This window comes from Rhamphochromis longiceps, linkage group LG2, assembly GCF_057381845.1.
Source record: "Rhamphochromis longiceps isolate RC_006_pf linkage group LG2, R_longiceps_female_GT1.1, whole genome shotgun sequence".
Taxonomy (NCBI): Eukaryota; Metazoa; Chordata; class Actinopteri; order Cichliformes; family Cichlidae; genus Rhamphochromis; species Rhamphochromis longiceps.
Genome location: NC_140558.1, coordinates 37102444 through 37246622, shown reverse-complemented (window position 1 = coordinate 37246622; position 144179 = coordinate 37102444). Strand labels below are relative to the sequence as shown.

Genomic DNA, 144179 nt, shown 5'->3' with positions numbered 1-144179 from the left:
TCTACTAGTTGTTTCAGCTCATTGAGGTTTGCAGCCATTTTTTTATATATTGTCTAACCTTGGGATGAAATTGTTGGACGTCCACTCCTGGGAAGATTGACAGCTATCTAGAATTTGTTCCACCTGTAAATAACGGTTTTGTAGAATGATGGACTTCAGTTTGTTTTTTGTTTTTAATGGCCTTTAACCCTTCCCAGATTGATGGGGAGTAATGATTGCCTCTCCAAAAATCATTCCGATGTCTTTCCTTTTTGGCATTGTTGTAATGCATATCTTACTGTTCCAGACAAGCAGACTGCCAAAACATCTGCTTTTATGGAGGTGCTCACACTTGATGATCATAATCATGTGCATTTGATTATCAGGAGCTGGTTGTTTCTTAATCTCTTCATTTCATATTTTCCCCATTTTCCTGTATGATAAATGACTGTCATTGTAGCTCATCTGAGATTATATTTACCTAATTTTAAGAACTGCTGAGGGCCAGAAGATGTTCTGATAACAGGTGATATTTTATTTTTATATTTTATTATATTTTAGGTGCCATTTTTATACCTTGTTGCTCTTCCTCCAAATGAAGAACAGTTAATGCAGCTGTGTCAAATTAAAACTTAAGGGGTAAATAATTAAATAAAATGACATGTAAATGCATGTTGATATCTGATAATGGAAATATAAAATTTCATTTTTTTTAAATTAATGTAATTATGAAATATATTTGTTATGGTTTATTTAAACTGTAGATTATTAGCTGGCTCTATTGTAGGGTCATTATAAAGCGCCTTGACCTTACTGTTAGTGTTAAATTCAACTGTATTAAAATTCAGGGTTTTTTATTCCTTATATAGCTTTTTAAGTTCCATTTTAGTTACTTTTACTTCCAAAAAATATATAGATTTTACATTTTCTGTATTTAGTCATGTGATTTCTACATGTTTTTTACATGATATAAAATAATAATAAGCACAGGCGCACAGATATTCACAAACTTCACTGCACTAGCTTTTGTAGGCTTAAGTCCCTTAATGCTCTTCAGATATGTGAAAATAAAAATTATTTTCTTTGTTTCTTGAAAAAAACAACCCTTTTTTTTTAAACCTTTACATAACATTTTTTTTAAAAGGAAAAACACGGTAATAGAACAAAATTACAAGTAGTACGACTTGCACAGGAAGTCTCGGTCATAATTCGGTATGTTGAAAATGCTGAACCAAAAAAGTTTCTTGTTTGTTCTTTGATTTCAGTCAGTGGATCAAAACTCCCACTTTCTGACCTGTATGATGAAGTACAAAGATGCTGTATATACTTCAAGGCCTGAAATCTGACAAGTTTGTGCCATGCTGCTTCTAATCTGGCCTGCACCCAGCTAATCAGTCACTCTGCCTGATATCACACATTTCAGTTCATGCATTTGCACTGAGAAGCATTAAAATGAGTGACAAAAGGGTGTTTTTACATCACACCCCATTTAATATACCTTCAGGCTTCAGAATGTTTCCCTCTTAAAAAAAGTGGTATGAGATTCAAATCAGCTTGCGCCTCTTTCCCTGCAGTTTCCTTCTTTCTGGAAGGCTGAGCTCCGTTCCTCTGCCTGCGAATAATGAATAGATCCTGCATGACTAACCAATCCTTCACTGATGTTGGTTAGCTGTCGATGGATACAGCTACAACCATTTCTAACCACAAATAAGTCTGTAGAGGGCATCGGGGAAATGGGTAGAAGCGCACATTTCATTCTTCTGTTATGAATTTCTGCTTCTGAAAAAAGATCACGAGATCATATTTCAAAAAGTCACAAACACTGTGTTAAATCGTTCTGCCTAATGGCCTCCAATCCTCAGAGGGTCCGATTAAAGAGGTTCTGCAGGGCTTCCTCTGTGCTCTGCAATCTGTGGCTTGTTTTGTGTGAGTGACTGAAGCAGCATTAAGGTCCATATTAAGTCGCTTAATTATTAGACTCATTTTGTTTTGAATCGTGAAAAGAAAAGTCCAGCACGCAGGAGTGAGTTGATTTTTGTTTTTGTTCTCGTTTGTGAAGTTTTGTTCAAGTTTTCAGTGCCTGATGAATGAATCTAGAAATAAATCATAGAAACGGCCTCTGTCTATAATTAATTAATAATTATAAAATATAATTGATCTTGTTACGGTTTTCTTTTCATTGGAGTGAGAGGACTAGCCAAGTCTTCCAATTCTACATGCTTTTTATTCTCCCTTTTTGACAAATGTGAACAAATCCAGGCTCAAGAAACATTCAGGTTCTATATTTGGATTCTCTGAGGCAACTATAGGTGTGCCACTGGCTCTTGTGACAAATATCTAATATTCGTAAAGCACACAACTGCACAAAACATCATGAATAAATTGTTAGTTTTCCGTATTAATACTTCCTATGACCTCATTTCCACCAGAAATCTCCTAAAGACATGTCTGTGTTAAATTCTGGTTCTTTTGGATTCTTTCAGGCCAAGAAAGACACGGCTCAAAAGTGGTCCTTTTACTTTAAAAATGATCTTTATTTTACATATCTGGATATGGAGACCTGAACACAAAACACACTACCCCAGGTCTGAAGCACAAACGGAAGCCTAGTTATTTATATACTTGCTCTCTACGTCACACCACACTTTAAGTTTCGATCAAACAGCCTAGTTGGTTTCACTTTCTACTGCAATTACCATGCTTCTGCAAAGGCGTGCAGTTTCCTGTCAGCCTGCAACCTAATTTTACACTGAAGTCTGGGCCTCTCATAAAACACACTAGTCAGCATTCAGATTATATATTTTATTTCCTAATATCTGTCAAAAGGAACCACAATCCATTTGCACAATTACCGAATGATGAGAGTGACACGCATCAAAGGTCCTGCCTCGGAGTGAAGTGGAGAATGGATCCCGCAAACCACAACCAGTGCCATCAATCCAACACCTGAAGAAAACATAAATGAAAAAGCCACTTTCATTGGCAGTACTGTGTAAACTGCAAGTCTTACAGTTGTGTTTTTACAGTACTCTATGCAGTCCTGTAAAAAAACACTAAGTAATGGTTTTCTGTCTTCAGCTGGACTGGGTCTATTTCACATGTCAGATGACAAAAATTCACTTTCCATGGATATGAATTCAGGAGTGTCTTGAAATTTCGGCTTGCCCTTTGGCGTGCTTTGAGTGCAAAAAGTTACTCACTGAATCAATGGTAAAATTAGACTGTTTAAGTGCACTTTTTTTGTTTTGTATTGATTTATACCTCTGTCAAGTCTAAAGCTTTACATCTTCTTTCTTTTCTTGTCTCTTAACCACAAAACCTGGAGAGAATTTTTAATGATTTTGGGTTTGTCTAAAGCTAAACAATTAGGAGTGAGCGTGGCTGTGTGATACCGCTAATCTTGTTTTTAATGCCAAGTAACACCCAAGCTGATATCCCCATTGCCAGTAAATGTTTAAAAAGTTTTAAAAAAAAATATAGACTAAACCCATTTAATTTTAAATCATCTTGTTAGTGTAGGTGCTCTTTACCCTGGGCTGGCAGACAGACTGAACCTCAGTACATGGCATAATAAAACTAACTTATATTTGCTGTACCTCAGTACACTGATTCAGTAAAAGGACTAGGTGTTACAATCCCTGATAATGCATTGCTTTAAATGGAGAAAATCTTGAGGGATGGCTGTTATGAGGAAAGGCAGCCCAGAAACGTTACCACCGCCACGCATCGTTGTGTGCCTCAACTTTTGGTCTTTTACCCAAGCTTATCTGCCATTTTTTCCTTCCTTGGTTAGGTTTAGGGATTAGAGCTCTGATGTAGATTATCATATTAAAATTTGGGACACATCGTCAGTATTTGACCTTGGATTCATCGGGTGTTTCGGACATTATCACAGGACACCCTCATCCAGGGAGGACCTGCCAGGGTTGATCAGGCACCGGAGTGTCACTGGTTTATGTTAAATTGTTATTTCTCTTCTTCTTTCTTCAGTTTAGTTTTCTACTGTTTATTTTCGTCTATCTATTCACTGCAACTGAGAAGTAATACTTACCTCTTTAACATTTATGGAGCGTCCAAATCTGCACTAACTACTGTAAAAGATCAGAGGAGAAAACACAGGCTTGGTTTTTAATTATATTGTATTATAATGAAAGAAATGCATGATAAAATAAGTAAATAATGCCCTAATGAATATATATACAGTACTATACAAAATTATTAGGCACCCTTCACTTCTTTTATATTTTGCTTGGAAAACTAAATATAGTGATTTCTCGAAATATTTGCAACACACTTAAAACACATATCCATGAAAAGACAGAAAGTAAAGGTAATAACATTTTTATGAATTTGAAAGTCAATATTTGGTACAAGCACCTTTACTCTGGAGAGGACAATCAATTCAATTCAGTTCTTTAAAAAAAAAAAAAATTACCCTACATCATATATTGAAAATAAATTGACCCTGATTCGCAACACATAAAATGCAACCAAATAAAACAATCTTGTAATATCCCCCAATATTGCTATAGGGTTGAAATTTTTAAATTAAAGGGTTAATAATGACGGGAACATTAACTCATAAAACTGTAGCCTGGATAGACACAGATTGCTTTGCTGCAGTCAGTGATAATTGTTGCTTTTTATCAGCCCTCTCTGTGTTTTTCCTCACTCTCTCTGTGCGGGCATGAGACCAGACTACTGTACATCATGAACAATATGTAATCACCCCTCACCCTCCACTGACCCCAGCACCCACCTCCGCCCCCACAGGCTGGTCCCACTGGATGAGTTAGAGGGCTGAATTTCTTCCCCAGCACACAACTAAATACACATTTATGTCCAATTACTGAGTTTAGATATGGATTTTTTTTTTTTTTTTTAATTAGAATTGATTCTAAGACAGGAATCTCGGGATTTGGAAACGTCAATATTTCAGTATCAATCCACCCAGCACAGCCAGATTGCAAATAGACAAGCAGACCTTTATATTATATCACATTGTTAGTGAGGGCATGTGACAAATAACTTGTCCTAGATGGATGTAAAAAATAAATAATAATAATAAAAAAACAGGGCCCCTTTTAATGAACAGTGAACATGTTTGAGGCTGTGATTGAGCTGTCTGGTGTGAGTGAAATCTGCAGATCAGTCCACACTTTATTCAAGACTCAAGTGTCAAAACTGATCTGAGGTGGAAAAAATCAGAGATTATTTCACCTCATGGGAGCCTGTTAAGAAAAAAAAAGGTGTCTCGTGGTACTAGATGGAAGAAAAAAGCCTTGTATTGCTGAGATTCTTTTCAGTTTGTGTGTGTTCTCGTGTAGAGGCGGTGGTCTAGCCAGGTCTTATGACACCGCTGGGATTCAAGCTGAGCAACATGCTGAGCCTCATCAGAATGTGTGGTGGTGTCGGCGTGGGCGTGTAGAGGCCGGTTAAACCGCAGCTCACCGACAGCAGTCTCTGTTCCTCACTTGGTTTCTGTTTACTAGTATTCCTGTTTTCTCTGCCTCTCCTGTCTTTCCTCAACCTTCACGTCAGTACGCTTCAGTTTATTTAGCCTTTATTTAATCAAATACACAAATTTAAATATTTTTTCTGAGACCATAGAGTAAAACTGCAGCAATTAACTTGACAGAGACAGTATCAATTAGTCGAGCTACGGCTACATGACTGAAAAGCATGAAAAAATATTTCACACAAAACAAATTGGAAACAGTGAAAGATGGTGTTGCTGTGGACTCGCTGAGAGGACAATGTAAAAAAAGTGCTGTGTACCGTTTTCGGTTTGGTAAATAATGGTAGTACTAAAAACTGTTTTCATACAGAATCAGAATCAGAATCAGAAACTTTATTGTCATTGTCATGAGAACAACGAAATTAAGAATGGTCCCCGATCATTGCATCATCCCTAGCAATATCAAAATATAAATAAAACAATAAAATTCAATAAATAAAATAGATAGAATACTTAAAATACTAATAAGATATAACAGTAAAACATTCACATACATTCCCACACACATGCTTCAGACCGTGCATAGATTAACACAAGAGTGGCGTGATGGACATTTTTTTGTAGTATTCAGATGTGTTATTGCAGTTGGATAACAGCTGTGTTTGAGTCTATTAGTCCTTGCTCTGATTGCCCTGTACCGTCTGCCTGAGGGCAACAGTTCGAACAGGGAGTGGCCAGGATGTGAGGTGTCTTTTATGATGTTTTGGGCCTTTTTAAAACAGTGGGCGTTGTGTAGAACTTCCAGTGTGGGGAGAGGGCAGCCAGTGATCTTTTGGGCGGTGTTAATGATCCCTTGGAGTGCTTTCCTCTGAGCCCCTGTGCAGCTAGTGTACCAGATGCATATGCAGTAAGTTAGAACACTCTCAATGGTGGCTCTGTAGAAGGACACCAGCAGTCTCTGTGTGATGTTATTCCTCCTGAGAATTCTCAGGACCATAGGCTGTGACAAACACCCAGAAAAAATGATTTGCTTGGGGCATCAAAACCAGTGACAGCAGTAGATTCAAAGCTTTCCAGCTCTGTAGTTAAAATCAAATGTTAAACCCTCTGGAAATTTAGATTGAAATAGTAAAAATGCATTTGTGATCTCACAGTTCAGAGCCTCATTAATCATCACAGAAATCAAAGTGAGGGGAAAAAAGTCCAGAAATATTGAGAAAACCTAGTTTAAAATCGGCTTATTTTACTGATTTAAAGTGCCTACATATCATAGCAACACTGGATCACCTTAAATAGACACTCACCAGCCACTTTGTTGGGTACTCAGATTCAACTGCTTGTTAATGCGAATATCTTATCAGCCATCATTGCGTGGCAGCAACTCGGTGCATTTAGACGTGTAGACACGGTGAAAACAACCTGCTGAAGATCAGAAACAGGGAGCAAGGTGATTGAAGCTGGTCTGAATATTTTAGAAAAAGTTGATCTGCTGGGATTTTCCCACACAACCATCTCTACAGGGAGTGCAGAATTATTAGGCAAGTTGTATTTTTGAGGGATAATTTTATTATTGAACAACAACCATGTTCTCAATGAACTCAAAAAACTCATTAATATCAAAGCTGAATGTTTTTGGAAGTAGTTTGTAGTTTGTTTTTAGTTTTAGCTATTTTAGGGGGATATCTGTGTGTGCAGGTGACTATTACTGTGCATAATTATTAGACAACTTAACAAAAAATATATATATACCCCTTTCAATTATTTATTTTTACCAGTGAAACCAATATAACATCTCCACATTCACAAATATACATTTCTGACATTCAAAAACAAAACAAAAACAAACCAGTGACCAATATAGCCACCTTTCTTTGCAAGGACACTCAAAAGCCTGCCATCCTTGGATTCTGTCAGTGTTTTGATCTGTTCACCATCAACATTGCGTCCAGCAGCAACCACAGCCTCCAGACACTGTTCAGAGAGGTGTACTGTTTTCCCTCCTTGTAAATCTCACATTTGATGATGGACCACAGGTTCTCAATGGGGTTCAGATCAGGTGAACAAGGTGGCCATGTCATTAGTTTTTCTTCTTTTATACCCTTTCTTGCCAGCCACGCTGTGGAGTACTTGGACGCGTGTGATGGAGCATTGTCCTGCATGAAAATCATGTTTTTCTTGAAGGATGCAGACTTCTTCCTGTACCACTGCTTGAAGAAGGTGTCTTCCAGAAACTGGCAGTAGGACTGGGAGTTGAGCTTGACTCCATCCTCAACCCGAAAAGGCCCCACAAGCTCATCTTTGATGATACCAGCCCAAACCAGTACTCCACCTCCACCTTGCTGGCGTCTGAGTCGGACAGGAGCTCTCTGCCCTTTACCAATCCAGCCACGGGCCCATCCATCTGGCCCATCAAGACTCACTCTCATTTCATCAGTCCATAAAACCTTAGAAAAACCAGTCTTGAGATATTTCTTGGCCCAGTCTTGACGTTTCAGCTTGTGTGTCTTGTTCAGTGGTGGTCGTCTTTCAGCCTTTCTTACCTTGGCCATGTCTCTGAGTATTGCACACCTTGTGCTTTTGGGCACTCCAGTGATGTTGCAGCTCTGAAATATGGCCAAACTGGTGGCAAGTGGCATCTTGGCAGCTGCACGCTTGACTTTTCTCAGTTCATGGGCAGTTATTTTGCGCTTTGGTTTTTCCACACGCTTCTTGCGACCCTGTTGACTATTTTGAATGAAACGCTTGATTGTTCGATGATCGCGCTTCAGAAGCTTTGCAATTTTGAGACTGCTGCATCCCTCTGCAAGATATCTCACTATTTTTGACTTTTCTGAGCCTGTCAAGTCCTCCTTTTGACCCATTTTGCCAAAGGAAAGGAAGTTGCCTAATAATTATGCACACCTGATATAGGGTGTTGATGTCATTAGACCACACCCCTTCTCATTACAGAGATGCACATCACCTAATATGCTTAATTGGTAGTAGGCTTTCGAGCCTATACAGCTTGGAGTAAGACAACATGCATGAAGAGGATGATGTGGACAAAATATTCATTTGCCTAATAATTCTGCACTCCCTGTAGTGTTCAAAGGGAAGGGTTTGAATAGAGAAAATATCCAGTGAGCTGCAGTTACTTTGGTGAAAAAGCCTTATTGATACTAGAGGTCAGAGGAGAATGCATTCTCAAATAACCACTAGTTGCAACCAAGGTTTGCAGAAGAGCATCTCTGAATGCTAAAAGCATCGTAACTTGAAGCAGATGGGCTACAGCAGCAGAAGACCACACCGAGTGCCACTCCTGTCAGCTGAGAACAAAAAACTGAGGCTACAATTCAGGCTCACCAAAATTAGACAACAAAAGATTGGAATAACCTTATTTGTCATGAGGTTTATTGATTTCTGCATCAGCAGGTGGACGGTAGGGTTAGAATTTGGCTAAAACAACGTGAAAGCCTGCCCGAGTACTGCTGCTGATCATGCCGATCCCTTTATGACTGCAATGCACAATCTTCTGATAGTTCAAAAAGTTCAAATCATCTCAAGCTGGTTTCTTGAACGTGACAGTGAGTTCACTGCACTGATATGCCCTCCACAGTCACCAGATATGAATCCAGCAGAGCACCTTTGGGATATGTTGGAACAGAAGATTCACATAATTCATGTCAGTTGAGTTTCTAGCACCTCGTTGAATTCATACCACAAAGAATTATGGCAGGTCTGAAGAAAAAACTTGGTACCAGCAAGGTGCAACTTACAAAGAAACCAGGAAGTGCAATTTATTAATGGCATGTTTACATTCTGCCTCATTTCCATCTTCATGTTCGGGACTCAGGAGGAGGGGAAAGAAGGCGCAGCTGCAATACAGATAACCTTGCATAATGTATACTTTCCTGGGTAAAACTATTTAATTGGTCTTTGGTTAAATGAGTATGCCAAGAGTGGGAGTTTTTTCTTTTTTTTAACGATCGTCCACAAAACATGAATTCCCTGCTGATTTTCTATGTAGAAAATAGAAATAAAAATAAAAGAGGTAGAGGTAAAAAATGTAAACAAAAGGCCGACATGTTGTCAAACTTTAATGGCTAATGTGCCATCAGAGACAGCACAATCAATAACAGTGGGGCAAGGAAAGAAAAAAGAAGTGTACAGTTTGGTGACAAAAAATATATCCGTATAAAATGTTTTATGCTTTTTTGCTATCAGCTCAAATGCAACTTGACACTGATTTTTAGTTGATGTATTTTAAATGTGTGTTAAAGCAAATTTTGATGACTATCGTGTACAGACGAGCTGGATTATATAGACGGAAGGCATCTGAGTTTACACTTGCTTGAAGTGCGATCAGTGCACTGTGTGAGCTGACAGAGAAGGTGGTTTTTTGAAAGCTTAATACATCCAGCCGGTTGCCTGATTTATTTATTTTTGAAGTTATGATGAATAAAACTGTGATATTGGGAAACTCTGCCACGTAGAAACTCTGTTTGAAATGTGAAAAAGTAGACTTTGTTTTGTTTTTCATTGTGCTCATTACTTAAGAAAACCATCCTGCAATGTTAAAATGAAGGTCATCTTGTGTTTTCTGTTTTCCTAACTGAAAGAAAGAGACTCCTCAGTAGAAGAGTACAGCCACAGACATGTTGCTCTATAGTTACAAGCTTTTGGATTTGCTTAGAGCACTTAAATAGAAGCTGTTTGGAGTCCAGAAGCAATGGCTAAAATACAAGAGGTGTTCCATTTAGCTGCGTCAATTAGACTTATGGTGTTACTGCCATGTTCCTGTACATGAACACAAAGAAACATTCAATATTCATTTGGAGCACGGCTAACCTGCATCACCTGGAAGGCTGGTAATCTTCTTCAAGCCCTCGAAGTCCACTCATCGCTTCATGTAGGATGTTCACGGTTTATTTTATCCGGAAATAAAATGGATGGCAATTTCCAAAATTGCACCTCTATGCTAAACAGAATATCAAACCACAAATGTATCCACTGTTGGCCTCTTGGTGTGCACCAGCAGTTCTGGTCATCCACTCTTCTGATGATGGGCACGTTTTATCATACTATCAACATGGATAGATCTAAAGATTATAGTGTTGGTGCTAGTTGGCACAGAAAGTGCACTACTTTTCAGCTGATCAGGAACACTGTTTACAGTAAGCATCATTTTTCAGGCTTTTGTCAGGGGATATAAAACATGTTTTATAAGGACTTTAATGTTAACAGTAGAGTTTATTAATAATATTTAAAATAGTTCCCTGATAAAAACTATAAATTTTAACTGTATTTTATTTGCAGTTGTCCTGTTACCTTTATTTCACAGTAGCTTCATACCTTTGACACTGTGTAAAGAATTCTTTCTTCCCATCTCTGCAGATGTGATTCAGACAGTGGGGCCGATTGCACAAGGCGGAGTTGGAGAGGAGGAGAAGAACGCGCTAAGATCGTGCTACAGAAACAGCCTCGAGACGGCGACCGAAAATGGTGCTCGTTCTGTGGTGAGAATGAATTTGAGACAGCAATTTGAACTGATGCTGAAAACGGGGTAAAGAAAAAGAAGCACTGAAGACTGTGGCACACAAATAAAGAAGAAATCAAAAGAAGCGAATACAAAAGAAGCATTGGTAGGAAGAAAAAAAGGACGGGTGAAGCAGTCATGACTGTATGACAGGGTGCTATAGTTAAAAAAGAAACTCAAGCCAGAAAAAATGATCGCATTGGATTTTTCAAAGAATACAGTGTTCAAACTGAGATGGATGGAGGAAGGGGAAAAGAGGTAGGAGTGTGAGTTGTAAGAAGATAGCATGAAACACACCAGGCAGGAGGTTTCACAGAGAATGAAGTGTTAAAGCCAAAGAAAAGCACCAAAGCAACATGAAAACAAAGTCAGAGGTGCAATTGAAGAAAACAGGAGCATGGAAGCAGTGTGAAGATTAATGCAGAACATTAGTAGCTTCGCTAGTAAAGAACAGGATTTGAAACAGACTTAAATGCATCAGTTGCAGGATTTTTTTTTTAACCGAAGTTTTCATAGCAACAGCAATTTTCACAAAACTTCAAATTATTTGTTTATTGTAGGTGTCAGAGAACCTGTGAGGCATAGTTGCCTTCACCCTGAGTCTTAAGCTGTGCAGTCTGGTTAAATGAACAGATCTGGAGACCTGGGGAGCATCCAGACATCTGCTTGTGCTGGCATATTTGACAACAGGTTGGAAATCTGCCAGACTTGAAGTTTACTGGCTGCTTGACTCAAAGGAGAACCAGTGGTGTTGCACAGACTTGGCAAACACGGACCTCACTGACTAACAGTTATAATCCTTTTGATTTTTAATATGTATTTATTTCTGTTAATAGCTGCATTTACCTTCTGCTGTGGTCTCTTCTTGTCATTGTTTTTTCATTGCTGGTGAGTCTGCCAGCAATGTAAGCAAAATCACCTACAGTGCAGGAAATAATGCATGACTTAAATGTAACTGTTGGCTCTGCTGCAACTTTATACTAAAGTACAAGTCGACATTGTTCCAGTCTGTCTTAAAAACATCCGCCTGCTTATGCTTGTCTGCTTGTCCAATTTAAGAAAAAAAAAGTTTTTGGTTTTGGCAGTTGTCCTGCGGTCCAAAGCAGCTGCAAAGACATGCCTCTTTCAATCAGATGCAATCTAAGTACTGCGGAGACAAAATCTCCAGTTGTCTTTGTGCTGTGAAAAAATGCTTTCAAAGCTAATCTGAAGTGATTAATTGGGCAACTTAGAGAAACTAAATCCAAGGTTAAATACTTTCAGTACCAAATTACCTATTTTACCTTGCCGAGATGCAAAAGAGGGAATGTGGTGCTAAATAGACTTTAAACAATTCCCTCGCTCACATTCGCTTTGTCGGGAACCTGAAATAATGAATCTGCTGCAGATTTTTTGCAGCTATTGTTAATAATGAGTGCGGACGGGTGAGGACAGGTGAGAGAGATGGAATAAAACGATGATTCAAACTGGAAATGTCATGGTTCATAGCCCACGTGTTAACTCACAAGAGGATGGTTTTTAAGACAACACAGACAACACAGTTAAAGGCATTCAGCTGCCAGAACACAGCAACACTTACTGTGTAAAAAGCAGTGTGAGCTCTTAGAAGAGGGTGACAACTCTGTTTACCTGTTAACTTTTACCTGTTTGTCCTGTTGTTTGGGAAGGATCTCCCACTCAATCACAGCATTGGTGGGGAAAAAAGCCCATTTAGCGTTGTATTAAACTAATATGACACAATTACAAGCCCACAATCTGTCTAGCACTGCAGCAAGTCTTCCATTCAAAGCTTCATTTTCACCAGCATCATTAAAAAGTAGCTGTTGCAAAAATGCACCAATTCCACAAAATCGTGGACACAAGAAGTTTTTTAAGTTCTTTTCCTAAAGTATACCGGTAATAGCTTACGGTATAAAGTGATTGTTTCCTCAGTGGCTGTCTGTATACCCACCATCGTAATTACTGTAATGATGTCTGATTAGTGTTACTAGCACGGCCGAAGCTGACGGAAGAATTCTTCCCTGCTCGGCCTCGTCAGCAAAGGATGATCAACAGTTTGGTCTTTAAATAGATGTGAAAGTCAGAGGCTGAAGAAAGGCTGCCATGAAAAACAATCAAGAGAAAGACTCCATCAGGATCCAGCAGAGAGTGTGATTTCTGTGCAGTGCTACGTGTGTGTACGTGTATGGCTGCCTTTGTGAGGACCAGTTTGTTGTAGACCTTGAAAGTGAGGAGATTTGGGGAAAGTTGCTTTTTGACACATCGTCAAAGGTTTAGACCCGGATTTAAGCTTCAGGTTTAGCGTCAGGTTTGAGTTATGTTAAGGGTTGCTTCTAGGGCTTTGGTTTATGCTAGTTAAGGTTAAGTAGAGAGGATAGGCCATGCATTATGTCACCGAGTGTCCTCAGAAGGATAGACATACAGAGAGTGTGTGTGATGATGATGATGAGCTCTTCAGAAAGTTGTCAGATCTTTTAAAATTTTCCCCATTTTGATGTGTTTCATGCTCTTCTTCAGTTCATGTTCTCTCATCAGTCTGCACACAGTACTCCACAATGTCAAAGCAAAAACAAGGTTGTAAAGTGTGTGTATGTTTTTAATTAAAAGAGTGAGTCTTTTTTTCCATTTTGTTTGGAGCCTTTGTCATGATACACGTAATTAAGCATCCCACGTCTATCAGTGATCCTTGAAATGCCTACAGCATGATCTGTCTTTTTGAAGTCATTGGACAAAATCAGGAAATATATACACATACCAGTTAAAATAAAGTTTCCAAAGATCTGCGAGATGGGTTTTTGTTTTTTTGTCTTTTAAATGATCACTTTTCGATGTAGTTTTTGTGCTAAAGCACTGTCAGGGTGCATTTGGTTGAATTTGGTTGAAAATGAAAGAAATCTGGAACCACCAACACTCATCCTGTCAAAATCAGGAATAGGGGAAGAAGGCATTGCGTGAACAGGTAACCAATAATTCAAAGGTCATGATAATTAGGATCCAGAGTTCCTTTATGGAGATTAGATGTGTCTAAAAGAAGGGCAGCCTTTGATGATGCGTTCTAGCTGTCAGGCCTTTATGGTGGACAGACTGCTTTGTCAGATACCTGACTCTTATACTTCTGGTCTGATGAAATAAAGATTGAACTCTTAGGCCACAATTCCCCACGCTTTGTGTGCAGGAAACCGGACACTGAGCATCGCCTAATTAATACCATTCCTACAGTCAAACACAGTAATGGCAGCAGAAGATGGATGCAAAAAACACAGAGCAATACTGAGTGAAAACCTTTTCCACAATAAGATTTCAGACTCAGGCAGAAGTTTACATCTTAGCAAGAATATAAAGCACATTACCAAGTAAACTCAGCTCTGGTGTGGGAAAGTCAACCAAAAGTCTGGACCTGAAGGAGCATCCCAGGAGACACTTGAAAACGCCTGTGCACCACTGCTTCCCGTTAAGCTTCGCTGAGCATGAGAGATTCTGTCAAAATGAAAAGGAGCTTTGGAAAAGAAAAGCATGCCAAATTTGTGGGATTATTCCCAAGAACTCATAATGCATTGGTGATTTAGCAAAGTACTGAATCTACTGTCTGAACACGTATGTAAAAGGAGCGTTTGATTTCTAAATGATTTTGCTTCATCATTATCATGTGTTGTGTTTAAATTGGAGGGTGGATTGATTGAATGCATTAGAACATAAGAGTGACACAAGGAGCTGATAAATGTTTTAAATGTGACCTGCGGCACATTGTAACTTGGTTTTTCCTCTTCACTCTGCAGGCTTTCCCTTGCATCTCAACTGGAATCTACGGTTAGTGCCTTCATGTGTGTGTCTCCTCTGTTCCTACACTTTGTGTTTGTGTGTCAGTTTTCAATCATTTATTTCACATTTATTGATCACCAACAACACTTCCTCTCTGCTGTCTTCATTCACTGTACACGCTGTGTGCTCTCCATCACACGCTTGTCAGTCTGCCTGTTTGACCAGAGCGCCGAGCCTCCGGGTGCCGCTTGTCAAATGATCTCCCCCGACCCAGAGGTGGTTCTCAGATTAACGCCTTGGATTAAGAGCGGCAGATTAAGATAGATTAGGCCGGAGATTGTGTTATATTGACTGTAATCCTCTTCACGCTGGCAGGAGAGAGTCAAGGATAGTGCTTAAACACACCCCAGGGTGGCTTTGCTGTGAGGGCTAGTTGTTGACACCACTCTGTCATTGCTGGAAAGAGGAAAAGGCTAAATTCCCAGTTGACTCCAGGTTGTCTTCCTCCCTGTTCTGCTTGTTTGTCATTGTCCCGCTGTTTCTTTCCTCTTGAGTGTTTTGTAGGTCAGGGTGTTGAAGCAGTAACACAAATTATGTAACTTTAGGAGGTATAAGCAGCTTGTGTCTCTACAGACAGACGGCTGCAATTGAAAACAAATCTGCCATCTTTAAGCCATAGTTCCACACAGAAAACATACCAGCGTATGAGTATCATTTTTAAAGAATGGTCTCATATTTTAGAGCTGTAACTTAATTCCTATTAAAGCATTAACTGCTCCTCATCAGTGTTTTATACACTCTGTAATCTAACGAAATTGGGAAAAACAAATGTGCCTGGCAGGCAGTCACACTAGTAGTTTGTTGTTTGTTTGTTTTTAGTAGTAACACAGATGATGTACACCTCTTCCCAGACTTTGTACCACTATTATAGCTGCACTTTAAGGCCCTGCAAAGCTTGCTGGTGTTTCAGTCAATAAGGCTGAGCAGACCTCATTACAGCGGAGGTGAGAAGACCTCTGCTGGGAAATAAGTGAAATAGTTTACTTACTTTACTAATAAGGACGGTAAATACATTTTTGGAGGGAATATAATTGCATCCTTGATTATGTTCATTAGCAACATTTTTCTCCTCAGGTTGCCTCTTGCGTCAGATATGTGGTAAAGTAGAGATTACTAAAACACTCGAGTTAAGGTTGGAGGAAAGATTTTGGTTTTGATTAAATATTAAAAAGGGAAATGTGTTCCACGCTGTGCTTCACATCCAGTGGTGTGCAAGTTAAGCTCTGAGATTAAATCGGTGCTCGCGCTCAGTTTTTGCACTAAATTTGTGGTACCGAAATAAACCACTTAATGTTTATTTTCCTGCATTTTAATTTTATAAATGAGCTGTTTTTTCAGTAGAGCCCCCAATCTTTGAAACTGCCTGCCAGGCACATTTGTTTTTCCCAATTTCGTTAGATTACAGAGTGTATAAAACACTGATGAGGAGCAGTTAATGCTTTAATAGGAATTAAGTTACAGCTCTAAAATATGAGACCATTCTTTAAAAATGATACTCATACGCTGGTATGTTTTCTGTGTGGAACTATGGCTTAAAGATGGCAGATTTGTTTTCAATTGCAGCCGTTTGAAACTGAATAAATCACTGAACTCTCCTACTGCTAAACCAGACAGATTACTTTTACATGCAAAGAAAAACAAAAGTACCAATCGAAAGCTCAGACACACCTGAGGGCAGATATGTTTCTAATTATTTGTGCGTCACAGTATCAGAACATTTTATGTTTAATAAGATAACGTGATGCACAAATGCACAAAATTACACTCTTTTGATTGTTGTACAGAGTGAGCATGAAGCCAGTGTGATTAAAAAAAAAAAAGTAAATTTCTTAAAATATGTTGAAAATTTATGAGAATATCAGTGATGTTTGCTTTGGAAGATCAATCGTTTAGTGGCTTTACAGGTGCGTCTGTGGTTTAGTTTTCTTCTCACTGGCTATTGATGATTCATCGCAATCGTTTATTTACTAGTAGAATAATCCAGGACCCCAATACACATATGTGGTACAATTTCCTGGATCAGCATTAGAAAGAAAGCTCAACCTACTGTGTTGTAGGTCACTGACGAATTCAGCAGATGTTGTTTTGTTTTTAAAAAAATGTAGAAATCAATTAAAAATAAAGAAATGCTCTTCAATGATTGAGTGTGCCTAAGCTTTTCACTGGTATTGCATGTAAATATAAACCAATCAGTAGAAATCAGGACAGACGTAATTCAGCTCTACGGGACTTTTTATGGGCTGTTTCCACAGGATCTTACACTTTTCATGACTGATCCTTTGTGGTTATTACCAAAAACTGCCCTGATCCTTTAAGTCAATTTGACATTTCAAATTTGGTGCTTATTATGTTGACATTGTGGCTTGTTTTTCAGACCCATATGGACACAAATTACATTAATTTGACACCCAGCAGCCACCTTGTGAATCCTGTGTTGCATCCTGTTTTGTCTGCATATCAGTCATAAGTCTTTGTGCCATAGATCCAACAAGGTGCTGGAAACATTCCTCAGATGTTTTGGTCCATATTGACATGATCGTATCACACAGTTAGTGCAGATTTGTTAGGTACACGTCCATGATGTCAGTCCCTCTGTTCAACTACATCCCAAAGGTGCTCTATTGGATTGAGATCGGAGAGCCCCTGCGAATTGTAGTGTGAGTTTGCTGTTCTTTGCTTGCAGGAGTTGTGGCATTTCCACCCAGAGAACTGCTGCTCACTTGATCTTTTCTCCTTTAGACCATCCTTTGAAAACTTTAGCGATGGTGGTGTGGGGAAATCTCAGTAGATCAGCAGTTTCTAATTCTAATGCTTGGTATTGAACTTCAGCAGGGTGTCTTCACCTATAAAGCTAAATGCATCGAGTCGCTGCATTTACATTGACTGATTAGATATGTGCTGAACAGATGTACCTAATAAAGTGGCTTAGTTGGCTGAGCTTTTTTTTTCCTGTGCGAATTTGCACAGATTTGCTCAAAATCATCCTCTAATATTTAACAGCACTGCTGTAAGCTGCACATTTTCTCTGCCTCCTCCAGCACTAGCACTAGCCTTGCTGACAACCTGTGGTGCTGTTTACATCATATGCAATGAATGCACTCAGTGGAAACTATTCAAAACAATCAGTGTGCTCAGTGAACAGCTCTGCTCACGCCATTGTATTTTTCAGTCTTTATTTCAGTATTTTATGCGTGGATGTAACATATACATTTAAAATTAAAATTATAAGGGTTGAAATATTGAATTAAAGAGTGACGCAGGTCTCAATCGGTCCAAATAAACAGAAAAAGGAGTGAAAACACCTGTGCAGATGGAGTGAGGCCACTTGAATTAGATGCACATGTCAATCAGTAAAATGTTTTATATAACAAGCCATAGTGGGCACATATTAACATATTATATTACATTTTCTTCAGTGCATTTGTTTCAGTGCTCTAACAAATTATATGTTGCTAATTTGTACCGTCGCGTATTCCCCTGTGCTAACACGCTGAACCATCTCCTAATGTATAATCACATAGTGTTTGTTTGGGTTGAGCAGTTTGGCCAGATGATGAGTTTTCATTGCCTTTGTGCTGCTTTTTTTTTTTTTTTTTTTTTTTTTTTTAAACCAGCGCTGGGTATAATTTTCCAGCAGTGAAAGGTCTCAGCTGCTCAATGAATATAGAAGAAGAAAAGCAGCCTTTCTCCATCTGTCTCCTCGTAACCAACAAGTGTGTTGTGTCTGCGTCTCGCTGGAATAACTGAGTCGGGATCAGACGACGTGAGAGGAGTCAGGACGGGGAGTGTTAGAATAGTGGAAAGAAGAACAGAAAGCACCGAAGACAACAGCACAACGCAAGCACACAGATCTCTCTCTGCACCTGTTCTCGAAAACTGTGTGTGTATTTTTGATGTCACTTGCGCGTGTGTGTTTGTGTTTCTGTAGGATATCCATCTGAGCGGGCTGTGCACGAGGCGTTAAAAACTGTGAGGGACTACCTCGATGCACATCATGACAAGGTGGGTATGTGTTTGTGTTTGCGCCTGCATGATTGGCAAATTTTCCCCTACCCTTTCCTCCAGGTATTATTTCTCTCACAGCTGTTGTTTTTGTTTTCGGGCGATACGAGGAAAAGGGTGCATTGAGAAAACACACACAATCAGACACACAAAAAATATTTTTGAACACACACCCAAGTTCTGCCTCTCTCATGCTCATGGCCAAGTCTGCATTTTAATTGGCTCCTTGCGGGACCAAACCCGAGTAACACAAACACACAGGCACGCACACACTTTCTCTCTCAGGAGAAACGCCAAGCGGAGAAAAGACAAAATGATGGAATAGATGACTGGAGGGGAGGGACGGAGGAAGAGATTGGAAAAGGCGGAAACTTTCCAATCAGTCATTGACAAGCCCTAAACTCTCCTCCCTTTTTCCCCTCCTTTACTTCTCTGGTCTCCTCCCACTTCTCTTTTTCCATCTTTGAAGCCTCGCTGTTACCGCCGTCCTGCACGGCCTCCCAGAGAGGGTGCTGATGATGTTATTGTTAGCTCTGACATCTCCAGAGTCTCTGTAGCAATACCGGTCGACTGATGCCATCAGCCGCTCTGTGCATAGCAAATGAACTCAAATCATTGCATTTCTCACCAGACTGGACAACAGACAGCAAGCCTCGAATGTCAGTAAATAAGACCAGAAGGCCAAATCAACAAAATTATTTATATTCTGCCCACAACTACTTCCACTCTGCTTTTAAGGGGGAAAAAAATATTGAAGGCGACCACATAAATATAAAGAGAGAATGTTTACCAGAGGAAATTGGGTTTATTCATTAATTGAAAAGTTTTATGGGGTTTTGTCGAGCGTGTTCTGGCTCTGAGCGCTTTAATGTTGAAATGAAATTGAAAACTGCAAACATAGTAAGGTGCAAAATGGACTCAAGACACAGGTCAGTATGCCTACATTCTGCATCAAATGTAATAAAAATCGAATCATTTATGTGCAGAAAACATACCAGTTTTAAAATGTAACTGCTGTTGTTGTTGTTTTGTTTTTTGGGGGACCGGGGGGGTCTCGAATTAGACTCAGAGTCAACTAGAGAGTCTCATCAAATCCTTTTAGCAGCTCTTCTGGCTTTTTATTCATAATCACGAGCTTCTTCAGCAGATTGAGCTTTTTAGTTGCATTGAGCTGCAAAGCCCCACCCTACTCTTACAATTTAATTACACTTCTGCATTATGTCTATGGGGTAACTTGCGTCATAGCTGGAACCCCATTTTAACCCTACGCCGCAATCTTCTGCATAACCTGACGTGCACCTCGCTAGAAATGTAACCACGCGTTGGGTTGGGATCAAAGGAGCTTCCGGTTACTGCACAAGTTAGGATGTAAATTTCCCACAGAAGTCTAAATTAAACGTTAGCAGCAGTGTGTGATACTGCAAAACCAAGTAAATACAGAACCAATATCACTGATATTTTTAAACTCTAAAGGCGGCTTATGTACAGGAGAGCAGTACAAGATGATTTATGAATTTAATGTACCAAACTTGGAGAGAAACATATTAAAGTATCAGTCCTATCACATCATTAGGGATCCAATGTCAATGTTGGCATCAATACAATCGATCTGCTCTCCCCTAACTCTTGGGGTGTCGTCACACCTGTAACGGTTTTTAATCTGTTCAAATCAAATTATTCCCCCACTTGGTGCCGTTTGTTTCTGCAGCTGTAAACACAGCAATCACATTCAGACACAGACCAAAACAACAACAGTTCTGGTTAAAGTTGGTCTCATTATAAATGACTTCAAAGTGGTTCCTTTAAGGACATGGTCCAGTCCAACTACCAAGTGTACACTGCAGGCTTCAACACCTTCCTCTAGCTGGGTTTGCTTTGCATTCTGGGAATAAGCAGTCCCACAGATGTACTGTAGCAACTAGCCTCCTACATACAGTTATATGCCCAGGTAAATATAAATGCTAGGAGAAAACTCTTCACGTTATCTACTACTCCAGGACCCAGCACCTTCTCTCTGTGTTTATTTTTGATGCTCGCACTGCTGATGCATCTTGCCAGTAAGCAGACTGAGCATTCTCACGCGGTTTGTAGTGACACGTTTTGGTCCTCCATGTGGAAAGAAACCTAACCAAATGAAAAATCTAAAAGTTTACAAGCTCATCAACTGATCGGTATAGCTTTACATTCTCTTAAGTGTGCAATACTTTCATGGAATGTATATCAAAGAGGCCACTCATTGGTTTCTGGTCACCTCTGTACTATTTTGTTGAACAACTTATCTTCTAACACTCTGAGTTGGTGAGCAAACTCCATCCAAAAACTTTACAGAAAGACATATCTGCTAATTGGTGCTAAATAACAGACTAATAAAAGGAAACGGTAGAACTCACTAAAAGTAAAGCACAAATGTTTTGAAGAGACTGCACCATGCTGGTCCAAAAGGGGAGCCTTGATGTACAAATTCTCTCTTGTTAACCACAGTTAGCCAATTTTTAAAATATTTTTTAAAGCAGATCAAACGCAGCTCGGTGTGAATGAACAATCATTTTCAGGATGAGGTTTGGCTAATGATCAGTGTGACTTTCAATCTCATCTGTTAAGCAGTATGAAATCCTAAAACTCTAAATTAATAATTTGACTAGTTCCACAATTGCATTATTTCTGGACAAGTTGCGCTATGACTGAAGTCTTCAGAAAATCTACTAAATAGACATCGTGGTGAGAATATTGTTTTAGTTGCTGTCGAGCCTGAAGTAAAGCTGAAAAGCACAGTATTATATATATTTTTAGATGCGTCGTTTGTTAAAGGATATGCATTTTCACAAGAGCACAAAGACTAATGTAATTTCCACAACAGTTGACAGGTTTTCTGTTTGAGAGGGGAATATTTACAGGTTGTGTAACGTGTTTCCATTAATAACAGGCTGTTCTCATAGAGCCATTTACAGTGACTTGCTGTTATTGTTAGCATTAGCATCTCTAGGCTCGCTGCTGCAGTAGTGTGAGAATTAGTTCCCACTTCTACAGTTTTCAAGTGGAGCCACCTTCGTGTGGAGGTTAGAAATTTCAAACCTTAGCCTAGGGGATCTAGTTACATTTCCATATCTTCCCTTTTAGCTTCCATGCAAATCCTGGTGAGTGATGGTAATTGTACAGCAAGCCGGGGCTGAAAAACATGGGCTGCAGGCTAGCATGCTGCTGAAATGTCTCTTTGAAAGCACTGAGACTTAAACTCCCACACCAGGCTGAAAGAGATGGAAACAGCCTGGCTATAAATTTCACTGCCTCACCCAAAACAGAGAAATCAAAACCTTTGTAGAGACATTAGGGTGGTAATAATGTTTGTCAGAGTCAGAGCAGAGTAGAGGTTATATCCCTAGAAGCATCGTTTTACTGTAGCTAAAGTAACTTTAATCATTACAGGCTACATCCACAGTGTGTACTGTACTCTGTCCAGATATACAGAGCATAATATAAATATTATAGACTGCAGAGCTGGGGTCTAAACAACATAGGAGCTCGGAGCATAAAGATTCTTTGTCATATACTAGCTGCACACTCTCAGCCAATGTCTTAATATTGTTTGAAAGCTACTGTATTATGTTTATGGCTTTGTGTGTGTGTGTGTGTGTGTGTGTGTGTGTGTGTGTGTGTGTGTGTGTGTGTGTGTGTGTGTGTGTGATGATCTCTCTAACCCCTTTATTTCTGCCTCTGTCTTTTTGTCTTTCTCTTTATCACACACATACCCACTCTTTCCCTCTCTTTGCACATTTTCAGCACTCTGTCCCCAGCACACAGAGTAATAAGCGCCTTGTCGTGGTATTATCATAATAGGGAGCTAATAGTGGAGTAATGGACTGATGCATTAGTGGCATTCTCCTGATATTGCCACCGCACAGTGTCACACATTTTTACATTGTTCCCTGCTGCAACTGATGGATTCAGAGTTATTGCATATGCTTGCAATAAAGGTCATTTTGTGTGTGTGTGTGTGTGTGTGTGTGTGTGTGTGTGTGTGTGTGTGTGTGTGTGTGTGTGTGTGTGTGTGTGTGTGTGTGTCTGTGTCAGCTGGACAGAGTCATCTTCTGCGTGTTCTTGCCGAAGGATCAGAAGCTGTATGAGGAGAACCTGCCACTCTACTTTCCTGCTGGTGAGTTTCCTTCATATATATGTGCAGCTACACGTATCAGCAACAACATTAAAACCAGTGACAGATGAAGTGAGGAATACATAATGCAATGTGTTGGGAAACCATGGCTCCTGACATATATACAGGATCGGGATCACACATACAAAAAATAGCCATATATTAATGCAACCAAACAGCTTTTAACATTGATTGATTTTGAGAGGTATTCCAGGCTGATGTGTAAATGGCTCTGTGAGAGAACAAGTATAGGGAGGGAGCAGCATGTGTTCAGGGCCTGCAGAGAGAAGGAAAATCCATCCATCCATGAGCTTGTGTTAGTTTGTTCTTATATACATATAGCATTTTAGCCCCAGAAAACCAAGATGGATGCAGTGAGATTGGTATAAAATAGCTATAAATGAGTCCTGAACTCTAGAAATGAGTTAACATTTTGCACTTGACTCATGTCAAGTTTTTTTAGACTTCAGTCAGACAGCCCTAAAGATTTGTCAGCGACCCCTAGGAACCACAGGTCACTGGGGAAAAATGTATATTCCACGACTGGTTGGTGAGTGGTTGATGCTTGTCAAAACACTGACTTGGTGGTCGTGAAATTTAAAGGAACTGCGATACAAACAGCAGATGGGAAGTAACAAAGTGCAAATGCTTTGGTTCTGTACTTAGTAGAATTTTCAGGTATCTGTATTTTACTTGAGTATTTATTTTCCTGACAGCTTGTCTTTGTCTAGCTGGAAAAAACAACTAAACCCTTTGTTTGTATGACACGCCATATTGAAATTATATTTTTTAAAGAAAACATTTTTTTAATTGCAAAAATGTATAAATAAACTCAAGTACAGTCAAAGGCTAAAGTCAAATAAAATAAGATATATATGCGAGCTTAAGGCATAAATAATGTACCTTTGTCTTCTTGGAAGACTTTCTGATGTTAATTGGAGGCAAGTTTTTGTTCTGCTGAAAACAGACATTATGATTGTGTAGACATTAATTAATATTAATGATGATTCAGTGTCCAGTCTAACAGCCCTCGGGGTCAGTGGCTCAGCGTTTAATAGCACTTGTATATTTTTATTGGTTTGTGGGGTTTTTTCTGTTTATAAATATTAATGCAATTTAATTAATAAAACATTTGATATTATGTCACTCAGGGGTTTTCCTGAGTGGACATCAGCGGGGTGGGAGGAGGTGTGTGTGTGTGTGTGTGTGTGTGTGTGTGTGTGTGTGTGTGTGTGTGACATCATAACAATCAGATTCAGTGTTAAACCATCATGTTTCAGTCGGTGCAGCTTTAACTTTTGGTTTGTGTCGCACTTTTTTATAATTTCACTGCCACTCAGCGAGCAGTTTTTCGAGGGTTTGCAGACAAGTGGAGATCTTCCATGCAAACTATTGGCGATGCACACCCGCCAGTAACCACAGCAATCAAAAAGAGGCATTTAGCGTAGCTCTTTGCAGCTATTTTCACCTGGTGACAGCTGGCAACCTACAGCAACCACTAACCGCTTGGGATTACACACTTTCTCCTAGCAACATGTGTTTTCCAGGTCATCAGTAACCACTGCCTAGGCCTGCATGAATGGAATCTTAGATGCATAGCATAAAGTCTGTGGTCAACACTCGCTTTGGTCATTTTTATGATTTGTTCGATAGTAGTTTCAAAATTCATAAACAGGTGCGTAAGAGTGTTTAAAGAGATCAATTATAACTTCTTGTACTCTGTCTTATTCACCATTATTTTATTAAATCACAATGTTTTGGTCCAACTGACCTTCATTAGATAGAAATTATGGCAATCATTTGTTCAATAACAAAAAAATAAATGCCCCACTTGCAAATTTTAAGCTTTATGTGTGCTAGAGAAAGCAGGTGGTTAATAAGTGGCTAAATAAGAGTAAGTTGTTGAAGACATTCAGCATCATCACATTAACCATTTCCCCCATAAAGACAACATTTGACGACCTCCCCGGTACCCTTAATGACGAGCCTTGACACCTCATTATATATCAATAAAGACACGGTTTGACCATTAGAATAGTTTCTGGGTTTTTCCGAGGGTAGCCGCAGAGGCGGAGACCACCCTCACTAACCTGCAAACCCAGGCATTTTCTTCTAGAAGCAGAAATATGACAGAAAGCACTCAAGTCAGAAAAAACATTGCAAAGGTTACTCCTAGTGGACTTTCAAGGGGTATAGAGTTAAACACAGGAACTTGATTTTGGTCACACAGTCTTGATTTATAGCCTAACATTATTGTGGTGAGCTACTTTCTTTTGCATTTAAGTTTCAAAAATCACAAAAAAGGGTGTCAGTTTGTAGAGATTTGCTGAACCAAACATGGTGGCATTAAAGCTTTCCCACAGAGCCTTTTTTTCTGATACTCATAAAAAAAGAAAAGCCTATTGATAACTCCCACTGGCATTTTGTCAAGCAACCAAGATGATGCCCGCTTTCAGTTTTTTGCCCTATAAAAAGCATAGTCAGTGTGGCACTTTATGGATAACACGCAGGTTGTACTTTTATCTCTGATCACATGAGTCACCTGAAATATGAATGAATGTTACAAACAATCTCTACGCTCATGAGCTGCCTTATTATAAAAGTTCTCACTGTTGAGCTTCCTTTTAACAGGAAGGACCTTGAGAGTAATGGCTGTGTGTGTGTGTGTGTGTGTGTGTGTGTGTGTGTGTGTGTGTGTGTGTGTGTGTGTGTGTGTGTGTGTGTGTGTGTGTGTGTGTGTGTGTGTCCCCTGCAGCTTCTTTGTTTTGTATTTTGATACAAACATGTCTTTTCATTCTGTATCCTGCCTTCATTTCTTCGTCCACCACTTTAGCCTGACCTGTGGCAGCGACCCGTTGTTCAGGTAACCATCGTGGTGTTGTGCGTCAACATGTGTGGTTTCTTCTATCAACTTAACTGCATTCAGTCTGTTTGTCGACACACAGTCTTAACCCCAGTGCAAAATGTAAATTACGTGTCACGGAGGGGAAACTCTGACATTTCCTTCAACCGGCACTCGTCCCATTTTGCAAATAAATTGCTCATATTTAGACCTCAGTTAAATGAAAATGGCATTCTGTGCATTCCTGAGTACAACGGCTGGCCTCAAGCTAGTTAGTGTTCGAAATGATGCAAGGAAAAAAGAAATGGGCTTTGTTTTTTTTTGTTTTTTTCCTGCAGTGGTGAAAAGGGTCTGATTTAAATGAAAAATAACAACCACTTTTTAAGCCTCCAAGGTGCCTTCTTGAGTCATGCCTCACCTGCTTTCCAAAACAGACTGAAAGGAAAGTGTTGTGCCATCGCTACAGATTGATCTATTTGGTTAAACGAAGTTTTGTAAATAAGTAAAATGTATTTAATGTTATGTTGGCTTTAGCTGTGACATGATGACTTTACCCATTTGTTTTGATTACACTTGTGATTTATGGTGTTATATTGCCAAGCAGTCTGGCTCCTAAGCATGATCAGTCATTCACTCAATTATTCAAATTAAGCATCGGTATTACAACTGCAGCCTTAACCCCTAATGTCTTGCTTTACCGCTGCTATAAATCAAACTCACCTCTTGCCTTCGGAACATTTTGAGAGAGAGGTCTTAACAGTCGTATGCTTTCTGGTTTTGTAATTTTTAATGGGTGTTATGTGGCTTGGGACGCAGGTGCTACCAAAGCTGCTGAAAAGAAATCCAACAAATTATCAACCGCAGGTCCTTTGTACGAGTGAAGCCGTGCTTTTGGGTTTGACAGAATTTAAATTTAAATGAGAGCTTCAGATGGAGCCGGGTCACTCTAACACTCATAATAGAGATGCATGGCAGAAATATTAGTGAAATTAACTGAAATCAGGCAAACTTAATCACCACAGAAAAAAGTGAACCAGAGCAGGATTGCAGTGTTTAATTTTAAATGAAAATGAGACCATGAAATTGTCTCAGCGCAGGAAAGTCAAAGCAGAGAAATGCTGCTGGCGCTGGAATATATCACCCTTTGTAACATTAATATGCGTTCTGCAGTTCAACAGTTCAAGAAAACATACAGCATACATGTCATTTAACATTGTTTTCTCACCTTTGAGTGCTTTTAGACGTGTTGGCAGCAGCTGAGTTCTACATAAAGAAACAAATGTAGACACAGAGAGAGTTTTCTGTTTTTCACAAACATGGCCTGACAGCCAAGGCGTTAAAGAGGAGTGGGAGAGAGAAGAGAAGAAGCCTGCTTAACCTAAGAGGAGAATCCAATCAACACTGCAGCCTTATCTCTTATATGAACTCACACACCGGGTCAAGAGTCTTAATCTTTTTTAAAATCTTTTTTTGTGAACAGATTTGACCACTAGCCCCCCGAATCTGAAAGTATTTTTCATTTATTACAGTTCAAGGAGGATCAATTGCTAAAAATAATGAGATCTCAAAATGTGATGAACTGCTTTTTATAAGCATTCACTGGCCACTTCATTAGGTACCCGTTGCAAGCACTGGATTGAACCCTTGCTTTCGTTCTTGGGAGCATAGCGTGAACAAGGTGTTGGAAACACTGCTCAGAGACGTCACACAGTTGTTGCAGATTTCTTAGATGCACATTGATGACACGTATCTCCTTTTCCATAACATCTTAATGATGCTGTATTGGATTGATATCTGGTGGCTGTGGAGGCCATTTGAGTACAGTCATTGCTATGTTCAAGAAGCCTGTTTGAGGTGATTTCAGCTTTATGACATGACACGTCCTGCTGCATCAGAAGCCATCAGAAGATGAACTCAAAGTGCTTTCTGCTGCTGTCTAAGTCTCATTCACCTAAGCATTCATACAACAATTTTATCTGCGCCTAAGCTCTTTCTATTGTTCACACATGTTCACACTCCAGTTGATGCACTGGAAGCAACTCTGGGCTTCATATCTTGCCAAGGATACTGTAGCATTTTGACTGCAGGAGTCAGGGATCAGGGAGCAATGCTTGGGCAGACTGTGATATTTGAATGGCACTCATTCTATACTAAGGGGCCCAGCACACCTTTACACCACCAACAACAGCCTGGAAACCAGGATGTATACACGATTTAATGTTGTTTTTGAGCCTACCATGTAAATTTTACAGAAGAAATCAAGAATCATCAAGCATGACAAATTTCGGTGAGCTCATGTGAATTGTAGCATCAGTTTCCTGTTCCTATTTGACAGGAGTGGCACCCGGTGTGGTCTTCTGCTGCTGTAGCGCATCCATTATGGGTTCAGAGATGCTCTTCCGCATACCTTGGTTGTAACAAGTGGTTATTTGAGTTACTGCTGCCTCAAAGCCATTATTCTCCTCTGACATCTGGTATTAACAAGACATTTTCTGCCAGAGAACTGCTGCTCACTGGATATTATCTTAACTTCAAACCCCTCTCTTTGAACACTAGAGATGGTTGTGTGGGAAAATCCCAGCAGATCAGCAGTTTCTAAAATACTCAGACAAACCCCAAAACCCTGCTACGCTCAGTGACTTGAATCACCTTTCTTCCTCATTCTAATGCTCAGTTTGACCTTAGCAGGGTCACTACATGCCCAACTGCACTGAGTTGCTGCCATATGATCAGCTAACTATCTATTTATGTCAACCCTCAGTTAAACAGGTATACCTAATAAAGTGTCCGGGGAATGTAGATACAAAATATACAAAAAACAATGTATTTGCAGATAAAAGGGGAAGCAGAAGTGGATACTTCCTGCTAAAACGTTTAATGCGCAGGTGTGAGTTTATTTTGAGAGAATCCCACATACGCCCTTACGCTGACTAATACCCAGTAGAGCATCATCAGTGTATTTATCCACTGCTGAAAATGGTACCCAATAAACAAACTATTTATTCTTGTTTGAGTAACGTTTGCTAAAAAGCTGTTATACATTGCCTTTAAAAGTAAAACCACAAGACTAAATATATATGACTATAACAGGCAGTGAACAGTAGTCAGAGTACTGAGCAAAAAGCACCGACCTTCCGCCTCAGCTACCTATGTAGAAAAATAAGCTACAAGGTAAAATCACAGCAGCCCTTTATTTCTGTTTGGCCGGAAGGAAAATGTATTTTTATGTCTAAATCCAGTTTGTCATCAGTTTGTGGATATGTTTAGAGAGACGTTTAGTCATCAGCCACAACAAATCAAGGCAGAAACTCCAGTTCACTTCAGGCCAGTTTCGAAAATGAGTCAGTTCTCATCGACTCCTGTTTAAAATAAATAAATAAATAAAAAATGTTCTGCCTAAAAAAGGAGCAAAAAAATTTTTGGTCATTGTAGCTTTGAGAAACAAGTAGGTGGCAACAAAAGTGGCTGAAGGCACTGTCTTATAGCGATCACTTTTAAACCAATTGTTTTATTTTGGAGCATTTTAATGCAGTTATCTGACAAATAATATAGCCTGCCCAAGTATTTTATTTCAAAGCTAGCACTTTTTTAGCATGTATCTCTTTGTTTGGATGCATCAGCTTGTGTCTCAAATATAAAACATGACAGCAGCAGAAACTCAGAGTTTAAAAAGAAAACTCCACAAAGTAGTGGTGAATATTTTTATTTGCAGTCTGTGCACCAGCTATTTTCTCCCTGAGTAGCTAAATATTCTGCTAAAATACCAGACGAAAGAACAAAAATGGAGAAAGACTGAATACGCGATTCATATTTTCCAAATATTTTCCTTTTTTTTTCCTTTCCACCTACATTTTCACTTTGATGACCTTGTGAGGTCAAATTATATCACTGTGCTGTTTACAGCTTGTTCCTCTACCCACAACTGGCCAACAAATATGTAGTTATTGCTTTACAGGCTAAGTGTTAAAGAATGATCAGTGCGTACAGCTCAGAGCATTAGAGGCTATTTTTTCTTCCTATTTCTTGTAGCAGTAGCTTCCACTCAGCAAGCCAAAGTCTCAAACTGCGGCACAGCCGGTCAGATGCCTGAACCATGAAATCAGCACTTTCACATCTTCACCCTGGGTCAGCTGACCGAAAAGGTTATTTCCCCCCCAAAAATCCAGGTGTGCCCCTTTAAAAAAAAAAAAAAGTCTGAGCGAGCTGCTGGTGTCTTTCTCCTCTAATGGATGTGCAGCAGATTTGGTAGCAGTAGTGGTGCTTGGCTGTTAGATGGACCGGAACTGTCTGTCAGTATGACAGCTGCTGCTGCCGGCAGGCCTCCAAGTCTCCACTATAAACCTTATGTGTCTCCAACACCTGGCACTACCTACGCTGGCTGTCTGTCTGATGTGTATGATTGTGTGTTTGCATGTTTTGAGTGCGTCCTTAGCCATGTTGGGCTGAGAGTGACTAAGCCTCGCTAACAGATCCCTCTGAAGCAACCAGACGCTCCAGAAGCCAAAATGCTTTTAACCGCTGCATGACCAAGGTAAAATGTTCCCCCCACCGTGTTTTACATGTTTCCATTTCCTCTCTCCCTCTCTCTCTGTCTGCTCCCACAGAGGCCACAGTCAAGAGCAAACTCTAAGAGAGTGGATTTGTCAGATTTGGTTGCCGTGGATACACACCGCTACACTCACATCCAGATTCTTTCTCCTCCTCCTCCTCCTCCTGTTTGCCATTGACGCAAATCAAGACCATCTTCATCAGGAAGATAAGTTGCAAATGGGTGATTGCCTTTTTGAAGTGCTACGGTTCTCCTGCAGATGTTGTCGGAGGAGGTGGTTTTCTTTTTCTCACTTCTTCCCACTAATGGCTGAGGTTAGGAGCGGTGTTATGATGACTGTGTGAAATGAGGCAGATAATTCTTATGAAAAATGGACTGTGCGTACTCGTAAGCTTCACTCTACCTGTGATCAGCGGCAGCTTCGCATCAGGCTTACGTCCCCCACCCTCCCGATTTCTCTCTTCCCTGTACTACAGCATTTGAATATTAAAATATCAGCATGTGTGCGTGATTGTGACACACATGACAAAAGCTTATTAAAATGAATCTGAGCTTTGTGTGACCGCAGTGATTATTTCTCTGGTTATGAAAGAGTCGATGAGTCGGGGCGCCATTCGAGAACACTTCACACCAGTATTTCCTTCTCCACTCTCTGGCAATTCTTTGTGAGAGAGATCGAATAAACTGGAAGATGAAGTCAAACCTTTCTGGAGGAAGTGTGTGCTGCTACTGCCATTTGATATGTCCTGCCGAGAGAGCGCAGAGTGGGAGACTTTATAAATACCCTCTATTTTAAACGTGTGCAATTTTTTTTAAAGGCAAGCGTTCAGACACCCTTTAAAAGATTATATTGTTATAGTCTAGCCTACTATACTCATATACTCTAGTAAGCAAGCTCACAGTTGAATACCAGTTGAATACTGGAAGGAAAGACGGAGCTTTTCAGCCTGCAGCACCAGGGCTCTCGAACAGCCCCCCCCCCCCCCCAGCTGCGTTTAGCTGACTCTTTAGAGTCTTTAAAAAAAAAAACTGTTCTGTTTAATCTTCTACTGAAATTCTTTTGTTTTTTAAATGTATTTTTATTCTATTTTAACATTTAGTTCCTTAGAATTATCTAATATCTTGTCCCTAATTCATAAGTTTTGATTATGAATATTCATCACACAGCAAGTTCCTTTTCTGAGGACGTGTTTGACACTTTTTTGAGCCTCTTATTGAGCTCGCTACAGTCTCTGTAAAAGCTGAAACCAAAATTCCCATCAACAAGTGATTTGATGAATCTGTTCCACAAGTTATCTCCAACCTGAAGATTGGGACCCACTGTGCAATCTTAACTCATATTTTAAACACAGAACATATCTACATATCAAACGTTAGTCTGTTTAAGTTACATGAAGGCAGAAGCTGATACATTTTAAATCATGGGTAATTTTTTTCTGATAATAATAAAGACTAGCAAATGTAGGAAAAATCATGAACGTCAGTGACTCGTGTTTAATTGAAATAGCTTCACTGAATTAATCTTGCAGAATGTCAAACGGTGCTAATATTTAATTATCACAGAGCCCTTTTTCTCATGAATGACTAACCAGAACAAATTTGACAAAAATATTTCACTTGGTAATCATACAGTACTGTGCAAAAGTCTTGAGTCATCCCTCATTCCTTTATGTGTAGCTAGAAAAATGGAAACTAGGTGCTGAAACATATGCAAACGGGGATGGAAATACAGTAAAAACAGTCTGCACAAGTCTATCGAGCTTGAAAGCTAATAATTGTTCTCAGTTCTCAGGTCCAGGCTTCTTGAAAGACATTCAAAGCTCTTCTCCAGATGTTGGCCTCATCTTTTTCTTCAAAATGATCCCACATTGCTTCAGTAACTTTGAGGCTCAGACTCCAGGGAAGCCAATCCATGACTGATAGTGTACCACTGTAAAAGACTGAGTCGACTACAAATCAGTGAAGCCGATCGAGAAATGCCTTAAACCTGCATTCTTGCTAAGCAGAGCCGCCAGAGTACGACTCCACTGGCGGAAAACAGAAGTCTGATTAAGTTGAAGCCTGTGACAAATACTCTCATTTTCACTTAATTTATGACCTCAGATGATGTTTTCCCAATAAGTGCTTTTAGTTAGAAGTTTCTACAAGTTCAGTTTAATATAGCAAGATATTTACTTTACACGTTGTATATACACATATATATGTCATGTTTATGGCCATTACACAGAAAGTATGTTGCAAAAAAATACCGAGACAAAATTCAGAATTTTCCAGATCCGTACTTGCCATGTCAAGTGTACTCTATATAAACTGAACGTGTTTCTCAAGAAAAGATCCACTGTGTGATCGAGATGATGAGCTCGTCCTGATGTTTCTAAACAAGAAAATGGTTTCATTCTGGTTTCATCGGATTCTCACAACAAGGCGGCGGCAGCAGAATTTCATGGTTTGATCCAGGAGTTGAATCATCGTATCACAACTGCTTTCAATAATTTCACAGAGCCGACTGACCCAAAGTAACATACAGTACTGTTATTTGACTTTTTCCTTATTCTATATTCAGTACTGGTGCTCTTTTGAGCATCGAGTTCATTTGTTGCAAATGTGTGGTGTCCCTCAGTTTCCGGTCAGACTCACGTGTTGCTCATGAAATCTCGCTCCAAAATCCCTGGTAAAACTGGTAACAGCCACAATGCTCGGGATCTTGTCACAATGGTCACATCCATCTCTTTTATACAGTCTGTGCTCTAAAGGTGCTACATAGTCTTCTCTGTAAGCCAGCTCCCTCTGTCTGATACTGAGCAGGTAGTCTGCTGTTGGCTTTCCATTTTCTCTGAAGGTTAGGGAGCTGCTAAACCTCAAACTGAGGTTGGTAAGCGGTGAAGACAAACTGGTCGCTACACAAAGAGATGAAACTAATAAAACTGCAAAATAAAGCAGTGCTACAAAAGTATACAATAATTATCTGAAGGTTCATCATAAGTGACCACTTTCTCATTTTCACATTGTTTTTACACTATAACATTTGATAATTGCTGCTGTGAAACTGCAGATAATTTAAGGTCCTTTTGCTAAAAATGTTTTGTTAGTTTGAGTCTTGTGTTCAGTTATTATTATGACTAAAACATAATTTTTCCACCTTATATCTTCCCTTTTTTGTATAGCTACAGCACCTGCTCGTTTTTGGGTTTTTTTTAACCAACAACCATCCATTATCCCCCCCCCCCCCCCCCTCCTTTCTCACTGTATGCTGTCCAACCTCCCTCCACCCCGTCTGCCTGTCAGAACCCACCATATGCGTATTTCTGCAAACGCCATCATGCTTCTCCCTGCAGCGCATCTGTATGAATTGTTGCGGGATGCGGCCGTCACGTGTCGGCACAACACAGGCGGTGATTTGTGTGAAGCAAAACGAGCGTTTAGCGAGCCATCGTCCCACCCCCACAACTTTCATCAGCCAACAACCATCTTTATTGATTTCAAACAGTCTGCCGTGATGGCGCAGACGCACAGGGGGGGAGCGGGGAAGGAAATAAACTACAAAGAATATCAACAGGAAATTGGGAGAAGACCGCCCTTTTTTCTATAAAATCCTCATCTGTCACATAGGGGACTGGTTTTTTGTTTTTGGGGGGTTTTTCTCGTCTCCTGTGCTCTTTGATTCCCTCCCTGTATGGGCCTCGGTTTCTTCTTCCTCCTTCATCCTTCTCCTCATGTCTCTTCCTCGCTGCTTTACTCTACAGGATGGTGGGGGAAAAAATAAACAGATGGAAGAGGGAGGGATAAAGAGACAGAAAGAGGAAGGATGCAAGTGTTCAAACTGAGAGAGGGGGAGGAAAAAAGGTGGGGATGAAGGGATGAGAGGATGCAGAGCCGGCGGGGGGGATGGAGCGGATGGAGGGAAGAGGAGGGGACGGAGAGCCTGATGAACTCATCTAAAGGCGCTCTGGGTTTTTTAATAAGCAGCAGACTGTGAAGCTACTCTCCAACCAGTCACTCTGAATAATGAGAGAGAGACGCGCGCGCACACACATGCAGGATGAGAGGATGAAAAGACAACCAGACTCATTATCTTGCGACCAATTTTCATCACTGTCCCGTCAGCAATCTCTCTCACGGACTCGAACAGTCCTCAGCTCTGTGTGAGATGACAGATGAAGACCAATTACGGTAACTGTTTCGTTAACTTGAAGGCTGATTCCCTGCCATCTTCCAGAACATACACTGATAATCCTGTTGGCCCTAGAAATTACCCACTGCTCACAGCCCACCAACACACCTGTGTGCCTGTGCGTGCGTGTGTGTGAATGTAATACCTTTCGTGGCGAACCCCTTTGTAGTTAAAGAGCTGTGGACATGCAAGTGTGTTTGTTTAAAAAAAACCCTGCACTCTCGGGTGTTTAATAAAGAATCATTTCCGGCTGACGACTGCTGTTGCTGACTTTGTTTGATGCACACTAATAGGTTACTGCTTCGTCAACATTTTTTTGGCACCTAAACATATTTGGTGCTGATCTGCTTGGGTTTCTTCCAGCGGGGAGAGACGCAGAATAAACTTCAAATTGCTAATCTGTCTTTTCATTTATTGCTTTCTCGTTGTATCACTTTAATCGAAGCGGCTCCTACTCAGAAACTGATTTACGCTGAAAAGCTTTTTGTATGTAAAACAAGGCAAAGTTTGCTGAATGGTTTTTATTGCAGCAAGCTCTCTTGATCGCGCTGCTCATTGTGCTTTTCCGCGTCTTGGCGGTGCAGTAAATCGCGGCGTGAGGACTGTGGAGCAGGGAAATTATTTTACTGCTATTGTTAAATAATTGTCATTATTACCATTGCATTAATAATATAATCTGGAGTTTATATTGCATTCAGGGGTTGAACAGTGTGTGTCTTTCAGAAAGGCTAAAAGTAACAGGACAGGAAACAGGCTTGGAGAGTTTTGCAGAAGTGAAAGTTATTTTGAGCAGCAGGCTAAGACGAGGCTTTAACAATGTAACAGATAGCTTTAAGAAGGCCTTAAGCAGTTATGACTATTTTATACACAATGCATATCTGTGCTTATTAAAGAGTTGGAGCTCGGTCAATTAATTGGGGGTCGGAAGCTTTGTTCGGCGCGATGTTCGGACAATCTATTGTGCAAGTGACTTGGAGCCATAGAAGGAATTGCAATACATGCTTACAAAACACTTATATATCAGATCATTTTATATTAAGCTTTTAGTAGGGGTTCTTGATTAAAACATTTATTTAGTAGAAGACATACATATAGTCTCAGTGAGCCTCTGGTCTGGTAAAAGGTCAGAATTGAGAAAGAGCATGTGAGGTCAACACATACACACACACATGAGTTAGATTTATTTAGAGGAGAGATTAGTCATGTCTCGGCAAGAAAGAGGAACAATTCACTTTAAGACAAGAACGGAAAGTACCAGCCATGAAAATAGAAGATGATCTTCTGGGTGAAAAGCTATTGTGGTGTTGATCTGATCTATGTATAAAATGTATCTGTGACGCATGAAGGGGCGTCAGTAAATCAAACCCTGATGCTATAAAATATCTGTTTATGCTTTGATTAAGTTGAAGACTACTTGCTGTCTTCCCACACGTGTGTGTTCATTAAAATCATTGTTTGACCAAGATCCTCTGGACCAATGGTGGTTTGTACTCTCCCTCCTCAATTTTGAACCTTAACAGGACATAATTCATTCATATGCAGATTTTTGTGATAAATGCACAAAAAAATGTCAGTTGTCATGTAAGGTGACACAAAACTCTCTGAGTGCCTGTGGAAGGTTATTTGTGTAGCACTACTGAAAACTAAAGTTACACACTGCCTCATGATAAACTCTATCCCACATAATGGGACCATTTAAATCAGTCATCCTGGGAAAGTTTTCATTAACATCTCTGGCTTAAATAAAGTGGGCCCATTGTGATTTTCCTCAATTCCGATCACATTTATATTCATGGTAAAAAGAAAACTAGTCTCACCTTCACTGCTCTCAAACGAAATCAGAGGATAAAAGCCTCCAGGTGCTGCTAACCAAATTGACTTGCTTAGCTGATCATCTGCAAGTGTGAGCGCCTCTATAAAAGCAGGAGTTGTGTCACTTTGCTGGTCTGGAGCATTCAGGTGTGTTAACACAGTGCCTAGGAGGAAGACATCAGCCGTGATTTTAGAGAAACAATCGTTGTTGCCCATCAGTTTGGGGAGGGTTATAAGGCCATTTCCAAACAATTTAAATCCATCACTCTACAGTGAGACAGATTATTCGCTAGTGGAAAACATTCAAGAGGGCTGCCAATCTTCTCAGGAGCAGATGGCCATCAAATTCACCCCAAGGTCAGCAATGCTCAAAGAAACTAAAAAATACACAAGAGCTATAACTCAGACTCTAGCTTCAGTTAGCATGTTAAATGTTAAAGTTCATGACAGATCAATTAGAAAAAAAGGCTGAAATAGTTTGGTTTGTTTGGAAGGGTTGACAGGATAAAGCCTTTTCTTTCTAACACTTCTGTAACAATGTCCTTTAGATAGAGGAGACCAAAGTGGAGATGTTTGTCCATAAATACAACATATCAGCACAAACACCTCATACTAACTGTCAAGCAACGTGATGGAGAGGGATGATTGGTTTGTTTTTCATGCATCAGTCATTGAGTCAACTATAAACCCCCTGCACCTCCTGACTTCAAACCTCAAAGAATTTAATTTATTTATACAGCAGTTTCCACAGGTGAGCCCTAAAACTCTTCACAAAAGACATAAATCAGTATAACGGAATCGAATTAAAAAACTGTTATGAAAGTGAAACGATGCTACAACTCTTGGGTCTATATGACAAAGGGGAAGGATATCTCCCCTTTCAGCTGTTCACACCTTCTGTTTGCAGCAGTCAGCCAATCGCAAGACCGCACGGAGGCCCAGTGTAATCAGCAGAGATTCCTGCAATAACTAAAATTTGGGCTGGGATATTGGTGCTGTGGTGGTTAGGCAGCACTGTCATCATTCAACAGGAAGGTTCCTGGTTTGAATCCCATTTGGAGGATTTCTGTGTGGAGTTTGCGTGTTGCCCCTGTTCACCCGTGTGCGTTTCCTCTGGGTGCTCCAGCTTCTTTCCACAGTCCAAAGACATGCATGTGAACTGCAGCATCTAAATTAGCCATATATGTGAGGTAGACAAAGTGCTGCAGTTACAATCTGACTTTTAGTTAGGTGTTTTGAGTGGGCAGTAAGAAAAGAGAAATGCTATATAAATGTGAAAAAGTACCTAAAGGGCCTTGCTTTTTCATGCTGATCCAAAACAAGAGATTCTCACTGATGATTAAACATGTAGCTGTGGTCTGTGTGAAGTCCGTGTGATGAAGTTGCTGTGCTGTGTTCAGAGTAAATCCACGTGTCTGCCCGGAGAATGTGGGTCAAACACTTGAGTCAAGTTTTCAAACTGCATGCACTAAAAAAAAGAAAATGTTGTCCCTGGCTGGTTATATTACATCAGAAACCTCTCACACTTTATTTGAAGAATATCAGCTTTAACCATCAAACACAACACTCAATCCCACAGGCTACACTGAGCACACTGTGCAGCTCCGTTTATCTGTCAGACCACTAAATAAGAGTTTGGTTTGGCCTCAGTTTACCTCTGTAGACCAAACATCGAGGACTTGTCTGTGATTTGTGATGTAATACATGCATTTGCTGGTTGTTTTCAATATATTGTTATTTATGTGAAACTCTTTACACCTGGGATGCAAAACGGATATTCTGATAGCAAAGAGAGAATAACTGCACGTGGAAAACTAATGAGAGCTGTGTGGGACCTTTGCTCACATTTCACTGACTTCAGCTTTGTTGCATCACTGATAGCGAGACAAAAAAAAATAAAGATATTATTAGAAAATGCAGTCAGCTGCTCAGGTATCAGACTACAGTTGACAATATACGGTGCGTGGGATGTGTGAGGTGTTAAATCATGGGCACACAAGAATTTACACTTTTTATTAGGTACACCTGTTCCACTGCTTGTTGAAGCAAATATCTAACCAATTCCAAAACTCAATGTGCTGCACCACCATCTTGGATGATGTTCACAAAGAACTAGGAAAAGGGAAAATATCCAGTGAGCGGCGGATAACTGTGCAATGTTGTCATGTTAAAACTGCTGAGCAATGCTTCCAGTACCTTGTTGAATTAGAATACAATGGCCTTCTATTGCCCCTGTACATGTATGACATTTTGGGCATACAAAACAAGAGAAGCTACCCAGTGCCAAAAATGTCAGTTCTTGTGGACACTTCTCCAAAAGTGAGTCAGTCTTTAAATACTATGTGAAATGTTCGACAAACATGTTTATGATCTTTAGCCCCCCTTTATGATGACTTTAGGAGTAGGGGTGGGTTTTGATAGTCGATTTATCGATTAAAATCGATTCTGGCTCGGATAACGTGATATTGATTCATTAAAATCCTGTATCGATTTTTTTAATATAAATTTATTTTGCCCAAAACGCCAGAATCTCTGGTTAAACCTCACAAAATTTCAACAACCACCAAACAGCTAAAACAGTGAATGAGAGCAGGAACACGGATTCTGCACAAAGACGTAAACACAAAGCGCGGACCCGCCGACGCATCAGAATCAGTGAGCTGTCGCCTTTCTCACCCGACGGCACGGACACGGCCGAAAGCCGACAGCTCGCTGATTCTGATGTTTCGGCGGGTCCACGCTTTGTGTTTACGCCCTTTTTGTGCTGATCCTAAATCTGTTAGTTTTATCTCTCACCAAACAATATTGACCGAACCAGCAGCAAAAGAAGATCCAAACTACGCATAAACATCGTCATGAATTCCCTCTGACTTTTGCTGTTTTGCTTCCACCACGATAAAATCACACTTCATGCACAGCTCTCTCTCTCTCTGTGTACTTCAAGAACAGTTTCCAGTCTAAAAATGTTTTCTGCGTTATTCGCTTGCTTGTTACGCACAAGTCTACCGTTGTTTACAGCGGTGTCAGCCGCTGGTTTTTTTTGTCATTTTACTTCCGAAAAGAAAACTGAATTTCTGGAGTTCAACAGGCTTCTGAACAAATTTAAACTTTTTAAAATTATGCAAAATGCAAAACGCTTAACTGTGTCTCTAATAAAACCGCCGTAACTTCAGAGGTAATGTTCATATGTTGATTAATGGTTTTCTTTCGTTTTTGATGTACTGCAGGGCTGTATTTGGGACATGTGAGTGTTTTAAATGCAATGGTATGGCAAATATTCGGAAAACCTGTTATGTGGTGGATTGTATTAACAGCCTTCCAAGTCAGTGTTCCCATTTTTTAATTAAGTTTAGTTTTTTTATATTTAAATATCAGTACTATTAAGTAAGAGATACTGTATGTGATTGCCTCTGCACTAAGCAGAAAAATGATGAACAAAAGTAAATGTTTGATAAGAAATGTTTTGTTAGTGCTGCAAATTAACATGGAAAATGGATTCATCAGAGAAGCATTTAAGCGTTACCCATTAACAAGGCAGGTAAAACAACTATTAATTATCATTATATAATGACAACAGTGAGAGAAAAAAACATTTTCTTTGTAGCGTCCCATTTATAAGGAACATAAATAAACTAAAGTTGGAAAAACCTCCTCTTGACTTGGGAAATGAAACTCTACCAGCAGCATTTTATTCATTGCTGCAGACACCTCTCTTCTTGACACCTCTGCCCTACAAGCCTTTGAGTTTGCAGCTGTGGGATGTAATGTCCCTGAAGGGTCTCACAAACCTGCTGGCTGTTGGCAGGCAGAGGGGTTATGGCCCCTGATGTTAAGATTCAAGTCATCACACGCTCAAGAGCCAAGCTTTGAATCAGCTTTATAAAAGTGCCAAGACGAGCTGGGTCCTGTTAGGTAAAAGTGCACGAAACCACAGAATAAATGGTAGTTTAGGGCATTTTAAACACAATTATTTAATCATACTTAATCAGAGTCATAAACGCAGCTAGCTACAGGTGGCTAATATTAGACTAAATGCCAATTAGCAATGACAATCACCACTGTGGGATGTGAGTTTTTCAGGCAACATGAGAACACTAACAAAGCTGTAGAAATTAACACCATTATGTAAGCAGTAGCCATAAAAAGGTACAGACAAGGTGGAGTCAGTGCCACGTGCATGGGTTTAACAAACAGCTGGTTGTATTCACCAGAATTCGCACTAACATCACCTGATCTTTGTAATAATTTATCATTTTAAGGTGTTTGTAGCATTTTGTTCATCTTCTGTACTGGTGGTTGTCATTGATTCTGGTTGTTTCAAGGTTTAAACCATATGACATTTTTAAATAAATCAGTTGTTATAGGAGGTGTTCATTTGTTTAATAATTAGAATATGTTAAAAAAAAAAAAAGACTGATTTATGTTGATTAGGCTATTTTCTTTGATTGCCTGCTTGCGAAGGGAAATTAAATTCTGTTCCTGGATTGTGTGCATACCCACGGCGCATCAGTGGCATGAGTTTGCCAAATTTGTGATTTCATTGTAGATGTTCCGAATTTTTTGACTTTAGAAACTGTAGTTGAGAAATCTCACCGCAAAGTGTGTGTGAAAGCTCATCCTCTTTAACCGCGATGTTGCTATTATATTGTTACACATAAAGCATGCTAATGCTCAAATATAAATAGATCCATCAGTTCTAAAGCCACCTGTAAGTACTTGAACAGTGACTCATCTTCTGTTATGTATGCTGCTTCTGAAATGGAACAATAGACCTATTTACAGGAGACATTGTGACTGGTCACAGGAATGAAAGCGCCAGCGAAATTAATGATGACACTGGATCCATTTAGAGTCCCACTAAGTCATTACAGTACATTATCATATACAGTGTGAGTAGTGACCATTGGTTGTACACTACTTCAAGGCATTGTGGAATACTTTGAGTGCACTATATCAGAAATAGTAATATGCCTTTCAATAGCATTAAAAATAGAGAACTCACTGGCCAGGTAGAGTTACACTAGGTTGGTCTTTCTTTTGCCTTCAGCTCTGCCTCAGTTCTTCATGGCAGAGATTCATGAAGGTGCTGGACACATTCCTCAGAGATTTTAGTCCATATTAACATGATAGCGTCACATGTGAATCTCCTGTTCGAAAACATCCTAAAGGGGCGTTACTGGGATAAGATCTGGTGACTGTCATTTTTAAGAAACCTGTTTGAGATTATTTGAGCTTTGTTACATGATGTGTTATCCTGCTATAATCAGCCTTTAGAAGATGGGTACACTCAGGCAGCAATACTCAGGTAGGCTGTGGTGTTTAAATGATGCACACTTGGTACAGAGGGGCCAGGTTTACAAGGAAAAGATCCCCCACAGCAAGGACTGGACATGGTCAGTAACAATGCTCAAGGCAGCTGTGGCATTTCAGTGATGCTCAGCTGCTACTTAAGGGCTCAAAGTGATGCAAGAAAAGATCCACAACACCATTAAACCACCACCAGACTCTAAACTGTTGATGGAAGGCAGGATGGAGCCATCCTTTCATGGTGTTTACACTAAATCCTGACATTGTTCAGTGCCAGTGAGCCCATATGGAAACTCTAGCCCTACCTTGGCGTGGGATACTGCTGTATCCCATCTGCTTCAAAGTTTAATAAGTTGTGCATTTAGAGATGCTCTCCTGCATCCCTTAGTTGTAACAAGCGGTTATTTGAGTTACTGTAGCCTTCTTATCAGCTTGGAGCAATCTGGCCATTCTCCTCTCACCTCTAATATGAACAAGGTTTTTTCACCCAAAACATGTTGATCACTGGATAGTTTCTCTTTCTTAGACCACTCTCTGTAAACTCTAGAGATGAATGTGTGGAAAAATTCCAGTAAAGCAGCAGTTCCTGAAATACTCACACCAGCCCACATGGCACCAACAACCACACTATATTCAAAGTCACTTAAATCACATTTATTCCTCATTTTGATGCTCAGTTTGAAACTTCAGCAGGTTGTGTTGGTTATGTCTACATGGCTAAATGCTTAGATGCTTTAAATGCTGCCGTGTGATTGGTGATTAAAATATTTGTATTAACGTGCAGTTGAATTGGTGTACCTAATAAACTGACCAGTGAGCGCAAGTCAGTTCTAGTCTGAAACCAATATATATTTATTGATGAGTGGGGGTGATTTTATTGTACTATTGTTTTCTAACTGGTATACTCTGCAGATGGCAACAAGTCTATAGGGAGTAGTATTTTAGTAGTAGTAGTACTTTATAAATACTGCTCACCTAATAAAGAACAAAGCTGAAACTGGAGCTTTTTTTCCCCACTCTATAATTAAAGGGTAAAAAGAGGAGAACAGCCCCATGAAATTACAGTCCACATAATTAATTATATTAGTTTAATTAAAACAATTAATAATTTGTCAGGCTCTCATTAAACATTAAAAGACAACCATGTTAGATCTGTCTGTATATTATGTGTTACACTGGATTCTCTTTTATGTTTTAGTAACAGACACCAGTGTGCATTTGAAAAAAGGTAAGTTAGTTTTCCACTCCAGCAAATCTTTTATAAGCTGCTGCAGTGCTGGAAAAACATTATGCTTGCTAACAGCACATTCTCAAAAGTGTGGTAGTGATTTCTTTCCTTATTTCTATTTCAATCAGTGTATCAGTTCACTCAAAGTAAACTGTCCGAGTTGAACCACAGCCAGTAGTTTACACTATAAAGTATACCGATTTTTACTTAACTTGACAATAAGAAGTTATTAACATAATTTTCCTCACACTTCAGTTCACTGTAGTGACATTTAAGTGCTAGTAAGGACCATTAAGTGTTTGACTTCTACCAGAATTAGACTGTAAATTGCTGCCTGTGTTACTGTACCAGAAAATTCTAACCCCATCCGTCTTCACCAGTCAAAAAGTGAGGGGGTTTATGCAAACCACAAACAAACTCATGTGCTGTTGAAGCAACATCAATGCTCTTGTTATTGTTTCACACCAAATGTTCTTGCACAGACGTAAAGGAAAATGCATTTCTGTCCAGACACTTACAGACTGCACATAAGAAAACAACAGCAGGCACTTGACTGCAGACAGAAAGTTAGCTACTATAGAAAATTAAAAAATAAAACATCTGTGGAAATTTCCTGCTGGTGTGCTGCTGCAGACAATTACAATGCAAACATAATGTATAGGTATTGCTGCAAGGTTGAGAGATAAATGTCAGATTTCTGTTGTTTTTATGAGATATTGTAGTGCAGAGGAGCAGCTGTGGGCTGCTTCTTTCTCTGCAATGTTTCTTAATTTGAATTAAAAAAAAAAACCTGACTTACAGAACATCCTCTTTGAGGAGAGAAAACCTGTTAACGAAGTAGCCCTACACATGTGCTCACACAAATTATAGGAAGGTTAAACTAGTCCTCTCCTAATGTTGCTGCAGAATTATTTGAGCTCATTCAAGGAATCCTCCTGCAGGGCTTTGTATCCTAATTGTGGGAGACAAATGTTTGTGTGTGCAGTTGGTATGTAGTAGTGAAATGTTTCAAGCCTTCAAAGGTATTTCTCTGCTAAGACAATTGTGAGAAAGCAGACAAAAGTGGGAGGAAAACAGTGGCGGTACTTTGAGAGAATCAGGATCCGGCTGTTAGGTGAGATGGGTGATGTGTATGGATGAGGCCATGATGGAGAGAGCGAGAGAAGAGGGAGGAGAGCGATGTTTACGGGTGGGGGGTAGCGAGGCCAGTAAACTGCTTGTGAAATGAAAATGGCTCTTTAGCAGAATCCAGGACACTTGGGCGCTGCGCTGGATCAATGTCTCTGATTTACTGTCTGAAAGCCTGTCAGGGAGAAAGGGAGCAAGTTGGGGGAGGAGGCTGCCAGGGGAAGGGTGGGGTGGAGGCTGGACGGAGAGAAGTTAGAAGCTTAAAGGTAGAAGAGCCCTTTAATGGAAGGAGACAGAGGAGAGATGGGGAGAGGTAAAGGATGGAGAGGGAAATTGTCCGTCAGAGTGACAGTGCGAGGAGGCAGAATCAGAGGGATTGCTCCTCAAGTCCTCACAGCCAAGATACAAAATCAATCTGTCAAGACGATGGGGAAGGGCAATCTTGTTTTGTGAGGGGAATTGGTGCGGCCATTTGGGGTAAAATCAATAGAGGACACATGGTGCTTCTTAAATCCTTACTATCCCACAGAGGCCAGATTATTGACAAACAGTGGAGTGTACGTAGGCAGTACACAAATCCTTAAGTTGACCCATGTGCAAGAAATCTATAATCTATTGGTGCACAAAAGAACTGCTTCGTGCTGTAAATGCAGGACAGTCATGTAAATGAGAAAAAGGCAACTCTGAGGATAGAAAAAAAAATCTGTCTATCATGTTAATCATCATGCTTTAGCATTTCAGTGTGCTAATATTTGCTCATTTACTGAAACGTGGGTTTTTCCCAGGTGGGTTAGTTGAAAATGAAGCCAATGCAGAAGTGCTTCAAAGGGCAACACTATTGAGACTAGACCTGAAGCTCTCTATATATAAATCTCTGGCTCCAATAAACTCCCACTCTAGTAACTTCATGAAATAATCTCTCATGTCAGTATGTATTTTCATTATGAGGACAGACAAATTCAGTCCCTCTGATCACTGTGCTGCCGGTGTCTATTTTTAAATGAATTACCTAACTCAAAGAAAGGTATGCTCTGTGTGTGCATGCACACGTGTTTGTGTGTGAGTGTGAGAGAGAGAGAGGGAAAGAGACTGGTTTCATTGATATAAGTGGTCTAAGTGATTGACAGACCATTTGGATTTAGGTCAAGAGTTAACCATCAAATATCAGCCACATTATAGATGACTTTGATCAACTTATATTGTCATTTGGAGTGGAGTAAGCATACAGACTTGTGCTGATTGTTAGATTGTTTTAATTCATCCTAGTCAATTTAGTTAATCTGTAATCTGACTTGTTCTTCAGAACATGCCTGTTTTTATATAATTATATTGTGGGCAATTAATTTTCTCAAGCAGTCATTTGAGAAAATTGGACTGTTGTGGAGGGCTGCACTGTGCGGCCCTTCACAACAGTCCCAGTTAGATTATTGGTGCAGCCCACCACAACAGTTCCAGTTTTGCACGCGAGATTTAGGAAAATTAATCGCCCACCCTTCTCTGCATCCTGATGATGCAGTCATTAAAATCATTTGGATTAATCTTCTAACTAACACATATGTCTGCATGCATTTGCAGCTGGTCCACTTAGAAAATGTTGAGATATTTTAGTAAATAAATGGCAACAGATGCAGACAGACTGGAACGGCACCCCTTAAATGTTGAAGTTGCCCAATTAACCGGATAGAAAAAGCAGAAGAAATCCTAACACAAGTTGAAACTTGAGATTGTTTGATATTTTTTCCTTGATTTAACAGATAATTAGTCAGTTTTCAAATACTTGATAAATTTTCTGCAGATCAGTGAATGGATTAATTGTTGCAGCTCTATCACGTCTGTTTTTCAATGTTTTGACCCCTACTGTCATGTGTTTTGTATTTGCTTAAAGGGAGGATTGTATTCCTGTGAGGATCCCTCTGTCAAACACACACACACACACAGGTGGAGCTCTGGGACACAGGACGACAGAACGGACGTCTCGACAAGTGTTTTCCCGCACCCTCGGGACGCCAGAAGTCTGGTGGGGGGCGGGGGGAGCGTTTTATTTTTATTTTGAGTGTTTAATGTATTAAAAGGGGCCGGGGTAATGAATTATAATCTTTAATGCAGAAACCGATCGATACCACCCAGAGAATAAATCAGCTTTTACTGAGAGCGTCAAAGCCCCTTAATACACTAGGGGAGAGAAAGGGAGTGCAAAGGGAGGAGGAGGAGGAGGAGAGAGTGAGCATGGACAAACTGTTAGAAGAGGAGGAATGATCCCAAATGAAAGGGAGAGAAGGAAAGGGGGAGAAGGGAAAGGGATGAATTAAAGGAGAGGAAGAAGTTAGAGGTAAAGAGACGGCTGGAGGCAGACGGAGGGAAGTTATAGATGAACAGACTCACCTTTGGGCTAACCTCATTGAGTAAAAGCCCGCTGAAAGCAGAGATTCTGACAGTTTTGTGAGGAGGCGAGGTTGCAGGGTCAGTCGGTGTGTGTGCACACACACTCCACTTACTTGCTATTTCTCCACCTAGTTGCATTGTGTTCCCTCTCAAGGATCCCCTCCCCGACTTTTGTTGCCTAGAGCAAAATATAATTAATTGAATTACTCCACCACTTCTCGATCAAAGATCACCTCGGCGCTCTCTTGTCTCGGTGCCTGCCCAACCGGGGGGGCCTCTGCTGGGAGAAAATGCCTAACAACAATCCATGAATTATAACTTTTTATTAACCCAAAGCAAAGTTTCAGTGGTGTGAGCTGCTTCCAAATCAGGCAGACTGCACAAAACAAGTCTGGGAAGACTGAACACGAGCTTGATTTGAATTCAGTGGATAGTTACAAAGATTCATCTCTGTGGCAAAGACAAAGACTGAACAAAAACCTAATGCACCTAAGTATTTAGGATGCCTTACTTGTTCAGTAAGTGGACTAAGTGGTTTAAGTGAGGTTTTTAGTCCAGAGAGACTCTTTAGTAAGACACAATCATGAAAAATTGATATCTCAGGCCAGGACTGGAGGTGAACGGGCAGAGGAAGCGGTGAAGAAAAACATATGCAGGCCATGGAGGTTTCAAAAAAAAAAAAAAAGCAGGCTTCACCGAAAATGAAAAAATAGAGCGCTGGAGGAAGACCAAAAACATCGAAGAGGAGGCTTGAAAAAGTGATTTTTACTGATAGTGTTACACCCCTCAGGTGCTCAATAATTAAGCAGCTGAGCACACTCTTGAGATCCAACTGTGATGTCAGCCAAGGCAGCCATCCATCATTCATCGCTTTAGGAATCAGGGGTGGAGATGGCACTTAATCACTCATTTTGTGGCAATGACGTCTTTTTTTTCTTCAAGGCCTTTTATTTATTTATTTATTTTGTACTGATTTTGTGTTGCAGCAGCTCATTATGCTCCCTGGGAAAAGCTTTCTTTAAAAAAATGTTTTATTTCAGCCAGAGATTGTGCTGAATAAAGATGGCTCAAATTACAAAAGAACCACATTTATGCTTCTTTTTTTTTTTTTTCTTCAAATAAATCCTTCCCTTACAAATTTCTTGATAACGCACAGAGGCTTATAAACAGAAGGAAAAAATAACCTATACGGGTTTTTTACAAGGCTAAAAAGGATTTAAAGCCTTGCCCTCACTTTTAGTCTGTGGGCGCTGTCTGTCTGTGTGCCTGAAGGCATGTGATTGTTGCATTGCACTCATAATAAGTGACTGGCAGAACCAATATCTTGCTATCGCTTTGCCCTGCGCTCACTCAGGCGCCTCGGTGTGCAGCCCCCGTCATGCATCTCAATTCCACAAACACAATGTTCGGCGCCCAGAGAAGGGACCTGCTTTTTGATTAATGTCACCATGACAACTACATAATTCATGAATTGTATTAGCGATCTATTTGTCATTTGCAAATCATAATTTAGGATGTGTATTTGAGAAGGGGTAGGAAAAACAGAGCTATGCGCTGCGCTATACGCACCACCCTCCCCAAAAAATAGCACTCCTAACGGAAACGCTGACGTTTTCCTGTCCTAATCTGGGAGGCTGGGAGCTGCGTGTTTTATGAGAAGGCCGTTTTAGCTTCATGATGAACTCTCAGCTCTGCGCATTTGGACAGCTACATGCTAATTCCCCCGTCTTCATCTGTCCATGTGTCTGTCTGTTGACAGAGGCCTGGCCGGCTCTACACTGACACCATTTGGTGCAACAGTGAAAGAGGAATCTCATTAAAGCACTAATGCAGCTCATTTGCCATTTGATCAATGGCTAGATTTACACAGGAACCCTAAACTAAATGGGATTTTCAACCATATGTGAGGCAGATGGCAGGGTTTCTCATGTTTATGTGGCTGTAGGCAAATAAGATCTGGGGGTTAGGCAGAGGTTTTCCATCAGATTTATGCATTATTTTGCTTTCTGCATGAATCTGACCCTGAGAAAGAAACTGCATTGCAGATGACTTCATTATTTTTTGTCTCACTTCCGTACTTAAATCTTTCTCTTGCAGGGATTTTTATGCTTTTGGTTCACCTTGCTCCAGTGCTTTTCCTTCTTACCTTGAAGCTCTGCTCACAAAAAAACCCAGCAGCTTTTAAAAGTCACACTTTTTTGACTTTGAGTGAGCCAACTTAAAGGAGAGGCGATCAGAAGGAGCAGCGTGAACACTGAACATTTTTTCGTTAATCCTGTAAAGGTTTATGGAAAACGAGATGAAGCACTTCAAGCGCTGAACTTTAATGCTCAAGTGAAATTTACATATGAGGGCTCTGCTCCACTTTCTGCCACAGCCGAGCCACATATATGTCACTTATGATATAGCCCATGAAATCTACTCTAATGTTCCTGGTGTCTTCTTGCTGGCATCAGTAATTAACCGCCTCCACAGATGCTGCAGAGCTGCTATTTGAGAATCTGCTGAGGGATTTACACAGTGAATGTGGAGCTTTGGAACTGACAAGTGTAGTAAAAGGTCATGTCAAAATACAACTGAATACATCAATAAATAATGTTAACAATTAAAATGGAGACAATGTTATGACAGTAGAAACACTCAGCTTCCTAGTAGTTACAGAGGCAACTTTTTAGTCTGGGCTTGTTAAGATGAAATGCTGTTACTGCTGTTGCAAAAGAAGTAAAGAAGCTTTCTCAGAAGACCGAGTTTCCCACTTACTCAATCCAGTCCTTAATTGCGGACACCGGTAACTTCATTACCTCAGAGATTTTGATCCATATTGAAACGATAGCATCAAAGAGCTGCTGCAGATGTGTCAGTTTCACATTCACAATGAAAATCACATCCAAAAGTGCTCTACTGGATTGAGATCTGGAGACTGTATGCCAAGACAATATCCACACATTACACCACCAGCAGCCTGAACCGTTGATACAAGGCAGGGTGGATGTTGTTCCCGCCCATCTGAATGTTGCAGCAGAAATCAAGACTCATCTGATCAGACAACGTTTTTTCCAGTCTTTTGTTGTCCAGATGTGAATTGAGTTTTCTGTTCTAATCTTACACAAGTCTCATCTGTGTGCTCAGAGTTGCTCTTCTGCATACATTTTGTAACAAGTGGTTACTTGAGTTATTGTTGGCGTCCTATCAGCTTGAAGCACTCTGGTCATCCTCCTCCACTCAAAGAATAGTACCCATGCTCGTGTTCTTACTGTATTACATAACTTGGTTTCATTCTTATAGCCACAACTCATCATCTGTTATTTAATGTAATCTCTTCCTCAGTGTTTAACTTGCCTTGACTTGAGATTGTGGTGAATAAACATGTGTCAGAGGGGTTTTTTTTAAAATTCATCCTCATTTTTTAATTCATCCTGACAAAACTCAGTTGTTTCAATTTAAAGCCTTACAGTTCATATATCTTTACATAACTGAAAATTGCTGCTTGCAGCTTTTGTGTAGCTCGCTGGTGGATTCGCTTTATCTGTCGAGTCTGGACAGATACAAGCAGAGGTTATTGGCCGGTATTAACTAACATGTTCTTGATATACACCACATACATTTTCATAGTAGAAAGAAAGTGCAGTAAAAGAGATTAGAGGCTCAAAATCATTGCTTACTTGTCTGCAGCACATGTAGCAGAGTAACATTGCAGCTGAACAAACAGTGGCGTGGTGTCAGCTGTGGTCTTCAAGTCGCCAACTCTAAGAATAAATTCAGAGTTATTTACCAACCCCTTTAATCCCTTTCCCTTTTTAACGACTCTAGCATATCAGCTGTTATATGAGTATAAAAATCTTTTGGTCCTTTAAAAGTTGTCAGTCTGGTCTGGGTTTAGTTCCATAACTCTTAAGTAGCATTATTATGTTCCTAACAAGTCCTCCACAATAAAAGCCTAAATTTCTTGTGAGTTACTCCATTTCAGAATAACACAACAAAACTCACTTGATTTAAAAAAAGTCTCTATTTATACTTTTTCTCTTAATATTAGGAGACGATTGTGGTGCCATTCAATAAAAAGCAAATCTGAGTTTGGAGAAGAAGTAGGTAATGACTGGTGTTCCCAGCCAGTTGGCTGGCCAATCAAGCACAGTATTAACATGGTCAGCAAACCATTTCATAGCAGTTTTGGCACAGTGGGCAGGTGCTAAGTCCTGCTGGAAAAGGAAATCAGCATCTCCATAAAGCTTATAAGCAGATGGAAGTGGATGAAGCGCGCTGAAATGATTCTGCTACATGCCTGCATGGACTCTGGATTCGAGCATCACGGATCAACCAGACATGGCATGATCACAGACCCCAGGATCTTGATTTACTAATTAAATGAAAAACTCACTTTAATCTAAAATGTCGACTTTGGACCACTGAGCATCAGTCCAATTTCTTTTTTCCTTAGCCCAGATCATCGGCGTAATTTTGTGCTGAACATTGGGAGGGTCAAGATCTCTGTCTAAATAAATAAATAAATCTGGGTAAATTCCCAGATGATTAAACATGCAACTATTTTGCTGGTAATACCTGAAATGAGTAAAGAAAATCAACAGCCTACTTTCCAGACAGTCTTCACGAGGCTACTGTCAACCCTGTTTCTTGTGCACCTTTTCCTAACACACCGTTTCTTTCCACTGATATGTTTCGATACAGCACAAACAGTGAGCCTTTTCAGGAGCCACCTTCTGTGGCTCACTCTCTTCGTGGAGGGTGTTAATGATCGTGATCTGGGCAACGGTCAGTTCAACAGTCTTCCCCATGATTGTGTTGCATGCACTGAACTCGACTAAGAGATAAACAATATTTATAATTTATATTCTAGGAGTCTGGATTTCTAATTTTTATGAGCTAAAAGCCAGAATCACAAAAACGCTTTAAAATTGTTGTCTTTGTGTGCCTTAAATACAGAATACTTGCAGGATTACCTCTTTAGGTCAGGAGATGCACACGCCTACAGTACAGCCAGGGCTAATCTAAAGAAGGGCATCAAAAAAGCCAAACACCATTACAAAAAGAAGGTAGAAGAACACTTCTCCAACTCCAACCCCCGACGCATGTGGCAAGGACTCCAGACCATTACAGACTACAGGACCACCAAACCCTCCCCCGCATCCTCTGATGTCTCCTTCCTCAACGAGCTCAACAACTTTTATGCTCGTTTTGAGCGAGGGAACCCCACAACCACAACCAAAGCAGACGTGACGCCAGACCACCAACCTCTGACTCTCTCCCCCACCGATGTAGGAGCGGTGCTGAGCAGGATCAATGTCCACAAGGCTGCAGGTCCCGATGGGGACCTGCAGTCTCCCATCTTGCCTCAATGACTACCGCCCAGTAGCACTCACCCCCATCATCACTAAGTGCTTAGAGCAGCTGGTCCTAGCACACTTCAAATCCTGTCTCCCCCCCACCCTGGACCCCCACCAATTCGCATACCGCCAGAACAGGAGCACAGAGGATGCAGTCTCCATCGCACTGCACTCTGTCCTCTCACACCTGGACAACAACAACACCTACGCCAGAATGCTGTTTATAGACTTCAGTTCAGCATTCAATACAATCCACCCCTCACAACTCATCAGGAAACTGACAGACCTGGGCATCAGTTCCCTCATCTGCAAATGGTTACTGGACTTCCTGACCAACCGCCCCCAATACGTCCGGCTGGATAACCACTGCTCATCTACCATCACAATGAACACCGGTGTACCACAAGGCTGTGTGATGAGCCCTTTCCTCTACTCCCTCTTCACCCACGACTGCAGACCTGCTGATGGTTCCAACACCATCATTAAGTTTGCAGATGACACCACGGTGATTGGCCTCATCAGTGACAACGATGAGGCCGCCTACAGGGAGGAGGTGGATCGTCTGGCTGAGTGGTGCGACACAAACAACCTGCTGCTTAACACCGAGAAGACCAAGGAGCTCATCGTGGACTACAGGAGGAATGCTGACCCACATCCACCCATCCACATTAAGGGGACGGCTGTGGAGCGTGTGAGCAGCTTCAAGTTCCTGGGAGTCCACATCTCCGAGGATCTCACCTGGACGACCAACTGCTCCAAGCTGGTCAAGAAGGCTCACCAGCGCCTCTTCTTCTTGAGGACTCTGAGGAAGAACCACCTGTCCTCAGACATCCTGGTGAACTTCTATCGCTGCACCATCGAGAGCATCCTGACCAACTGTATAACAGTCTGGTAGGGAAACTGCTCTGCCTCGGACCGGAAGGCGTTGCAGAGGGTCGTGAAAACTGCCCAGCGCATCGCCGGAGCACCACTTCCTGCCATAAAAGACATCTACAGGAAGCGGTGTCTGAAAAGGGCTGGGAAAATCATCAGAGACCCCAGTCACCCATCACATGGACTCTTCACCCTCCTGCCCTCTGGGAGGCGCCACAGGAGCCTCCGGACTAAGACCACCAGGTACCGGAACAGCTTCTTCCCCACAGCTGTCAGACTCCTGAACTCTGCCTCCTGACATCTGACCCACGTTAACTCATGGACTGAACATACACACACCCACAATGGACAACTGTACCCTCAAACACACAATAATAACATGGACTGAACCACCACTCACAACCACTAGCACTTTATATAGCCTCTGTAGAAACTATCTACACCCTCACTTATCTTAACTGCACTACTGTATAGCCCTGTGTAAACAATCATTCTGTACATACGATAATTTTTAACCCTACAACTGTTTACAACTTGCATAGTTCCCATTTCTGTATAGCTGTATATCTCAGATTCCTGTAAAGTTATTTATTTCATATTCTGTATAGTTTTTCATATTTATATCCTGTTCATATCCTGTACATAGCTTGTACTCACTACAGCCTGTACATACTTATAGTTATAGAATATTCACAACATACTTCATACCGTGTACATTATAACATAATAGACCCATTTCTGTAATATACTTACATATCTATATTATTGCTAATATATATTGTAATATATCTATATCACTAAGCACTTCTGGATGGATGCAAACTGCATTTCGTTGCCCTGTACCTGTGCATGTGCAATGACAATAAAGTTGAATTCTATTCTATTCTATTCTATTCTTTGAATTAAAATGAAAAAGAAAACATTTTCACAATATTCAGCTTTTTTTTATAGGTGCACTAGATATATAGATGGTGTACAGTTAGTTTTATTTATAGTATGTACTAAGGAGGGTGTTAATTGCTTCACAAATGAGTAAGATCTCAAATGACTGATTAAAGCATTTATTCATGTATTCAAAAATACTAGGAGGATCTTGTATTTAAAATATGCAGACACACAAGAAGAGGCATGAAAACGGTTTCCATGGAGCACATAATATAAAACATTTGTTATTAATTCAGCTGGGGGGAGTCTACACTTCTGTCTTGTGCCGTTGTGCAGTCGTCACTCGAGTGCTGATTATCTGGAAGACAAAAGAAAAAAAAATACTAGGTCTACCTTTGAGGGATTTTAGTTGGTGTGGTGATTCTGTGCAGTTTATTTTTCTTTACAGTTGACTTTCATTTGGCTTAATGTTTTTCTTATTACCCCAAAGATGTGCTCGCAGCTCACTTGTTAACACAGGAGAAGTTTGAAAATATCCATCTGAACAAGCTGGTAAATGTTTTTCTTCCGAATAATCCCCTTTGTTACTTATTTACAGTTTTCCTTCTTAAAGAAAAAAAAGAAAACATGAACATGAATCTTTCTCAGCCCCCTTTCTCCTCCGCACCTTTCACTTCATCCTCCTCGGCGCTCTCCTGACCGGTCAACGGGGCGTCTGCTTCCTGAGATGCACTTCTCTCTCCCTCCCATAGGACGGCGGCGTTGTTCTGGCTGGAGCTTAGCCGCTGGCGTGGATGTGTCTTCTGGTCGCCGGGACTAAAAGACTGTGAAACTCCCGAGCCTGCTCTGGCCAATCCCAACCCCCAGCCGTGACGGGATCCCAGTTTACGACGGCCCCCGGAGCCAGCGCGCGTAGCTGGTGCGCCGGGAAGAGAGACCTCCGGGTCTGTCTGGGATGCAGATTTTCTCAGGGGAGAAGGAGAGACCGGAGCACTGCGAGGGTCTGGAACTGTATGAAAAGGATTCATAAACTATTATAAAGGAAACCTTAAACAAAATATAAGTTCACTGTTGCAGTTGATAATTTTATCGTTAATCATTCATTCAGAAATATTCATGTACAGGATCCTCTGCATTTGTGTTTAGCCAGATGAGCCCATTTACAGCACAAAGATAGAAGGTACATTTTTTTCTTTTCCAGTGCCAAAGCAGTTTCAGGGACTCAGGACAAATATAGGTTCGAGAAAAAAAAGAAAAGATAACTGTGGCTCAGGTGGTTGGCCTGTATTGCCATTAATGGCGAGGTTATTAGTTTGATTCTTTCCCTCCTCATGTCTAAGTGTCCTTGAGCCACACATTAAGCCTGTACAATCTGCAGCACTGCCAGCCATCAATCCATGAGTGTGAGACCGACAAGTGATGTGGACCTCTTTGGTTTGATACAGCAGAAAAGCAGAGAAAAATCAGTTCCTAACCCTTCATTTTAAACATTTATTTAGCAATTATCAAGCCACTATGTTACATGTATAAACAACTAAATGTGCATGCTCTATAGCAGGCATTTGTGGCATATATGTAAAATATTCTATTCATTTGAAATGTTAGTCTCTTTTAATAGTTAGTTGTCAACATGCCAATAATTGCAGAGCAGAATTTATTAAATCCTCCTGTTCAACATTTAACATCAACTGTATGCAAACATATAACGGCTGGTTTATAAAATATTACATAACACGTTCATTAACAACAATAACATTATTAATGATGTATGATTTTACACTTTTAAAATATAGCATCATAACAAATTTTGGAATTATTGATTTTAAACACTTAAATGTGTGCTCATGCCTGTTTCCAGCTACATTAGTGTCTATTCTAAGCTGTTTGTTACGTATTTTTATGCACTACTAATAAATACTTAACAGTGCCGCCGAGAACTCGAGCACATTTTCAGCACTAACAATAACAATGAAAATGCATCATTTAGGACATTAGGCTGAAAAAATGCTGCATCTTATCTTGTTCAGACTGGAGTCGAGTTCGAGTTATTTTCAGCAGAATCAGAGCTCACAGAGTGGATGATATGATATTTTATGTCTAAACTAGCATATCTCTCTTGCTATATGTATATATTCTTAGGAATTGAAATGCGAGGTGTGATAAGAACGATATCAACAACAAGTTATAATGAGCACTTTCCAATATTGCCTAGAACTTTACGTTTTCTTATAAGCAGGGGTTAAAGTCGGCAAGAGTGCATTCTGACACCTTCATAAATCAGTAATTAAATGTGATAGACAGTTTAATACAAAATACTATAATCAAGTTAATTTTTCATGCTTCATCTAGCTGATGCTGTGGAGACAGTTAAGTACCGCCTGTAACATCATCTTTTTTTTCCTCTCTTTTCTTTTCTGTCTTGCATACACACTACAGATGTTAACAAAGCTGTTTGTCCCAGTATTTCAGCATCTAGCGCTTCTAAAGAGAGAAGCGAGCATAAACAGACTAACCTTTTTCTTGAAATGGCAGGTATTCAAAGAGCTCAACTAGTAAAATCCAAAACACCACTTGAGCTGTGCAGTGTGGTGCACAATGAACCTGCTAGCTAGAGTTGTTGTACTTCTCAAGGGGAAGAAAAATATCAGCTTTCTTCTCTGAGACAGAGAAGGTTAGACAAAGATGTAAGAAAGACAAGACAGGAGAGGAAGATGAGAGATCATTTTTAAAGGTAAGGACAGCTCTGCAAGTCTTCTCCATCTTTTGGCTGCTTCCTTTAGAGGATCATCTGCCGCCATCGCACCCTGTCCCTAGCATCCTCCTCTGTCACACCAACCCTCTGCATGTCCTTCACTACATCCATGAACCTCAGAGGAGATGGAGGTGTTTATGCAAACCAATTAAGTGATGATAATTCCATGTTAGTTAAAGTTTAAGCTGGACAGTAGTTTGCAGAGTTGGGGAAGACTGATGTCCAAGGTGACATTTACTTTACATCCTGGCTAGCATCAGAGACGCTACCTGAGAGATGAGGCACTGAAACAATTCAGAATTAAAATTTATTTAAATCATATATATATATATATACTCACTGACCATCAATGTGAAAGTTAGTTAATTTATATAATGCTTCAAAATAAGTGCCTGCATCCAGGAGGAGTCTACTGGGAGTCATCAGTTTGAATTTAAGCTGATGATGTTCTTTAGTAACAATTTCACTATCATAGTGGGTTAGTGTTGGAAAGCAGCCACGGTGCTGCTTTAAAATCTGCTTATATACTGTAGAAATGTAGTTGGCTAAATCCACAGAGAGCAGTAAACCTCAGAGAAGCAGCAGCAAAGGTCAGCTGATCACAGCTTGTACACAAAAAACAAATCTACTAGAGCTCATAGTAAAAATTAGTTGACTTTGACTCTGCTGCACTGCAATACTGAAGCTTAGGGTTCCCCCACCTGCCAAATACACCTGTTTAAAAGCATAAATGATATAATAAAAATATTCCTTTCTAGATAATCTAATGCACCTTTTTTTTTAACAAAAGAGCTTAGCATTGATACAAGCCTGATCGTTGCAAGAATACTACTCCAAATCCAACCTGTCATGTTAAACAGCTGTGAATCAGTTAAATGTTTGTGGTAAACGTCACCCCAAACATATTAAACAGGAAGCAGTTTTGAGAAATGTCTTAGCTGGCTCTTCACTTCAGGGAGTTTTTCTGCTTTTCTCTGCTTGTTGTGTAGATGAAAGATCAAGTCTTTCTCTGGCATAAAAAGAGACGAGTTTAAGAAATCCAGGGGTTTACAGAAAACACACTGCAAGGGAAATAAAAATTAAGTGAGAGACAATGTTGGTATGTCAGAAAGAGAGAAAACACATCAAGAATGCAGGTTGAGGATTAAATCCCGGCTTTGAAAGCGTCTGCAGAGAGTTGTCTTTCTGACTCTCAGTCAGTAAATGCATAAAAAGCGAATGAAGCCTCACGAATCTCTTTCCTTTCAACATGTGGTTAGCAGAGAAAGCCAGCCTCTGTGAGTCTTGGCACTCTATGGGGAGAGATCTAAGGAGAAGAGAGTGGTATCAATGCCGACCACACTTGGTAGTCATGAGATGATTTGTATGCATGCCTGCAGGCTCGCTTGATGGGCTGAGCATGTGAGCATATCTTTGTGAAAACCAGTCAGCTGCTGTTTGTGTGTTTGTCGTTGTGCAGGAAGGGCAGGGGGGTATAGTGAGCTTGGTTCTGTGGGTGTGTGTGAGATCTCACCAGGCTGAGGTGCGTGTGTGTCTGATGTAAATTCAGCGCTGTCGGCCAGGTTTTCCACGCTGCCCGCGGCGGTGAAGAGGGCGCGTCCCTCTCTTCCTCCTCCTCCTCCCCGGGGTTTGATTAGCTTCTTCATCCTATCTGCAATCCAGTTAGATTTCCTACGAGGACACAGGGGACAGGGACCATTTACAAAGAGATGAGCTATGGGAGTGTTTGTGTGTGCATGCACTGCACACCCTGATTTTTCCAGAAACAATGGGAGGAAGCCAAGTGTCAGGGGTTTCATCTTGTTCACAAAATGCTTTTTGTGCCATGTATCGTTTATGCGCCAGGATTTCACCTGTAGAAGGTGCAACTGGAAACGCTATAATTAAAATGTCACCACCATAAAAAGGTGTAAAGGTACAGGAAGAGAATGGTCAGCTGTCAACATGTCTGGATGCCAAAATCCACCCCTGACAATATGATTCTGTATTCTTCTTCATTGGTTTTTAACTGACACATTTCTAAAACAATACTGACACAGTTACTATCAGATATGTTATCCATCTCAAGTTAGTGTTTTATTTTCCTGTAGTGATGGATTTTGTGATAAAAGGCTTTATCAGAATCATGCAACATAACACGGCAACACTTTAAAAATGTATACTTTAACAATATCAAATGGATCTTCACAAAACACTTGGCTCGCCACACACTTAATAAACAGTCAATGTAAAACAATGCAGTGCAGCTACTCTGCAACTAAGTCTAATTTTCTGCAATGTTCTGTTTTTGTTGGCACTGTGAGATGATCTGTGACACTGTGCCTTATCCGTTTGGAGACAACTATCAGAAGACGGTACGCTGTGTCAAAGGAAAAGACAGGATCAGCAACTACATTCAGACAGACTGTGGTCCTTATACGATACTCAGCAGGTACAAGCGTGCCAAGAAGATATCTCCCAAACCCTTACATCACCACTAGTCTGAACTATTGGAGCCAGGATGGATCCATGGTTTCATATTGTTTACACATGAAAGTCATGGCAGAAACTGACTCCTCAGTCCAGGCAACGTTTTCCAGTCTTCTATTGTCCAGTTTTGGTGAGCCCGAGTAAACTGTAGCCTCATTTTTCTGTTCTACTTTCTGTTTTACTTAAAAAAGTGTCTTTAAGTGTACATTCATGCACGTAAATAAAGAGGATAAAAATATTAAAGTAGTGGAGTTTCCATATTTGTAACAGTGGCTGAACTGTCCCTAATAAAGTGTACGAATCCAGATTGTATTATGGCTTCCTTAAACTTAAACTACGAGTTTACAAAATGTGAATTTACTTAGGTTTAGTCTTTATTTCAGGGAACAGTTGAGAATTTAAAGTTAGTGTTTACTCTCCTTTAACTATTTTTTTGTCTCCGCTACCTCCTGAGGGATCTCTCAGGCTCTTTCACTGCAACTTTCTCTGCTGTGTTCGCCGGCTAATCACTAACGGTGCCCATCTTTTTTGTGTCTGGTGGGAATCTGACCTACACCTATCATATCCAACAGCTTCAACTGCCTTTCTACATGAAATCAATATCACTCACCCGTGCAGTATTATATACTGCACGGGTGTAATTAACAAATACATTAGCAGCTTGGTGTATTGTACATGTAAACAAATTTATATAATGTACTTGGCCTTGCTGGCTGGGGATGGCATGCTGGGCTCGAGGACTCTGTACTGATCCATAATCTTCTCCACCAACTTCTGCTTCTCCCGTCGGAGCTCGCTCAGCTTCTCCCTGAAGGAAAACACACGAAGCATCAGAACAAAGCAGCTCAGAGGAAGCGGGAGGAAAATTTACACATTGTCGTGCATGCATTAGCAGTGCAAGTTAATAGGATTATTCTGGTAGTGTGCACGAACGTGGCTGTTGGTGTGTGATTTAACTAACGCCTAAAATCCTCTTGTGAGTAATGGAGACTTCTGGAGCTCGTTTCTCTTTTTTTTTTAACAAGCACATCAGATACGAGACTGTGTGTTGATGTTATTGCGACCCTGTTGAGCTGCGATGTGCTCAAGTATGAATCTGCTGGAAAAAACAGCTTGTATTCTCAAATCAGTCTCAAAAGCAGGAGTAATAGATGGAACATTTAGTCCAGCATCAAGGTATCGGGACAGTTTTAGCCTCCCAGTGTTCACGGTGCTGTTGATGGCTATTCAATCACTCCTTTAGCCCACCACTTTTTTCCAGACTGAAATTTTTCAACAGCTATTACAGAAATTATAATTCAGTTACAAAAAATATTAACTGAATTATAATTTAATAAAAATAAAATTGTGTCATGCAAAGCTTTATGATTATCTACTTCATTTGTTTACCAAATTGACAGCTGTGCTTCTTCCTCAGAATTTGTATTACGACTACAGTATTAAAACTATGAACTAAGATCGAGACTCTTGAAGGAGGTTTTAATTCATTTTATGAAAGCTTCTCAGTCATTTTTACGTGTTTTCTCACTCGATTCAAAACATTTCCTCCTGCACTCGTTTGAAGGGAGAACATCGTTTGACTACAGCACTGGCTCTCAAATACTTTGCACACCCTTTCAAAGTAAAGTATTTCAGGTGAGCAGAAAACAAATCAGTTAAGTGCGATGAGTCTTAAAAACCACTGCTCAGAGGTATGCATCAATATTTTTTTCTTTCATTTGAACACAACTGGACTTTTCACATGGACGAATATGTAACCTGCATTTTGAAAAATGATTTGCAATTGGCAGCAGGTCTGTAATAGGATTGGGTGTAAAAATTGTTTTTCTCCAGAGTTTCTCAAAAGCAAAGATGGGCAGAGGTCTGTAAAAAAATCCATCATCAAATTATGGAACAATTTCAGAATAATGTTCCACATTGTAAAATTGTGAAGACTTTTAACATCACATCATCTACATGGAAGATCATCAAAAGAGAGAATCTGGAGAAATCTCTGTGTACAGGTGACAAGGTCCAAAATCATGTCTGTGATCTTTGGACCCTGAGCTGGAAGTCACTGCATGGGCTCAGGAACACTTTTGGAAATTGCTGTCTGTGAATAAATATGTGCCATCCCCAAATGCAGGTTAAAGCTCCATCACGAAAGAAGAAGTCATGTGTGAATTCTGAATCACTGCTTTGGGCAAAAGTTCATTTAAAATGGATTGAGGCCAAATGGGAAACTGTTCTGTGGTCTGGCTTGTTATCAGCACTCAATTCAAAAGCCTGCATCCGTGATGGTCTGCGGGGACATTAGTGCCTTTAAAATCGGCACCGCATCTGTAAAGGTACCATGAATGCTGAAAGATATATCCAGGTTTTAGTGCAACATATGCTCCCATCCAGATGACGTCTTTTCAGGAAAGGCCTTGCATACTTCAGAAAGACAGTGCTGCGGCGTGGCTGAAGAGAACTGAAAACATTGGGAGCTTCATGAAACACAAAATACAACAGAGAAGATCCAGGACTGTTGAGTAGCTAGAATCATACATCAGACAATATGGGACAACATTCCTCCCCCAAAATCCAGCAGCTGGTCTCCTCAGCTTCCAGATGTTACGCACTGCTGTCAGAAGAAGACAGGATGCTACCATCTGCCATCAAATTCAAAATGACCTTATTTTTTCCTAGACTTGTGCATTTTCTCAGTTTAAACATTTGATATGTTTTCAGTGTTCTGCTGTAAATAAAATATGAGATTTGCAGCTCATTCTGTTCTTTTATTTACTTAAAAAAGCATCCAAACCAAAGAGCCTTGCAACTTTTAGATCAACTTCATCCAAGTACTATTACTCTAAAATGAAATACAAAATAATAATAATAATAATAATAAAATTCTATTAGAATTTCATTTGTAATCATTGGTATAGTCATATTTGATCAAGGCTACAGTCAAACCTTTTGGAATAAAACACCGAAGGTCTGAAGGACACCTCTGCTTTTCCAGTTTGATGCCACTTAAATCTTTACAAAATAACAAAATTGGTGCGGTCACCCGACGGGTCAAAACAGCTGAGTTTTAAACTGACGGGGTGAACATTCACCAGCAAACAGCTGCTTTTAACAACACTAACATCCATTCAGGCTCATATTTCGGGCCACCTGGTGAATATAAATTCTGTGTTTCTTCTTCTCCCTTTTAACTCGCTCTTTAACTTCTGAGGGAAATATCTTTCAGCAGCTTTTCAGCAGCTAAACACGCCTGTCAAGACAGCTATCTCAGTTGTTTTTATCTTGCGCACTCTGCCTCAGTCCCAAGCCATTTCTCATTTCACCCAGGCTCATGCATTTCGTAGGAACTTTCCCTCCTGCCATTCTCCATCTACCAGATATTCGCAGACTTTCCACACCGGTCAAATCCACCCGACTCCTACATCCACCTGCTCCTGGGTCACCACTAGAATATATATACCAGTCCCCTTCCCCCAGTTTTCTGTTTGTTTTTTTGCAACATATCCCCTGAAATGGATCCTGTTCCCATACCACACATGATCTTTTCACAGCTACACATTTTCCGATCGGCTGGCAGGTGATACCTTGCCTTTTTTTTGCCTTGCCTTTGTTTACTTGTCTGGTCTGTGTTCCTGCTGCTAAATTGTAAGACGCAGCCAATTTCAGTAAAATCCTGGATACATACCACACAGCAGGTTTTTAGAGGGGTTTGTTTTTTAGAAAATACTTGCCTCTCGATGATTTCACCATTAAACAAAGGGGGAAACAGATACTAAATCCTTCCACTGAGCCGAGAGGAGCTGAAACATCTGATGACTCTGTTTGTCACAAAAACACATTTTATATGCAAGTAAATACCTGACAAACTGTTTTAGTCATCACAGAAAAAGACTATCGTTTCAATCTGCAGTAATTTATATATTTATTTCTAATGTCTCTTTTATATCAAAGGAAGTTGGTTAAAAAAAAAAGCTTTTATGTTGCCTCTGAAGGGAATAGGTTATCTTTAAACGTCTGCTTCTTCCCATCTTTTCACTTATTCTAAAATCCTTTTTGGTCATTTCAAATCAGGTTGTTTATATTTTCATTGAATCGCTGTTCCTTTCCTTTCATATTTTTTTTATTGTACTGCTCCAATGTCATCATTTACTCAGTGAGCAACTAGCTTTGTTTAATTTATATTTTTATTCAAATGTTACGCTACGTACTGTTCCATATATACAGTTAAGTCCACACATTTTTGTACTTTTGCCTCTGTACACGAACACGGTGGATTTTAAATCAAACAGTCAATGTGTGATTGAAGTGGAAACTTTCAGCTTGAATTCAAGGGGTTTAACTAAAGTATTTCATTAACTGTGTAGAAATTACAGACATTTTTTAATACAAAGTCCCAACTCAACATGCTACTGGACAATTAATTGGCACGCAGTTTCATGGCCAGATGAGGCCTCTTCTCTTGTTACTCCATAGCAGATTAAGCAAGTAAATGATCTGGAAGTTATTTTAAGTGAACTTGCATTTGGTCTTTTTTCACTGGAATGCTCAACATGAGGGCCAACGAGATGTCTATATAAGTGAGGAAGGCCATCGCTCATCTCCAGGTTAAAAAACTAAATAAAACAATTAAAGATTGCTAAAACTTTGGACTACAAGAATGTAGTGGCTGAAAGGCCTGAAAAGCCACCACAGAAGTTGTCCTTCTACAGTTGAGATGACAGAAAACATCTGAAAGAGCCCGAATAGATCTTTAAAAAGTCTTTAGACAAACCAAGATTAACTTGTACCCGAATGATGGGAAAGAAAAGTATGGAGAATGAGAGACACAGCTCATGATCCAAAGCTCACCACATCGTCTATCAAACATAGTCGAGGAGATGTTTTAGCACGGGCATGAATAGCTGCCAGTGGAAACAGATCACTACCGTCTACTGATGATGTGACTGCTGTGAGACTCAGCAGGATGAATTCTTGAGCGTACGGGGCTCTACTCTCTGCTCAGAGTCAGAGAAATGAGGTGAGCTTAACAGTGCAAATGGATGAGAGTTTCTCAAGGGAAAGCAAAGGGATACTCTTCAATCGCCAATTGAGTTATCTGATCTCAACCCAACAGAGCATGCCTTTAGTTATTAAATACAAAAGTGAATGCACAGAGACGAACAAACAATCCACGGCTTCTAGACTTTAGGGAGTCACTGACTGCAAAGGATAAATAAATAAATTATAAAGGGATAGATGTTTTACATGTGTGCAGCAACTTTAGGCCGGCTAAAGCAGCTTAAACAGGTATCAGCTGAGCCATCACCTGACCTGGTCTGGAGATCACAATAATGCTACACTAAAATATTTTATATCATTTTGTATAACGTACAACATCCACTTTTTTATTGCCCTGTACTGATACACTGCTACGTAGATAACTTAAAGTATTAATGCCACACACTTTGGCTCAGTAAAAGAGAATCAAACTATCACCAGAAATGCTTTGCATGATATATTTTTATGTTCTTATGTTTGTGAAAGTGATATTAAAAAAACAGCAACATTAAAACAAAACCTTCTCAGCAAAATACTACTTACAGACTCTGCTGTGTGCCTGTTAGGCTTTACTGTGCTCACTGTTTGGGGGATTTTTAGCCTTTATTGACACAGAAAAGCTCAGAAAGAGAATAAGGGGGAAGTCACGCAGCAAATGACCTCGGGGAGGATTCAAACCCAGGCCTCTGTGACAGCCTTAGAGTGTACCTTAGCGCTTGTTTAACCTGGTGAACTATACGAGTGCCCCGGTGCTCTTACTGTTAATTCCAGTTGCTTTGAAAGTTGGATACAATTTCTATTTACTCCCAGGACTGAATGAAGTGAAATGCATGCATAGAGCCCTTCACTTCTTCCATCACACACACACACTGAAATCTGCTCTGTCCTGTAATTAGGTTGTAGATGTAATGTGATTTCATTCTGCTGCATAAAGAATTGTGTTGATTTTGGAAGGAAAACAATCTAAACTGATTTCTGTGAGTTTGCAAAGTGCATGGCTTTTTAACATTCACTTGTAAGAGCTGTTATGAGATGATGCAGACCTCGCGTGGCAGGGTGATGAACCAAAATATGCCGTGAAATGTTAACAACGAAATCTGTGCCCGAGATTTAACGAAAAAGGCTGAAAAAAGTCATCTTTTCACACACACAAGCCTGAACTGAAGGCACAAAAAGATGTAATTTGCAAGAACTTTGGTTCATTAGACTTAAAGACTGAAGCCAACTCTGCATGCTCACTATTAGTTCAGGATTATTCTCAAAGCAGTCTATTAGTCATTCAAAAGGAAGACTACTGAGGGCCACTGGACTGTGAAATTGTTGTCTTTGCAGTCTCAAACCTTTATAGAAGTGCTTTTATGTGCTTGATATGAATACAAACTCTGTTACAGCCTACAAACGTAAACAATAGCAGTAAACAAAAGGCATTCACTGCAACTTATTACATGAAGTTAACTCCATTAATAAGGTCAAACTTCTTCAGTGCACCTCTGCTTTCATTACTGCAAAGCTCCCATACCTTGAAAATACATTTTATGTGTTTTTTACATTAACTTTTTTTAAAAACATAAATTTAACAGATTTTAATGTTTGTTTCACTGCAGGTTTTTTTTTTTTTTTTTGGTACCATGCTTATATACGTGACATGAATTTAACACTGTGTTTTCTGAAAATCTCGTAAACACAATAAATCAAGAAACATGCTATCTAAGATTTTCTAATGTATACAATAGACGTATTTACTAGAAGGCTGGGGGAAGCCAGTATTTTTAACATGTGTGAATGTAGCGACATCACAGGTAAGTGGTGCGGGCCCAAACCTCGAGCGTGTTAGTGATTTTCACTCATAGTTTACAAGCTGTTTTTTTTATCTCTTAATGTGTTTCGGTGCAAATCTACACAGCTGCATTTCTGTTAGCTGTTTACATCCGTTTGGTTCCCTTCGACTGTGCCGGATTCACTGTTAATCCTTTCTAGATACACTCTTACTTGCCACTTCATTAGTTACACCTTGCTAGCACTATTTTGGACCTTTTCAGAAATGCCTTAATTCTTTGTGGTGCAAATTTAACAAGGCGCTCAGAAGATTTCTGAGGTTTTGGTCCATACTGATGTGATAGCATCACACAGTTACTGCAGATTTATCGGTTGAACAGCTATATTTTCATTTTTTGGACCATTCTCTGTAAACCCCGCAGACCCTTGACCCTTGAGCAGTCTGTGAAATACTCAGACCAGACCGTCTGGCACCAACAATCATTCTACATTTGAAGTTAATTAAAGCGCCTAATAAAGGTGATGATACCTAAAGAACTGGCCATTGAGTGTGTGAGTATATACTTACTGGTATTCCCTTTGCTGTGAATAATGCTGGTCACGGCGCTCCAGGCTCTGCTCCAGTAAGGCACGATTCTCCCTCAAAAGACTCTGATTCTGCTCTGCTAAGTGTCGATTCTCTTCCTCCATGTTCCCCTTCAGCTGGGTCAACAACTGTACACAAGGCCATAAATGCGATCAAGAATAAATAGCTTGACAAGAACAGAATATACTACTTGTTCTGCAAAAGTAAGCATGCCTAATGATATAAACTATGTGTGAGGATGTGTGAGTCATAGAAAAAAGGCCTGCAGACAGAAAGGTACGGACAGTGCTTTGTTAGTCATACGGTTCAAGTGAACACAGTGAAACTGACAAAATGCATCCAACTAGATCATTAAAAATTAAACGCATTTTCATAGCTTATAGTTTTAATGCATGTATAACAGTCCTACAATGTCTCTGCCGGGACCTTTGTGTTGAAATCTGGTAGCTTGCAATGAATGAAAGAACTCCTACAAACCGCCATTAACCAAAACAAAGGTGTATCATCCAAATGCAGGTCTGAACTTTGTAATTAATAATTAATAACTTTACTATCATGCCAGATTCTCTCTACATAACAGCCTGCCAGTCCCAGTTACTGTTGCAGCAGCCAAATCTGAACAGAGTCAGCAGAATAGACAAAAAGCACGATCCCACTCCCTTTAGTGCCAGAGTCAGTGCACACGTGGGCCTGATCAATTAACAAGAGTTTACATTGTAGGAATAAGAAAATAATAATGTCAAGACTGTCACTCTCATCAGTTTGACTACTGAGCATACCTTTGCCAAGCTTATCCCTTATTAAGATTAGCAGAATGGCTGATTTACCAGTGTGCAAAAAAAATTGAGGATAAGACAATAACGACAATGATTATCTGCCTTACTGCAACTGTGCACAATATTTCTGTTATTTCCAGCTTAGTTTATTTGACTATATTATAGTTTTAATACAAATATGTCTTCACAACGGGGTACTACTACTACTACTACTACTACTTCTACTGGCAAGATCAAAAGATAATGCAGACTCTTTTTAATTCTTACACCGTGTCATCATTTAACAAAAACTACGCCAAAATGCCGAACTTGTACATGAAAAATAAGTACACGCCTACTGCTTCCATAGGAACGCTGGGTCCTACCGAGAAGGAAAGACATCAGCAATGATCTAAGGGAATCAACTGTTGGTCAATCTGTGAATCTGTGATGGGTTATGAGGCCATTGACACACAACAAGTCCATTAATCTATAGTTAAAAGAGTATTCACAAATCTTCCCAGGAGTGAACAATCCAGCAAAGTCACCCCAAGATCAGGTAATGCAATGCAAAAATACAAAAACCCCTGAGAGGTTCATGACAGCACAATTAAAAAAAATGAATAACTGTTTGAAATGTCATCGGGGAAAAGCACTTTCTATCTAAAAAAAAAATGGCAGCACGACTCAGGTTTGCAGAGTTGCATCTGAACAAACCGCAAGACGTCTGGAGCATGTTTGTGGAGACATTTGTCCGCAACACCAAAAAACCAAACACATCATATCAGCACAAGCACCTCATACCCACTGTTAAGCACAGTGGTAGAGGAGTGATGATTTGCACCTCGCAAACTCTTCTACAGCCCAATGTGAGGCCTTCTTTCCAACAGCTAGAGCTCGGAGCAAATTGGGTAATGCAGCAGTATAATGATCCCAAGCACAGCAGCTAATCTACAACAGAATGGCCAAAGAATAAAATAATCGAGGTGTCGCAATGACCCAGCCAAAGTCTAGCCCTCAATCTGACTGAAATCCTGTGGTGGTAAACAATTACTTCACTTATTCCAGCTAAAGGTGATTTCACAAGCTACTGAATCATAGGGTGTACTTGGTTTTTCACACACTGCTTCTTAATTTTGGCTTAGCTTTTGTTAAATTAAATATAGTAACAACGGCATCTGTGCCATAGTGATTAGATTGAAATAATTTTGGAACCTGATAAAAAGAGAACATTTTTTATGTCCTGATATGTAAAACCTTGAAAGAAGGTATACTTTATTTTTTTTACCATGTCTGATATATTCTCTGACATGTATCATATATCTCTGTGTCGGCAAGGATAAATTATTTAATCAAGCATTTTTGAAAAACATTTCCAGCCTTTTGAAAAGATCAGTATAATAACAGTACGATGCCACCAGAATAAAGATGTACCGGAAGGTAACAGGTGAGTGTTTTCAGTCTTACAGAATTCGGTACTGAGTGGTCTGAATCAATAAAAAAGGCAATGAAGAACCTTTTGTAAGAGCGTGGGTGTGGGTCAGCTGCCCCCCTTGAACTTCTATAAAACATGCTGCCGTTGGACCCATTTGGACATAAAAGCACATAAACAAAACATATCTGCAAGGAACTCTATACAAACCAAGGATTTAGCTGAATAGCATTTAACATTACTGAATGTCAGCTAAAAGAGACACAAAGAGATTTGATGATCCCGTAGGGACTGAACTGTCACATCACTGGTCTCAAAAAATTGGTAAATGATAATTGCTTAACTGCTTCAAGAGGTCAGAGCTTTTCATTATCAACTGACTGAAAGGCAAATAACCACAAACCTCAAGAATCACCAGAAGAAGAAAGGAAGTTACAACAGCTTCTCTGTGGAGCTGTCTACACAGAAAAACGAGCATTAGTTAAGAGATCTAGTTAAGTGAAGATATTAAGCTTAGAAATTCCCAAAGAATGCTTTTAAACCACGTTATTAAATCCTACACTCTCAAACACTTATAACTATTAAGATCATAAAAAAATTAATAAGAAGGTATGGCCACACATTTACTGGACACCTCTTATAATTTCCTATTTGTGAATCTGTTTCCAATTATTTTCTTCTCATAACCCCAGTCCTGTTCAGTCAAGGCCCATTAGTTAGCACAGCTGCTGCAACAAGTTAATTGTGGGTCCACAGACTCCAGGATGAACTTTGTTAATTTTTCTCTCCATATTACAGCGTAATGAGAAAACTGGACTTCTGCATCCCAGCATACAAACCTATCAACCTACTGTGGGGGGCAGAACAGGCGTTGACATGATTTAGTAAGATATAATCCTCACAATGATTATATAAAGAATGTCATTTGTGTGCGTTAATGCATTCATTTGTCATTTATGATAGGAACCTCGCTTTCACTCACACAAACAATCTTCAAATCCAGGAAGCCTCCAAAAACCCTCTTTACAGTACTGCACCGTGCAAAATTCTTGAGTCACGCCTCAGTTTCTTTATATTTTCTTTGCAAGGAGCCAAAATTTCTTGTAATTTGTTAAAGTGGTCTTGAGCAATACTTCTTTAGGCTTTCTGAAGGTGTGTTTTTCACTTAGTTTTAATCCAGTTGTTGTACCTGATCATTTTCAGAGGACTGTTTTTTGTTTTTGTTGTTTTTTATGTAGACCCACTTAACTCTAACCATCATCATTCGAACATAACAAATGCACCAAGCAGTTTTGTGTCCATATATAACAGACAACTTAACAAAGAACCAATTTTGGATTGTAATTTTAGGCAATTTGTTACTAGCGGCATGCTGCAAAAGCACATAATTTGTTCCCATTTCTTTAGTTGAATCTATGAAAAATGCCAAAGATAACACAGACTGACAGGCACAAAATAGCATTTTTGCACCAACAAGGTGATTCCCAAAGAGCTGTTAGTTCAAAATGAGGCACGTCTCGCGTTGTGTGCACTGTGTCCTCAAATAATTCGAGGAAAATGGACAAGTGGAGGACAAAAGAAGACGTGTCAGACCTGAAATAAACGTACCTACATCTGAAAGTCATGTCCTTGAGAAAAAGGGGAAAAAATCCACCATGACACAGGACCAGGGATGTGTATCTGTTGATCCATTTACTGTTCACTGAAGCTCCATCAGAATCAGATTGCCTAAAGAAGATGGAGCTTTGTGGGCATTTATGCAAGGGGAAAGGCAACGTTGACTTCATTAATTGCTTAAACAGTTAGCCCTGACAGTTAGCCCTGAAGTCAAATTACTCTGTAGCGAGCTTTTATTCTCTTCAGCCACATGAGCTGTCATCCACAAATCAAGATGGCTTTTTTTAAAAGTGTGTATGAATGCATTAGCCTAAATACTCATGTGGGATATACTCTGTAATCAGTGAAGTCTAATGAAATATAGCAACCTGCAACCTTGTAAGATTGAAAGTTTTAATTCTTGTTGAGAACTGGTTCCCAGTAGTTCAGTTCCTTGTAATTGTTAGTCTGCTTACCTGTTGGTTTAATTTGCACTTGTGCTACAGTCAGCTGATTTCAGTTCATGTGGTTAGAGAAATTACTTTTATTTTTATTGCACACAAGGACAAGAGTGCGACAAGATTTCATCTGTATCCAGGACAGAAACAACTGCACTATAGTGCTAACACAACTTCAGCGCTTTGCAAACACCTGCACAGACAGCATGCTAACGCTAAGCTAGCCAAGAACCCAGAGTAGGGTTGCCAACCGTCCCTTAAAATACGGAATCGTCCCGTATTTCGAAACAAAAGTACACGTCCCGTATTGAGCTAATAAGGGACGCACTTTGTCCCGTAATACAGTGAGAATCAAAAGTAGTCTATAACTTTTAATGGAATTAACGCTTTGTTTGAAAACATAATTCCCAGCCCCGCTCCTGCTTTGTGACCAATGAGCTGACAGCACACTTATGACAATTCGAGTATGACAATTCAGATTACCGCTCATCTCATTGGTCGAGGAAAGGTCGCTTACGGAGAAAATACCGGAAGACAACAGATGACCACAACAAGAAGCATGGCCAACAGGGAAACAAACGCCGACACTGCGGTGCAAGTCTCGGACGACAGTACACCTAAAGCTGGGCAAACACTGTGTGATTTTTTCAGTCACGTTATTCAGCTCCTGCTCAAACTGCACGATTGACTCGCAGGGTTAGAAGTTGGTAGGTCACGATGCAGGTTCTCACACTATACCGCCCGATGCTCTGATGCGACCTGAGTGCTCACACTGTGCCTCCATAAAATGAAGGTTATAACAGAAAATCTGTCGCTCGCTCTCTCTGTCTTTCACTCACACAGACACACCACCACCATCAACTTTGCTAAATTGCTAATGAAAAACATGATCAGGCAGCTGTGATTGAGCAGCAGTGTAAATCCAACTGTTTTCACGGTTGTTGTGGTCGTGATAATTTTGTGATGCCACATCGAAAAGGCTCGGATGAGCTTTCCAAAGTTCTACAAGTTGTGCCTCCATCGCTTGTGTCCAGATCACACGCTGCACAGCCGTGCTGCGCCGTCTTTTTCACCGACATTTACGTTTGCGCGTGAGCAGTGTGAGCGCCTGTGATGAGACCCTCACGAGCGATTGATGATCGGGAGCTGGTCGTGAGGTGTTAATCACTTCTCGTTACCCCACGTATACTACACGACGCACGATGAAGGCCAAAATCGGTCAAAAATCGGCTCAAAATGGGCCTAAAACTGCACAGTGTAAGCCCAGCATTAGAGCAGCAATGTTTGTTCCCCTCAGAGAAAGGGAAGAATGGGAAAAGGAAAACACCTGGCTGGAAAAAGTTAATATGGGCATGTGCAATGAATATCAGCGCTATGTGGCCAGAAGTGTGATAATATAATTTATTTTGTGTAATAAACAACTGCAAGGATAGATGATTACAACAAATAGATGACTAATACATAAAAGTAATACATAGATGAATAATGATGGTGAGTTAAGATGCGTAATCATGGGAACAAGCGGGTTTACAAACAGGAGCAGCTGATTAGCATTAGAAAAGCTGAAATAATATTTCAACTGAAGCCGATTGTACTAAATGCACTAAATGTGCACTGTTACAAGAATGTTTTTCTTTCTATTGTTTTCTATTATTTTAAGTTAAGCAGGACAGAGTTCTTTTAAAGAAAGATTTACTTATATTCTCAAAAGTTAAGCATGACAGGCTTCTGTTTAAGAAGGAGACCTGTTTTATTGTGTTAATGTTGTCATTTTGAGCTAAAAATAAATGGCTAAATGATCATTTGTTTCACATGTGTTCATATCACAAAGAATACACATCTACTTAAATCAAATTCAAGTCAAAGGGTTAAAAAAATAATTTCACACACAAAAAAAGAGCTAGAAAATTCACCACACTGGGAAGGGTGAAGACAACTGGGCCGCCCGGCCCTGGCCACGAGGTGTCCCTTATTTATTTTTCAGGGAGTTGGCAACCCTAACCCAGAGTGATGTTAAAGCTGATTAAATGTTGACCCCACCCAGCAGCCAGACCCTGAAGTTCAACAGTCAGGCTCCAGCCTCCGTTTCTACCTGTTCATGTTTCTACAGTAGAATCACTGTGGCGATCGCTTTAAAGTATCTTTACTATGAGAAAGACTGTATGTCTGTCCTCATTAGGATAGGGATTTGTGTTGGTGTTTGGGGCTTTTGCTTCAGGTTTATATTGTTAACTGGTAATTATGAGACAATGCATTTCAGGTCATTTTATAAAAATATGCGAAATTAATGTAGAGTAGTGTGGCAAAAGACTTTCTCTTGGGAATATTTAAGTAACACACTGCATTACTTTTAAGAAAAGTGTTCTGTGTAATACATTATATGTGTAATACACAGATGTACACATACAGTACATACACATCTGTGTGTAAAACGCATGCGTAATGACCCCAACACTGATCACAATAAAGAAGGAAAATACCCCCAACATAAACAAACATTTCATGACACAGTATGCAATTAATTTGCGCACATTCAATGTCTTTAATGCTGTTTAACGGTTAATCTCAGAGCAGAACCAATGAGAATCAATTAGGTATCAAATCGATAAGTTGTATTGATAATGGAATCAGAATCTCTAAATTCCCATCCCTAATAGTTAGACGAGTTATTATCAAACACTGACAGCATATTCAGTGTTTTTGTCCACAGCAGGCATCAAATTTGGCTTGATTGTTATTACATATTTATATAGGGGAATCTACTGTATCCTGGGGCCACCAGCCACGAGCATCTTAGCACTTCGGTCATGAAAATGATTCAATTTAAAGAGGAAACACCTCCCAACACAAAGTCTGAAATTCATTAACACATTATTGCTTTTTATTCATTGTATGTTCTAATCTTTAATCTTTGTTGGCTGGGTGGAGTTACTTCACTGTTAGCTGCCCATTACTTCCCATAAACTCACATCAAAAGCAATATAAGCCACTGAACCATTAATTTACTGGTATGTGGATTTTGTAGCTGTTGACTTGTATCCAACCTTCATGCTAAGCTAAGCTTATCTGATTATTTGTGGTCCCTTTCACCTCCAGCGCCGACCTGCCTCATCATTTTCCTCATCATTTAGCTCTCTCTCCTCTTACTTTCTGCCTACCACTCAGCATTGCATTGTCTGCAGAGGTGTGGCTGCGACTGGTCTCACCTGGCTCAATCATCAATCACTCTCCTTCTGCATTTAAACCCCTCTCTATCCAACCAGTCACGCCAGATCGTTCTGCTGGCTGAGTGGTATTATTGTTCAAGCTCTCTAGTGTTTACTCGCTGTAGTCTCCTGAAGATTTCAAGTGTGGTTTTTTTTTCCGTTTGGGATGACCCGTGGTTTTTTTCCCTCTGCTTCAGCAAGATCTCCTCCTGTGCACCACCACTGACCCTGTCTACATTTACTTATGTTTGCAATACCCTGCCTGCTGCCTCTCCCTCCCACAGACCCCCCTCTTGGCCCCTCAATTGACATTCTGTTTGCAGTTTCTTGAACTTGTCAATAAATCATTTAAGGAGATCCAGGAGATGTCCTCCATTTTTGAGCAGTAACTTTAACAGCCAACATTATATTTAGATGAAGTAGTTTTTCATGAGGTTCCCTTTTTTTCAGCTGTCTGCTCTCCTCAAACTATTTTAACAATACTCAGTGATGGCTTGACTGCACTGCGCAGAAGGATAAAGCTGTTTAGAAGGCAAAAGATGCCCCTGCTTTTTATTAGCTACTTGGTATTCATTTACTGTTTGGACCAATGTATCACTTTTGTCTGATATGTCAAGCTGAAATTGGCTTTGTATCATGTATTAGAAATCAGTCAGCCATTGTTTCCCACTGATGATATGAGACATGCTCAACCCAGACTTGAACTATGTAAAATGCTCTCTAAAACTTGCAGTGAATTCCTAATAAATGTTGTTTAATTGCCCAGTGATGCTTTAGATGCATTTTCTTTTATTTCAAGAGGGTAATGTCTCAAATGTGAAGCACTTAATCCTATTTTGCATAGAGGGCACCAGTATCTGCTGTGTGTTGGTGTGTGTGTGTGGATGCATTTCTGTGTATCAGCTCATACCTGATACTGGCTGGTAAGCCGAGCGTTGCTGAGGTCCAGGCTTTGGTGTGTTTCCTTCAGGGCACTGAGCTCGCCCTCCAGCCGAGTCCTCTCCAGCTGGGAGGCGTTCAGCTCTGCCCTCAGCACCGAGCCCTGAGCCAGCAGCTCCGCCTGCGACGCCAACCACTCCTTCTGGTGGGCCTGCAGCCTGCAACATCGACACGCACGGCCACTGTTATGCGCTCTCGTAAAGTGCTTTGCGTCATTGTTTACTCTGTGATTGAAGATCACTGTGTTATTATCCAACACAAGGAGTCTACACAAAGCCAGACAACAACAAACAGATATTATCTCGGACAAAATGTTTAAAGAGTAAATTCATTCGGCGTTGTTTGAAAAAGGAGTAATCATCTCAGTATCATTGTGTAATGAGGACGGAAAGACTGCAATAAGATGAAAACATCACTGGTGGGAAAATTATACATTATTCACATAATCATATTGGAGGTAAGTATTTTATACACATTAAAACTAATCAGTCACAGTCATATTAAAGTAGAAACTTCAAGTTCAGTTTCAAACTTTTTATATTACACACACTTTATTAGGTACACTTTGCTGATACTATGTTGGACCCTGTTTTGCCTCCAGAACTGCTTTAATTTTTAATCGCATGGATTCAACAAGGTGCTGGAAATATTCCTCAGAGATTCTGGTCCATATTGATATGATAGCATTACACAGTTTGTCTGCTGCACATCCCATTCCACTACAACCAAAAGTTGTTCTGTTTGGCCAAATGAATAAATGATAAAGGGGTGGACATGGTCAGCGTAACTCTCAGGTAGGCTGTTGTTTTTTTAAAAAAAAAATGCTCAGTTGGTATTAAGAAGAGGAAATACTTTTATGCTGTTCATGAAATTTTCTGACCCTCCCATCAACGTGGTGGATCAGAAATCCAGACTCATCAGAAGAGGCCACATTTTTCCAATCTTCTATTGTCCAATTCTGGCGAGCCTATGCAAATTGTAGCCTCAGTCTCCCGTTCTTACACGAGATCCAACTGACAGGAGAGGGTTCTAGTGTAGTCTTTTGTTTTTATAGCCCATCCTTCAGAAATGCTCTTCTATAAACCTTAGTTGTGATCAGTCGTTATTGGACAAACTTTTGTCTTCCTAAGTAGCTCATTCTCCTCTGACCTTAAGCATCAACAACATATTTTCACCTTGAACCTAGAACTGCTGCTCACTGGATATTTTCTTCTTTTTCTGACCTTTATGCAACCCTAAAAGCATGGTCCACCATGTTTTCAACGTGATTTCACACTTGTGTCTCTCCAAAGCGTGAAATGGATGCACACGTTGTGTAAGCTGCAGTACCAGCAGAGGTAGATATTTTATTTCAACCCAACGTGAAAATAATCACAGGAAAGCAATTAAACAGACATTACTAACACATTTACATGGAAAACATATCAGCCACCTAGCGTAATCATTTCTGGCACAGAAACACTCTGGAATATACTTCATACCTTCATACTTTGGTTACTTAAATCAATTATCTCCACCTGCTGGTACCACAACTTCTGCATGCGTATCCATTTCATGCTGTGATATCAAGTTGCTTTATTCACCCTTGAGATGGTTGTGTGGTCAAATCCCAGTAGATCAGCCACTTCTGATATACTCCAACAAGACGCCATGTTCAAAGTCACATAAATCACCATTCTTCCCCATCTGCTGCTCAGTTTGAAGTTCAGAAAGTAGTCTCGACTAAGTTCAAATACACTGACTTGCTGACATGATCAGCTGATTTTAACAAGCAGTTGAACAACTGTACCTAATAAAATGGCCAGCGAGTACAGTTCAGAAGCCAAATATAATTCAACTGCAAACAGAGAAAACAAAAGTGCTCACATTGGACAGTTTGACTACAGGAAAGGCACACATGGCTAAATTCCACATTGGGGATGTTCTGGTTTTTGCGCTACTAGCCAGTTATTAATTCCACCTGTGCTTTCCCCACTGTGACAATTCAAAATATTTACTGTGTAAAAAGGTGTTTTGAGACTCTGGAAATGAGTTTTTGGCCACTTAAGGGCAGAAGAAATAAGTTATGTTAGGTAAATACAACACTGGCATTTTAAAGCCACTTGTTAACTAACCACAGCCATGGAGCAACGTTATTCTTCATTTAAAGTTGTTCCTGTCCATCCGAGGAACTTTCCCTCTCTTTGAATTGTTATAACAACTCCTGGTTGGAATGTCTGATTCTTCCGTTCTAATATGTTTACCAGCTAGTCGCTAACCTTGCCCACCTGCAGTTTGGCATCCTACTGAGCAGGTAGTGCACAATGTTTTCGAGAGATGTGCTTTCTGTTACAAATTCCAGTTATTGTTGAAATAAAAAAAAGACGACAATAAGAGAGCTGAGGCTGAACCAAAACAGAAGACAGCCAGACATTGAACAGACATTCAAATGAACACGAGTGCCGTGAAAGGATGATCAGATCCCCGACTGGATTTGTTACCTGTCATTGTCTTCTTTCAGCCTCTCCAGCTCTCGTTCTCTCTCCAGCCTCCTCTGGGCCTCCGTTTCCATCTTCTCTCTTTCCGTCTTCATCTCCCGCTCTCTCTCCTCCAGCTGGGTTTTGCCATCCAAGAGCTCCTTGTACCTAATATTTCAAGCACAGGATTTACCTTCAACAAAAGATGATGTGTGTCTTTCATAGATCAAGATGTTTTTGTGCATATTTAATTTTGGGGGAGAAGTCCTTTCAAACATGGAAAATATGTCACAAATCTTCAAAGTGAAGATTTCGTGTCTTTAAGTCAGTGAGTGTTTGTACCTGCCCTCCAGCTCTCGATGCTGGGCCTCCAGGCTGCGATTGTTGTTCCTCAGTTGAGAGTGCTTTTCCACCAGCTCCTCCAACTCCACCTCCTGACGCTGTTGCAACGCCGTCATCCTTTCGTGGTCCCGCCTCAGAGCGTCCATTCTGGCCGCGGACTCCTCTCTCTCCCGCGCCCACACCTTTGACTCGGCCTCTAGGGTGGCACACCGTGCCTCGCTCTCACTGCAGCGTGCCAGCAGCACTGCATGCTGGGAGCTCAGTGACGCTTGCTCCACCTATGTTTGTGTGTATGTGTGTGTATGTGACAGAAAACAGAGAGACCATGTCTGTAATTTAGCAATTTCAAAAGGTTGAGCTGAAAGCCAACAAGCTTGAAAGTTAGTTTATTAACCTTTTGCCATGGGTCTAAACAAGATATTATGTGTGCAGCACTGGGCGCTTAAAGAAATGGTTTGACATTTTGGTAGTTTTCACTTTCTTGCTGAGTTTTATAAATAGACTGATACCAAGTATAAAGCCAGAGCAATCACAAGCCAGTCAGCAGAATGAATTAAAAACACTCCGATTGGCCTCTGTTGTCTAAAAAACGGATCCTTTCCTGTATCCTCCATCGGATGAGATCATCAATCTGATAAAAACGGATCACAGAATCTGTTTAACTACCCGTTTCTTCACTGGAATATTTTCTCCATCTCTTATGAAGACATTCATCACAGCTGTCCTTTCTCTCTGAGCAACAAATTCCAATAAGAACAGTTTACAATAAATTTATGTCAGACACCGAGGCATTATGATCCCAAACCGGACAGTCTGACATAAAGGATCGCAGTAACCCTTTGATACAAGGATATTTAAGTGAGGGAGATAATCAAATAGGCTACAGCAGAATACTTAGTAAGCTTTAAAAAACCTGGTAGGTAGTTTTTGTCCTTTGGACAGGGCCAGATGGGCTGTTTCTTCTAGTTTTCTGCTCTTTAGCCAGTGCTATGCTATGACACTGGCACTGAGCCTGTCATCTTACTCCCCACATTAGAGGATATACAAATATGAAATAATGTCCAATAATTTAACAGGTCCCTGCGCACTTTACGTCAAAATTCATTGCACAAAGACTGAATGCGTTTCACTTTAGGAAGACAAAAGGTTTAAAAACAATGTGCGATTTTGAACAAATCAACTTCAGCCATAACCACGCTCTGTGTCTGTGTGTTAGGTCACCTGTAGTTGTGTGTTGAGCGTCTGCAGTCTGGTGCAGGAGTCCTGCAGGCTGAGCGAGTTCCGACGCAGAGCCTCCAGCTGCTCCTCAAGGTGCTTACAAGCCTCCTGGGACTGAGACAATCTCGTCAGCAAAGCCTCATGCTCTGCAGCCGCCACCGCTTTCTGAGGGGGAGAAAAATCTCTTCTTTCATTTTTATAATGTCTGTGCTACATTTGGCTCTGGAAACATCCATAATATTTGAACATGGGCAAACTCTGCCGCTGACCTTTTAAAGTGCTCTCAGTCAGGTAGCATCTTTATGCGACATTTGTGTCACTCTATAAACACAGAGATGAAATTCCTCCTGTGTCTGACATAAATGTTAAAAATTATATTTCATTAGTCCACATCTGTTGTTTACGCGAGATTTCTGTCAGTGCAATCTTTCCACAGGCTTTAATGGTCCAATCAGAAAATCTGCGAATTTATTGATGACACATGATTTGGTGCAGTCTGCTCTGATAAATAAAGGAATGTGTTGATTTGGCACAGAGGCGGGTAGTTTAGAAATGAAAAGAAAACCACCTTATAAATTGCTGAGGGTGTAAAATCTGGTGTATTTCCCAAAATTAAAATTAACTTGCTGCAAACAACAAGTCAGCTGTACTCCCCCTACGCTGCGATTTTATTTGAACATTTTATTTGCAAGTACTGGAAGAGCGACAACACATTTCATGTGTGCATCGTCTAGAGAGTCTAGAGCTCAGTTTTGGCGTGGGGTTGTTATTTTTTCCCCCACTGTGGAGTCTTCATGTACTGCTGACTGACTCATAGTGCTACACAGGGGATTTCTACTTTTTATTACAGTCACTTTTAGATTCTTCTCCTACTTCATCATCCTACCTCTCTCCCTTCTGATGTCAGTGGCACAAAATAACTACACTCACTGGTCACTTTATTAGGTACACCTTGTTAGCACTGACTTAGACCCCTTTTTGTCTTCACTGCTTCCTTAATTCTTCATTGTACGGATTAAACAAGGTGCTGGAAATATTTCTATTAGATTTTGGCCCAAACTCGCATGATACACTTACACACGGTTGCTGCAGATTTCGCTAATTCTACCAAAAGGTTCTCTGCTGGATTGAGATATGGTTACAGTACAGTGAACTCAGTCATGTTCAAGAAACCAATTTGAGATGATCTGAGCTTTGTGACATGGTCCGTTATTCTCCTGGAAACAGCCATGAGGAGATGAGTGCACTATCATGATGAAGGAATGGACATGGTCAGCAATAATACTCAGATAGGAGTACTAAGGAGTTCAAAGTCTGGCAAGAAAATACCCTCTCACATCACATCCAGCCTGAACACAAGGAAGGATGGATCGATGCTTTCGTTTCATTTTAGCCTAATTCGAACCCTACCTTCCAAATGTTGGAGAACAAATCTGACACTCATCAGATGAAACAGCATTTTTCTCATTTCTATCATCAAATTTTGGTGGACCTGTGTGAACTGTTGCCTCTGTTTCCTGTTCTTAGATGACAGGAGCGGCACGCCGTGTGTTCTTGTGCTGCTGTAACCCATCTGCTTTAAGGTTGCGCCTTCAGCGATGCTTTTCTGCATACCTTGGTTGTAACATTTGATTATTTGTGTTACGGTTGGCTTCCTATCAGCTAGAAGCAGTCTGGCTGTTCTCCTCTGACCTCTGGCAGCAGCAAGGTATTTTCTCCTGCTGCTCACACGCGTCTTATTTCCTGTTTGTTTTCCTTGCCTGTTTGTCTTGTTTCTATTTGTGTGTGCCAGACATGGATTGTTATCTCCTGTTCTCCCAATCAGCGTGCAGATTGGTGGTTCATTTACTCATTAACCTGCACTTCAGGCCAACTCCACCACAGAGCTATTGTGGTAATTACATCAGGCCTTCATCTTCAGTTTAGCTTTTGTTCCCCGTGTTTGTTTACCAACTTCTCACCATTCAGCTTGGGCCAGCTTTCATTCTACAGCTACAGCCACCCTCACCTGCCCATCTGCTCTAACTGCCATGGTCACCATATTCATTCATCCTCTGCCAGCACAGCTCTCCCATGATTTTGCTCCACCTCATCCTCCTCACTTCTGCAACTTGTGTACCCCAATAAAGACTTGTTGAGTTAGTATATCAGAGGGTCTCGCTTCTTTGCTTCAGATTACAGTTGATCTTAATACTGCTATTGCATCAGTTTGTGAAATACAAAAACCAATGATTCTAGCTTGTGATGCTTTATGATAAACCTTGGTGTCATGCTTCACCAAAGAGTGATTTCTCATCTCAGCTTCTGATATGGTTTCATTTATAAGAAACCCAGGGGGCCAGAAAGGTGAGATTTAACCCTAATATTTCAAGAAAAGCAAAAAAAAGAAAAGAAAAAAGCTTAGAAGGAGGTAATACTTTTTTGTTTCTTCTCCCATGATGACAGGTCTACTCAGTTTTATTGTTTGACACTCGAGGGGGTGCCTACTCAGTTATGACCAAGCGTGTACGAACAGGTGAAAATGAGCTCCCACCTCCAGCAGCTACAGCCAGTAAGGAGTGAACATTAAAATGCTACTTTAACTTTAGTATTAACAATCCTGCACACTATATCACACACAGGAGCCATTTTCCTGCATAATTTCCACTTTTAATATTTTAGGACAGTGCAGCTATTAATTCTATTTACTTAAGTAGAGCATTCTTGCATTTTTAGATGTGAAGATGTCTTCATCCGCAATCGTTGTTTGTGCATTAATAAGTGTAAGTGGAACCAGGATGTAGCCCGGATCTGTTTGTGCCTTAGTTCATCTAGACTAATCTACTGTACAAAACCTGAAAGCACTGACGTAATAACGTTCTGAGTGAGAGCCACACCGGGTGAAATTTGTGACCTTGGCAATGCTGGAAGCGCCCCTCACAGCTTGATGTTAGAGAGTATGTGTGAGTGTGAGAGAGAGACAGTAAGAGCTTAAGCAGAAAAGCAGCAGAGGAGATAAGGAAGATTAACAGTAGCCGGGGTGACATTTTAAAACCGATGAGCAGAGATAAAGCACTAGTTTTGGAAATAAAGTGCTGCACTCTGGGAAGTGGCCCACTGTGAGCTGATCGTCCTCGAGAATCCCTAGAGCAAGAATTTCAACAGAAGACCGAGCCCCCACACCAACCCCCAAACACCCACTCACACATTCAAATACAGACCTCTTTTTCCAGCTCGATCACCCTCTCACTGAGATGCCTCTCTGCCTCCCCCATGAAATGATCGCGGGTCGTGGAAAGGTCACAGCCTTTGGCAGCCTCGGGGCTTTGATCCAAAGGTGACATGTCTTGCTTGTCTGTCGATTCTGAATTTGAATTAGGCGCACTCTTCACTTGTGCACTTTCCCTCCTCGTCTCTAACTGCAGAGATTCACTTTTCTTTAGGAGTTGGGAGAGAGACTCTATTCTCTCCTGTGACTGGTGGAGAGAATCTTTTGCCAACTGCCGCTCGGCTTCGGATCGCTGTAGTTTCTGGCTCAGGTGTGCCACTTCAGTGGCCAGTTTCTCAGAACGAGCCTGCTCACGGGTTAGATCCTGATAAGAGAGAGAAAGAAATAGTGAGAAAGTATAACGATTAAAATCTCTGGAACTTGCTGTAAACACCACAAAAAAAACTAATCTAAACAGCCTGTATTTGTATAGCGCTTTACACTACATTCAGTCATCCACCCATTCACACACAGGTGATGGCAAGCTACATTGTAGCCACAGCTGCCCTCGGGCGCACTGACAGAGGCGAGGCTGCCGGACACTGGCACCACCCTCTGACCACCACCAGTAGGCAACGGGTGAAGTGTCTTGTCCAAGGACACACCGACCCAGACTGTCAGAGCCGGGGCTCGAACCGGCAACCTTCCGATTACAAGACGATTTGCCAACTCTTGAGTCACGATCGCCCCGAAACCTACATACATGTTTCCCCACAAAGGTTTGTTTGACTCAGCAGTCCTTATGCACCCATGTATGTTCTCCTTAGCACACTCGTCCCCTTCGAGGGACAACCCAGTTCAAATCAATACAAAGTTGTTGATCGCAATGTAGTGATAAAACATTTCAGTCTTCATGGGATAAAGATGTCACCATCCATAGGACAACTGAGGTCAGAGTGGTTTGATATATATGGAAATAATGGCTTCGCGGTCTGTACACTGCAACCTAGCTCAACACCAACAGCACATTTTAGTGTTTGACAGTGCTCACAAGCATTATTATTAAAACACCAAATGAGGGATTATGTTGTGAACGTGTGGTGTTTCATCCCTCCAGACTTTAGTCTCTTGGGAAATCAATGCCAGAGAATATTAAAGCTGTTCTGTTCAATATGTGGTAATCCAACACCTTCCTAGGAAACTTTATGTTGGTTTTTCCTTTCATTTATCACCCATTTACACTACGTTCTTAGTCTGTGTGAGAACCAGTCCTCATGTGAGTAGTTTGATACTAGTTGTGGTCCTAGAGTGGTTCAATCTAATAACATTATATCATAATTAGTATAAGTTAGTAATTAGATAGCAAATTAGTAGGCAAATAACTAATATAAACAACAAGAACACACCACTAGAACATTGCCTAACAAGTGCTGAATCTTTGTTTTCTTAGAATGGATGGATAGATGGATAAAAATCTATCTATCTATCTATCTATCTATCTATCTATCTATCTATCTATCTATCTATCTATCTATCTATCTATCTATCTATCTATCTATCTATCTATCTATCTATCTAATAGATTTCAATTGTAAATTCATGTAAATGGGGAATCCTCTTCCCATCCTAAAGCTCATTATGGAGTTCCACAGGGATCCGCACTAGGACCAATTCTGTTTACATTATACAAGAATTATATATGACTTATTTTGAATTCACACCAGCTACTCTAACATAGAATAAAAGAATAAACAATATGGATCTAGAAATGAGTATAGTAATTCAGCTTAAAACATAATTGTTTATTTACTTACTGTATAAGATTTTGAGTTTTTCAGAATGTATTTATTTTTATAGCTTTTTCTAATGTTAGCAGAAAGCAGTCGACATCATTTTCTTCATTCTGTTGTGGCCACACAGTATATAAAATCCACACTCAAATGCAACTAAACAAACACTTTAAGTATGCATACTTCACTTTATGTTGTAGTAAATAAAGTGTTACTGTTTTCCTTTTTCCAGTTTTGAGCACCATTTCTATTTTCATTATGCTCTGTGCTGAGGGACCACAGTGTCCATCAACAGATAAAAAAAAATAAAATTTGAATCTTCTGCATTTCTCATTATTTTTCCGGTGTGAACACACTGAATTCATTTCAGTAATAATAGTAATTTCCACTGCTGAGCTGCCTGTGAATTTTCCACCACATCCCTGCAGCAGTGCTTACCGTTAGGAACTAAAGTACCACGTCACACATACACACCTGGGACAGTGCGCTAATCTTGGCCTGTGCTTCTGCATACTGCTCCTGCAGCTGCTGTTTACCCTCTTCCATGCTGCTTAATCGAAAGCTGAGCTCTTTCTCCAGGTCCTGCAGCTGAGCGCAGAGCTCCTTGGACTCAGACAGCTGCTGACACACACGTCTACACGCACACCACAAACACATTTTAGACACTGGTTGCATAAGACAGAGTTGACATTAAAGATAAATGTACTGTTCAGCACAGTGCTGTCTCTGGTGCCTTATAAAGTTAACTGCATGATCAAGGTTAACTCCATGTCCTTAGGAGTGTGTGTACCTGTGTTCAGCATCCAGAGCACAGGCTCTCTGGTTGCTGTGCTCCAGGGCCAGGGTTGTGCTCTCCAGCTGCTGCCTCAGTCTCCCCGCTTCCCTCTCTCTCTGTCTGCCCTCCTTCCGTTGGCCATCCAGCTCTGACTGACACACCTCTTTCTCTTGCTCTAACCGTGAAGCCTCCAGCAGCGCCTGATCTCGTGCCCTGGCCAAAGATTCAGCCTCGAGGGTAGCCTCGCGGAGCTCTGCCTCCAGCTCCTCCTCGCGACGGCGTGAGGTCTCCAAACTGCGGCCCTGACGCTCCAACTCTGCTCTGAGAGTCTGAGTAGTGAGCTCTAACTGGTCACTCTGGCAAAAGAGAAAACACAAAGGATGATTTCGGTTCTTAACGCCCGCTTTAAATAAGTCCCCCATAATCACAGAGGAAAGTGCAACAGACAACACGAAAGCATGTGGCCAATAAAACAGGCAATAAACATAAAATTAACTTTATCAGAGTACAAAAATTAAACCACTGGCACAGTTTTGCATTTGGGTTGTTGATTCTACTACTTTTGTAGTTTTCATCCCTCGTGTTTTTTAGTGTTTTCCTCTTCACTTCTTTGTTTCTCTCTTTTTGTTTCTTGTTATTTTATAGTAACTTCCTGTTTAATTTTGGCAGTTGCTTTAGTCTAAGAGTCAGCTGTTATCTGTATGTTCCTTCCCTGCCCTATTTAATTTCCCCTGTGTTATTATAGTGAGTTGGTTTTCTGTGTATTTATAGTACCGTCTCTAGTTATTTGTCATGATGTCTGTTTTCCTTTCGGCATTGTTTGTTTTGGGCCAGGCCCCAGTGCACCTCACAAGTCCTCAAGTCAACCCGGGCTGGACCTTGTTTAAGTTTTGTGCCTTTTAATTGCACCTTGGGCACTTTATCTGCTCATACTCTGAGATCTTTGGTACCTGGTGGATTTCTGTAGCTCCCACAGCTTTCATTAGTCCCGCCTCCTGCTGTGTGCCCTGCTTTTAGGTCCTTGCATTTGATTGGATCAAAACAGCAATAATATATTTTAAAAATACAGCTCAAAAATAAGTAATTCAAAAGTTTTCAGACTATTAAAAACATTAAACATTAATTTACCCTGAAACCAAACTGCAGATTGAACTCTATATAAATAACAGGAACTGTTTGCTTATCTGTTAGATATTTCTACTGTATAAGCAATACTGTGGTCTATAATTATTTTCCTGAATGTTAAAATGCTCACCTTTAAATCCTGTTAGGGAAATTCACCTAATTTATTAAATCCTGTACTTTAGTGAAGAGGATGTATAAAGAGGGACGAAATAGAAATTACAAGGATGTCAAGAGTACTTTAAAGCACTTGAGTAAATGTACATTTTTTTGCCGCCTACGAGAATAACCATACTTCACATTACTGCACCCCTCCACATCATCAAACGTGGATGTAAACAATGCAATTCAGAAACACTTTCAAAGCCCTATAGAAAAAACATATTGAGTAGATTTTTGTTATTTCCAAGACACAAAACAGCGTCCTCCAGATTGTGGACTAAATCTAATTACTTAGCAGAAAATCTGATCAATTTTTCCAGGATATATGAGGGTTTTTAAAAAAATTAATAAAAATGCTTTAAAACAAACCAGTTCAGTAAACGTACACAACGACAGGGAAGCAAAAGGGAGAACGAGGATGAGACGTGAGTTCCTATTTTGTTTTTACTTACACCTACAGCTGAAAGAAGTACACTTCATGATTCATTTAACATGCACTGTTTTATTCTCATGAATTCTGGCTCTCTGCTTCTCCTGCTGGTGGTCGGAATGTGAAGTCTACCTCGAATGTAGCTAGAATCCATTCTGTGTCATGGGCTAAAACATCAAATATTGAAATGAACAAATTTTTAGTTGCTGCTGACGTCTGGCTGGCTTACAACTTAAGTTATTTTATTCATAAACCAAGTGACAGCAGAGTACTTTCTCAGCTCTAACATTATGAGAGTGTGCTATTAGATTTAGTGTTTAGAAATCAAAGGAATGAGGCACTGTTTTTTAAAGATGCATCTCTGGTTTGATGCGATGTCATGAGAAGTGTGGCAGATCGGTAGGAAAAGCCCATCCAGAGTTGCACTACTTTTTCATGCAAGCAACTAAATGTACACAAAACAGGTTTTTGGGATGCGTCATAGCGGAAAACACTTGTTCTAACGTGCTGTTTCTTTACAATAGGTTGTCAATTATATGTTGTGTACAGTTAAAGAACATCCAGTCTTGGTTAAGAAAATTGTAGTTTATTAGCCAGAAGTAATTTTAGTAGACATTTAGGCCAAACAGCCACAAAAAAGACTGATGTTTTCACTTTCAAAAAACTGGGAGGGTGTCACCAAAGAACATTACCCCATCAGATGGAGGGTTATATACAGCGTTTTCTGAGTGGGAGGTATTTATGAATCCCTTTTAAGGTATTTCTTTAATGCTGACTTAGCAGTGCTCTTTTCCTTAGTTTGCAGTTTTTCTTATGTGTTGAAATTTTTACTGCAAATTGCACATTAAATTGCACCGTATTCACAAAGACTTCAATGACCCAAAGTGGGCTGTCTGAAGAAGGTGGCTCTCAGTTGGGTTTCTGCTTGAATTTCCATCTGCAGAAATTCACTGAATAAGCCAAACCAAAACATTCACCTGCTTCCCTCCTCAGTATTCACATTTTTGTCAATATGTGAATACTGCAGTTCAAATCTGATTTGCTCGCTCAATATAAGGTGGATAAAAATGTTAACATGCATCTCCGACAGCTTAATAAAACTGTTCCACTTCATGTTGAAGCCTCAGTCGTGCAGTAAGGGAATTTGCTTGCTGAAATACTGAAATTTATTGGTTAAGTGGAATCCAGATGGGATGTTTTTATTTAAGCAGACCACAGAGGTTGACTTTATCTGCCCTTCTTCTTCTATTTCCCTCTTAAGTCCAGTGTCATCTGCCATGTTCATGGGCATATTTGGCGTCTTTATATTGTGTGTGCAAGTCTGTGGCTGTGTACTCTCCAACCTTGCGTTGGGCGGAGCGCAAGGCGTCCAAGGAGCTGCGCAGCGTGTCTCTTTCTCTCTCGAGTGTAGCCCGCTCTCCCTCCAGAGTGGCGATGATTGTGGTCTGCATCCTGTGAAGCTCTGCTTGGCTTCGTAAGCGACACAACTCCTCCTCCATAACTAGACCCTCAGACTGAAGAACCTGAGAGAAAAGCAGTTAGAAACATCTGAAATCTCGATGTATAGCATGTGCATTTACTATTACTACAAAACATTCTTATATTTTTCCAGTAATTGAATGAGTCTTGTATATATATGATTTCTAGGAAAGAACTACAAACCTACAGCTTTAAAGGAAGTGTTGAGTAAATACATTTCCTAATAATTCCAGTTAACTGGCAAACAACACAAAGGGTCTGTTGTTGGTGCACTGCAGGTTTGATGAGTGTGCAAAAGCACAAACAATCCCAGATACTCTTGCAGCTTTGCGAGGCTTTACTCTGGCACACTGCTGCCCTGAGCGAAATGCAAAAATGCTCACAAAAGCAACCTGGTGAGCTTCAAGTTCCACCATGTTTGCAAATATTTTCCATCATGCATTTAATGTAAAGTACAGCTAAGTACAAAAATCACCTTTTTGTATGATAATCATGACAGTGTAGATCAGAAACTTACCAAAGAAATTAAAAATTTTCATCTGGCTGAACAAATTTTTATGACAATCAATATAAAAGCTGTTTTTGTAATAGATATTTTAGTTTGGAGTGAAGAGCCACGCCACTGTTATTGCTGAAAACAATTCTGATGTGTGAACTTTTTGAATCTTTGTTTCTGTTATTTACTGAGTTACTTTAATTGTAATGTATATAATCAGAGACAATATTATGAAAAAAAACTGAAAAACCAGAAAACTTGATACCAATTTTGTAGTAGGATGACTCCATGCAGCTCATACTTATAACCAAAAATAACCCAATAACTTAAGAGCAGTGTTGGTCAAGTTACTTGAAAAAAGTAATCAGTAACTAATTACCTATTACTTCCCCCAAAAAACAATCCCGTTACTTTACTGATTACTTATTTTCAAAAGTAATTAATTACTTAGTTACTTAGTTACTTAGTTACTTTTTAAAAACACGATTTACAACCTGAATAGGTGATAAAGCGATAGATCTTTCAGCCCAATTCTACTTTTTCTACATAATCCATCATACAAAATGTAATCAAATGGAAAAGTCTCTTTTTAAAACTTGTTTTATTAGTTTTAATCTTTTAACTTTATGCATCAAGCAAAAATTTAATTATATGCAACATTCTCTGACTGGAAGAAATTTGATTAAACATTTAAACCTATTTTCTGCACATTCCAGCAGATAAAATAATTTTTTTTGTGTGTGTTTACACTCACTCTTTCAAACAGATGCAAGTAAAACACAGCAGAAAATAAATGAAATCAAAGACTAGCGGTCCTTTTGCTCTATTTTCACCTGTAAAGCAGAAGTGGCGTAGGCGCAGGTGTGCCCTGGTGCAGGTGTGCTGCAGCGGTCAGTTGAAGAATCCGCGAGTTTCTCTGTGAGTTTCCCATTACGTCGTAGCACACTCGGTGCTTGCTTGGAAGTTTAGGGGTTTTTTTCGCTGTAAAAATAAGTTTTCTTCCCACGCACAACGGACACTAATGTTTTTGTCACTTTTTATGGAATCAAACTCAAAATAAGGTCAGTACTTCCACGCTTTAAACGCTGCACGCTCATACTCTCTCCCACAATCGATATATGATCCATTGTTTATCTGCACACAGCTGTTGTCACGAATGTCGCACTCGCTTACGTCACTGTCATGAAACATTCTCGCAAAAAAATCACGGTTTTAGTAACGCAGTAACGTAGCGTTCCTACGGGAAAGTAATGGTAATCTAATTACCGTTTTTGCAATAGTAATCCCTTACTTTACTCGTTACCTGAAAAAAGTAATCAGATTACAGTAACGCGTTCTCTGCTTAAGAGTGAGCTTTAAAAATCGCCTTCACAGTCATTGGTTTGTGCCACTTTCAGCGCTCCGCTGCAGTCTGGATTGTTATGTTTTGACCACTTGCAGTGAGACATCTGCAACTTCACCAAGAGCATCAAACTGACTCAGCGTTGCATGACGAGGATCTTCACTGGCGATAAGAAACTGGTCTCCGGCTACAACCCAGAGACCAAAGAGCACGGTTCAGTGGAAAAGTTCATTTTATTTAACATTTACAGTGCTGCGCTCCATACAGTTGTCCATCATCAAGGTCAGACTGTTAGTGCAGAGTTGCACTGTAACTGTAAGCGTGAACTTTCCCTGACTGTGACACGTTTAAAAGTGACGTCTTTCACAGTACATTGAAAACCCAGACTTTTTTTCTATATTTACCATTGTTTGTGCCCAATACATTTGTCACTTACGACTCTCCCTTAGAAAATGTGTTCTCTTTCTCAAGATGAAAGCTAAGATCCATCATGAGTCACAGATGTATTACTGCAAGTGGTCAGAGAGGGATTTCCAAGGAGCGATCTAAACATGTGCTTAGCCCTGAAAGCAGTTTATAGCTGCACAAGGAGTCGATCATTAAGTGGCTGGCAGTCAATTTTAAATCAGTTTCAGCTTTTGCTTTTTATGGGTGTTGTAGCGGGAACATTTGATGGCGCTTTGCACACAAGAAACACATTATAAACACAATTATACAATAATATAACGCCCACGTTTTCACTTGTTTCACCGACCATTAATATCTACTTTCTACAGTCTCCAACTTAACCACTACAGCCAGCCATACCTCTATCTGCCTGCGGGCCTCCACCAAACTTTCTCCGGCTTTCTTCAGACGCTGCAGCTCAGCCTCGACGAGTACCAGCCGCTGCTCAGCCTCCCAGGTTTTCTTGCTCTGCTCTCCCAGTTTAGAGCGCAAGTCCTGGGCCACGTTAATCTGTCTTTCGGCCTCCTCCTGGGCCTCCTGGAGTCGTTTTGTCAGAAGCTCCATATCAGGACTAGTCAGGGAACATACGGCCAGGTGTGTAGCTATAGTCTCTACTTTATCCTCAACTGATTGTTTCTGTATCTCTGAACTTATTGGTAATTCAGTCTTTTCTTTCTTCGGCTCACTTTCTTTTTCCTGTTTCTCCCTTTCTTTCTGCCCTCCCTCAGCCTCTCCTCTTCTATTGGTCTGGATCACCTCATTGCATGGTTCATCTTTTCCCATCTGAACATGAAGAATCTCTTCACCAACTCCTGCTTCACGGTGAGTCCCGATGACTTCTCCTCTTTTCTCCTTCTCCTCCATCATTTTAACCCTTCCTTCCCCCTCTCCCCTGCAGGATTCAGATCCCTGGATTCCTCTCACCACCTTGTTTCCCTCCCCCTCCTCTTCCACTCTGTCTGGCATCTTCATTCCTTCCTCCTTCCTCTTGTCTTCTAGGTGTTGAAGTTTGGTCACAAGCTTTTCCAGACGCTGTTTCAAAGTGGCATTTTCATTCTTCAAGTTTTGAAACTGAAAAGCATAATTGGAGAGAAATTTAAAGACATTTCAAAGCTTTGAAATATCCCTTTTTTGTCACTGTTTCCTTTCATGTGCTGACAGTGATTGAACTTGAATGCATGGTGGGTAAGAAAACTGAAATCACCCCCTTTTCCTCAGAATACATCCAGTTTCGATACAAAAGAAAAGACAATGAAGTAGGGAAAAACGAGAGAAGGACAGACAGGGAAATTACTGATCGATTTAAATGATCTTTGGTTATAACAACACAATATAAAAGCACTCCTCCACACAAATAACTACAGAAAACTCAGTATGCCTGAGATCCGTCACACAGCACCATTCGCAAATTCTAGTATAATGTTGTGAACTGAGTAACATTTAATTACCATATTTCATCTGAGGGAATGCAAAGCACAGCCTTCAAGTGTCTTTTACGTGTCATACTCAGATTGGTTGTTTTAATCGTAACACATTTACTATTTATTACTTAAAATATTAGTTTTTTTAAAAGTGTTAAAATAATGTCAAATCACACTGTCCACAATAATACAATAATACATTATAAAAAAGTTTTATCTTGTGACATCAGTGACAAATCAAGGCCATATGTTTATGGGACACACACAACACAAACCCAGAGAAGCCTGTGAACAATAAAAACCAATTCAAATTCAATTCTGTTTGATTTATGTGGTGCCAAATCACAGCAACAGTTGCCTCAAATTGCCCTATATTGTAAAGTAAAGAACTTACAATAATACAAAAAGAGAAAACCCCCAAAATTATATGACCCCCTATGAGCAGCGGCAGTGGGAAGGAAAAACTCCCTTTTAACAGGAAGAACCCTCCAGCACAACCAGGCTCAGGGAGGGACGGCCTTATGGCGTGACCGACTGGTAGGTGAGGGGAGGAAGACATGACAAAGACATGCTGTGGAAGAGAGCCAGAGATTAATAATAACTAATAAGGAGTGTGTCAGCCTCCGGTGATCATTTAATCAGAATTGAATCTTCACGCTACAAATTTGTTTTACTCTTTGTTGAAGAGGCTGAGTTACTTTAGTTACTGTTAAACACTCATAATAACACTACCTAGGCAACCTTTGTGTTTACATTTGACTTGTGCTGTTGCACTGTATATAATACTGTGTCACTACAGTTGCACTATAGTGCTGCTGCTGCTGGTACCTTGTTGTGACAACAATTTCACACATTAACTTAAGTCTGGTACCGCTGTCATCAGTGACAGTGCTTCACCGGAAAAGAAGGACAGAAAATACCCTTCATTTTGTTTGCACTGATAAATGTTGCCACCTACAAGTTATAATCACCGCTAAATGGTTGTTCAGTATATATAATTTTTTTTAATAAATATCATTATCCCTTTTTATCATTATCCCTAAATATTGTATTATTATTCTAAGGATATAGCGTCTGCCCCCAGATTTCATTTGGTGGGAAACCCCAAAGCTATGCGGACACAGTTAAATGCAGTATTAACTGCAGTTAATTATGTTTCCCTTTGTTTAAGCTAACATTCATTCCTGCGTTTCTGTCATATTGGGCAGCAAACAATAACAACACAACATTTCACCACACTTTACTACTTAAATAACTAACAGTTAATGAGAACTATAGAACAATATTTCTATACTTTTAGCTCTCTTATGGTGTCCACCAGCTCCACCTGTCAGTCATCTGGTGTTGGGAGGCTAACATACACAGTATTTTTAAATCTTTTTCACTTGTTCCTGCTGCTGGTAGAGGCAGATGTAAGCTATGAGGCTGACAGCCAAAACAGTCAATTCTCAGGCTGGAGGATGGAAACAACGAGTAGTTGTAGAGTCTGCGAGCAATCCATTTCAAACACAAGTGAGCCATTATTTTTGTAAAAATGTCGAATACTGCAGCTAATTTTCTGCTGATGATAAATAAATAAAAACAAATTGATTCAGCACCAGAATTCTGCTCCACTACAACACAACGCTGCTCACACATGCTATGAATTTATTATATATGGCTACATAATACATGTGGCAGAGAAGGGTTTTTACATTGGCTAAAAAAGCAATATTACTTATAATAATAATAATAATAATAATAATAATAATAATAATAATAATGGATACTTTATTGATCCCCATGGGGAAATTACTTGTTTTTCTCTGCATTTGACCCATTCACTCAGTGAAGCAGTGGGCAGCCCACTAAGCAGGCGCCCGGGGAGCAGTGTGTAGGGACGGTACCTTGCATTAGCGTCAGAACAATTTACTACCAGTCAACAATGTGACGGTAAAAAAAAGAAAAGATGATTGTTAGAACAGTAACTGTTTGGTAAAGCCTTCAGTTTGCTCTGTGCTCACCTCCCTAAATGTTTCCTGATGTTTCATCTCCAGGCAGGCCAGCTCATCCTTTGCATCTGGAGAATCAGCCTGCAGCGAGGGGAGATGGGTCTTTAATGCCTTCATTTGTTGCATCCTGTTTTTCCAGCTTCATTTACATCTTTAACAACTTAGATATATTCAGAGATGGCAGGCCTGCTGGTATCGTAATTAAACATTCTTAATTAAAAATATTTTTTCCCAACATAATGATCATATCAATAACAAGACACGCAAGGGAAATGGAAAACTATATATAAAACCTGATTTGCATGTTATCCAGTTGTCATTTCTCTTCTGTCTGTGTGCATTACCGTGACCACTCGAGCAAAGTTACATTGTTACAACTACAAAGTTAAAGCTGCTGATTAATGTAAATGTCAGCAATTCACACTGCTGCGCAACTCACCATGCAGATGACCTTCTGCAAACTGCAATCATCAATAAAAGGCTTTTCAGTATTTTTTAAATTGTGAGAAAAATCCTAGTAGCAGATTTCCATGAAATATCGGGATTTTAAGGATATATCACCCAGGTTCAAGCTGAGCATCAGAATGGGGAAGAAAGGTAATTTCACTGACTCTGAATGGGGAATGGCTGGTCTGAGTATTTCAGAAATTTTCCCACACAATCATTTCTAGGGTTTAACAAGAATGGTCTGAAAAAGATGAAATACCGAGGTCAGGGGAGATTTGCCAGACTGCTTCAGGGTAATATGAAGGCAACAGTAACTCAAATAAATCCTTGTTACAATCAACATATGCAGAAGAGCATCTCTGACTGCACATTACATTGAACATTGAGTCACACTAGGCTACAAATTGGAAACTGAGGTTACGGTTTGATCATGGGTTCACCAAAATTGGACAACAGAAGATTTGAAAAACTGTGGCAGCAATCAGGTGGTAGCATCAGAATTTGGTGTAAACATCATTTAAGCATGGGTCCTGCCTGCCTTGTATCAGGCTGGAGGCGGCAGAGGTGGGAGATATTTTCTTGGTACACTTTGGGCCCTTTTAGTATTAACTGATCATCATTTAAAAATTCACAGGCTGCCTGACTATTGTTATTGAGTAAGGTGACATTTTTCTCTATTAGTCACAACTTGCGAGCTCTGAACTCTGACCTCCTGCTGGGCCTGCAGCTCCTCCAGTCGTCTTCTCAGCTCTGCGTTCTCCTGCTCCGCTCCCAGCAGCCGCAGCGTCGAAGCCTCGCCCACTTCCACGCTCAGGGGCTTCTGATCTGAGGCGCAGAGAGGAGGAAATAAAGAATAAAACAAGAAAAAGAAGAACAGAAGGAGGGAGTGAGGCAGATAGGTGGAGGAAAGAAACAGAGAAAAAGAGAAATGGATATATGAGCTCAGTTACTGTTGATTAATAACCTGTGGGTAAGTATTACGTCAAAATATTTTCTCTTATCGGTTAATTAGCATGTCTTAAATGACAAGGTGCAGAGAGGCGGGTGCTCTGACCAATCACTTCACTCAGCTCCTCGTCGGACTCCAGCTCTGATTGGAGGAAACGCTGCGGAAGTGAAACAACCGGAGCAAGGACGCTGCCTCCGCTGCTGCTGTGCCTCAGGTCAGCCTCGAGGCTCATGTTCATCTCCAGCAGTTCATCAACTCGCTGCCTCTCAGTGTCCCGCTCCTAAGCACATATAGACACACACTCAATGATCACATGAGCAAGAGACTTCAATGGTCCTCCACACAACATGCATGGGGTTCTTTCATGAAATGCAACCTTTCTGTCAATAAAGAAAATATTAGAACAATCTGCAATCTTCAGTTCAATTATAAGCTCATTTGTACGGGATGGACAGAAATGCAAAAACTGCATCATAGTTTCCACCCACCGCTTCCACTTCCATGATTCTCTGACGCAGCACAAGATTGTCCCTCTCCAGCTCACGTAGGGAGGAGCAACGCGCCCGAGCGTCCGCCAGCTGCTCTTCTAGAAGCGTTTTGGTTTCCTGCAGTGCTGCGCACAGTTGCTGCTGCTCCTGCAGGGGGCACCAAACAGAGACGATTGAAACAACACGATGACGTGCTCACTGTTTTCGTTTCATGTATTCTGTCAAGTCTGGGGGTTTTTCTGAAGCAACTTCCTCTAATCTGTCATATCTATCAATGCTTTGCTCCCATTCAGTTCTCTACTGTCACTTAAGTGCACAAAGCAACTTTAAATGGTTTTAGCTGTCAGCTGAATGTATTTTCTATATAATTTCCCCTTATTATACAGTTCACAGTAAAGACACAGACAAGTCCTGCTGAGGGAGTCAGAGAGGCTGACGTACAGCTGAGAAGCAAACTGCAGACATTGCAAGTACTAAAATATGATCTCCAACTGTGATCGTAGCTCAAGAGTTGGCAGTTCATCTTGTAATCGGAAGGTTGCCGGTTCGAACCCCAGCTTGGACAGTTTTGGTCATTGTGTCCTTGGGCAAGACACTTCACCTACCGCCTACTGGTGTTGGCCAGAGGGGCCGATGGCGCGATATGGCATCCTCGCTTCTGTCAGTCTGCCCCAGGGCAGCTGTGGCTACAACTGTAGCTTGCCTCCACCAGTGTGTGAATGTGAGAGTGAATGAATAGTGGTGTTGTACAGCGCTTTGAGGTTCTCGAAAAGCGCTGTATAAATGCAATCCATTATTATTATTATTTTGGAGCTTGTATCCGGCTACTTTAGTACTTTTAGTACTCAGTCTGATGCTCTCCAATGTTAGAGTTGTAAACTGTTGTAAATTGTGACATTTATATTTTATTATGTTTTTGTTAGGCTGTATTAAGTGAATTTAAACTCAGAGTAGCAGCTTGATAATAACAGGAAACAGCAAGTTATTACAATCTAATTACCAAAGTAGTAGCCTAGTAATTACCTTGTAACAGCGGTGGTTATAACTGATGTATATTATATTGAATTTTATGTAACTGTGTACTAAACAGGCCACATAAGCAAGACCAATTAGTATAGTAATATAATTTTAAAAATATTCATTTTTATATCCTCATACTCACAGTAGTTACTTCATAAAAAAAATAAGGTAATACTTATTAATATCTAAATCCACATTAATAACCTATTAAAGCAAAATTGAAAAATCAGACAACATGGTGATAAAATATATCTTTCAAAATGAAGGAAAATAAAATATAATATAATACTAAGTCACATTTTTAAGATTTGTTTTAGACTTTCTGTGTTTTTAGTGAGACAAGTTAGCAGTTTAACAAGACTATAAAAAGCTACAAGGTGTTAAACCAGAAATAATCACAAGCAAACTGTCAGCAAACCTCTCTAGCTGTCTTGCTGGTCCTTTTTTGGCCAACTCGGTGTAATTTTTAGCAGAATCCACACTTACGCAGATCGCTGCAAACAACTTGTGAGTACGATGTTGTCACTACTGATAAAAAACGCAAATAAAACCCAACATGTAATGAAACTAATTTGACCTTCCAAACTGATTTTTATTTTTATTTCTTTACACGTAAACATTCGGCACCTTTTCCTCCCGATTCTTTACAGCCGCAAAACAGTTCATTTTGAATTTCTGGAAACGAGTTCTCGGCACACACACAACATTAGAAAAAAATCACCCTTCCGGCTAACATGAGCAGTCACACTGATATTGAATTTAAACAGGATGACTCAAAAAAGACAGGGAAGGTGACGGTGAAGACACTGCAAAGTGTTTCACAAGGATATGAGCACATTTTTTTTTTGCCCTGAACAGTTATAGTACCTCGGAATAAATCTCATTTGGGTGTAAAAATTCCAATAACTGTAGCTGCTCTTTGTCAATGAAGCAGCTCCAGGCGGTAAATCCCAATGACATCACACAATATAATCTCATTCTCCGGCTTTGAGCTTTAGAGTTGTTCGTACTCACTCTTGATTGAAACCCTCAGGGCCGTGTGAGGGAATATATGGCTTTTGAGATTAAGTGGTACTTCTTTAAAAAAATAATAGCTACTCAAAGAGAAAGATTAAAAAAGGGATCTTCTTGATGTGACCTTCGCCAGTAATTTTTATATGACGGCCTTTGTCAAGCTTGTGTGTGTGTATCAAAGCAATGTGAAAATGACTTTGTCTTCCCTGCATAACATTTTTTTTAAACTATGTATTTTGTAGTGGAGATGTAGCTGTGTTGCTTGATTTCTCTATGATGTGCGATGTGTGCTTGGTGTGTGTGTGTACCTTCAGTTGAGTGCGTGTGAGCTCCAGGCTGCGCAATCTGTGTTTACAGCTTTGAAGCTCAGTCTGGAGCTGCTCGGACCGTGCAGCTCGCTCTCGGGCACAGTCCAGCTCATCCCGCAGTGCACGCATGCCCCTCACATCACCCTGCAGAGAACGGTTCTGCATGCGCGCAGACACACACACACACACGGAGACACAGATACACAGATACATTCATACACCAGCTGGGATGAGGTCAAAGAAGGTTGTGAACAGATCAGGAATGCAGTAAAGCAAATGTTGACAAAGTCTGATACATGAGGAAGGAAATGTGTGCGTGTATACAATCCTGAAATGTACTCACAAGGATAGAAAAAAATTGAAAAGACCCATATGGAAAAGAGCAAGAGCTTTAACTTGCATGTATTATAGTTTCAAATAACATTTGCATGTCTTCTGCTATTTTTTACAATGAAAGTGGTCGAATTAACTGTGAATCACGTAAGCAATATGCTGTGTGAAATCAATGCAGAAAAGGTCATGTAGAAATAACTGGCTTGCAATAAGTCTCTTGATACTTATATAATTCAAAAGTTGAATAACTGATTTATATTTGGGCATTTTTTACACACAGCACGTAACTTCATTTAAACTACTGGAGAAATTACTCACATACTTATATTTAAGATACCCCTAATGTCCACTGTCATTATTTAAACATCATTCTAAGGTACTATTCAGGAGGACTGGCAAGAGTCAGGCCAGTTACTGGCCAGTTACCCATCTGTAAAACTGTTTCCTTGTAGAAATTATTCCCACACAGACATTAATCATTTAACAGTAAAATCACAGATTTAAATTGTAATTATCTTGAGCATTATCAACAACGCTTATGGCAAGGTGCTGCAGTGCTTAGCACTGTCACCTCACAGCAAGAAGCTTCCTGCTTTAAATTCACCAGCAGGCAGGAGCACTTTCTGTGTGGACTTCATGAGGGTTCTCTCTGGGTACTCCAGCTTCCTCCCACAGTCCAAACACATGCATGTTATGTAAGACATATTTGCATAAGTAAATGATAATGACAAATGAAGAATGACAGTGATGTATGGAGTACACTTAGCACTGTGACAATGGAAAATGAAACTAAATGACTCGTCAGTGAGGGAACATTAAGACTGTATATGTATGATCATACCTGTAGTTTTGTTATGAGTCTAAACTTTCAAGTTCAGCTGAGACAGTAACAGCCACCTCTTTCAGGTCAAAGTGTATTTGAATGGAAAGAGCACAATCTAATTTACGGCAGAAAGATGTTTTTATTCAAGATCCAAAGGGTTTTGGGTGATTCTGCACTATTATGATTAGGCCCAGTGAGCAATAGTCTAGCTGTTGTCAAATTAGTAATGTTGTATGTGTGGTAAAAGAACAAAACAAAACAAAACAAAAAAAGAAAGAGAAGAAGAAGTCTGCATGAGATTTCTGTCTGTGTGCTGACCACTATTCCATGTCTGTACCTCTTTTTGAAGCTTCTGAAGCTGTTCCTCCATGGTCTCAATCTCCTGCTTGTAATCCAGTATCTGATCACCTTTATCTTCCCTAGAAAACATATCAGCACCGCAAATGCAATTACACAGTTTTTCTAAAGGCTTTTTCTTTTCTTTTGACTTGTATCTGTGATAAAGTGGCAGATAGAAATATAATTAGAGAAGAAAACGCTGTAATATTCTGAAACCGTACAGGCGTTTAATAAGCTGTGTGCGCTGGATTATACCTGTGAGCATCTCATCTGATCCCGATTCATTGCTCAGGTTTGCAAATAATTTTCTCTGTCTTGACCTTTGTCACAACTTTTTAAGAATTCTCCTGACTTCTATCATCTCGAGCACACACACAGACTCACAGTTGTTGTTTAAGCCGGCGCAGTTTGGCCTTGCTGTCTGCCAGCTGGAGTAGCAGACCTTGGGATGACTCCTCATTGCGGCCAACCAAGTGCCCCGTCGTGGAATCAGACTGGGCCTCCCGCTCCCGACACAGCTCTGCTATCCTCTGGGAAGAAGAGAGAGAGAAAGATCAATGATGGATGTGGAAAAGGATACAAAGAACAGCTGAAAAGAAAGACGTGGGTTGAGGACTAAAGGCTCAGAAACACATTTCTGAGGATCTGTGAAGGTGAAAACAGTGAGCCGCACATGGCAACTAAATAAGTATGTGCTTCAGTAGATGCTAGCAAAGGTAAGATACTAGTGTTTTGCTGTGTATGCACTCTTTTTTTACAGAGTAAGGAGCTTGGGCTGCTGTGATGTCTTCGGATGTTTTAGACTGTTTGACGCTTTGTGATGTATAATTTAAGTCAGATCAGTGTAGCAGCAGAAAATTCACACAAGGGTTAAATGTAGCAGGTATTTTTGCAAAGGGGGTGTATTTTATAAACATTAATGCAGAATGACCTTTTTATTCCTGTAATTTTGCAAACCAGCACAGCAACAGAACATTTTGATCTTACGCAGTATTCACATAAAGGAGAGCACAGTGGGACAGGGTTTTATTAGGGCCGATTTAAATCTGTGGAATTTATTCGAAACAAAATTTAAGATCTTACGTTGCTTTGATCTCATATTAAGGTTGTAGGAAATGCCTTTTAATCCACTAGAAGCTTAAGACAGATCTCAGTTAAATATCACTGGATTCAAGGATTGAGAATGTGTTTGAGATCAGAAGGCAGGAACATGAAGTGGAATCAGAGGTGCATTTAGAAAGGACTGTGAGGTCTTTGCTATTTCAAAGAAGCAAAGTTACTACGCTCCTTACACTAGTTTTTTTTTTTTTTTAAATACTGTAGTCTGTTATCTCCAGCCTAACAGCATGCATTTCATTTTCCAATTCATTGTTACTTAAATCACATTAAAACCTTTGACCACAATGCCATTTCAATCCCACTGTGCACTAATGTTTTATGAATTTTAATTAGTTCTATGGGTGGTTCAGCAGAGATTTCACTGATACCACCTTTTGTTGGTTAAAAAGCAGAATTATTACAACTGTAGGAGGTAATCCATAGCTACAAAATGTCTGGGCGGCATCTGGTGTGAAATGTTGATCCAACTTGAAACAATGGAGGAACTGATTCACTTGCTGAAACTGATTTAGTTAATTAACTTTTAATTTCTTCAGGAAAACACATTTTCAATTTCCTTCTTGTCACGTCGGCGTGATTGAAAACATCATAAATGTCCAATTTTTTCATTTTCATTCATTACAGTTCTCCAGCAAAGAATCAAACAACGGACAATGATGGTAAATTCACTTTAAGGCACAATAACGCTCACACTATGAAGTCCATACTCCCACTGCTTCCATCTGTCTGCACAGTTGAAGAGAGCAAAAGTGATGCAGTAATTTGGTGTTCTTTCCAATCAGCTATTATAGTCGTTATTAATTTCTGTCTTATTTGCTCATTTGCCCACTTGCCTAGATTTAGATGAGCTGCTCAGCACTATCATGTCTGGTGTATGTAGCTACCACCAGCTACCAGTTAGCCTAGAATAGCCCTCAGAAACAGGAAGAACCGATGGCCTGACTCAGCTAAGGGGTTAAAAATTGACCTACTAATGTCCTACTTGTTATCGTGTTTCATTATCAGAATAAAGGTTCTATACAACTCTTCCAAGCTACCTCCCAGTGCACGATCGAATAAATGCTCAACTTTAGGTAACCTTGGTACTAGTTACACCTTTTTAATGTAAACTGCAAACTGCTACCAAACTAGAAATCTTAGAGCTTAATATCTGATCTGTTTTCTGATTTTTGTGACTACTCGTTCCTTGTTCATTGCGTTGTTCTGTCGCGTCTGTCTGGTTATCATGCTCTTGTGAAAGTTTCTTGGTTCCCTTTTTGTTGAAAGAAAAAATTAATCACAATCAGACTTCCTGTTTAAATTAAAAATGACAGTAGGCTTTGTGCTAGAATCATTTCGGGATGTGCTGCTTTGCAAATTCAGGAAGTCACAGATAATTTCACAGGTGCTGGTGGGAAGAATTAGTTATATTTATATTATAACAGGCTGTTTCATTCCCCATGAGTTTCTATTTAGCCTAACAGCTACTGGCTGCTTCTTGAGATTGGTATCAATGCTGTCATTTATCTTTTGGTTAAAAAAAACAGAGTGTCAAGTGTCAAGCTATTTCTTTAAGGCTTTGTGTATTGCATACCTCCAACTGTGTGTCTCTCTGTGCCAGCAGGCTTTGGATCTGTTTGGCCATGGAGCTAAACACCAGCTGCAAGTCTGCACCTTCAGTCTCCACTAGCTCCTCCCACTGAAGTGGCAGCACCACACGAGGATCCTGAGTTACCTGCAACGAGGACCATTTTTTAGGCCTCTATGACAAGATCAATACACATCTGGGACACCTGACACAAAATAGCTCAGGCACTGCGAGCGCTGTGTGAATACCAAGCATTTGTGTACAACGAAAAGGAAAAGAAAAATAAATTCTTACACGTCTATGTGTGAAAGCTGTAGGAAAATGCACTAAAAAAATTCACTAGTGCATGCAAAGCTAGTGATCATGTTGACAGGTTTAAAAATCTCCTCGGGTGTAAGCCATACAGAAGGAAAGCAGGGGGTGCATCCATTCACACAGAAAGAGCACCTCTCACCTCTGTGATTTGTTAGGCTGAAAAACCTGGGGAGAAAAAGGCTGGGAGGCAGCATGCTGTTACTGTAATTCAGTCACGCTGCTGTGCAAAATGTTGTTTTTGTAATTCCAGCAATTATTCATGGGGGGTGTTTTTTAAAAGAGGCAATTTGGCCTTTCTTCCTTATTGGAGCGGATGGTGGACAGTGACAGGAAAAAAGATGAAGGAGAGACAATGATGTGACAGAGGGGGGGATTGGAGAGGTGGACATGGGAGGTGGAGGATCCAGCTTACAGTGGCAGCAAGGGGCACCCAGAGGTCCTTAAAAGGCTGCCAACAGAATGACAAGTAGCTCATTTTCACAACTCAGTTGAAGCACAAGGAGAAGGTATAACAGTTTCATTCTGTCTGCCTACAGGCCAGACAGTGAAGGGACTCTTTGCTTAATCATGTTTGGGAACAAAAATCCTCCAAGAATTTCTTGTTCTTTTTTAATGAGTGAGGGATTTGGTTTGATTAATTCTGCACTTACTTACCTGCTGAATACAACTGGCAATGCCAGCCTGGGTTTCAATGTCCAGGGACTGGATCTGCTGAATGAAGGTTTCCTTATTCTCGCACTGTAGACACAGGAAGAGATGGAGTCAGGTGTGCATGCTAGATCAAAATACCAAAAACTGTGTTCATAGGTATTCCTGGAATTGGCCATGAGGGACGCTTATTAGAAGACAGCAGGGCAGTCTTTGGGTGGAGGACTCCTGGACGACTGTCCTTAGACTCAGACATTTTGTAAACTTGCACTGTTGAGCGGTCGGGCAAGATTAGCACGCCACTTTAACGTGAAGCCTGAAATTGGCTCTTGTACAAGGTTGCCAGGGTAACACAATACAAGGCTAAGATTGATGCCAGCGGAAACTCTAATGAAACAAACAAAAAAACCAAACAGTATTTGAGCGCAATGATCCTGAGCTGAAATTAGAAAAGGAAATTAATCAAGTTCCTCTGGAATGAGTTTATACAAAATAGTGCACAACAATCTGTCTTATTTTATCTTTTCCTAGAAGAATGTTACCTTCAGGCCTTTCTGGTAAAGTTTAAACAACAAATCTGTGTAGTTAGCACCGAAAATATGAGAAAAATTAGTCCAAAGAGTTCAAGGTGTGCAGATATGCACATTACTTTGAACTGATTTTGGAGGAAAGAACATGTAAAGTAAAGTGAAATTTATTGTGTCTGTCCTCCCTCTTTGTTTTTAAGTAACATGCACAATGCTGCTGTGGTCAGCTTTGACCAAAGCATGACGGTCATATGAGCGTGTGATCACCTGCACTGCACTTCCTAGTAAGAGTAGCAGCAGTCGCCTGAGCTCCTCCACGGCTGCCTCTGAGGACACAGAAATAACCGTCATCATCATCATTATCATCATCATCTTCACCCCCCCCAGCACCCTTCTCCTTATCATTATCACCTTAATGTGCTTCACAGATAGCTGAGATATAGACTCGAACATAAAGTATAATTACTTTCTTCCTGCTGAGAGAGATTGGCACTGATAGGATCGTGTTGTTATCTTTATACCTGTTAGGGGGTCCTGGCCCAGAATGGCAACATTTGGGAGAGACATGAGTATCAACTGCTGCAAGTCTTCCTGAAAAGGAAAAGAAATGTAAAGAGTTCAGCACATACACACACACACACACACACACACACACACACACACACAAAAACACCTCAAGTAATCACCTGGACCGTCCTGTTCTTCTGCCCTCAGTTAGCCGAGATAAACAAAAGCGCAGGAACTGATTTGTTGTGTAAACAAATAAGAGATCCCTGATAAAACTGCACTGTTTTGTTCTTACACGCTGGTAAGATTTTGTACAATTTTAGTTTAATATATTTCACTGCATCTTGTTCTCTACTTATTCTCAATGTGTAATAGAATCAAAGAAAAACAATATGATGGTAGCAGTGAATAAGAAACCTGCAGCTAAACCACTTAATACTACTGGCAACTACTGCTGACCTTTTGGGTATAACATATGGGTAATGTGGGTGATGTGACAGCAATGCAGACGCACTGACATAATCTCAAAGGTCACAAGTGACGTCATAAACAACCAGAACAAATTACTTGGAGCGAATCAATCCAAGTATTAGTACTTCCAACAAACCTGACTGGTACATGATCATAGCCATTATTCATTCACTTCAGCTTGTAACAGATATATTAGTATTAGTATTTACTCAGGAAGTCTTAAATGGTAAATGGCCTGTATTTGTAGAGCGCTTTTCTAGTCCCTAAGGACCCCAAAGAACTTTACACAACCAGTCATCCACACACTGGTGATGGCAAGCTACATTGTAGCTACAGCCACCCTGGGGCGCACTGACTATAATAAGTGTATATAAACATTTTTTTGTCAAAACTGACTTTTAACAGATTTAAGGAACCATCTCCTTAGTGGATCTGCTATGACAAAAACAAAGAGGTCCAGATCAATCACCGGAAACCGTTTACTGCTGGAAGCAGCTGCTTGTCTACATTTAGCAAACTCTTTATTACACAGACCTGTTCAATTTCTTTCTAAGAAAAAAATCTAATCAGCCAATTACATAGAAGCAATTCAGTATATTTAGAGATGTAGACATGGCCAGAGAGGACCTTCTGAATTTCAAACCGAGCAGCAGAATGGGTTGTTGATGCCGAATGGGCTGATCTGAATATCCACAATCATCCTGCCTTGTATGAACAGTTCAGGCTGGGGGTGCCGTAATAGTGTGGAGAATTTTTTCATGTTCCCTGTAGTCAAATGGCGCCTACAGTCACCAGATCTCAATCCTCAGCTGACAGTCACCAGACCTCAATCAGATCTCAATCAGCTGCACAGCTGACAACTCTGCAGCAACTGTGTGACGCTGTCATGTCAGTATGAACCAAAATCTCTCAAAGATGTTTTCAGCACCTTGTTGAATCTATGCCACAAAGAATTAAGGCAGCTATGGAGGTAATAGGGGATCCAACCCAATACTGATAAGGTGTACCTAATGAAGTGACCACTGAATGTAATTTCAAGAGAAATTTCAATAATTTTGAGTTGCTTTAATAACAAGACAGCTTGGTTGATTTTCTTGTTAACAACAATTCTGATCACAGAGTGTTAATAATCAATTTTTAGAAGTTTTTTTTCCAAAATATTTGTTTAATGTGTGTCCTTATTGTCTAGATTATCTAAGATTAACTACAATTCAACTGATCAAAGCTGGACTGTTGATGCATGTTGTCATATTTGCTCTGCACTTTATTTTATTTATTTATGTATTTTTATTTCTCCACTGCCAAAAAGGGAAAACATTCCTAAAAAAAGAGAACATCTTTTCATTGCTGTCTTGATTATCTCAGCTGAGGGACTGTGCATCTTACAGAAAACCATTTAAAAATTTGAATTCACTAAAGCCATTAAATCTCTGGCTCATCATTTTGGACATTTCCTGCATGGTCCAAAGTATTTTTAATGCTTTTCAAATTCAGGAGATTCAGGACGAGCAGAAGGCCCACCAACACTGTGTTCATCTTGTTTCAGCGAGTCGTAATTTCTGCTTTGAGCTCTTGGACAAATCCCCTGGCAGACTCAAATGACGCTGAATCAAGCTGGACCACAGACGCCTCAGACATTTCCCGTCCAGAAACCTGGCTTCTCTGGCAGCAGAAAGAAATATCTGTCATGTGACCCCACAGCGCCTCCCTCCTCCTACATTGCCATCCAGTGCATCACTAGTGTAGAGGGTAATCATTACTGTTACTTTGCCACTTAATTTAGTTGGTCTTAAACTTAAGAAAAAGAAAAAAAAAGAGGAGAACAACTTCACCGTTAATTAAAAACATTTCTGTCAGAGAGCCACACACTGTTGCTGGCTAGCTCCTTTCCCAACTGCTCAGAAAGCCTGTTCACAACCTCCTCACATCCATCAGCGCAAAATCACAAGAGTACAGATGTAAGTCACAATTACAGCTCTCTCAGCTGCTTACTGTAATTTATAAACTGTATGGGGAGAAAGGCAGGGACTCCCTTTAGCAACTGGCATGTGCAGCAAACCTTATGTTTCTGCTCCTTCAGGGCGTTTAGGATATTAGCCACTGTAGCTCTGAGTTGGTCTTCGTGCAGCTCGTGGCTGATGATGCCAAACAGACTTCTGCAGGAGATTAGCCAGACTGATAATTATATAGAAGCGCCTTGTTGTTGTTGGCACAGTAATGTCTTTGCACGGGCAATTCCCTGCCGGGCAGTACGGCCAAGATACATACTGGGTTGTATTTTCTTGAATGCCTCCTGCACTTTATTTCATACATTATTATTTATAATGCAATACAAAGAAAGAGGTCAAGAATATGAAAAATGTGCAGAGATTTCCAGGGCAGTCACACTCAAAGTTCATTTCTTAAGGAAGTAGATTTTTCCACTAAAGCAAACGCCCAAAAAAAAAAGGAATTAGCTATATGGAGCAGTTCTGAAAGTGGGATAAAAGCATTCATCACACTGCTGGCTGCAGTTAAGAAGAGAATTAAGTTCCATCTGTAAGATCTTTTTCAAATCCCGCCTTTTTATTGTATGTTGTTTGGATTGGTGTTGGCTTTAATTTTTGCCACAGACTTCCTTTTATTATTTATTTATTTTTCCCCCTAATTTTAATTTTTTGGCTTTATGCAAAAACAGATTAGTAGAGACATCATTTATTGGATGCTCGGCAGCCGTAAAAATGTCACGGTTTACCAAGGAGAGAGATCTTTAAAATGTGGAGGGTCAATAAATTAGTAGTCAAGAGAAATTAACATTTAAAATCCCATTAACAGAAAGCTGGAGAGCAAGTGTCTCATTCAGTGGCAGTAAATGGAGTTTAAAAAAAAAAAAGAAGAAGAATAGATTAAGAAAGACAGAGGGAGAACAGAATACAGTCAGCTAGAGTAATATACATTAGCATATAATGAAATTAAACCAGTAGAATAGATGCAGCATAGCACTCATAAATTTTACAGTAGGTTATATGAGTCCATACAGTAGACGTGCACAGCCTCCACCCCCCCCCCACCCCCCGTGTCGTCAACACAAATAACTCCGTTTCTATAGAAGACAAGCTGAGGTCACAGCAGATATCAAGCCCTGCCAAGCTGCACACTGTTTCTGTGGCTTAAGCTCTCCACACTCTTGCCATTGTATTGCACGCACTCTCTCACATAAACACACAGGCAGCATTAAACAGCACAAAAAAATATAATAATAATTCAGTGAGAAGTAAAGCTGTGACTGATGTGGAACTAAATGTCTGCAGAGACACTAGAGCCTATTCTGAGCACACCTTCTGAAATTCTAGTGCAATGTCGGCTGATGTGAGCGTCTCAATTATTTGGCAGTGTGCTGTGCTGCTAGGTGCTTTCAAGGGACATTAGTGATTCACTGAAAATTAGGAAACGAAACCTCGTAGACTCGTGTTCTTCTGTTGTGTGACAAGCAAAACAGTGCATGTTCAGTCCACCTGACTCGTACTTCGGGATGGTTTCCTCGCTCAGAGCAGTAGCTTTCTGAATCATCCTCCGGGGGTTGGAAGAATTGTGTCATTTCCTCAAATGCCAACGGCGCATGTGAATGCACATTATGAAATGCATGATACTGTGGGCTATTTGATAGATTCTCAGTCTCCTTCCTTCCTCAACCTCTAACCACAGCAGCAGCTAAAAAATGCAGCTCACCACTCCTCCACTTTTTCTCACCCCATTTGCCTGATAATAAGCAAGGACACGTCGACTGCGGATGGAATATTCTCTGTTTCATCTTTTCTCTTGTGCTAATATGCTGCCTCCCTGTGCATACACTTCAAATTTTCCACAATACCCCCAAGCAATATATTGCTAGTGTTAAGAGTGATAGTTGAGCCTCATCTTGTCCTCTGTTTTTACTACCTTGCAGCTAGAAAACTGCTTCTCCGGCCCTCTGCCATCAACTCGTCTCCCTCGCCATTTGTGTGGCTGTGAGTCATGTTTTAGAAAGATATTCCAGCGCTTTCACAAGACTTTTTTTCTCGTAATGAGAAGCTGGGAGTCATTTTAGTCCATCCACAAAAGAAGCCATCACACTAGTGTTTATGAAAACTTTTTTTGTTCTTGAAATTCTAGAGAAATGATTGGGGCCATTCAAGATAGGAGCTGGACCATTTACAAATGACCGTGCAGCCTGTATCACTGTGTCACACGTTTGCCTCGCTATCTCGGTGTAATGACTTGTCCTGCTGCTGAGATATTAATGCCACAGTTTCACAAGGTATCAAACCACCCAATTAAGCTTTGTTGAAGCATGTAGCTACAGAGATGAAACTTCCAGAAAAACAACTCAAAGAATTAGTTTGACATTTTGGGAAAAACATGTATTTATTTTCTTGCTGAGAGTCAGATGAGGCGATCGATACTGCTTTCATGTCTGCTTGCTAAAAGCTGCCGGGGTAAAGTTAGCACCAGAGTAGCATAGCATGAAAGAAAACAAGGTAAAGGGGAAAAAAGAAAGTACCAGCTCATTAACTGACATATTCGATTTTCTTAATCCCTATATGAAGACTGTTGCTTAGCTGGATGCTGGACTTTGAAAGCTTTATACAGCAAAAATAATTATGTGTTAGTAAACTTAAATTGCAGCAAAGACAGGTTTCCAGCCACTGTGATGAGCTCAGCTAACCAACAGCTGCTTTATTGCATCAAACTATCTTGCAATCAAAGTTGTTGCAATCATACATGCAACAACTATCTATTCAAACACAAACACGTTTAGAGTTAAGATTCCTGATTTTATAGCACAAGTGATAGCACTGTTTTGGTGCTTATTCATAAAGAACCTAAGATTGCAAAATAAAAATAAATTCATACCAAATGTCTTTTTTAGGCATTTACAGTTGCAAATCTTCTAACATTTTACCAGTTTAGATGAACTTTTATGCAACATTAGGAGGCTATACCATCCAGCTGCATCATCAGCATTTTGCAGTCATGCTTCTGCTGACCCGAGGCTTCCGCTAACACCTGAGGGAAATACCTGGTGCTCTAGATGTTAAATGCTCAGCTATGTTCACTGCCGAGTCTCTAACTGTGCCTGCTGTTTGAAGTTGAGCAGGTAGCGTATAAAGCCAGTTTATTAAAGCTTTCTGGCTGAAATCAGGTTCCTGTTGCCTCTGAAAACAGGCTAATAAAAAGCACAGTGAAGCAGAACGGTAAAGCTGTAGTAACAACGGGCGAAGAGACACTGTAGCTCGAGCGGCAGACGACAAACCTCACGGGGGTTCAGCATTGCAAGTGCTCATTTTTACACTGCAAGGAGCTGTTTGCTTTGTGGCAACCCAGCAGCAACTAATGAGCCAATATTTGAACAGTTTTGTCCAGATAATTATGTCCAGAGCTTCACTGAGAAGACTACGCGATGCAGGTGTGGGGTTTGCTTTTGTTTTCTGAATACTGTGCAAAAAGTATTCATCTGTCCAAGTTCTAAAATTAAAAAGTGCACAAAATGCAGTTACATAAAAATATGAGCTAAAAACAAAACTGTGGTTGCCCTCATAGCTTTCAAAAATTTCTTTCTTTATCACAGCCATGCCTGAATGGACTATACCGTTAATGGGTTTCTTCTTGTTATAGTGGGAATGTGAAGCTCAGGAGAAGTCCTGTGCAGGCTCTGTTGCCTTTCAGTACATTGCCCTGATTTCCGTCTTGATGATTTGATCTAACAGAATCTCACCAACCTCCCCTCATCCCCACCCCCCTCTCTCACCACCATCACCCTTCCCTACCTGGTAGAAGGCTCGCAGGTGTCGATTTAAAATAGAAAAATTCTGGACTCTCAGCATGTGGTCATCTCTCTCGCTGTTGTACAGCCGCTCCACCTTGGGGTTTGGATCTCTGGGTGGACACACACAAAAAAACCACACACAAACACAATTACACACAGTGGTTTACACACTGCAGCTTGATCAAACAGCCCAGCAACATTTCTCTCCAGATGAGAAATTCTTATGCAACAGTGCATTTAAGCAGAGTGAATAAAATTTTAATGAGGTCTGAGAAGCAGGCAGTGAGAATCCACATGCAATTATTTGTTGAAATAATGTGGCTTAGGTCGGGCCAAATTAATCAGCCATTGAGCAAATCCTGCCTAAGATCTTGTCTTGCCAGTTAATAGACAAAAGGTTTTCTCCTGCTGAAACTTGAACACGAAGATAAGGGAATCAGTGGAGATGGCTTATAGGATGGCATGATTGTAATTTGCTAGAAATTTCAGAACATTGTGCTTTAACACACACGCACTGCAAAACAACATGAGGTTATGAAACCGAGTGCGATAAATGTTACATCACTTTTCATGCAAAAGAAAAAGAACAATACCAAGTGTTTGCAACCATGTTAGCACCTCTCTGATGCTGTGCTGTGGCACACCATAAAGCATAAGGGAAAATGTTTACCAGTTAGCATGATAGGGTTCTTAAATTACCATCAAACACAAAGTGAGGGTTGGTATTTTGGGAGATATCTGCGCATAAATCAAAGAAAAACTACAAAGTGGATGTGAAAAGTGATGGTGCCGCATTAAATATCACAAAAATTAAGACTCACTCGAGTTTCTGTCCCTTGAGTCATGCTGTCAGTTAAACTAAGCTGAAGTATTTTAGTGCACAACATTAAACTGAGGAAATTATCTGCCTTTATTTAATAGCTGTATGGATGTAAAAGGGCTGGATGCAAATACCACACTGCCAATACGTCCCAGTGGTCACTCAAAACACTGCAACAAAAAAAAAAAATCTACAGCCCTTAAATTATTCTCCTGTTGCCCTATTATATATTAATATAGTGTCCTCCTATTACTCTTTCTATTATTAATGTGACTGTTTATTTGTTTAAGTGACATCATTACAACGTACGAACTGTGCGGCCACGACCCAGAAGGAAACCAGGACATTAAAAAAGCTTCTGTGGTTCATGCAAAGTGCAAGAACCATTATAGAAGCAGGCAAGACTTCCAGGCATACAGATAAAGGTGTTGTTGATTTTTTTTTCCAGTTGTCAGTAATGTTACTGCAACAAAAAAAAATCACATCCATCCAAACAGGCATTTTCTCCATATTATAAAAAGAGAGGTGTAAAATTATTGGCAGGACACAGCTGCTCACAAGGTCACTTTGCACTCTTTCTATTATCCCACACACTGTCCATCACCTTAACTCACTTCACTTAAGTTACATAAGCATCTCAATCACCAGGCCACCAGGGTGCCCAATTTCAGTGCTTTTTAATGGCTTTCACTCAAAAAGCAAAAAAAAAAAAAAGCTGCCATGGAGTTTAAGCAAAGAATGGGTTGTGTGTACATTTCAGCGTTTCAGATTGCCAATAAAAGCCACAGGCACTTTTTTTGCAACTAATTGCAAGGTTGAACGGTTTATATTTTCCATTTACAAATGAGAACTTGTGCTTTTATTATTTTACATTTATATTATTACATTTAAAAGCAGACTGACTGGGTAAAGTTTGCAAAAGTTTATCAAGTTATCTTTCCCCCCTCTCTAATAGTGACGTTTATTGCAGTGTCCACGGCTAGGAAGCAGTGAAAGTGAGAAAATGTTGATGAATCTTACATGACCCTCATGACCTCATTGAGGAAAATCCCATTGGTCAGCCTCAGGTAGCGGTCTCGGGCGCTCTGCGAAACAGAGTTCACTTCCATGTACTGGCTGTAGTGAGGTGCACCGTCCTCACTCTCTACCATATTCTCAAACAGCAGCACCTATGAGAGACAGATAGAGATGATCTTGTGTGGTGACCAAAGACAAGGAAGAACCGGCACAGGAGCAGAAAATAGACACAGAGATGGGCTAAGGGAAAATTTTCACACAGGAAGTCACTTGAGTCTGTGCACCTGTCCGAACAGGTGGGATCTGTGCGCTCACACTGGGAAGCACTTCACAGCGACAGCCAGCCAAGCAGGACTGCAGCCAAGGTTTCTCTCTCGCGTGCTTCTAAGACGACTTGTGCCAATGCAAACTGCAATATAATGAGTTTTATTCCCACCTGCACCTTCTAAAAACTGCACAGTAGGTAAACAAGGTAACAAGCCACAGTTGGTCTCAGCTGATGAGGTGATACAGAGGAGACTGAGATGCGGAGGATAACAACTGGGTTGGGTGGCAGGGGATCCCTTCAGGGTGAAAAATCTCATGTCAGTGAAAAAATGACCTGCTGAAGTGGTCCAAAGAAAAAAAACAAACCTTTTCCAAGACCTGTTGAACCTGACATCTGACCAGCCCCCTCTTTGGAAAGGGGAAACAACAGCCAATGAGAACATCCCTATAAGACTTAGTGATCACATTATCCAAGCAGAGATCATTAACCAGAAGGGGGAGACTTGGTGACTTGCCATGTTGAAACCCCAGCTGGGAATTCAGTGTGTTACAGCTGTAGTTGGTTTAAGAGAGAGCATACTCTATGACTATTTTGAAATCAGAAGCAGCCCAAGGACACGGAAGTGTCGAAGCTGGGAGAGAAAAAGTTGGTTATTAAGAGGCGAGGGAAGCTGCCAAAAGGAGAAGTGTTTGCTTTTCTGTACACAACAGAAAAAAGGCAGGGTCGAGGCTGTTTGTGTTATTTATTCAAGTTTTATATGTATTCTGACGAACGGAACTGGAAAACAGACTGGTCTAAAAAATTTCACAAGCTTTCTGACTTGAAATTATACAGACTTTACTACAGAGTTGGTCACCGGCTAAGTCGGATTTTGTAATTTTTTTCACAACGTTTTACACCCTCCTGTTTTATTCTCACCTCTGCGCCTCTATAAATGATGACCTTTTCTCTAACTCAAAGTGATAAATGATAAATGACGTACCCATTGCGCCAACGCACTTTCCATGAATTCCTCTATTATCTCCTTAATGTTGGACTCCATTGTTGTGGCACGAGGGCTGTGAAACACTACAGAAGACAGCTAATTAAAGAATATCACCAACGCGGTGTATGTAATGAATCAGAGACAGAGAATCCATCTTGCGTCAAGTGAAGTAGTTTGACATTTGTGCGGCCCTTCCTCCCCTCCCTCTACCTCGTTTGCTGTCTCTTCCTCTCTGACTGCGTGTGTCAGTCAGTTTCATTGCAAAACCACACCGGAATTTTTCAAAACGCACATGTTGAGGGTTTTTTTTTAAAAAAACACACCCTCAAAACTTCACACAACACACACAAACACGGAAATATTTTTCTTGAGTACCGCAAAACACTAGAGTGCAAAAAAGGGACATTAACTTCGCAGAGGTGAAATATTAGGCCTATTTCCTCCTCTGCGTATTTATGTGCACATTTACCTTAAATGTGTGTTTTTACGCCATTATTTGCCTCAGTATCGCCTTGTTTTGACCTTAGACATGACATGTTGATCTAATGTGTGTTAAAAATGAGAAGGCTTCCATTTGAAGTTGTCAGAGGTTTAGTGTCTCTAACGTTCACCGTGCGTTCAGCTGCGCTCCAAGCACTGTGCAATAGTGACCTCTGGTGCTTCAAAAGGAAAGTTCATGCTTTCACATATTATTAATTACATCATCAAAGGGGAAGTGGGCTTCCTTACTTTGAGCTAGCTGCTGTGTATAATGCATTGCAGTATTTTCCGTTCTATAGCTGTCTAAACCTGCGGTATAAGGCTTCATCTGTCAAGGCTTTGATGCAAGTAAATGGGCAGGGGCGTTCCTAGGATTTCTTTAGGTGGGTTGATCGAACGCAGAGCAGGGTGGGACCACAGGAAATCAGTATTTTTAAGCAGAAAATGAAACCATTAGTGCAGAAAACACGTGGCACAACTTTCAGGTCCATGTCCAGCCCTGTGTTCTACTTATTATGTGATTTATTACGTGAAAAGTGCTGCACAAGAATTTACATAGCTTTTTTCTTTCTTTCTTTCTTTTTACTGGATATTTGTTTTGCAAAGTGGAAAAACAGTAACTAAACTAAAAGTTAAGTAAAAACGTCCCTATTAGAAATTATATACTGTATACTGTAAAATGTTCTCATTATGTCTGCTCTTCAGATTCATGTAAATACTAGTTATAAATGTTTGTTTCTTAAATGCTGCAGCTCGATGTGATTTTAATTACTTGTGTATTGCTGATCAATAACAGTAGCATGCTCAATAATCCAGGTAAGAAAATCGCAGAAAGCTCATTCTGTTCATCTGGACGTTGCCTTTTCAGGAGGAGAAACATTTCGTCAGTCATTCTAGTGAGTTCTGATCTTTCCTTATAAGGCTGGCGAAGGCAGGCAGCTGAGACTTAAATAGAGCAGAAGCAGAAAGTAGCACAACATAGAAAATACATAGAAATACTACTTCTGTAAAGTACTTGAGTAAATGTACTAAGTTACATTCCCATTGATCCTATCTATGCATCTCATCTGATGGTGGTGGGCATTGTAGGACTTATAATACTCTAGTGCTTTTTCAGTTCTTTATTTATAAAGTGTCTGTTAAAATGATGGTGGTTGACTTTTTTTGTTTGTTTCTTTATGTTTTATCATTATTTCCTGAAGTGGCTGTTACATTTTCGAACTCAAGCTGTATTTGTCAACGGCGCAAGGTTTAGCCTGCTATAAAGAAGAGTGATGATTTGTTGTTCTTTTTTTTTTTCTTTTTTCTTTTTTTTTTTCTAAATGACATCAGAAACAGCAGTATGCGACATTACGTGATGGCAGAGCTTCAGTTCATCCTTTGTCTTTTTTTTTTTTTTTTAATAAATAGGACAGGGGGAATGAATGAGAGAAAGAGGGGGAGAGAAAGAAAGAAAACCAAAGGGGAGAAGAGACGGTGAGAAGGGGGGGGAAGAGAGAGAAAAAAAAAGAACTCCTGGGTCACCTGTATGGAGAAAAAAAAAAAAACAAACAAAAAAAACAAACAGAGGAGACAGCAAACAACAAAGAGCAACATAATAATAGAGAAAACAAAGCACCATCACAATAAACTAGCTAGTCATAGATATCAATATTTACTAAATAATAAACGATATTGTGCAGCACGTAAGATAGACAGCGCACAGTGTGCTTTGAGGTAGCAGCCAAGAAAGCTTTAGTCCGCGTCTGTGAATACCCATGTGTGCATACCTGTGTGGATCAGCATGCTTGCATTCCAAAGGTTTCTCCATGATTTGTTGTTCTTATTGTGCAATGCTTTATCAAAGCGTGACATGGAGAGTGGATGTGCATAATAGTGGATTCTTTGTGGGTTTTGCACACAGGCTTCAAAAAAAGATACCAAGGGAAAGATATCATTGAAAAGCTGCCAAAAGGAAGCTGTTAGAAGATGTATGTGATCTGAAGATATGTGCAAATCATTATTATCATAGTTTCTGTACAGTCTCACCCTTAATGGTCTGCACAAGGCTTCTTCTTTATGTAATTAGGGAAATTTTATAAGGCCTGATGAGCAAAAGGCAAATTTTAGAAATTTCTTTCCATGTATTTTAATAATGTATTAATTTTATGATCCAATTTAAGGTTTTATGATACACTTTCTTTGAAGGTCAGAGCTGAGAAATGGACTGTACGCTTCCTTTGTTAATCTCTGCTACACTTTTTTTTTTTTTTTTTGAAAAAGAAAACATTTATTTTTCTGCAGCCACTAAATGGATGCTTATATATTTGGAATCAAATAAGACATTCATGGAAAATAGTCTGTGATACAGTTTTATTTAGGAAGATTGAGCACACATTGGATATACCTGCAGCTTGGACAGATCACCATATTTGTATATATAAATATGTTTTGCCACAAAAAGGATTTATAGACTGTTAGTCTTTGTAAAATAGTTTCCAACATGTTGCATCAGTGTGCTGTTTATGCCAGAGTGTGTTCCTGTGTGCTGTCAGGGTGTGCTGACACTGCTTGTGCAGCAGTTCTGGGATTAACTCTGCCAGGATTATCAGATTGTTTCAGAGCTGCCAGAACAGACACGATGACAGCTTCATATAGGGCACCGCACACACATATGCACGCAAACACGCACACTTAATCCAACTCTCCTTGCTGGACTCAGATAACCCATTGTCATATTCAAACGTGCCTCTGTTTTAGGACATGTACAAAAGGAAGCCGACACTACAAAGCAGTTAAAAACTTCTACTTTTAATATATAATTCATGTGCATTGCCAGTTTAACAGGTTCCTAAGCATTTCATTGCAGATTAGTACAAACTACAGCCGTGGGAGTAATGTTACAGTGCACATGGGATGAACTTGTGAATCTGAGCCAAAAAATTGTTAAATATGTTTTCGTGTTTAAGCTAAACCTGTTTAAACTGACTTTTCTAGACACAACAAGATGTACTACACATCTCCTGAACAGATTCGTAGACGGTGACACATACATGATGTCCTGCACAGAGGAGATGTTTGTTTGGTGTCTGTGCAGGGCTTGATGAGATTCCCTGTGTGTTGCCCTGTTTTGGCCATGTGCGAGGGAGCTGCAGATGCTGCTTTTGGTGGTACATAAATCAAGCCTAATGTGTCAAAACCCAAATGGTGCCCTACTTGCCACCACCCAACTCACACAACCAAAACAAAAAAAAGCACTGACACATCCTCCCCCCTCCCATCTCTTCCCCCTGAGCTTGTGTTTTTAAAAACATTTCTCCCTTTAGCTGGCAGGGGAGGGAGTAGGGGAGGCTGCCTTCTCCGTGGTGTTATCAGCTGGCTTCTCTGCGTCTTCAGCCCCGGGGGATCCTTCGGCGGCCGAGGGGTCAACCTGTGCAAACTTCAAGATGTCGAGGACATTCGCTTTAACATCCTCAAAGGTCTCCTTCACACCCTTCTCCAGGAGATAACCCACACTTTCACCCTCGGGGTCCTCTAGAGCTGTGGCTCCCTCCACAGCTGTCTGCAAGTACCTCAGGCTCACCAGCACTGACATCTGCAGAGAAAGAAGCAATAAAGATACTGTGAAATCAGGGTGTAAAATCTGTGCTCGCAGACAGTTTTTATCACAAAACGAGATGGTCAAAGGGTTTCGTAAGCTCACAAAAAAAACCAAATAGAGGCATCAACTTTAATAAATCACGTAATTTTAAAGCTGCTGGGTGATCACACTCTGAAGGACTTTTATTCTGTACAGCTGAAAAGCTTGTGTGGATGTATTCTGACAGCTTGTACTGTGTTATATATGTGAGAGACAGTTATACACATTTTTTCTGATTTTGAATTCACTGTGGAAGTATTATCAGCATTATTAATTTTTTTTTTCTTTAGGATTGTAACCATAAACATGATTTCACTCAAAATATTTACACTTATTTTGGAGCGATGATGTTCATAAACCATATTGGGAGGGAATTATTATCTCAGAAGGCGTGTTATGTTTATATTTTCTTTTTTTAAAACTGGAGAAATCATGAGGGGTTTTTTTTTACTTCCAACCTTCATATTGGGTTTTGCAATCTGAAGCTTATTCAAAATCAAATCACTATAAAAGTTAAAAGTTCAATTAAATCTATCTGATCATTTTCATATAGTCTCTTAGACAAATTTTGTCCAGTTTTTTTCCCAAAAGTGTGAGATCCAGTTTTGACTGAAAATTTGCTGCAGACTTCAGGACAACAATGTAGTGGTGATGCAGGAGTACAAAATATTTTTAGTATTATCTCATGCTCCCTCTATCATTTTTTTTTTGTCTGCTGTTCAGATTCAGAACAGGTTTTGTTAAAGTAATATCTTAATACCTTGACATGCCAAAGTGGACTAGAAAAACCACGCCACTGGTCTGTTGCGGTTTAGACTGTGTGATTGGCTGGTTGGAGCGTATAACAGTGCTGTGTTGAACATATGAGAAAAGCTTCCTGTTACAGGCTTAGTTTGGCTATTTAAACATGTGCTGTCAATGCTGGCATTTTGCAAAGGAATGAAAGTGCATGTTTGATTAAAAGTTGGAAATCAATGTAAACCAGTGAGCTTTTCCCTTCTGTCGGTTGTCATGGCAGTGTGTGCGTCACTAGACAGTCATCATTTAAAATTCTGTTTTTTGCTTCTTCTTTCTTTGTGTGTCTGTGTGTGTGAGTGTACAGAATAATTTCAGCGCTCCTTTCTGAACTCAAAGAAGAATTATAGAATAGCATGACAATAATAGCATAAAACAGCTGTTTGGGTTTTCTTTTTATTATTCACCTGTATTAGGATGACTGACAGCACACCAGGGCCAGTTGAATTCATCATCTCCATGTAGTAGTCGGTCAGAGCCTGCCTACAGCCACGGCTGTACAGGTTGAGCTCTTCTGCTTGGTAGTCGTAGCTGTAGTGAGCGCTGTTATCTGTCAGGTGGTACTGCAGGCAGGGGCGTGGGGAGGCCGGGTTACAGCAGCTGAACGGAACGCCATCCAGCAGGTAACGGCCATCCACGTTACTCCTGATACGACTGTAAACAGATGAAGGAGAGAAAGCGTGAAAACCACGAAGAGTGACAGATTAAAAAACAGAGTCTAGTGAGACAAGAGCAAGAGGAAGAGAAGTGAGGAGATAAAGTCATCTTAAAACCAGTTAAAGGCCGACTTTTAGCTCAGAGCAGCCCCTCTATACAAGTGTCATCATGTCACAACCTCTCTGTTTGTTCATTCCTTTTCACTTCCCTATCTTTGACCAACCTTTCTCTGCTTGCTGTACCACCAACCTTTTCATCGATGCCTATCATTCTCTTCAAAAGTAAAGGCCAGATCTATTTTTAATATAGTCTTCCTCTACCCTTAATATCATTTCTCTCCCTCTCTTTCTCTTTCTGACATATTGTTTGACCTTTCTGGATGTGAAATCTGCTTATCTCTCACTCATGTAGACCTCTATTTTCTTTGCTTCTCTTCGCTGTATACCCCTCATCATTTTTTCTCTTTCTTTCTGTGGATCATCATTCACTCACTCCTTGACGTCCTTGGAGGTGAAGTCCAGATATCTATTGCTGACCCACTGAACCTCAAACCAGTCCTTGAAGTTGTTGTTTCCACAGCAGCGGAACTCCATCTGCAGACGATCAATGGTCTCCTTTTGAAAACAGCGGCCGGGCACGTCTGTGTCCTTGTAGAAGCGGATCCCATTCCTCAGTCCCACCTGACATTGAAGAGAGAAAAGTGTAGGAAGGAGAAGGTGTTATCTTTAAAAGTCGTTGGCGTTTCAGAGCAGTTTGAGCTGGTTTTAAAAATAATGTTTGATTGTTGGTCAAATTGCTCTCCCATTTTGGCTTTGTCTACAGCAACTTATAGGGAAGCAGGCGTTTCCTAATGTTTTGCTTGACACTGGAGGTAAACTACTTATACCCTCCTTTTAATCTTTACCCAGCCCAGTGAACCCACCTTCAGGGACTCTTCCAGGCGTCCCTGCAGGGCATAGCTGAGCACCACCACAGCAAGAAGGAGACAACAGAGTAACATGGCTACAGCAAACCAGGCCATCAGGAGCAACTTCCAACGGGGGAAGCGGCTCGCATCCAGGGAGTCCTGACACACACGAGTGGCAACCCAGTTGGTGCCAATGGAGACCAGGCCCACCATCATCAGGATGTTGGGTACCATGTGGATCTCTGTGTTGTCCATCACCTCAAGAGAAGAAGAGCAAAGTCAAAGATAAAAGTTGGCACAACACTGGCAGTCAGCTGCAGGTCTCTTTGTCATTTCCTCCTCTCAATTTAGAAGGCAATAATCCTCTGTTCAATTATCCTTATCTAGTCTAAAATGACCTTGGCAGCCAAAAGATTCAATTAGCTGCAAAGTCTACATGGAAATATGATGATAAATTTAATCCATTGCTCGTGTTACTGCAGAAGTCAATTATGGACTGAGTTTATTATTGGCTGAGTTTGCAAAAGCCTGCCAGCCACAAAGCACCTTTGTCCAATTGTTGTTTTAAAATTACCATTAAAAAATACCTTACATTTACAGTCTGATGGCTAACGTGATCCTGTAAAATCTGTCCAGCCAGCTTGGCTTTAGAACAAATAATCTCTCTAAATGAAATTGCAAAGAAATATTTTAAGCTCCATCTAGAATACTCAGTTTTCCCACTGAGTGCAGTAGAGGGCAAAACAGAGTACACAAATGAGGTATTTGTCTACAGATGATAAAGGAGGATTATGCTCTAATGAATCATTTGTTAGAGCCTTAGCTTCCTGATTCCATTTCATCGGTTGGAGAGCAAATATGTCTTCTGTTTTTTCCCAGCCATTCACCACCACCTTGGGAAAAATGATTACCTAAGATTAGCTAAGAGCACTTCTCACTTTAGATCAATAAATATGTGAAGGTCTCCTCTCATTGCAGCTTTCCTGTGAATATCAGTTCACTAAGTCTGTCTAATTGATCACTGATCCATTAAGACAAATGGCTACAGTGCTTAAACAAAATGCACAATCCACACACACACAAACAAACACACACACACACACACACACACACACATGATTTTCATGGGAAAAGTGCTGACATTACAAAGACGTTTTTCAGCCAACTCCACCTACATGACTTAACATGCATGAATGTGCATGTTTACACTTGCGTGTGGTGTGTTTGTATTTGTCGATTAAACGCTGAAGCTAAGTTTAAAAAAAAGTGACACAGCAGGCTCAGTAAACAACACTTAGCAAAGGCAGATGCCTGAGCATACAATCCTATATTTGTTCAACCTTTAATACATTCATGCACTAGACGTTAGCTCCACCTGGCCTTCTAGCTTGCATTGCTTCATGTGTGTGTTTGCATTCATGCAAGCATCGCTTTCTGTACCTCTGCCCTACGAAGCAGCTCTGTCTTAAGGTAAACACCAAGACAAAAGATGAAGGCCCCACTCATCACTGCCAGCCAGGACATCAGCCACAGGCCCTGGGCCAGACGAACTCGCCTCTGCTGGGTGAACGTAATTTTCAGCAGCATGGCTCACTATTATGCACAGGCCACCACAGAGAAAAGAGAAAAAAGAAAGAGAGGGGGAGCTGGATGGAGCAGAGCAAGTCTATTCTGGTCAAAACTGATGCTATCCAGAGGTGGCCAGCTGCATTTATGGAGACAAACCCATGGAGCTCAAAATACGGTGGACTCAGTGTTGTTGGATTGGTCAGTGGTCAGTCCAGGCCTGGTCGTTTGATTAGTTATTAGTGCGTTGAGCTCATCTAAGTTGTTCCAGGTGGAGGGGATAAGCAGGTATATCCCTGAGATGGTAGAGGACAAAGTCGACCTTAGAAGATAATCCAAAAACTTTCACTGAGTTGACGAAATGTCTCAAAAAGTTGTTTTTTCTTAAATAATCCAAATCCGTGCGGATGAGAAATGTGAGAAAAGTGGTTATTATTAAAGTATGGTGGAAAAATGATAATCCTTTTCACAAATATTACAGATGTTTCCCTCAAGCAAGTGGTCACAACGCCGCAGTCCCCCCTCCAAGCTGAAATCAGTGATTTCTTCCCCTTGATGCGATGTTGTCTTTTGATGGCGCCCCTCCGGGTCTGTGCATATGCGGCGCCCCCCTAAACCGCGGTACCCATGGTTGGAGGACACAGACAACTGGCCAAAGTCGAGAGTTTGGAACCGTAATCCTCACAGTAGAGTCCCTGGGATCCTATTAGAGCCCAGGAACCAATGGGAAAGCAGGCCAGTGTCTGATCAGCAAACTTATCTGATGGACTCATAGTATGGGAGGGTCTATTGAACTATTATGACAGGTGAATTTACCTGAAGCCCATCAACACAGGCTTGTAGGTCTGAGGAAATAAACACAGGAAATATGTATTACTGTTTACCTAAGAGCAAGAATACGGTGGGGTCCAGCAGTATGGAACAAAATCCAATTTACTGTCAGCATCACTCAGAGTTTTCACTCTATTACTGAGCCAAGATATTTTATGCAGTTAGAGAAGAAAAAATCTAAGACATTTGGAATAGGCCCACACATATGAGGCTATACTTGAAATACAACTGGAACAAATGGTATAGTTTATCTTTTACAATGCTCTCAGTTTATGCACTAAAACCATTATTCTCATAATTAATTGTAACCTTAAATTTTGCATTTCCATTTAAACTGTTTGTGTGAAGTTAAATATAAGAAACCTGCAGCCATTAATGATTTTACATTACAGTGACAAAGCAACCCACGGTATAGTGTTATTTTAAAAAAAACACTATACTGTGGGTTGCACTAAAATGCATGTAATGATCAGACGTAAGGCAGATTAGATATCTATTGATTAATGGACTGACTGAAATAAAGAGAATAGGGTTCCCAAAAGGATCCTCTATTCTTTTTTGAGGTAGGTTAGGTTAGCTGCTTCATGTGCAGTGAAAGTAAGACCAGAGTTATGTTTGCAGGGGATTATGAATATAGTGCAATAGGGAGGGAGGTGGGACTGGATCAATAGGATTAAACTGCTATTACAAGTATTTATGACAACCTGAATCAGAGCTATAGTTAGGCTGAGGCTGGTGTCACATTATCAGCTCTTAAAGCACTAATAATTTTCTACAGCCCAATCAATATTAACGTTTGCAGCTATATTTCTGAATAGTGAGACAGATTGAAAGCCATTTAAAACTTACAAGCAAACCTGTTTAGCTTTCTAGCAACAAAGATTTTAATGTAGCTCAGATATGTCAGCAGCATACATGTAGCACTTTTCTTCAATTCAATTCAATTCAGTTCAGTTCAGTTCAATTCAATTCAATTCAATTTTATTTATACAGCACCAAATCACAACAACAGTTGCCTCAAGGTGCTTTACATTGTAAGGTATCTCTACAATAATACATACAGAAAAAACAAAACAAAATCATATCACCCCCTATGAGTAAGCACTTTGGCGACAGTGGGAAGGAAAAACTGCCTTTTAACAGGAAGAAAGCTCCAGCAGAACCAGGCTCAGGGAGGGGCGGGGCCATCTGCTGCGACCGGTTGGGGTGAGAGAAGGAAAACAGGATAAAGACGTGTTGTGGAAGAGAGGCAAGTATGATTCAATGCAGAGAGGTCTATTAACACATGAAGAAGAAATATTAAATATATCATGGGAACCCACCAGAAGCCTACACCTATTGCAGCATAACTAAGGGAGGATTCAGGGTCGCCTGATCCAGTCCTAACTATATGCTTTAGCAAAGAGGAAAGTTTTAAGCTTAATCTTAAAAGTAGAGACGGTGTTCATCTCCTGAATCGAAACAGGAAGCTGGTTCCATAGAAGAGGAGCCTGAAAGCTGAAGGCTCTGCCTCCCAGCCTGCAGTGCAAGAGCGAGGTGCTCAAATGGGGTGATATGGTACTATAAGGTCATTAGAATATGATGGGGCCTGATTATTTAAGACTTTGTATGTGAGGATTTTGAATTCAATTCTGGATTTAACAGGGAGCCAATGAAGAGAAACCAGTATAGGAGAAATATGCTTTCTATTTCTAGTCCCTGTCAGTACTCTTGCTGCAGCATTTGGGATTAACTGAAGGCTTCTCTAACTGAGCACTCAAAGTGCTTTTTAGTACAAGCCTCATTCACCCATTGAAGCACACACATTCAGATGCATTTCTGTTCCTTAAACTCTGATTTCAATGAATGCAACACGGAGTTCATTATCTTGCCCAAGGTCACTTTGACATGCAGGCTGGAGAAGCCGGGGATTAAAACACAACCTTCCAACTGTTTTTTGGGTTTTTTTGCTTGTTTGTTTGTTTGTTTGTTTGTTTTTTGCCATATAAAAACATGCCATATATTATTTGAATTTGACAACAAGAAAGTGAGGAAGAAATCATCAATAATGAACAAATGTTTGTAATCTGATATACTGCATCAACAAAACTATCTTTATTGGTAGAATAGATACAAATACACAAAGAAGTATTTTAATGACAAAAAGTAGAGAGAGATTTAGATTAAAACAACATTAATACCAGAAGAATGCTAAGCACAGAATTAAAGGAACACATCAATTCCAGGTGTACACATGCTGTTAAGCTTATCAACACCATCACAATAGCTGTCTTTGTATTTTAACTGTACACATTTGTCAGTTACATCAGCTTGAAAGGATTTTCCCGTGTCAACAATTCAATTCAATCCAATTTTATTCATATAGTGCCAAAGCACAACAACAGTTGCCTCAAGGCACTTTGCATTGTAAGGTAAAGACCTTGCAATAGTACAAAGAAAACATTTCTGAATCATAATATTTGACTTTCTTTTTATGATTTAAAGACCTTTACACTGAATCTCTGGATATTTACACAAACCAATCAATGCACAGTAAACTCAAAATAGTATTTTTCATTGTACACTTATTAATTTTAAGAGGTTTTCACATGAGGGCTATTTAGACTGTTTGAAAAATCCAAAGCAGTCCCTGAAGAGTTATTTTTACACAAATATATAGCAGAAACACGAACAACTGAGTCTGGTTGAATTATTATGAACAAATGTAGATTAAAACAGTCTCCAGTGACACTGATGGTACAATAACCTGCTGCTTTAAGAAAGAGATGCCTTGACTCGAGACTTAAGCGGGTTCCAAAAGGGCATTAGCTTCCTTAATCATGTTGTTTTCTCGATGTCACTCAAAGTCATTCACTGAATATAGTTTCATTGTTGACTCAGCAGAAGGCCTTGAGGTATCCGGCTTTTAAATTCCCAGTCTTTCACTGTTTTTTAAATTTGTTAAAAATGATCGCATTTGATCCCATCAGTGTCAATAATCTATTATCAGAGACAATTAAACACTTCTGTAGTCTGTATAAAGTGGGCAGCATGGTGACGAGGTGGTTAGCGAGAAGGTTCGACGTGCAATTAGTGGGGTTAGGTGAACTGGTGATTCTAAACTGGCCCTAGTTGTCTCTCTGTGTCAGTGCTACGTCAGACTGGTGACCTATCTGCTAGGAAAGGCTCCAGCTACCCCCATGACCTTTTGCCTGCACTATCAATTTGGAAGAAAACTAAAAGGTAAAAGAAAATAGACAGTAAATTAATACTACAGAACTTATACATAAAGCATATTTTTAATAAAATAAATGGTTATTTTGTTATTTTACTGCCATTTTTCTCCGTTTTTTATGTAGCTGTGGCTCTTTCTTTCTTTTTGTGTATGAAAATCTTCTGACTATTATGCAAAGGCCTCCTTTGTTGCCCACAGATAGCCTAAAATAACATAATGTTCAAGTTTTCTTAACCACAGCATTTTCAAAATACAGTATTTCCATCTGACAGATATTCATGAGACACATGAATAAATGCACATTTCGAAGCATTAAGATGAGCGTCCACTGTGCCTGTGGCATTTTCACTCTGTTACTTCTGCCCTACACTTCTGCCCACTCTGTTGCTCCTTCCTTTCACTAGCCTCCTTGTGTAACTGCAGGTGCTGCATGAAATCATCCAGGATCTGCTGGGCTGACACAGAGTTCACATCATCAGTGTCCTGCTCCAAAAGAGTTACCTTTAACTCTTCCTTCCCGGCCCAGTTATCACTAGCTACATGGCCCTGCCTGAGGTCTGGAAGGGTGTCAGCATGATTAGTGGCCAAAGAGGACTGCTGTTGGCTTTGGGGGTAGATAGGCTGTGGCCTGGCAGCATAACTGGCAGCCATTTTCTTATAGATAGCAGTGCTGATCTCAGCCACAGAGAAAGGCAGGCTGTGGCTCGGCTCATGCTGACCCGAGAGGCCGCACTCATTTCCTGTTGCTGGTACACTCTGTTTAAAGGGTGTGAAAGCTGTGACCCTCTGTGGACCTGCCTCTGGTTTAGTCAGCCAATCATGTGCTGCTTTGTCTGCTTTAGGAGGGTGGGGCTGGCCATCTGTTTGCTGAGAGGTGGCAGAATGGCTGTTTGCAGCAGAGGTTGTGAGAAACTTCTGTACAGCCTCAGCGGAATCAAAATGCTTCTCCAGTAGTTCCTTTATCAAGCATGGCACCTAAATTTAAGAAAAAATATGTATAAGTAAACATTACTCTTTACATTTCAAGATTTGAATGCATCTGCTTTCAAATCTAATTCTGTTGCTTTAGTAACTTTGAAATATTTGCTTCATAAACAGCATCACCTGAGTGCTTCATCATAGTCTCTGGCGCAACATAGCATCTTTCATTGGTTGCTATGCGTTATTTAGCATATTTCAAGGAACATTTAGCTGATTATGCATGTGCAAGTTGATGGACAGCTATGCTTCAGTACTTTGTTTGCACTGACTGGAGATCCAGATGAGTAATGTCTCCTAATATGCTACAAAACACTACAGGGAAACACACAAATATTATAGATAACATGTTGTGCTGCCACTCTAAAAATACATTTATTAGTGTACAGTGGCATACACATGGCACTTTGCGTGTTTACAGTATATAAATCACACTCAGTATCATGAGTTCCTCAAATAGACGACAAACTATAATGTCAGTTGTACTTTTGCCTGAGTTGAAAAATTAGTTTTGATATTTAACTCTCTAAAGTTGAAGATCTCTTACATTTTATGTTATTTCTGGTTATAATGAAATGATAAACATTCAGTATGTCCATAGGTTTGTCTGTAGGCATTTCGCATGAATCTCAGGGCCTGAGGCCTACTGAGTAGAGAGAAGTGTGCACTGATGTCCACTAGATGTCAGTGTGCTTACATTAATGTTCTCCAGGGCTGCAATGGTCCTGTGGGCGTCTTCCAGCTCTGAGCTCAGGTTGGACACACGATTAAGCAAGTACTTCCTTTCACTGCTCAAGCTCTCGGACTGCAAATGCAAAAAATAAGGGATAACATGCATGAAAGTCAAACGATGCGTTTCATTTTATAGATTATTATAGATTTTTTATAAATCTCCAGTTTTCTCACCGCTATGTGCAGGTGCTCCCCCAGCAAGTTATTGGCCTGCTTGGTCCCAGTATGTGTTTGCAGAAGGCTTCAAAACAAGAAGGAAAATATGTCATTCATCTATTTTCTGCACTAATAGAATTAATCCAAAATCCTTAAATTTTATTTTTAACACAGTGCATAAAGGCCCATTGTTAAACGTATTGCCTGCACCACTGCAATCTTTGAGTCAAGTCAATGGCAGCTGTTTGTCAAGACAAATGTCAACAACAAACTCTCCTAATAAACTTACAACAACTGACGCACAACTCGTGTGCAGCGTGAGGCGACCATTCACTCCAGCTGCAGCAGTCTGCTGAAGAATGTTTATGTGCCTGACTGCCAGCAGCAGTTGTTTGGTTATAAATATGGGCCTAACAGAATCTGGGTGAGTGTGAAGACGCAGTTTATATGTCACTGAATTTCCACCCACGCAAGGAGGAGATCTGTGGCCTATGCTGTTCATCCAGAATGTTCCACTGATCAATAAATCTATAGGAAGTATTAAGTAAAGCCAGAGATTGAGTTCATTCAATAGTGGCTCTGGAATCAATATGTGTGCACACGCCCTCTTGTAGAGGCAAGCTCAGTATTTATTTATGGACATGAGTCAGAGAGTTTAAGCAATGCACAGCCATCATGTGTGTTTTGAATTCTGTTTAGCCTAACCTTTTGTATTTCTCCTTGACATGACTGAGCTCGTCTCTGGTCCTCTGCAGCTCTGCCTCCAAGCTCTCAATGCAAACCACTGTCTGCAGCAAGTTCTGGTGGAGATCGGCATTCTCTTCCTGCAGTGCCCTGAACACAGAGGAAGGATTAGAAATAGAGGGTCAGCATATGTTAATAATGAAGGTTATTTTGACTTTCAAAATTTAGGATTTAAGGAGGATTTAAAGTCCAGAATTTGCTGAGTGAATTATTTGGGATGTGTCAATTGTGCTTTTTAAATGAAATGTCAAAGATTTTAACATTATTAAGGTAAAAATAAATAAATAATCATCAACACAACGGTGACAGGTATTACTGCTGATATGACAATTAGGGTTTAGTTTTAAAAGTAGTTCTAAAAGGTATTCACAAAGGTTGTTAAATGTTGGTTTCCCTGGCACATAAACATACTATTGACGACATATAGTTATGTAAAAAGGTTTCATAATGACACTTCATCCTGTTTTAACAGGAATGTGTGTGTGTGTGTGGGGGGGGGGGGGGGGGGGGGGAGCCCATTAGTGTGATCAATAAGCACTGATCCATAACCGGATAAAGAGAGACAACCGAACGAGCCAGAGAGAAAGGTGTGGAGATCTGCAGTCAAACATGACATGTGCAGAGAGAGATTATATAAATACAGACACTTACTGAAGATGGTCAGCCTCACACAGCACATCCTAAAAAAGGAATAGAACAAGTTTAAGGGGGAGGTGGCTGAGATCAGGCTGTAGATTCTCTGTAGACACAGGTATTTTTGTTTTGTACTGCAGAGTGTGTTAGTTTTTCCTTATTGTAATCTTTGTTGAATTCATAATTAAGTTTAAAATCCTTCTCCTCAAATACAAAATCTTGAATAATCAGGTCCTGTCAAATCTTAAAGACCTCATAGTACCCTATTATCCTGAGAGAGCTTACTTGTAGGTCCTAAAGTTTTCATAAGTAGAATGGGAGCAAGGCCTTCAGCTATCAGTCCCTTCTATTATAGAACTAGCTTTCAGATCAGGTGATCCTGAACCCTCACTTAGTTATGCTGCTATAGGGTTATGTTCCTGAGGGCTTCCCATAATGCATTGAGCATTTCTTCTTCACGCATTTCTTTTCACTCTCAGTATTGTTTATACACTGCTTCTGCATTTAATCATTAGCAATTATTAAAACTCTCTCCTATAGTTTACCTTTTGTCCTGGATCTCTCTGCTCGCTTCTTTTCCCCTAAACCCCAACCACTCACAGCAGAGGCTGTCCCTCCCTGAGCCTAGCTCTTCCAGAGGTTTCTTCCCGTTAAAATTGTGCTTTTTGTTTGTCACCATCACCAAGTGCTTGCTCAAAAAGGGCTGTGTGATTAATGAGGTTTCTTTGTAATATTGCAGGCTCTTTGCCCTTACATTATAAAGCAGGTGACTTGAGGTGAGGTGACTGTTGTTGTGAATTGGAGCTACATATTAAAACTGCACTAAATTGAGCAATATGAGTGGTATTTCTCAGGGACAGGGTCCAAGATGTTTACAACATTTCATTGATAAAATACATGAATGCAAATATTTGACATACAGTTACATAAACATGCCAGTCTCAACAAACATATGAACTGGTACTACAGGGCAGTTTTCTACTCTAACCCTCATTCCCCAACCGCTCGTAGCAGATGGCTGCCCTTCCCTGAATCTGGTTCTGCTGGAAGTTCCTTGTTGTTACAGGGGAGTTTTTCCTTCCCACTGCCACCAAGTGTTTGTTCATATCTGATTGTGGGGGTTTTCTCTCCATTAATGTAGGGTTTTTACCTTACAATATAAAGCATTGTGAGGCAACTATTGCTGTGATTTTCTGCTATGTAAATAAAACTGAATTAAAATTATATTGACTGCATTCCTCATTTAATCTTTTTAATGCTCAAATGCTTTGATATAAATTCAAACTCTAGTGAATACATGAGGTGCAAATCATAGATACTTTGACATGCAGTTTGGAAGAGCTGGGGATCAGACCAACAACGTTCAAATTAGTAGACAACCTGCTGTACCTCCTGAGCCACAGCCACCCTTTTGTATGCAATAGTGCATCCTCGGGCACCTATAGACTATAGGTGCATTTTGTATATTTTCACTTTATTTTAATTGGTTTTGTATGTTGTATCAATTCAAATTGTTATTTCAAGGTTCAAGGTTCAAGGTTCCTTATTTGTCACATGCATAGTTATACAAGTATAACACACAGTGAAATGTAGCCTGACACGCTCCTCGACATGTGCAAAAATGGGGGGGGGGGGGGGGGGGGGGGGGGGGGGGGTGTAGAGGAAGAACATTATATATATATATATATATATATATATATATAGTATATACACTGGGTGAATGTGCAGTAGTAGCAGTTGATTATTTTTAGAGTGTTTTTAGTTAGTTAGATATAATAATGTTTTTTGTAGCAGACTCCTTAGTCTGTAAAATATGCAGTGTGATTCAAACATTTCTTGTTTTGTAATCCAACACATTCAATGTAAAATGAAACTTGAAGGTGTGGAACAGCTTTCAGCTTCAGTTTCCAAATATGAAAACTCCCCAAGCACCTTGTCGGAAAACCAGAACTTCACCCGCATTGTTTCATTTGAATTCCAATTGGCTGGATGAGGTCACATCACTTTCCAAAAACAACATAATTTCTATAACTATTCTTTACTATTTATATTCATAGGTGCTGGAGCCCGGCACGGGCTATATACCCGGGTTGGGTCACCATTTCATTACTGAGGACAGCTCAATAATAAACTATTGAGCTGTGGTAGACCTGTGCCAGAAACATAATCGATTTGTTCTGTGAGGCTAAACCAGGATGTTCCCCTTTGTACACGTACGTATATGTGGATTCAATAAAACAAATAAACCAAATGAGACCAGAATCTATACTGTTACAGCATGGAAAAAGGCAAAATTATGCAAGGCTCTGTGTGTGTGTCTGTGTGTGTCTATTAAGAACGACTGGATTCTACCTTCTGTATTACTCACACATTTTCCCATGAGGGAACTATGCAGATTTGTCTTTGTGATTGTATGTAGTTACGTCCCTTCAGGTCACAGAGCAAACAAAGAATCGAAACTGATATATCAAGGAGTGTCAAATGAATTTTCCCCTAAAAGCACTCAACGTCATTTGCTGCAATGCTGGAGAATGACTCAGCTTGCAATGCGCAGTGCTTGACACCATCCCACACGCCCTGTGACTCAGCAGCAGTGCCTCATTCTGCAACATTCTGTTCTTTTAATACAGATATCATTGATTTGATGCAGTGTAATGTGCGTCACACTTTGTTCTTCAGCAGCCCATCAAAAAAGACATGATTAATAATAAAAAAGAAAATAATTTTAGTATTATATATTTATATAATGCTAAATAGAAAGGTGCTGGCTTTCTAACTAGAGCTTTGGCTCATTAGGACCCTTATATCTTATCATTTGATTCACAAATCCATCCACTGAAGACCACTGGCTTCATGATGGATCTTACTAGTTATACTAGTTAACTTTAACTTCAAAATGAAAACACATACACATAGCAATGGTATTAGCAGGGTATAATATTTTAAAGGTGGTGAATAACAGCTCATGATTGATTTGACTCTCTCTAAACTAATTTGTTTGTTGTCATTTTAGTGTATCAGCTTAAAGTGGACTTACCCTGTGCTGCTGAGAGTGCCCAGCATGTTGTGGCTGATGTCGACCACTCTGATCTGAGCTGTGGCTGGTAGCTGTGGAGGCTGTGTCCCTGGCCCTGGATGAATCTGATTTTGTGGATGAAGACTCAGATCCGACCCCTGCCTCTGCACCTTGGGCTGAAGTTTGAGGCGAGTTGCTCGGTTCTTGGTGACCAGAGTCTAGATAGGACTGTTGGTGGAAGTGCTGGTTATGTGGATGCTGGCTATGCTGCTGTTTTTGGTGGTGGTGGTGGTGGTGGAGTTGTTTGGACTGACTGGTTTCAGGGCTGGTGCTAGTTTCATCGGTGAGGTGAGGGCCACCTCTGCCAAATCTGTCTCCTGATGTAGGCCTCCTGTCCTTACGGTTGCTTCCGTGCTGTGGGCTTTGGCTGGCAGAGTGCGGGTGGTGACGAGGCGGTGGGCTACCGTGGTGGTTCCTCATGGCACATGAAATCAGTTTGTCAGGATTGGAGCAGTCTGAGTGTTTTCGAGAACTACTAAAAGGTGCTTTCTCCTGTCTGCTGGCCAGTTTGGGATGCTGACCCGTCTTCTCCTCTGGGGCTTTTCTGGTTTTTTTTGGTGGGAGCTGAGGCTTAACTGGGTTAGATGTGGGGGCTGAGGCAGATGTTTTTGCAGGAGTTTTATTATTATTAACACCCAAGCTGGTGAGATACGATGGACTTATAACGCTCTTTGTAATCTCATCTAGAAACGCAGAGAACTGTAATTTCTCCTGCAGAAAATTGGCCCTGGCTTGCTCTGTATTAGCTTGAGTAATTTCTTTACCCTTCTGCCCAGGACGTTGTTCTTTAGCAACTCTTGGGGACAACACCTCCATTGATTTAGTCTTACGAATGTCAGTATCAGTCTCCTTCTTCTTGAGGATCCCTTTGCTGGGTAGCTGGTTTGAAGATACTGCTCTCTTGGGGGCACCGGAGACCCCTAAAAGAATGTTTTCCTCACTGAAAGCCAGACATCGGTTCAAACTAGCTGACTTATACAAAGGCCCATAGTTATTTTGCTTAGATTGTTCTCTTCCACCACTATCATTACTCTGAAAAAAGGCTTCATCGCTTCGACTGTGACCTCTGTCAAGAGCAGAAAAGCCAGTGTTCCCGCTTTGCTGTGAGCTTTCATGAAGCAGCTTGCCTTTTTTGCTGTGTTTGACGGTAGCGAAGACAATGGGCTCACTGCATTCATCTTCCCGGAAACCTATGCGCACATCTGGGATATTGGAGCAGGACAGAGAATGCTGTGGGCGCTCAGCATGGGAAAGAGTGAAAGGATCATTTGCGCTTGACTCTGTGTACCAGGAGGAAGAGGATGAGGATGAGAGGGAAGAAGAGGAAGCCCTTGAGAGAGTTACAGGGGTGTCATGGTCGTAAATGATCTCATCCTCTTCACTGTGGTGAAACTGACGGCGATAGTGAGCATCGTGGCGAGGGCTTTCATGGAGATAGTGACTGTGCTGATGGTGGCGAGGCTGTCCTCGGCTGTCATCTGTGTTCCTGTCAGTGTCATCAAACTTTGAGTACCTTCAAAACAGGGAAATTGTGTAAACTGACCATGTAAAAAGGGACTGTGCTTAGTATATTTTGTCTAAGGCTGCAGATGTTCGAGCTCAATAAACTTGCAGATTTAATCTTGCAAATAAATTTAGACTAAAACACAATTAGATATGTGTGGAAAAAGCCATCCTACCTGTGTGACTGAGTGTCTTGGCTATGGTGAAGGTGATGGTGGCGATGATGGTGGATTTTCCGTGGCTTGAGCTCATCCAGCTCAGCTGGGCTCTGAACCGGTTTAAAATACTTCTCCATGACCTCTCGCTTTCCTGGTGGTAGTCTGTCGATGGGGTCCTGGTTGGGATGACTGCACTGGTGGCGCTGAGGGTGATCCGTGTTGGTACTCTGCTCTTTTTCCTCTGTAAAGCTACAACTTATCTCTCGATGTCAGTTACAAAGAACAATCTTACTGATGAATGCAATCATTCTGAAGATGAAAAATTACCAAAGCATGCAAATTAATTTCTAATCTAGCTAAAATGAAGTTCAGTCCTTAAAAGTCTCTTTAGTAATTATATCTTCTGTTAAAGGACTTGCATGACTATGTTTGTCTTCCTCAGGGTCTGGCTGCAGACTAATGGAATCATGGCTTGTGTGCAGGACTGTATGAATTCCTAGGTGGTGTTTTGACTTTGCATCACTTCTGATGTGCTAACAGCTGGGTGCTCATTGAACAAACTGAAAGAGCATGACCTTTGTCCTCATTCACAGACAAATGAATCAAACCCTGTGGAACACAATCTATAACTGGGCTCATTTAAACCGCCAGTTTTTGTTCTTTTTTCTGCTTTTTTGCAGAATGGGATTTGTCCATATGTTTGTTCTGCCCTGTGGGCCAATTTCAGGCATCTATCCTATTACAAAGTACCAATATTTATTATTACTTTGTTTTCACTATCATTCTTTTTATAAATATACAAAAAGCACATCTAAGGGTTAGATATCTAAGCTACTGAACTGCACAATGCTACCTCATTGATTTTAAGAGGTTTCCTGCAACCTTTCCACTGACTCCTTTGTAATTACATTCTCTAGGGATGAGCGGTATTGCAGGAAGTAGTGAGCAATTAGAAATTGTATCACACTATTTTTTATTGTGGCAGGCATCCACTTTAATTACTGTTGGTAATTTGGTTTGCTGTGTGTGACTGATGGGTTTTTCATCATCAGCTGCATTCCCCTTTATGTTCCTGTTCTTTATACAAAAGCTTGTTATTTGATTTTGTACAAACTCTGTTTCATCAAGATCAATATTGTGATCTAAAATGACACTGTTAGTTGAGGACTGACGTCTGCTCATTATAAAAATTTCACAGCTCATCCTCTAACACCCATATAACCTCCATTTCCACTGGCTTTCTGTTTATTTCCACAGTTTATTCTTCTGGGAGGGTCAGTCAAGTTAATCACATCAAGGTCCCGATCACCCTTTGGAAAAGCTTTGTTTTCCTTGATTATCACTTGAATGATAATGCAGGGGTTTTCAAATCGCTGCATTGCATTGACTGCACCCTTTGTAGCAACTCTGAAAGAGATCAATTCATTCGGATTCGGGAGGGGGCCTGAAAGTAGCCAGAGGACAGCTCCCCACTCTGGATTGTTGCTGATCAGTGGCTTGCCATCATAATAAACATAGTTGCTTAAGGGAAGTTGCCCAGACTTGATATAGCATTGATATAGTCAATGCTAAAAAGCAGTCCTGTTAATGTAAACACGTGTGAGGAACATGGTGATCCCATTGTTATCCGAGGTACGTGACTAACTGCACGCACCCTCTGCTGGTAAACATCGGGAACTACTGCTTGGATCTAGTAATTTTCCACCTTTCCTCCAGCAACACATTTTAAGGCTCTGGTTGTTTCTAGACGTTTCTGGATTTATCGCGTACACTTTTCAGCCTATAATAACATTAATGTCTGAATTAAAAATCAAGTTTAACATCGTACAAACTATGACGTGGAAATTCATGAACTGTGAAAGCACACTATACATTTGATTTAAAAAAAAAGACTGTAAACACCATCAGCTTTTTACAGTAGCTTCTAAATCTTACACAAAAAGAAAACCTTTATTGTACATTGGACATCGAAGTTAAAGGAGATGAGCTAGCTGTTTTCTTTTGTTATTCAATCAAAAAAAACAGCATGTCACTGCAGTAAAAAGCAAGTAGATCCGACAACTCCGCTACGTTCTAGTTTGATCCGGTTTGCGGGGCCTTGTTACAGCTAAAAAAAATATTAGTCCGCGCACCATTTCCCGTGACGTCAGCTGTTGTGACCGTTAGTTTTTAGTAGGATTATTAAAAAGGTTAATTTTTTGTTACAGTATACCTCGCTGTTTTGTCACTCGTGTGTTGGCAAATGGTGAAATTAAGTTTAAATTAACCAGAAACACCCAAACAACGTGTTATTTGCAACGATTATTAGAAGGCTTCTAAGAATAGAAATCTGAATTATTTGTGCCTCATTACCGAATTCAACAGTACTGCGTTTATTCACGGACACTGGTTCGTGTGTTATTTTCAATCTAAAGCTAAAATAAACAAATACATGGGTTTGTTTTTGTTTAAAAAAGGGGACTACTTAAGCGGATGAGTACCACATTTTCTTGTAGCCGTATCACTATAACAATATAAATAGCGCTGGTGACGCTGTTGCAACTTACACCGCGCTGATGCTTTTCCGTCTTGTGGTTGGGCGTTGCAGGTTGACCGTATCTTGTTTTTTTTCCTTTTTTGATCTTTTTAAGTTCGGGTTTTATTTTCGAAGCTGTATAGCCTTGCTCTATCTAGTCTAATGTTTGCGACAAGTTTAATTTTAGCGTCTTGAGCATTATTGATCATTATTTTAATGCAAGTACTTTAAATCTCTAGATGTAACGTGTTTTCGGTTTGTTAAACGCTTTTTAGTACTGCTTTATTGCAAATGATTAAGATTGTAGAAGATAAACACAAATTCTACTGAGTCAGAACAAAGGCCTGATTCTTGTTTTTTTTGCCGAGGGCTGTTGAGCTAACGCTAGGCTTAGCCAGCCAAATGTATAAATTTGTGCTAGCATTGTCAGTTATTCCGCAACAGTTGTTTTTTTTTTTTTAGCTGTCATGTTTAGCGTTTGTCTAGTGGTTATCTTGCTTTTTAAAAATATATTCCAAGTAACCATTTTTGGTCATACTAACAGCAGTTGGCTCGAGATGGGAGCTGTAACGTAGAAACGTTTAAACGTCGTCTATTGGCTAATTCAATTAACGTCATGACGTAAGTAGACGGCAGTGGAAAAGGGAGTGGTCAGACTGACGGCCATTATCAGCCTTCACGTAGTGCTTTTCGAGAAGGTGTAGAAAGCTTTTAGCAACAAAATGGCAGAGGAACATTTTTCATACTTTTGAAATTAATAAGGCAGTGAAGTTAAGTGCCTAATTAGGTTCCTAAAGAGTACTGACTTTGCAATGTGGTCTCTAAGATTAGATCACAATGTAACTACAGTTGACGGAGTCTGTTAAATATTCGAAAATTAGTTTTTATTCCGAAGAAAGAAAATAAGGATGTCTTGTCGTGATCAGACGCAGATTATGAGAAGTGCTAGTAATTGTATTTAAAACGGAGGGTTTATGTAAGCTCGGAGGTGCTATCGAACTACGATAGACTAGACCAGCCTGTGTTTATTTAAAAAAAAAAAAAGCATCAGGAACAGATTAAGTAACAACAGCGTCAAAGAAGCAATGAAGACGTTTTTATTTTTGTTTGATAGCTGTTACTTGGATGAGGTCCTTACCTCTGTCTTTTCACTCTTATCCCATTGATCGGGGAAGCATTTTGCAATGCGAAGTTTTTTATTTAATTTTTTTTAATCGACATTTTCGCTCAGTTTCCATCAGTCATTAGACTTGAAGTTTCAAGCTATCAATTCTGCATTCAAAGAAAGAAGATAGCATAAGTCAAGTAATGCTGAAGAATGGAAGCTTATCTTAGAGCTCTAGTAGTAGCTCAAGCAATATCAAGTTCAGATTTATGGACTTCTTGAGAAGAAATTAAAAAAAAAAAAAAAAAGGTTCATCACTTAGGGAAGACAGAAGATTTTTTTTTTCTTGGGGGGGGGGGAGATGGACTGAGTTATCACGGGGAGGAATGGACTTAGTTATTAGATGAAGATCGAAGGACGGCTTGGAGCGAGGTCGCGGGACACGGGGAGGACCACAAAGGAGCCAGCCAGGCAGGACAGGACCAGAGGGCGTGGGAGGACCAGTGTGGAGCCAGGCAGGACAGGACCAGAGGGCGTGGGAGGACCAGTGTGGAGCCAGGCAGGACAGGACCAGAGGGGCGTGGAGGGGAGGAGCAGAGGGGGCCAAGAGAGCAGGAAGCATCAGGAGCTGTCGGCCAGTGTGTACGCCAGAGGGAGCCAGAAACGCAGGGCAGTGTAGAAGCGCAGTGACCAGCCCCGATGCCGATCCAGTGCTGAGAGGGTGGGACAAGGGCGTGCAGACTTCTAGCGTCACAAGTTTAAAGCGGGGCTTTGGTTTGTATACTGGGTAGAGGTATTTCTGTAACACTCAGTATTTGGTTTTTGTACTTTCCAGAAACATCTGTTGTCGAACAACTTCTCGCACAGCTCTCTCTTCCTCTTTTCAGGCAAGCCGTGTAAAGTGTTTTGTACCGTGGTCACCCCTCCTGTTGTGCGCTGAAATGTGTGGTGGTGTCTGCTGTGATGAATGCCTTGGTAGTGTGCTGACGAGGAGCGTCTTAATGGACTTCTCTACCCCCCTGCGATCACAAGTAGTTTCCACAAGCGGAGGGAGAGGCAGTCCTTTTGTTGTTCGATAGGTCTTCCCCCAGAGAAGTTTTCTGCATTGGAGTGTGAAAGTGGATGGTCTCCCATACGGCCAATTGTGTATTCGGCAACTCTTCGGTACTTCAGCTGCGCCTCTTTGGTACAGATCAGCTACATCTACCTCTTAAACCCAAGCTGTGAGTTAATGCATGGAATGTACATGTGGGTGTAACTATCCTGTACATTAACTCATCATTACATTTCATAAGTATACAGTAATGACTTCACTCAAAAGGGAATTTGCATTGAAATGGTAGTTGATCCTGGTGGGTAAATATTTTTGGCTTAAGGGGAGGGGTGGGATGGGGGGTTGTTAAAACTTGTTTGGAGTCTTTCTTTTTACAGGCCTGGCCCCCTAACGCGATCATCGACAGAATCCCCCCCCTTTCTAGCTGCTTGGTACAAGTTGAGCTCATCCTATATACAGTAGTGATATGGATCGAGATCATGCGCATCCACTGTGCTTAAACGAGATATAGAAAGGTATTTGGTGTTCACTGACTCAATTAGTTTTCCTCTCACTTTTATTTGGAATATGTTGTAAATGGGCTTCCATGAATTTATTTTTTTGGGAGGGGTGGGTTGTGGGGCGTTAATCCGTCTCTTCCTAGACTTCACAGCTCCACATTGCCCAGTGCACATGGCTTGAATAGGAAACATCCAGGCGCAAGCAACAAGATTCAACTGGACACTTAACAACGCAAGATAGCAACCTCAAAAGTAGTCTTCTGATGTAGTGAAGCTCCTTTCCCCCAGGGAGAGTGCGGTAATACTTCTCCTTACTAGAAGTCATTGTAATTCTGTACAGGCTTTACGTTGCTTTGTGGGTTGGGAGGGGGCTGTGTATTTTTTTTGACTCTTACAGATTAACTTTTAAGGCCCATCCTTCAAAAAGCTACGTCCAAGTCCATGCCTACAGTTAAGGAAGGAGTCCCTCATACTCAGGCCTGTGGTATTTTAAATGTTTCTTATGGCAAATGGCTTCAATCTTTTGTGAATTGTATTTGTAGTCTTAAAGTTGGGCTTGTTAAAGCAGTTGCTGTAATCCCAGTAGTGTCTTGTAGTTTTCTACAATGTTACTTTAATGCCAGTGTTGTAGTTTTCTACCATATTGTATTAGGGCAGGGGTGTTGTGGGGAGAGGCTTTTCTTTGCATTTTTTCAGTGTGCTGTGTCCTGTGTGCTTTCAATACCCAAGACCATCAGGAACTCCTAACTCATTGTATGTACAAGTTTCCTTGCGCATCGAGCATCACATAAGGTGGCTAAATGTGATCATTTACTTTAACATTCATTATTTGGCTAATTGCCTTCATTGCAATTCCTTTGCAATTAGTTACTTTGCTTTGTATCGCCAATACAATGAGTGAACTATCTGTAAAGGATTTTCTTACTGCATAATAAATGCATAGCTTGTTGTGATTGAATACAGTTTTGGTATGCATTTGTTCTTTTTGGGGGGGCTTGTGTGGGGGAGCTTTTCTTGTGCTTTTTCAGGTATGACTAAAGCTTGGAGCTTTGTAGAGCACGGATGTGACCTGGGCTCGAATGACTTCTATTTCAAAGTGGAAAGTGAAGGCAGATAAGTTGAATCCATCAAATATTGATGTCGAAAAACAGAAAATTCTCAGCCCTATAGGGGTCACTTATCTTGACTGGACTTGCGTGTCCTCATTCTTGAAATGAAAGCAACTTGCTATACTTGACAGTAGAAATAGCACTGCTGTGCTTTCTTAACAAGTCACTTGTGATAACGGGAAGATTTGATGGACCTTCATTGATTCTGACATTATCTGCAGTAAAGCATTTGGGTAAGGATAACAATAGTCAGTTCTACGATACTGTGGGGAGGGGTATAGGGGTGTTTCTTTTCTGCCTCTTTGCTCTTACAGAACAATCCAAAGGAAGAAAGCAGTGTACCTAGGAGAACACAAGAATCACGCTGCGCTTTGAACTCCACCAACATGCAGTTTGAACAAAAGGAGTCAGGTTTTTGATGTTTACATATATTAGAGCATTTAGCCCTCAGCTGCTTGCCCTTGTGCAACTGTGCAAGTGGCAGGTTGGTCACCTTAGCAATCGCGCAACTGTGCGAAGTTTCAAAATTTAAGCAGCTGAGGAAAGCTGCGCATGGTGCAGCTTAATTTGGTCTGAAATGCAGCGCAAATGTGCTGCCTTAGTTTCTATTGTGTTGTGGTTGGGCGTATCCCTACACTTCTCTTCACAGAACTCACAGTGCAAGACTGGTTCAAGCACGAGTCAAGTCCTAACCCGGAGCATGTAGTAAGCTGTTGGCTTTACTTGTCAAAACTTCTGCAATGTTGTAGTTGACAAAATGACATCTTGGAACTGGCTTTATGTTAACCTCAAATCATCAGTAACAATGCTTTACTAGCTTATTCCTCTTTGGCCTTGGGGCCCTATTGCTTTGCATCTTACAACCATAAGATGAGTAGAACCCAAATCTTTTGAGTATTGTGTGGTGGGTGTGTTGTGTAGATCACTCTTTGTTTCAGATCATTCTCGTCTGTCCACTCCGATCTCGCCTGCCTCTGAATGCAAAGCCATCTGTGGAAGCTGTCAGCGATATGAGTGTGGCCCCTGAATGAAGTACCAATCCCCTGTGCGCTTGAGCTTAAATCTGAACCCCTGACGTCCTTCGCAGAAGCCCCCGCTCTCTGTGTTTGTGTGCCTTTTTCTTTCCCTTTGGTTTCTCAGGTCAAATTACCCCAAATTCTTAATTTTTCATCTGGGATGGCCTAACCTGTGATGGAACACTGAGAATCCAGTCACATTAAGATCAAGAGCTGCAAGCTTGTTTTCGCTAATACTGCATCACTTCAGTCTCGTGGGTGCTAAGTTAAGTAATTTCGGTTCCCTTGATTTTTCTTTAACATACCATGGCTTTAATGTGTAACTCAACATGTTGCATGCACATCAGCTATGCATAACATTTTATTTGTAAAACAATGTTCATAAAGTCGTTGTCAAACATTGCAGTAGTATTATGGTTAGGAGGGTCTGGGGGGGGGGCAAACACTCTTCTTTCTCCCTTTTTCAGATTTCTCATTCAGCTTAACTTGCTACTGAACCAGAGAACTTAAAGGTCTGCAGGGAGTCATTGGATCACTTGGTACTGCCAGCCTCTAGGGTTCATTTAATACATTGAAGAGCTGAGCATCAGAGGAAGAATAGCTGTGGTAAATGCTGCATCAGCTGTGGTAAACTACAACAATGTTGATAAATTCAATCTCCCATCATATTGGATGAGTCTTGGTACAAGTGTGGGGTTTGGGTGGGGGGGGGGCTTAAATTGTCTGTCTTTTTTTTCCCATTGCAGCCATAAAATTGGCAAGAAAGCCTTCACTGTCAGTTGACCCGCGACTCGTGCTGAATTGCAGAGGGGAAAATCGCTTTGACAAGGGATTCTGGTATCGTGGTCTTATTATGGCTAAACGGATTTCGTGGAATAATACACCAATACAGTGTCGCTGTGGGGAATTTTGGGGATTGGGGAAACCAGACGTCTCTCTGTTCTAGTTTCAGCCTCGTGACCAAGAGAATCCCCGTGGTGACAGCATAATTAGCATCCAGGTGTCGGGTTTTCTTTTCCTGGAAGAACAAACTGTTTTGTTCTTCCAGGTTTTGCTTTTGCCCTAACTAGCAAAAACAAAAAGCAAAAGACTCCGGTGATGGCACTCCTGACTCTGTCGGGACGGGGTTCAATTCCCTGCGGTGTCTTGCTTTTTTAAAATAAGCTTTGTGGGGCTGAAAGTATATTTAATAACACTTCAACTTTAAAATGGCTTCCATAAAAGGACAATGTCTGGGTGGGGAAAATATTTGTATGGAAATGATCAATAAAACTTTAAAACAATGTCTCTGTTTTTGTCTCTGTTCTATCGATAATTACATCAATATTCTGTAAATGACTTGATGAGGTGGGCATAATGCATAAAGATTACTTGACATTGTATTCCGGCTGTCCTGTGATGATTAGCAACAGCTTTATAAACCTCATTTTGCAGTCTGTGTCCTGGACACGACCCTTCTTGAGGTCCATGTCACATGATAACAAATGGAAGAGGTGAGGTCAGGAAAGAAGACCTGAGGGGAGCAGGCATCCAACAAAAGTCATCCTTGCTCTGGATCCTCTTTAGTACAGCAGCATAAAACAGTCCAGCTATTGCTGTATGTTTTGATCTCAGCTCTTCTATGAGATAACTATGCAGAGTATCATGAACAATAACAGCTAGCTCTAAAGTAGCATTTTGCTATACATGTATGTTATTTTTGGGGGAGGATGGGAGGGGGGGTTGTGGTGTTTTGTTTTTTTAATGACACTGAAGAGCAGGATGTCTGATCAAGCTTAAAAGAACATGAATAAGGAAAACTTATTTGTAGACTTCAGCTATATGTTTTGTTGTGGGAAGTGTCACAACCTCATCAGGCAAATGGCAATAAAGGAAAGCGATGTCAAACCTTAAACAGTTTATTTAATTAGTTGGATATGTGGGAATGTTTCATACAATGCGCAAACAAAGAAGTTCATATTGTATTCTTGGGTATTGTATTACTTGTGGCCTGTGACAAAACCAGTAGATTCAATGTTTCTTTCATTGAATCTACCAAAAGTAACAGTTTGAGAGATATAAAATATTATTTTTGCATTAACAAGGTATTATTTTAGGTTGCATCAGTTTACCCTTCCTGTTAAAAAGGTGTTTTTCCTTCCCACCATTGTTCGTAGCGGGACATCTGAAGTTTATATATATTGTAGAGTCTCTACATTACGATATAACGTGTATTGAAGTGACTGTTTTTGTGAATTGGTTCGTATACATAAAATGTAGTTTAAGAAAAACAACTCACAATGGTGTGAATTGTGTGTATCTTTAAAATATTTTTGTAAAATGGACAAGTGGAGGACAAAAGAAGTAATCTCAAGCATAGAAACTATCCACATTAGATGAAGACTAAAGTCAAATTCTTAAGAAATAGGAAAAAAAAAATCCAGCAAAGTCCTAAAATTGGACTCTAGAGATCATCAGACCCTTCAGATGATTCATTCACCGTTTGATGAAGTCTCATCAACAGTGAGCACAGTGAGGGTCTACAGCCATCTGTAAAACACGGTGGAGGCGGCATACTGTACCTTGTTTGGAGAGAAATATAAGGAAACGAAGAGTGGCCCAAGACTTTTTGCACATTAATAATGTATTTGATCTATTTGTTCTGTTTTTAACAGATGAAGTTTATGGTCCTAGTCCTGTCTGAGCTGAAAAAGGTTCACTACGTTTACTTGCTCTCTTCACATTTACATTGCATCTAATAAAAAACAACACAAATTATCTTATAAAAATATATCAGAGACATATGCTGAGTAAGGATGTCAGCTTTGACTTTAGATTTTTTTTCATACTTATAAGATCTTAAAAGTCCAACTGACTTAGCAGTAGATGGCTCTGATTCTGACCAAGGAAATCAGCTTGGCATGGTCAATAACTTCCTTTAAGGCATGTCTAAGAACACATATTTTTATGGAAAAATTAACTTTATTGCCCTTCATATTTTTTAAGGATTTAATTAGTTTGATTGCCTTTGTGAAGCACGTTTTAATCTGTAATAGAGAAGTATTCATCGGAATTTATATTTTGCTACACATATTGCAACCGTTTTTTGGACAGGTGACGTTTTTTTAATCGACATTATTTTATTACTACCCAAAGTTCAGTTTGAGGCTTTAATTTGGTGAGAGAACGAGTGAGGGGAATTTATATATAATAAATTAAGTCTTTTATATATTTTTTTTTTCTCAAAAACCTGAGTAAGCTTAACTTCTTGTGGAACTAATAGGCCGAAAAGTCGTTTCTGCGGAGGCATTTAACATCCGTGCCAGTCGCTAGCTAGCACTGTGTAGTTCACCTGTCGCTGTGTGTTTGATGAAGTGCGGAGCTAAGGGGAGATGTGGTCCTTTTTCGCTAGGGATCCCGTGAAAGACTTTGCGTATGAACTTCTTCCAGACAGCCAGGAAAAGTCCGGAATATGGACTCTACACCGGGGAAAGCGAAAGGTAAAAGCGGCATCCCGCTGCTGCTGATGCACTAGCAGTCAGCGTTAGCTCGATCGGTTGTGGGGCCTGCCAATAAGCTGACAAGTCAGCTTTAGAGCTTGATTTAGCCTTCAGATTAAATGTCAGCTCTGTTAGCGTTTTTCGGGTGTTTTTCATTCATTCATTCATTCGTTCAGTCAGTCAGTCAGTCTTGGTAGTCTTTTTTTTTCTTTTGCTTGGTCTGTCTGTCTGATAATTGTCGCTGACTAGCCTAGCTCAGGGTTTTTGTTTACCCCCAGAGGCAGACACGTATTTCTCGCCACGTCACCCGTTTTAGCCGAGTAACGGCTCTTATTTGAGCTGTTTTAAAGTTAATGCTTTATTTCAGGAATGAAAGATTCCGTCTTAACTGCAGACAGCACTGCATACAACCCACTGCTTCATTATTATCACCGAGAAGCGGAAAGCTATAATCTCAGTGTCATCATCTTCACCGCGGGCAGCCGAGCCCAAACTTCCTACTTTCGTC

The 144179-nt window shown here is 40.3% G+C and overlaps 5 protein-coding genes across 7 annotated transcripts in view; 2 read left to right on the top strand and 3 right to left on the bottom strand.

Moving 5' to 3' along the window:
* macrod1 (mono-ADP ribosylhydrolase 1) overlaps positions 1-30868 on the top strand; it is a 147508-nt gene extending 116640 nt beyond the window's left edge. For 2 of the 3 annotated variants that reach the window (XM_085426842.1, XM_085426851.1), the window contains 5 exons: positions 10811-10932; positions 14729-14759; positions 18700-18773; positions 22842-22923; positions 30367-30868. In XM_085426842.1, the coding sequence (XP_085282968.1) occupies positions 10811-10932; positions 14729-14759; positions 18700-18773; positions 22842-22923; positions 30367-30392 (335 nt within the window). In that variant the 3' untranslated portion in view covers positions 30393-30868. Of the gene's footprint in view, positions 1-10810; positions 10933-14728; positions 14760-18699; positions 18774-22841; positions 22924-25753; positions 25784-30366 lie in introns of all 3 variants that reach the window. The other variant, XM_085426847.1, reaches the window with a different exon arrangement.
* Positions 30869-53610: 22742 nt separating this feature from the next.
* On the bottom strand, positions 53611-113059 carry ccdc88b (coiled-coil and HOOK domain protein 88B). The gene is made up of 28 exons (XM_085426801.1): positions 112842-113059; positions 111595-111743; positions 109756-109864; positions 103513-103582; positions 103259-103317; positions 102471-102554; positions 101508-101648; positions 99200-99345; positions 98814-98895; positions 97321-97479; positions 94979-95125; positions 94596-94770; positions 94251-94366; positions 93107-93175; positions 90043-90753; positions 87262-87441; positions 84220-84560; positions 83904-84063; positions 81653-82024; positions 78456-78617; positions 77235-77512; positions 76917-77060; positions 74408-74594; positions 66033-66178; positions 59361-59468; positions 57705-57862; positions 54107-54448; positions 53611-53797 (listed from the first exon to the last, which is right to left on the bottom strand). Exons 1-28 carry the CDS (start codon positions 112899-112901, stop codon positions 53727-53729), a joined length of 4926 nt encoding a protein of 1641 aa, XP_085282927.1. The 5' UTR covers positions 112902-113059; the 3' UTR covers positions 53611-53726.
* Positions 113060-116625: 3566 nt separating this feature from the next.
* On the bottom strand, positions 116626-120889 carry rom1b (retinal outer segment membrane protein 1b). Its single transcript, XM_085426809.1, has 5 exons — positions 120743-120889; positions 119318-119560; positions 118888-119075; positions 118146-118392; positions 116626-116898 (listed from the first exon to the last, which is right to left on the bottom strand). The coding sequence occupies exons 1-5, from the start codon at positions 120887-120889 to the stop codon at positions 116626-116628; spliced, it is 1098 nt and encodes a 365-aa protein (XP_085282935.1).
* A 2916-nt stretch (positions 120890-123805) lies between these two features.
* Positions 123806-133507, bottom strand: LOC146677821 (uncharacterized). The gene is made up of 7 exons (XM_085426797.1): positions 132912-133507; positions 131194-132745; positions 128175-128203; positions 127485-127613; positions 126798-126864; positions 126589-126696; positions 123806-125888 (listed from the first exon to the last, which is right to left on the bottom strand). The coding sequence occupies exons 1-7, from the start codon at positions 133028-133030 to the stop codon at positions 125259-125261; spliced, it is 2634 nt and encodes an 877-aa protein (XP_085282923.1). The 5' UTR covers positions 133031-133507; the 3' UTR covers positions 123806-125258.
* Positions 133508-143487: 9980 nt separating this feature from the next.
* scyl1 (SCY1-like, kinase-like 1) overlaps positions 143488-144179 on the top strand; it is a 14247-nt gene continuing 13555 nt past the window's right edge. The window contains exon 1 of the mRNA XM_085426791.1: positions 143488-143671. Coding sequence (XP_085282917.1) covers positions 143564-143671 — 108 coding nt within the window. The 5' untranslated portion in view covers positions 143488-143563. The remainder of the gene's footprint in view (positions 143672-144179) is intronic.

Excerpts from the sequence above, each read along its gene's own strand:
- rom1b (XM_085426809.1), bottom strand. The coding sequence starts at position 120,889 with ATGCTGCTGAAAATTACGTTCACCCAGCAGAGGCGAGTTCGTCTGGCC. Across the intron at positions 119,561-120,742 it reads AGCTGCTTCGTAGGGCAGAG|GTGATGGACAACACAGAGAT; the intron begins GTACAGAAAGCG and ends TCTTCTCTTGAG. Across the intron at positions 118,393-118,887 it reads ACCTCCAAGGACGTCAAGGA|TCGTATCAGGAGTAACGTGG; the intron begins GTGAGTGAATGA and ends ATCTGTTTACAG.
- ccdc88b (XM_085426801.1), bottom strand. The coding sequence starts at position 112,901 with ATGGAGTCCAACATTAAGGAGATAATAGAGGAATTCATGGAAAGTGCG. Across the intron at positions 103,318-103,512 it reads GGGCCAGGACCCCCTAACAG|AGGCAGCCGTGGAGGAGCTC; the intron begins GTATAAAGATAA and ends CTGTGTCCTCAG. Across the intron at positions 84,561-87,261 it reads TGCGCTCCGCCCAACGCAAG|AGTGACCAGTTAGAGCTCAC; the intron begins GTTGGAGAGTAC and ends CTCTTTTGCCAG.
- LOC146677821 (XM_085426797.1), bottom strand. The coding sequence starts at position 133,030 with ATGGAGAAGTATTTTAAACCGGTTCAGAGCCCAGCTGAGCTGGATGAG. Across the intron at positions 132,746-132,911 it reads CAAGACACTCAGTCACACAG|GTACTCAAAGTTTGATGACA; the intron begins GTAGGATGGCTT and ends CCTGTTTTGAAG. Across the intron at positions 126,697-126,797 it reads GGGAGCACCTGCACATAGCG|TCCGAGAGCTTGAGCAGTGA; the intron begins GTGAGAAAACTG and ends TTGCATTTGCAG.